Below are 144,179 nucleotides of genomic sequence, written 5' to 3' on the forward strand. Positions count from 1 at the left end.
CTCAACATTACATGAATCCAAATCTTATGTGTTTGTCTAATTTTTTAATTATATCCATACTCTTAAACAGTAATTTGATCTTACTATATTGAAAATGATAATTTTTTAAATACAAAATAGAATTTTTATGGACTTTATTGTGTTGTGAACAATACAATAAAAATTATCAGACAATCAAATTATTTGATAATAGAAAGGAAAAAGAGAAGTCGAGGAAATTTTTAATAGGTATTTGTTTATATGTGAATAATATATTTTTAAGATTGAAGTTTATTTGGAAAGAGATCTTCATAAAATTTAAAATTTAAAGTAGTTTGAGAAAAAAAAAAGTTTAAAGAATAAAAAAAAGAATCGTATTATACAATCCAACAAAATTTAAGATAAAATTAGAATAGTTTACTAATTTACAAGGAAAAAGTATTTTATTTTTATTTTAATAATAATAAGGAGTAAGATACAATATTCTACAATACGTGGAGGGTGATAAATGAAAAGAAACTATGGGCACCAAAATGGAATTTTGTGGAACGAAAGGGAGCGTCGTGGTTTGAGCATCAAAATCACCCCCACTTGCGAAGGCAGTCTCAGTCTCACACTGAAACATCGCCGGCCATTTCGCCAGAATCGCCGGTCGCCGCCACCAATCAAGCCATCCCCTTCAACCCGATTCCTATCTTTGCTTCTGCCCCCGCTAATATGGATTACGAGCGCATCCACAAGCCCTTTCCCTCTCAGGTAAGTCTCCATCTCTCTTTGTCAGCTTTGAGATTCCTGATCAAATCTGCATCTTTGGACCCTCATTCGTCGCTTGGGACGAAAGTTCGTCTCTTTGCGCCCTTTCGCCCTATCCGATCAGTGTGCATTGTTTTTATTCCTGATGAATGAACGCTGAAAGGACGAGAGATGAGAGACTGTTGGTTGGTGTTCATGCTGTTTTACGATGACCTCATTTTTAGTGTATCTGAAACATTGTGCCTTTTTGTGATTTAGAGCGGTGGATTCTCCCCGGCCCGACTGAGGGCGATGCTTCTTGGCGTGGAGAAAAAGAGGAAGGAAGAGGAAGAGATGGTAACGAAGTTCTCCTTGAGGTCTGATCTCCCGGAGTGCGATGACAGACGTAAAAGATCTCTCATATGCTGCTATGTTTGAGTAAAAAAAAAAAAAAAGAGAGTGAATTTCCCTTGTGGATTGAGGAATTCATCTTGCAGGAACCAGTACGGCCGAGAGTTGTAAGGATGTAGAGTGTTCCATCTTCATGGACACTGCAGGTGGTCATAGAGCACGGGACTATGCATCAGGGACGGCAAGGACTAGGGTCCAAGAGGAGGATGGCTTGGATCCGGAGAGTATCTCCTCTGGGTTTGAGTTCCAGAGGGCAGAACGAGCGCCGCCACATCGTATGGTTTCAATGTCAACGTTGATGGCTCCCTTCTCGAAGCCAGCACCCTCGAAGTGGGATGATGCGCAGAAGTGGATCGCAAGCCCGACATCGAATCGAGTCGGCGGTAAAGGCAATGGAGGGCAGATGAGGAAAGGTGGATTGGTGGCTCACGGGAGCCGCCATGGGATGACAAAGGTTGTTTTTGAGGTCGAGGAAGCAGATACAAAGAGAGTGGATGGATGCCAAGCAAAAAAGGACTCAGGTGGAATTGAGAATGTGAATTGGGTGGCAAATCCTTGTTGTATCATGGATACTGTAGGTAAGCCTCCTACAATAATGGAGGATCCTGTTGCTGAGGTTGCTGGTGAGTAGACCTATGATTAATTCTTCATTATGTGTTTGTTGATTGCAAGTTTCTCATATTTCTCCTAGGTTTTCCGAAGTCAGATCCTGGGATTATGATCTAATGATTCATTTTCAAACAACATCATCTTCTTTTTTTACTTTCGACAAGGAGCTAATATAGTTCATAGTAGATTAAATCGATTAGCTGCTGAAAACAGACTACATCATACTCAAGCAGACAATGATGGAGAATCTTAACTATTAAAGAAAGCACAAGTATGATGGAAAAATCAGCTGTATGCTCTTCAGACAGAAGTATGGCATGCAATGTTCTAACTTATAAAAAGGGTGCTGGATTATACATGGTCATCAAAGGATAGGTTTAGTTGAGTGATAACTAAGAGCAATTGACAACATATGATTTGTTCACATGAAATGCATACTAGCCATGTGAGGGGTGCAAATTAGTAGTGCCAGATGTTTTAGAAATAACTAATATATGTATTGGGTGTTATCAACAACCCCTTTTGGGTATGCTTGTGCATAGAGCCATTGTCTTTAGTAGAAGGCAAAAGTGGTCCCAATTGACTGGACTACAGATTGAACAATCTAACATGACTCGCTCATCACTTCTAACATTGGCTGAAATTATCAAAAAGTTGCATACTTATATTTTTCGTTTCATTTGAACATAGCCAATTGTTGCATCTTTGTTGAATTGAGTCAATTAGCTCATACTAGTTCTTATAATCCTTTTGATCATCCTCCCTTGACAAATATTTTTCATTCTTCCTCTTAGTCTATTATTTGATATTGCATGGATAAATGAAGCTCTAAGAATCCATACTTTTAGGACTTTATGTGGAGATTCAAATTAAAATACCATTTTACAGCCAAAAGTATACATATGAGATTTGTGAAGTTATGCTACTAACTTGAACTCCATGATTAGCGCTGATGAAAGAAGCATAAGGTTAAAGCACAAATAGGGTCTTCTCCCTAAATTTTGCATCACAATGTTACCTTTCGCATTACTTCACTACCAACTCAAGCCAATATATATAGATTCACATAGGTAACTTTACATCATTTGTTTTAGCAAGTAGAATCCGCTATAGTGTGTGTTCTTGCATCCAAAGAACACTGGTCTAGGATTTCTAACAGCCCTGGTTGCAAAAAACCTAAAAATTATTAGTTCGATGCCTTAGATTAAAGCTACAAACAGAAGAAAAAAGGAGGGAGATATTTTCGCTACATCAAAGTATACTATAAAAGAACTAATAAATTGTTGATTGTAAACATAAAACAACTCCCTTCATCGTTGACCAAAATATTTAAAAAGAGTATTTAGTTTTGCCGTCTTTTCAGCTATAGTACTTGTTTCTTTGTTCAGTTTTCTTTTGGTGACCATCAATTTGATCTCCTCAAAAGTTTAAAAAGAATACAGGTCTCCTGCCAACAATAGTTCTGTTAGTGTATTTACTCCAAGTGTGTGCTCATGGCATTGCATTATTTAGTCAATATAGGCCTTGAGGAATGTACTTAAGCACATGATGGAATCAAGTGATGAAGAATTGAGATATCTCAAATGTATATTTAAACTGATGCAACAATGATGCAATTTTCTGGCTTTAATTGATGTGTGTGTGTGTTTTCATTATATATTAAAGTTGAGTTCTTATTATGTATTAAACATTCTACAGTCAATCTTAGTCAGCATGACCCATTGATGTCCGTCCAAGGTACCACAACATTTGTTGCTCCTGCACCCACAATTAGGTCTGTATCCATGAGAGACATGGGTACTGAAATGACACCAATTCCTAGTCAAGATCCATCTCGGACAGGAACTCCTGTCAGAGAAACCTCACCTTTGCACAGCCCAACTTCTTCACTACCATCAACACCACGAAGCTCTGCGGCATCAACAGCAGAAGTCCAAATTGCTCCAATTGCTCGTCATGATGATTCAAACAAGAAGGAATTGTCTGAAAAGGAGCTGTTAAAGAAAACAAGGCGAGAAATTCTAGTTCTTGGCCAACAACTAGGTAAGACAAATATTACAGCTTGGGCCAGTAAGGAAGTGGAGGAAACTGTTGCATCTGTTTCTCTGGAAACTTTACCTCTAGAAAAGTCTACTAGAAATGTCATTGAAGCCCGAGCTGCTGCCTGGGAGGAGGCCGAGAGATCCAAGTATCTAGCTAGGTGATTTATAGTTTAATGCTTACAGTTTGGCTCCATTGAGATCTTGCATATAGAGAAATTATTCATTTTGTTCTTTCAGGTTTAAACGTGAAGAGATCAAAATCCAAGCCTGGGAAAATCATCAGAAAGCCAAAACTGAAGCTGAAATGAGGAAAATTGAGGTAGGCACTTATTTTCTTTGCTAAATATAGTGTGTTCTTTTTGGATCATACATTTGCTAATGAACTAAATTTGCTTCTTCTTTGATATAGAGAGTTGAGTAATTAATGCTTCTCTATCCTGAATCTTACCATATGCACTCACGCTTGGAAAACCCACATGGTTCGGATGTTTCTGGAATTCCTATTGAAATGCCTTTCTTCTTTCCCCATTTTTCCTCACTGAACTATAAATTTTCTGCAAGTCTAACTCTGGAATTTTACTTTGAGATATTGATGGCATCGGGAAAACATATTTCTTTCTCATTTTGGGATAGTTATTCTCCTTGTAGAATTTTAATAGTAATTTCTTTAATTTTGGCACTTCACTGGCAAATTCAGTGAATTGATCATGAGCTTTCTAGTTTTTTTTACTTCTTTGTAGTCTCAAACCTAAGCCCAAGGAGCTAAACAGTGCAGTTGTTGCTTGAAATCCATCATTTCAGACCTATGATTTTACGAGTTTAATAAGTCAAATTTCTTTCAGATTGATTTACATATTTCAAAGATTTAAGTAGTTTATTGTATCAAATACAAATCTCACACAAAGGAAAATATCACACGGAGAAAAGAAAAGTGAAAGCCTTATTATTGAAAAAATGGTTATTACATTGGATGACAACAGACTTAATCCTAAACAATTAGGGAACAGGTAAAGCAAATTGGGAATATTGTTATTTTATTATTTATGTCAAATTAAAAATTAATTATCAAACGGCTCAACAACAACAACAACAATAATCAAGCTTTATCCCACTACGTGGGATCAACTATATGAATCCTTTTACGCTATCGGACTCTATCTCCTACTATATCATCATCTATATTTAAATAAATTTTATCTTATTTTATTGTTGCTAACTAAGTCTTTTTGGTTTTTCTCTTCCTCATTTGATGTGTATGTTTGTCATAGTTTCACATCACTTAATTGGAACATTTGTTGATCGTCTAAGTACATGTTTGTATCATCTGGTCCAACGACTTTTCCATTGTGCATCCCATTTACAGCTTGTTCTTCTTCTAAAGTTAAATTAAGTTGGTCACATAAATCTTCATTAAAAAGTTGATGAAAATACTTCTTCTACCGTTCTTTTATTTCTCCATCGGTTACTAGTACCCTATTGTATTAATCTTTAATATATTTTATTTGGATAAGATCTCTTGTGTTTCTTTCGCTCACTTTAGCTATTCTATAAATGTCTCTTTCCCCTTCTTTTGTATCTAATTTTTAATATAATCGTTCAAAATTTTGTCTTTGCTTCATTTACTACTTTCTTAGCCTTTTTTTAGCTATTGTATATTTTTTAAAATTTTTCTTGTTCTTACAAATATAGTATTCCTTATAAGCTGTTCATTTTTTCCTTCATTTCTCTTGTACTTCCTCATTACACAACCAAGATTCCTTTCTTGGTGGTACATGTCCTTTTGACTCATCGAGTATACTGTTAGCTACTATTTTCAACTTTAATATCATCTTATTCCATGTCATATTAGAATCATTATATAGTTCACCTAATGCTTGTACTCCTACTTTCTCCTTAAATATATTTTGCTTCTCATCCTTTAGCATATACCACTTAATTCTAGGAGTCGTATATATTTTCTTTCTATTGATACTATGCTTAAGACATATATCCAATACTACTAACTTATGTTGAATAGTTAAGCTTCCTCCAGGGATGACTTTGCAATGTTTACAAATTTTTTCCCTCTTCCTAACCATAAGTCAATTTGCAATTTATTATTCTCACTTTTAAACGTGATCAAATGTTCTCTTTTATTAAAAAGCGTATTAGCTAATATAATGTCATATGCTATTGTAAAATCCATTATAGTTTTCCCTTCTTCATTTTTCGTTACAAACTCATAACCTTCATGTACTCTCTCATATTTCTTAATTTTCACTCCAACATGCCAATTTAGATCACTTCTTATTAAAATCATTTCATTAGCGGAATATTTTGTAATATTTCATCTAGGTCGTCTCAAAATCTTGATTTGGTAACTTCATCTAATTCTGTGCATATATGATAATTACGTTCATAATTTTTTATGCCACTATTATTTTAAAGGTTATAATTTTATCCCCTTTTCTAATTACTTTTACAACTTCATCCTTTAACGAACTCTCTATAATAATATCCACTTCATTTCTTGTTTTACTTTTTCTTGTGTACCATAACTTAAAATCTGAGTTCTCTATCATCTTTATCTTCTCGCCTACCCATTTTGTTTCTAGTATATACAAAATAATAATTCTTCTCCTAATCATCGCATCTACTACCTCTATCAATGCTCGAAAAAATACCCTAGGCGACCGCCTATGCGTTGTGTGGTAGTAGGCCGTGCAGGAAACCTAACAGGTGGGTGACCTAGGCGGCCCAACCGCCTAGGCAGTCCTTTGCGGCCCTCGGCGAGCTTCAGCGAGCCTTGGCGCCGCGATGATATTTTGGGCTTTTAATATGTTTGTAAATCTAAAATCCTAAGTTATTTGTTTGCTCGTTTGTGTAAACATCTTTGTCTTCTCTCATCGTCTATCACCGTGGTTGCGGGTTTCGTTGCTTTTGGTAAGTTTTTACTTTTTTATTTCTATTAATTTTTTTTGTTTCTTCTGATAAGTCGTCGTTGTAGCACGTCTCTAATGGCGTCGGACGAGTCGCAGGACGCATCCGCAGTATTGGTGCAGGTTGCACTAATAATCTGATTTTGATGTATGACAAATAGGTTAAGTTAGATGTGTTGTTTGTCTAACTACTTTGCCAAGTGTGCAAGAATTGACGAGTCTGAAGGACCAAACATCGGGCTGAAATCCAGCTAGGTCTGCGGAACCGGATAGAGAGTGCGAAGTCCAAATAGGTCAATGGGTCGACCTGATATCTGGCAGGAAGTCCGGTGGACAACCGACAAAAGTCTAGTTGGGTTTGCGGACCTGACAACTGGCATGAAGACCTGGTGGGTCAAGAGGTTAGTCAAACCAACTGCAAGTTGGTAAGTAAAGGTAAGTCACTGGAGAAGAATGACTCGGTGAAGATGTGTACTGGTTGAGGGACAGTAGGCGTCGGTCCAGTTTAGGATCATTTTGGATCCCTAAACTGAAACTTTGACTAGATCCTGGTCTCAGGGAGACGGGGTCTAATTACTACTCAGTATTATTGTGCTAACACTTGTCTTGCAGGTTATTATTTAGTTTATTAGACTAACACACCTTGCAAGGCAAGAACACAAAAAGTCTCGGGTGAATAGTACTTGAGGCGCCTTCCAAGGGTTGGAAGGCGGAAGACACCTTCAATCATTGAAGGCGTCTTGGCACTGTTCATAGAAGGCGCCTTCAGTTCTTTGAAGGCGCCTTCTGCAAGATAAATTTTGGACCTTGTCGTAGATAAGGCACAGTAAAGTCGGGATAGAGTTTGTCACATTGAAGGCGCCTTCAATACCTATGGAAAGCGCCTTCCACACCCTTTATAAGGGGGACTCTGACTAAGCTTCAACATGCAACAGTCATACGATCATCTGCACTTCCAATTGGACTTCCGAACACTCCAGCTTCCTGCTACAACTCCCCTGCGACTAAGGCTGTAAATGAACCAAGCGTTCGTGAACAAGCTTGGTGTTCGGCTTGGTAAGAGCTTGTTTATGTTCGTTCAATATACATAGGATTAATTAAACAAACAAGCTTGAACAACTCGTTAAGCTAAACAAACAAGCTTGAACACATATATGTTCAGCTCGTTAACGTTCGTGAACAACGTTCGTGAACAATGTTCGTGAACAACGTTCGTGAACAATGTTCATGAACCATATTTATTAATAAAACTCTTTTCAATATCCTAAATAAATAATAAAATAAAATAAAATAAATAAGTAAATTTAAATTATCAATCTTAATAACCAATCAAACAATTAAAAGTTCCAAACAATCAAACAAGCTTGAATTGAGAGCTTGATAACATCTAAACGAACCAAGCTCAAGTCAAGCTCAAACCAAGCTCAAGCCAAGCTCAAACCAAGCTCAAGCCAAGCTTGAATTGAGAGCTTGATAACATCTAAACGAACCAAGCTCAAGCCAAGCTTCAAACAAGCTCAAGCTCATAAAAAATAAACCAAGCCAAGCTTGAACACTCATTTCAAAAGCTTGGTTCATTTTAAGCTCGGCTCGGCTCGGCTCGGTTATCTTATCAAACAAGCTTGAACACCCCAAAGCTCGGCTCGGCTCGGCTTGTTTACAGCCCTACCTGCGACGCTGCCACACTCATCTACTGCTAAGAAGCCGCCCAAACACCGAGCTCGAGTCGACCAACTTCGGAAAAAGTGTTTGGTAACTTTAAATTCTATACATAATTTTTGCAAAAGGACAAATGTAGTGTGTTACACTTGTTCTGACTTTCTTTATACTCAATTCCCTCTTCTGGCGGTTCCGGAAGAGATATTTTAGTGAATTACCCATCGATAGATCTACGGGACCTGAGTCTTGGCGAGGAATCGTCGAAGGCTGCGACTGTTGTGTCTGATTCTAAATTTTTACTTGTGTTTTTTTTTTATTTTTGTGTCTTCCGCTGCGTATAATTTACTTTTTAAAATCGAAAAGAACGAGTTTTTCAAAACCATGTGATTCACCTCCCCTCTCACGTGCGACTCGATCAACACGCAGTTGCCAGAAGCATCGCAGGACGCGTCCGGTGGCATCTCGCAATGCTTCCGACGGCGCCGGACGCTTTCTATGATGCTTTCGGTGACGATGGAAGCAACATCCGACTTCGCTGGACGCGTCTGAAGGCGCTGGACTTCGTCGAACGCGTCCGACGACGCTTCCGGTGGCGTTGGACACCTCGCGGGACTCGTCTGGTGGCGGCGTCACGTCGTTTTGTCGTGAATCATGATTTTAAGTACTGTGCATAATTATTTTTAGGATTTAATAAAATAAAACAACTCCTAACTGAAATAATTTCAATAATAGGATTTCCTAAAGCCTAATTAAATTATCCCAATTAAATATATTTAAAATTTAATTTTTTTAAATAAATATTATTAATTTATATCAAACAGATTTAAATATATAAAAATTATATTTAAAATTTAAAAAATTCTAATAAACATAATTAATTTATATAATCAGATTTAAATATATAAATAATATATTTAAGATTTATTTTTTAAAATAAATATTCTGAATTTATAAAACAGATTTACAAATTATATTTAAAATTTTAAAAATTCTAATAAATATTATTAATTTATATAAATCAGATTTAAATATATAAAAAATATATTTTAATTTTAATTTTTTAATAAATATCTAATACATTTTATTAATTAGATTAAGATATATAAAAATATATTCTCAAACTTGTTAATGCTATATTTTGTATTTTGCTGAGTCTATTGTTCAACTGTTTCCTTTGCTCGTATTTACTGAGTCTATTGTATTTCCTTTGCACAAAATTGTTAGTTTTCTTTTCTATTTTTCATTTTTTGGTATTGGAAAGTTTGCATTTATTTCATCATACATAGTTAGATCTCCATTGCTATGAAATGGAGATTTGCATATGACATTGCCCACAGTCAACATAAATCAAGGGATACTAAGAAATTCGCCTAGCGGCGCCTAGACCCCGCCTAGGCGGGTTAGGCGCTTGGCGCTAGTCTGCCGCCCGACTAGCGCCTAGCGAATTTTAGAACCTTGACCTCCATTGATTTATCAATGAAAGTTTCTATGTTTCATGTTTCAAATCTTAGACTATTAGTTTTTCTATAATATTTGTTCTTATCAAATCTATGATGTGAGAACTCTTACATATTTAATACTACACCCAAGTTCTCATGGAGATGTAGTGGTCTTTGCCGATACGTTACAGTCGGACCCTACAACGCAAACTTTTGCATATTTTGCACCACACCCGAGTTCTGGAGATCTAGCGGTCCTTGTCGAAACGTTATAGTCGGACCTTGCAACGCGTTCCTTCTAGGGAACAACCTAACATTAGCATAATAGTTTAATGCATCCATTCATTGAACATTTGTCATAGTTTAATGTTGGCTAGCAACTTAACGTAATCCTTCTCCTTTATCCGGACTTGGGACCAGCCATGACTGGTCTGTCATGGGCAGAATTAATTATCAAACTGCTCAAATTCAGAATTTGAAATTCAATGTTTGAATCTGGTTCAGTATATTTCTTATGAGTCCGTTGCAAGGTGAAAATGCTCAAATTAATTTATGGGGGAAAAAATCTATTGGACTTTGAGTTGTCCTACTGAGTCTCAATTACAAGGTGAACATAGTTTTGGTAGTCCTCATGATCTGGCCAGCATTTGAGCTTCACCAAGAAGCAGCAGTAACAATTAGAATAAAATCTTGGAACAAGTTAGATTTGGCAATGATTTAATACCTCAAAGGGATATTTTACTCAATATCTTGGGGCTTGTTTAATTGTGTAAAATAACACTTTTCAGTTTCATTCTCAGAGAAAATGAGAACAGATAACCAGAAAGTGATTGGCTAGTAATGAAAATGGAAATTTGACAAAAATCAATAAATAATTTCAAGGCCTTAGCTCAGTGAGTCACAACAATGGCAGTAGCAGAACATTTTGGAACTAAGATTTTTCAATAATGTGATAGTTCAATGAGACATATAATCTAAAATACCAGTTGGTAAAATAGCTCTTGTCAGTTTCATTATGGACTGCAAGAAGGTGATGTTGGTTGTTGAAAATGGTAATCTGAAAAGAAATCGATGGCCTTAACTAGGAGTAACTCACAACAGTTCGCATATTGGCTGTTGACACATTGCGATTTGTTTTGGCTTGAATGACACTACACTGTACCATTCTCTTTTTTGTCAAGTATCTAGTAAGTCTTACTACCATCAACTGCGGCTTGAGTAGTTAAACCTTATATCTCATATTTTGGAAGGGGAACCTTCTTGTTTTAGCTGCTTGTTAAACTGAACACATAATCTTATGTCGATCGGATTTTCACACAGAGAATTGAACAGTTCAGGGAACCATTAATCATCTTTTTTTCTCTAAAAAGTCGATTTGTCTGTCTAGAGTGCAAGACCCAGTTATATTTGTCTCGCTATAAAATATCATTGTTCACGCTCAAAGCAAAATCTTGTCACTTTTTTTTTACTAGAGGGTTAAATCAGCATTTTTCTTTAAGAATTTGTCTGAGTAGATTTTTATCTCTTTTTTGAAATTATTCTTCAAGAAAAGTTTCACTCATAAACAATTTCCATTTATCAATTTTTGTTGGTTTCACAAGGCCTCACTTTTCATCATGCCGGGTGTTCAACAAGCTGATGGAGGTGGGGCATACAATGAATCAGAAACCTAGGTCTTGTTTTGCGGAGCACACCCTTCTTCTATTTCTAAAAACTCTTGTCATGATTTGTAATATAGTCTTGCATAGTGACCTCATAAGAGTTATTCCGAATGCTTCATTCTTTACATGGTACAACTCGAACATGAATTCATACACATGGGTTCCTTCATGCGCAGGTTAAGGTAGAGAGAATGAGGGCTCGTGCACACGAGAGGGTGATGAACAAACTAGCAACATCGCAGCACAAAGCTGAGGAGATGCGCACCGCGGCAGAAGCCAGAAGAAATCGTCAAGCTGCTAAAATTGCTCAGCAAGCTGAGTACATCAGAAGAACTGGAAGAGTTCCATCATCATTTTTCTTCTGGAGCTGCTGCACATAGTTGCTTTTGCTCGAGTGGTGGTGTATTCTTATGTAAAGAAGAAAAGTTTTCATGTGTGCAGAGATTATTTCTATCACTTTTACAATTCCAGCTATTCTCTACATCAGCTTTTCTGCATTTGCCATCGCATGTAAACTTTTTATCTTAAGAGACCTGTGGGCTTTCCTGCCAAACTCGAAGGCATGATGGTCTATGAGTAAAAAGAGTGATGGACCACGAAAGATGATAACTCAAACCAGCCAGTATTGTTTGTCTGCAGCCCCACCAGGATCGGGTTGGAGTATCACACAGCCTTTTAAGTCGATGAAGGGCCCTCGTGGATGGAACTCGTGTACTGCACTGCTTCCCACCATAAGAGATGAGTAGCCTTTACAGCAGTCTGATTTTACACGCCCACCCCATCATGAACAACTCTCTCATCCTGCTGCTTCACACCACACTTGGTCCTGCAAAGCCCTTGACACCACTATGTCTCACTGTCCCATGCCCCAGCCCCACTGGTGAGGTCTCCTCCAGCTCTCTCTTGGCATGATTTGATGAGTGGAAGATAGATTCTCACTAGGGCAATTAATTTCATCTGGACACTATGATTGCATCTTGGTATAATGTGAATGCCGGGCGCATGATATAGTGAACACTAGAGCCAGTGTTTACAATATCGCAATGGATCGTATACAGTGAGAACGAATAATTTGCACAAGAAAGTCTGCCACTTAAATGCGGGAGGGTAGCACATGCATGAAAGGTTGTGCGAGGCGATGCAATAAATCTCGCAGCGCCAGATGCCAAACTCCATAAATAACATGAGTTGTCGAGCAACAATTGATAGGTGAAATGGCTAGAGTGGGAGTTTAGGGCATCTCCATCCAAGGTTTTTCCCAGCTTTTTTTTCTCCTTCTCTCTCATAATTGCAAATACATGATAAGACCAAAATTTATAAGAAAGAACTTATAGATGTATAATTTTGCGCAAGGAATAAATATCACATAGGAAGACAATAACTATTTTATTCTTGCAAGAAAATAAAAATAAAAATAAAAATAAAACAAAGAAAGTTAGGTAACTTAGAATGGAGGCTAAAGACGCGAAAAGAAAAGTAGGGTAACCACCGAACAATTCAGCTGTAGCAATATCCCACTGCAGAGAGCATGTGATCGTCTAACATCAAGTTCAGTAATATCCCTACGATATAGAGGAGAAATCAAAAGGGTAAAGAGAATGTACCAGAACTAGGAATCAAAGATAAGTTACATTGAATAAGAATGCGGAAATGTAGAACCTTGCGATTTTGAAATTAGGGTTCTAAGAAGAGAGGGGAGTACCTGAAATCGTCCTTCGATGGAAGCATCTTTATCGCCAGGAAGATATGATCGCAAATTTCAACGGCGATTGACGTTGCGTTTGAGGTAGTATTCCTCTTCGATCGGAGATGCAATCGATCGAGAGCCGACGCGAAGGCAGACGACGACAGATCATAATTTTTTTTTTTCTTTTTTGAAATAAGAGGCAGTGGTGACGCAAGTATATGTACTGCCCAAATAAATATGATGATTAGTGATATAATATTGATTTTAATTTTTAAATTGATATTATAAAATAATTTTCACAACGGATTATTTTTTTTTAAAAAAAATAGATCCGTTACCTTAGACCCTCCTAGTGCCGGCCTCACGGATATGAAGGGAGGTTGATACAGATACACAGGCCATATAATTTTCACAATAAATTGTTTTCTAAAATAACTATATATAAGTTTAAATTAAATTATTTAAACAAAATTTAAATGTTCTAAATTAATAAATTTATTAGTTTTTTAATTTGAACAATATAATAAGTAGATTATAATATCATTTATAATGGGAATTTTCAATTTTATTGATAAAAGTTCTTTTCAAAATTTAAGGATAAATGATTTTTTTAAAAAAAATAATTAATCCAACATTGAATTGAATTTGAGACCATGGATCGATGCACATAAGTTTTCCATCGACAGATAGGTTAAAAAAAATAATAAATTTAGTTAGTTTTATCGGTTAATTTTAAGATCATCGATTCGATTCGATTCTAAAAAATTTTTTCATCAATCATCAAAGTAAATAAAAAAGTGTGAGCAATGAATAGTTCAAAAGTTCAACATCCTTTGATTATGTACTCCATTTGAAAAAAAATTACTAGAAATATATCATAGATGAAGATCGAATCATGGTATCTGGATAACAATCTAGATGTCCTATCGTGATATTATAATATATTAAAATATTATGAAAATTTTCAATTTTATTGATAAAAATTCTTTAGAAATTTAAGAATGGATGATGGAGGCAACTTAGTGGTTAGTGGACAATTAACGAACTATTAAATTGATAATACCAACGGTAAATTGAAGTAAAAGATATAACAATTATGTGGGGTTATATATATAATTTATTAAAATAAAAAATAAATACATAAATAATATTATACTATTATTTTTCTTTTTAATTTCAAGAAGCAGACTATGCATATAACGAGTTGACTTCTAAATATTTGTCTGATGCAACCTTCCAAATATATTATATAACCGAGTAGGAGGAGGATTTATTTTTAGACTTTTCAATGAATAATAATAATAGAAAAATAAAATAAGACGGAGCTACGATCTTAATTAAATTTAGTATAGATAATAATGTAATATAATTAATAAGGATAATTTGTAAAACTTCTGTTTATATAAGGTTTCGGATAATCATCTATTATACGTGGTCTTAATCTATTTTCAAGAGACTATTTTTGAGATTTAAATCTATGATTTTTATGTCACATAGTAATAATTTTACAATATAATATAATTAATAAATAAATAATCCTATAAACATAAAGTACCACATAAGAATTATGTTACAATTATTTTTTTTTAACCTTCGTATTTTAAAACTTGCGTACAATAGCTTCATAATTAACTATTATAAATATACAATTTTCTACCTAGATAATCAAGTTATCATTCATTAAATTGTGCAATTTATTTTTCATAATTATCATGGCAGGAAATATTTTTCTACCATTGCAATCACAACTAGTGGGACAACGACCATTTCACGAACGGGCCACTCGGGAGGCTCACCTAGCAACACGAGCAACCGCATCAATATCTTGCATCTTTTTCGTTGAAAAAAATTTAGAATTATCTTTGAGCAGAATTAATTCCTTACATGCTGGGTAGATGAAATAAGAGGTATAGGATGTTTAGATTTAGGATAAAAATTAAATTAATTTAATAAGATTAATATGTTTAATTAATATAGAAAATATAATGACATTAATATTTTTTTATTTGTCAAAAAAAAAAAAAGATATAGATAATATTAATGTCAGTTTGCATTTACAATTTTGGACCAACATAGAAAAGAGATGGAGATACTGATGGATCTCGCTCGAGAACTACATCCTCACTTACTCTAAGATTTGACGGTGGGATCGGACTTGGGTCCTTGCAGGCCGAGGCATCCACCTCATCGGTAATGTCGCTGCCACTTCCACTAGGTGCCGAAAGGACTAAACCCCAAATCGCATGGTTTGTTTTAAGATGAGCAAAAGATGTTTGTTCCAAAACATTTAATCCTAGATTTTGCTATACAATTTTCACAGAGCAGTAGAAAGCTTCTCTTTTAAATATTATTTTCCATCGTTTAATTTGATCTTACTGTTTTTATCGTTTAAATTTGAGCTCGAAGTGATTTTGGACGACATGAATATTATTTTTATTGATTAAATTGATTATCAATGATCTAACCGTTTAAGTTCATTATTGTGTTAAATTTAGGGATGACAATGGGGCGGGGCGGAGGCGGGTTTGCCATTCCCATCCCCGCCCTGTTCTCATTTTTTCGGGTTCGGGGATTCCCCATCCCCGCCTCATTTCTAAATTTAATTTATATTATTATTATTATTATTTAATAATAATTATTAATGATAATATTAATATTAATATCAATATCAATAATATTATTATTAATAATATTTTCAAAATTTTAATATTAATATTAACACTATTACTAATATTTTTTAAAAAAATCATATTTATTATTTATTAATATTAATAATAATAATATTCGGGGCGGGTTCGGGGATGGGGATAGTATTCCCATACCCGCCCCAAACCCGCCCCTTCCCCGAAAAATCGGGGATCCCCATCCCCATTTCGGATTTTCCCCGCGGGGCCCCAAATCCGCGGGGAAAATTGTCATCCCTAGTTAAATTGATTAGACTTAATTGACGTGTTTATCAAAAACCACCTATTTAATCATTTATTATCAGTTGAATTGGTGATTTTTTTACCATAGCTTATGATGTCGACTCATTGAATATTAAAAATCAAGGAAATGCTAGTTAAACAGACGGTCAAGATTTTCTATGCGATGAGTATAAAATCAAGGATATGTCTTTTGGACACATGGACGGAAATTTGTCGAGGTCATGCTAGTTCAGCCCAAGCATTTTTTCCACAATATGTTTCTAATACTATTCAATTTATTACAAATGTACAATCTTATATATAAAATAATAATAATAATTAAATATAGTCTAAAAATTTAAAAGACGTTCGTTATTCATCAAAATCAATTTATCAAAATAATTTGTTGGATCAACGCACTTTAAAATTAAAAAAAAAAATAGAGCTAAATTTCAATTCTTCCATTAATATAGGGTTTCAAGAGAGGGTCTATTGTGTTAGAGTCTTGATAAAAGTTTAAGTTAGGTTATTTATTATATTTGATATGAGTTGTTAAGTATAAATGTGGTAGGTACAATAAGAAAAGTCCAAGTATGAACTTGGCTAAAAAAAAGTTCAAATGTGATATTGACAGAGGTAAGTCCAAGTGTTATCTTGATAATGTAATTAAGTCTAAGTGTGAATTGACAAAGGATGAAATCCCGGAGCAACGAGCTCTTGGCAAGGATGAAATCTCGGAACGAGGAGCTCTTGGCAAGGTTGAAGTTCTGGAGGTGAGAAGCCTCTTGGCAATGAAAAGATCTGACAACAAGGATAAGTCCGAAGGAACCTCTTGAAGGTAAAACATGAAGGATGGAGGAATATCTAAAGGACGTAAGGTTGATGGAGGAGGCTAAAAGATAAAGTTAAGTTGTGCGAGCGAGAACAAGTGCTGAATAATTATACTCGGAATAAAAACCCTAGTGTTGGAGTTTACCAATCGATTGGTATATGTCTCAATCGACTGATGGTTGAGAAACAGTAAGTGTGAGCTTTTGTTTGCTCAGCCTTGGGTGACCAGTCAACTGGTATCAAGTCATTAGGGTGTAACGGTCGATTATTTTCTACCGAGGGCAATCGACTGATGACTTTACCAGTCGACTGGTAGTGGGAAAATAGATAGCCTTTCCAAACCATGTAAAACGAAATGTGTTAGAGTTTATTTGTTTTCTTTGTTGTTCTTGACTTTTATATTTATATTAGTTTTATATTTCTGTTATGCACTAATGAATATGTATGAAGTGAATGAAGTGGGTGATCGACTATTCATCCTTTATAGCCCATGCTAAAGGTCCCAACTTATTGTATGCAGTCTTACCCTACATTCAAAAGGTTATTTTCGATAATGAAATTTATAACTTTTAGGTTACACGATAATAATCGTTATACCAAAACTCTCATTCTACAATATAATATAATTCATCAAAAAATCTCATAATCATAAAATATCACAAAATTGTTCGAGCCTTCATAGTTTAAAACTTGTGTACATATTCAAAATCAATTATTATAAATATATCATTTTCTACCTATAATAAAATTATCATTCATTCAATTATGCAATTTATCTTTCACAATCATCTTGACAGAAAATATTCTCTCCGTCATCATAATTACAACTAGTGAGGCAATGACCATTTCACAAGCGGGTCACTTGGGAGACTACCACGTCACTGCCTCACCAGACAACACGAGCAACAACGTCAATACTTGTATCGTTTTTGTTGAAAAAAAGTTTATAATTATCTTAATTCCTTACATGTTGTGTAGAGGGAAGGGGGAGGAATAGAAAGTTTAGGTTTAGGATAAAAATTAAATCAATTTAATAAACTTAATATGTTTAATTAATATATAAAATATAATGACCTTGATATTTTTTATTTATAAAAAAATTATGAGGAAAATATTAATGCCGTGTTTGCATGTACAACTCTACCAATATAGGAAAGAGATGGAGGCACTGATGATTCTTGCTCGATAATGACATCCTCATTTACTCCAAGATTTAATGATAGGATCTAACTTGGGTCCCTATAGGTCGAGGCATCCGGCTTATTGATAGTGTCGTCGTCGCTTCTACTAGGTGTCAAAAGGCCTAAAACCCAATTCGCATTATTCATCTTAAGATGAGCAAAAGATGTGTGATCGATAACATTTGATCTCAGATTTTACTATAAATTTTTCACAAAAGAAGTAAAAAACTTCTCTTCTAAATATTATTTTAATCTTAATATCTTTATCTTTTAAATTTGATTTCGAAGCGATTTTTGATGACATGAATTTTCGTTGATTATTAATGATCTAACAATTTAAGTTGGTTATTGTGTTCAATTGATTAGACTTAATTGATGTATTTATTAAAAATCATCTATTTAATCTCTTATTATTAATTGAATTGTGTCATCAGGACTATGATTTAATGGTAGGATGTCATCTAAGTATTTATGGTTTAATCCTTAGACATAATATATTTGTAAGATATTTTTTTTTAAATAGGAGATGTAGTTAAAAGATGCTGGACTAATTGAATTGATGATTTTTTTACCATAGTTTATGATGTCTGACTCATCGAATATTAAAAATCAAGGAAATGCTAAGTTAAACGGACGGTCAAGATGCCTAGATAAATTGTAATTTTCTATGCGGTGAGCATAAACTTGATGGGAAAACATGTCTTTTGGACGCATGGACGGAGCTTTGTCGGCAGCATGCTAGCTCTGCCCTGTCCATATTATGTTTCTAATACTATTCAATTTATTGCAAAAGTTCAATCTAATATAATAATAATAATAAAATATAGTCTTAAAATTTAAAAGATGATAGTTGATTCATCAAAATAATTTGATGGATCATCACACTTTAAAATAAAAAAAATTAGAGCTAAATTTAAATTCTTCACATCTCAAGAACATATATCTTTTTTTTTTTAAATTTATGATTTGAAATTAATTTAATTTATTAAAAAAACAAAATTATTACTATTGAAAGGGGCACAAAATGAAATAAGGATACGCACTTTAGAGAAAACTCAGACTTAAGGTAGCCACTTGAATTTTTTTTCCATTTTCTAGAAACACCGGGGTACTTTAGGAATGTGAAAAGTTCTCGAAGCCTCCTAGGCGCGCGGTGACCCCCCGAAGAAAAAAACACTTGGTAGCGTTACGTCCACGTGGAGTTCCGACGCGTACGGCTTACGGATTGCTAGACCGATGTCCCGTTCCATCATCGCTTCAGTTCCACTGGGTCCCACCGCTGCTCCCGATGGATAAATCGTGGGTACGGATACTTTTTCAGTACTCCAATGGTTTAGATCGGAGCTGCAATGCCACATCCGAGATGAACAGTAAGAAGATAAGAGATTGCTCCTGATAAATCTCTGGCGATTTTGCCTGATTTGTGTCTTTACTCTTCTCGACTCTTGAAGAAGAATCAGGTCAGAAGTGGTGGGTCCGCGGCAGACGAACAATCCAATAACAAGCAGGTTAAAGGAGGATCTAGCTCCGAAAAAGGCGAGTCAGTAATGTTCATGCGCAGCTGCTGCTGCTGCTGCGGCGATGGACGACTCCGCGTAAAAAAGCTTAATGATGCTAAATATTGACCGTCCAATATCGAGTAGATATTAATCGGCAGAAGACGTCACCCGTATAACAAACTGTTTTTAATTCGTTAATTTGCATATATGTAATTTTCTATTTTCGCGCAAGGGTAATCTTGAGATATTGCCATCCTACTTGATGTGGATGGCATCGTCGTTCATCCGTTCATGCCCACTCTACTCTCCACTGCACTGGGTTCAGAGGTTCTGTGACTGTGAGGGCTCAGGGCGAGGTGGACTCACACGGCGACCTCGACGAACGAGAGCTTCTCTGAGCTCGGATGAGTCCTCCTCCCGATCCGTCAAGGAATGTGTGTGCTCGACGTCCCCTTCTCCGGCGCCTGTTGAAGGTCCTTGATTTCTCCGATCACTGGTTTTATCCCGTGACGACGTTGCTTTAAGTCTCGTTAAGCGTTTGGACTAAGTCGTCGCCTTGCCGTCGTAATGCTTCCCTTGCCTAGTAGTTACTGTTAGGCGTCGGGGCTGCGATCTCGTTGTTTCGGCAGTTTGAGGAACTTTGAAACCCTAGTTTGCTTCGTGATTGTTGTGCTTGGAGCCCCAAATCGTGGCATTCTTCTGCGGTCCATGAAAACGCAGTTGAGTTATTGATTTAAGGCAGTGAGTAAAAACTGAAACTTAATTTCGACCATGAGTACTTGCGAACAAGAACCGGAAGGTATTGTCTTTAAATCGGTTTTGTCTTTCTCCGTTCTCTCGTCTTCCTGCCAAAACATCTGACTGTGGTCCTTGCGGTGTTTTATTAGGGGTAGAGAAGAGATGCTTGAATTCAGAACTCTGGCATGCCTGCGCCGGACCACTTGTGTGTTTGCCGACAGCCGGTACTAGGGTTGTCTACTTTCCTCAGGGCCATAGCGAGCAGGTGAAAAATCACTTCTTTTGGATTATTGTACAGTTTTTCCGCTGGTTGGTAGTTGGTGCTGAATACAGTTTTTGCGGAATAACGTCTTTGATTAAGGTTGTTGCTTCTACAAACAAGGAAGTGGAGGGACATATTCCTAACTATCCGAGCTTACCTCCTCAGTTGTTTTGCCAACTTCACAAAGTAACAATGCATGTGAGTGCTTACATTTTAAATAGTTCGTATTTCAAGGCTCATTTGGGGAATGAATAGAATAATAATTGATGATTATACACATTTTAGGCAGATGCTGAAACCGATGAAGTTTATGCACAGATGACTTTGCAACCTTTAAACCTGGTAAATCATATGAGATATGCAGTTTTTACCAGTCATTTTGCTTTGTGCCTGAAATGGGAATGTAATTGTTGTTCTCTGCAGCAAGAACAGAAAGATGCCTATTTTCCAATCGAGATGGATGTACTGAGTAAGCAGCCAACAAATTATTTCTGCAAGACTTTAACTGCAAGTGATACTAGCACTCATGGAGGATTTTCCGTGCCTCGTCGAGCAGCTGAGAAAGTATTTCCTCCACTGGTGTGTTGTCTAGGGGCAATATGAAAGTTTCTTTAGCAACTTATTAGAAGAACAAAAGGAATTAAATTAATCATATTGCTATTTTATTCTATCACAGGATTTCTCGCAGCAGCCACCAGCTCAGGAACTTGTTGCTTGTGACCTTCATGATGTTGAGTGGAAGTTCAGGCATATCTATCGTGGTAAGTAAAATGAAATTAGTATTCTTTGTTTATTTGCAGCCCAAGAAAATGAATAACTAGGCAAGATCTTGGGCTTATGTTGTGTTATTCACTTGTGGTAGGAAACTTTTCCTTTGTATACAGATTCTTCTTGCTTTGCAAATTACTGAAAAAACTGACACCATTACTTATGCAAACTACTCAGTTAGAACCTGATTATTATTTCTGCATAATTATGGATTCCCTTGGGGTTTCATGATCATCTCTTCCCTTAATTATTACAATCAAAAAGAGGATGAGAATATTGGTTGATTTAGACCAACGGCTGATGAGTTTAGACCTATGATAAGTGGCAGAGATGTGGTGAAGCCATTTGTTAAATCTATCATAAAATGAGGCCTTCTGGAAGCTTGAAATTTAAAATGAATAAATTAAGCTATAAATTTGCCAGTCCTTCAATCTTGCTGTTGTCAATGATTCTGCACTTGTAGCATTTTCTGTAATGAAATTGGAAATGATGCCAGAATAAAAATGATCTTATAGATACCGAGTGAATATAAGTGTTATGATCATGCAAGTACTTCAGAAGGATAAGCTCTAATTTTATTTGTCCTATCTATATTCACATTCTGTACACAGATTCTTTGATATATCTTGTTCTCAATTTATATAACACTTGTAAAGACAGTACTCTCTTGCTTTCACTAACCCTGTAAAGTAATATGCTTTTATGTCTATTAGAATATCTGGTTCTTACTATACATTATGATTCAGCATGCCCTGGTCCATTATAAATCAAAGACAGATCTACCAATTAATTATAAGGCATCCTAAAAACTTTTAAGCAATTTCAGCATTGTTGTCTCAGGGTTGTACCTTTTGTTTGAAGGTAGGTCAACCTATACCTTTGGTTGGTTAATTTAGGCCTTTTGTTGGTTGACCTAGGCTTTTTTAGGTTGACCTAGGATTTTTCTAGGTTGACCTAGGTCTTTGTAGGTCAACCTAGATGGCAGACCTTGAGCACCTTTTTTTATTATTATTCTTATTTTAAAGTTAGGCCAACTTGATTAATTAGTAGGCCGACCTCGATGATAAAACTAGATGCTAGACCTTCTATTTGAAAACGAGTTGATCTAGGCATTTATTAGTCCAACCTAGGTAGTTAGGCCCTGTCAGCCAATTTCCTGCTTAAAAGTAGGTCAGCCTATTCTTGTGGTCAGTCACCCTAAGAAGTAAGGCTAAGGTGAGCAAATTGAAATATTGGATTCTAATGGTTATAAATACATTTTACCTTTTGTGACTATTTAAACCAAGATATATAAGATCTTGGCTTGCCATTTGACACAACAATGAACACGGGAAACTCTAATCATTCTCAAAGTCCACATATTACTAATCTTATGCTGAATACATCTAAGGGGTTTGTAGATCTTTTCAATCTTTAAGGGTTTATCCTTCTATTTTAAATTTCTCTTGGTAACTCTCCTCATCTCATCTTTATGTCGATGACATTCTTTAGGGTGAAATTAGGGTTTATATCTCGTTTTTGCTTAATTTGTAATCTCTAGAGAGACTATTAGTTTCTAGAGGGCTTCTACAGTCAATCCTTGGCTCTATTTTAGATTCAGCATTAATTGAGAACTTTTAGATCTCCCTAATTTGTTATCTTGTGGTTGCAGGTCAGCCAAAAAGACATTTGCTTACCACGGGTTGGAGTATATTTGTTAGTGCTAAGAGACTAGTTGCTGGCGATTCTGTTCTTTTTATCTGGTTATTTTAATTTAATCTTTCTGTTATTGATGAGGTTTCAGATCAAAATCCCTGTATTTTCTGCCAATGTGAATTCTTCTTGCATTTTAATAGGAATGAGAAGAATCAGCTATTGTTGGGAATCAGGCGCTCAAATCGACCACAAACTGTGATGCCTTCATCATTCTTATCAAGTGACAGCATGCACATAGGGCTTCTCGCTGCTGCAGCTCACGCTGCAGCGACGAACAGTCGCTTTACTGTATTTTATAATCCAAGGTAGTAGTTACAACAGCTTGAAAAATATCATTTTTTTCGTCTGTTTCTTGTGTATCTGAACGGTCATTGGAAAAGTGCTTTTTGAGTTTTACTCAGGGCTAGTCCATCTGAGTTTGTGATACCGCTTTCGAAGTATGTCAAGGCTGTTTACCACACTCGTGTTTCTGTTGGTATGCGATTCCGAATGCTTTTTGAGACTGAAGAATGTAGTGTTCGCAGGTGAAATTCATGCATCACATTTTGTAACAACTATAAGATAATTTTGAAATATAATCTTTCCCTGTTAATTGATAACAATGTATTAACAATTTTTCTAACTTAAATTTGAATTGAGTGAAGGTACATGGGAACAATTACTGGCATAAGCGATTTGGATCCCGTGCGGTGGCCAAATTCTCATTGGAGGTCAGTGAAGGTAAATCTTATTCTGTAGCTATTATTTATTTCATAAAGATTCTTGAGTTGCTTGCTGACGTTATTGTGTATCTTTGTGCTTATTGATCGTGACGGATGAGCTCTATATTTATACGTTGTCATTTGTGCTCTCTCTTTTCATTAGTTTATGAGCAAGCTCCTCGTTTTCTTCAAGTTTATTTATTGCAATTTTTCTCTTTAGTGTTTTACATATTGATCATTCTCGTTAAGTGCATTTGGTTTAAGCTATCATGTATAATCAAACTAGATTATGTAATGAAAATTTATTTATTTAAAGATTTTAATGTATAACCTAGTTTAATATTTTACTGCATATTATTTTTTTTCGAACTTTGCGTTGTTTTTGAACTTTACATTTTTTTTTTGAACTTTACGTTTTTCTCTATTTTTTTTGTTTTTAAACTTTATGTTGTTTTTTTTCAACTTTACGTTTTTCTCCATTTTTTTTGAATTTTATGTTTTTTAGTATATTTTTAAATTTCCTATATATATATATTCACAAATACAACTTTTTTTTAAAAATAAAATATCACATATTTTCGTTTTTATAATTTAAATGAAATTTTCATTATAAAAAATGTTAGGGTATTTTTGGTTAAAAAATTTCGTTAATCGTAATTGATTAAGAGATATTATGTGATTTTAATTCCTTAAATTCGAATATGTAATTTGTATATTAAAGAGACAAAGTTATTGAAATGCAAGATAAGTTTATTTGAAAATCACATGGTATCAGAGCCAAGTTTCTTATGTTGCTCAGCCACCTCTAGGGTTTCGGTCTTCATCGGGGATTCTGATCTTCGAGGTCGGCCTTGGTGCGAAGGCAAACTTGTCTCATTGGCATAACTCCTAGCAGTGAAAGGCTAGAATTTTTGACGTTAACAAGCACAATTCTGTCATATCATTTATCGTGACAACTTTTGGCAACGCCTCTTCCACCTTTGTCTACTTACGAGATTGTAGTCGATCATGTCGGACGTCAAGCAAATATCGGTGAACTCTTCCACTACTCCAAATCACCTCATGATGTTGTACTTCCTAACTCAACCAGAAACTTTCTCTGCTCAATTACCATTCTCAAATTGAGTGATCACAATTATTTGCCGCGGTAATGATGTTCATCAACGGACAAGGAAAAGATGATTCTCTTGGGTGTTCCAAAATCAGAAATAGGTAGCTAGGAGTATCGAGTTTGAAGGACCGAAAACAACCTTGTTATGTCATGGCTAATCAACTTTATGAATGCATAAATTGGTGAAAATTTTCTATTGTTCACGACTTCCCAAGATATATTGGAGGTCGTTCGTGATATTTTCTTTAGCCAAGACAATATTATTGCATTATTTCATGTTGAAAGCACTCTCTAAGATTTCAAGCAAGGTAATCATTTAGTGACTATCTATGTCACAACTCTCACTCGCTATTGCCAACCGGTGGATCTCTCTGAAATTTAACGTGAAGTGTTATAAAGACCAAACGTATTTCAAAGATTTGTGGATACGAAAAGAGTGTTTAAGTTTCTAATGGGACTCGATCAAACTCTAGATGCAGTAAGGAGCAGAATCCTCGACACTAAACCGCTGCCAAATCTTTGGAAAGCATTTTCAGAAGTCGAAAGGGATGCGAGTAATGTTAGGACAACCAAACCCCAAAATTAAGCCTCTCAAGTCAACTGAAGCAAGTGCTCTAGCTGCCTGGAATCCCACTCACAACACGAATGAGAATGGGTTGAAGAAGGGACACCCTTGGTGTAACTACTGTCGAAAGCAAGGACACATTAAAGACACGTGTTAGAAGCTTCGTGGGAAACCGATTGATTGGAAGCCCTCCTATGATGTGAAGCAAAGGGAATTGTTATAGTCACACCCAAGATAGTGTGACAACTCGGTTCCTTTCTCTAAGGAACAACTTGATAATCTCCAATACCTTATTCAAAAGGCAAACATATCGCTTCCATAAACAATGCACACATCTACCCTCTTCCCTGGGATTGTCTATTTTGGTGTTTCAGAGCACATGATAGGTGATAGATCACTTTTCTCCACTTTTTCACAATGTGACAAATCCCAATAGGCGTGTATAACAAATGAGACATGTGCTAAAGTAGTTGGGATAGGAAGTGTTTATCTCTCAAGTACATTAATTCTACATTCTGTGTGCTATTTGTTCTTGACCTTGATTATAGTCTTGTGCCTATTAGTAAATTAAATAAAAATCTCAACATTAAATTCCTTTCTAACTCTTGTGTGTTTCAGGAGTTGTGTATCGGGAAGACGATTAACAGTGCTGACTTTCGTTAAGGCCTTGACTTCCTTAATGCCTATCGATCTTCAAGTCATTTAATCACAAATGTCAGTTGAGTCCCGGTGATTGTAGTTAGTCCAATAAAGAACGTGATATTATGATGTGACATTTTCGACTTAGTCATCTTAATTTTGTTGGGACCGAAAATGTAGCTAGAGGGGGGGGGGTGAATAGCTCGGTGCGTGCTAGTTGCTCTTCATTGCTTGTTTCTTCAAAGATATGCAGCGGAAATACAAGAAACAACTACAACAATACTAACAAATGAATTTTACTTGGTATCCACCTCACAAGAGGTGACTAGTCCAAGGATCCACGCACTCACACACCCTCCACTATGAATAACACTCCTTTGTGGTTACTACCAAAGGCGGAGAAACCCTACACCACTCTCAGTACAAGAAGAAAAAAGGGAAATACAGGATAAGTAAAAGCTTACAAGATGTACAATAAAAACCCTAACCCTAACTTCTTGTTGTAGCCCGCCTCTTGATCTTGGATCACCAGCAAACCTTGCTCCAAGAACTCTTCAAGAACTGGCGGTAGAGTGGAGAAACGCTATGGAGTCGCCTGTGAAGATCGGAGTTGTATGCGTGAAGTCTCTACCGAAGAAGACGCACGCCAACGACCTTATCTGCGCCAACGGTCGGATCCCGATCGATTGGATTGCTCCCAATCGATCGGGGAGGCTTTGGATCGATCAACCGATCGATCCAGAGCGCCTCTGTGCTCTCTGGAATAGCCTGGATCGATCAATGGATCCATCCAGGGCTTATCGCGACAAATCGCAACTTCCCAATCGATCCATTGATCGATTGGGGCCTCTGGATCGATCGACTGATTGATCCAGCAGGCTTCTGTGCGCTCGCGACTGCCTCTCAATCGATCCACTGATCGATTGGGAAGAAGGCTTCTCGCGAGGACTCCCCAATTGATCGGCCGATCGATTGGGCTCCAGCCAATCGATCGGTTGATCGATCCAGCTGCTGATTTTTGCCCAAAACCAAGTCCCAAGCCCCTCAAACCAACATCCGGTCAACCTTGACCTGTTGGTACATCATGCCTAGCATCTGGTCACCCTCGACCTGCTCGGACTTCCTCACCTAGTGTCTGGTCAATCCCTTTGACCCACTTGGACTTTTCTCCTTGTGCCAAGTATCCGGTCAATTCCTTGACCTACTTGGACTTTCACTAGATGTCTGGTCAACCTTGACCCATCTGGATTTTTCCCGTGCCTGGCTTCACTCACCAGGACTTCTCATCTGCCTGACTTCACTCACCAGGACTTCCAACTGCCTAGCTTCACTCACTAGGACTTTCCATCTGCTTGGCTTCACTCACCAGGACTTTCACTTGGCTTCACTCACCAAGATTTTCATACTGCCTAGCTTCACTCACTAGGACTTTCACCTGGCTCACCAGGATTTTCTCATTGCCTAGCTTCATTCACTAGGAGTTTCACACTGCCTAGCTTTACTAACTAGGACTTTCATCTGACTTTACTCACCAGGATTTTCCTTCTGTCTAACATCCCAGTTAGAACTTCCTAGTCAAGTATCTGGTTGATCAGACTCTGATCAGAGGGGAATTGCACCAAACAATCTCCCCAAATGAACAACTGCACCTGCACTTGTCCATATCATCGAAGTCTTGTATTGTCAAACATCGAAACCCAAACCAAGACTCAATCTTGGTCAACCAGGTCAACTTTGATCTATGGGATATTGCACCAACAATCTCCCCCTTTTTGATGTTTGACAATACCTCATTTAAGTTAGGCTAATTCCCATAGCCTCAACTTCTTTCATGCCACTAGGTAATGAAGGCGTAAGTTAAAACGTACATTCTCCCTCTAAGAAGGCAGACTCCCTTTTAGATAATGAAGGCCTAACTTAAATCTTACATTCTCCCTCTATTGGCATACATCAACAAATTCACTTGTTGAAAACTCTCCCCTTTGAGACTCTCCCCCTGAAGAGTTGCTTATCGTTGTTCACAACTTCACTCGTTGAGATCAACACGATAATGAAGATCTCATACCCTTCATTATCATCAATGTTCGCCCTTGAGCATTAACAATGTCCAATAACCCAAATGAAGGTCCCATACCCTTCATTATCATCAATGTTCGCCCTTGAGCATTAACAATGTCCAATAACCCAAATGAAGGTCCCATACCCTTCATTTGTATCGAATGCTCATCCATGAGGATATCCACTCCCCATTAAAGTTCAAACGCTCAACCCTGAGCATGTTCTTAAGAGAAGGTCAACCACCTTCCAAGGTTCATGAAAAATAGTTTTCATGTCTTTAAAGATTACCTCCCCCTAAAGACATGGTCGTACCTTCTGTCATTGCACCAACAATGACTTGGAATCCCTAAACCTTTAGGAAACCCAAATTTAGAAGTTTTGAGGTTCAAAAATTCAATATTAAAACCAAACCTCAACCTAAACTTTAATTTAGTCTCCTTCAACTAATCCATCCTTGTTTTCAACCTGAAAACACCATTTTCATCTATACAAATGTATTTTAAGGAGTTAGGAATGGTTTCCTAGACTAAACAAGGGTTAAACCACTGAAAATCAACTTTCCCAGCTGAAATCAGGTTCCCCAATCGATTGGAGTTGGGTCCCAATCGATTTCGTTGCCTTGAATCGATCCACTGATCGATTCAGCCAGTCTGGATCGATCGACTGATCGATCCAGCGAGCTTCTGCTCGCGAGAATGACCTTCTCAATCGATCAGCTGATCGATTGAGGCACTCCAATCGATCAGTTGATCGATTGGAGACCTGAAATTGCTGAAATTCAATTTTAGCCAATTTCAAAAATCTCTAGAAAATCCTACAAAATTTCAAAAATCATGAAAATTTGTGTAGACATTATTTAGGGTATACTTTATCATGGAAAAATAGTTTTCTATGAAAATACATCATATTTTCAAAGATTGACACAAACTTGAAAACTTGTAAAAACTTTAGTGTTTTCTTCAAGTTTGTGTCTAACGTTTTAACGATGATTACTATCAAAAGATAGCCTTCACCAAGATTTTCCAAAAGCATTTTAAAATCATTTTCAAAACCAATATCCAACCATGTTCCTTGGGCTCAATGCACATGACTTGTACATTAGCTTTCCCAATGATTGGAAAACACATAACTATGTGTTTTGATGAACTTAAAACTCAAGGAAATGCACTAAATCAGCATGTTGAGTTTTGTTCATCATCCTAACATCTCACTTGTATCTATTGTGCACAAAAACACATACAAGTCATCTTATAGGTCTTTGTGAGATGTAAAATTTTGATTTTGCCCTAGTCTAGGGATCATGCATATCCATCTAGGTATTTTATGAATATTGAACATCCACCTAGGATGTCACTTGTTGATACTTGTTGATAAATGCCATTTGTTCTTAATTTTAAGGAATTAAAATTAATGCATGATGTGTTATGGCATACATCAAAATGAAATAACTTTCAAAAGAAAGATTCTATAACTACATGATGTATGTATGACATGACATGGTATTTTTTGTATTTTTCATAGTAAGTCATGAATGCAAAATACAAAATTAAATATGATGTCATGGCATATAGTGAGCAAACAATCATGACAATGTTTAGCATAAATAAAACACCTAGGTTGTCTACCTAAGTATCCTTATGCCTTAGCTAACTTAAAAATTTAAACCCTAGATTGCCCACAGTGCTTCAAGAAAGTGCCAAAACCTAAATTGACATTTCTAATTCTCTTGATTAATTTATGCTAATTGAAATTAAGCATATTCTTCAAGTGTTGACATATTTCATTTTTCCACAAGAGTAGCACTTTAAATTAAGGCTTAGATTTGTCTTAAATTATTAAGAAAATATCAAAGTCCCAACTTGGTATTTCTTATGTTTTCCCAAATTGTGCCAATTGAGATTAAAATCAATTATCCGGAATTAGGCACATTTTACTCTTCCAAAGAGTAATAATAAATCTATTTCATTTTCAAAGGTTAATAATACCCTTGAAAATACTACTTGAGTGTCAATTTCTTCAAAGTTGGGTTAACTACTCTTCTTCTTAGAGTTGACACTCTCTAACCCATCTATGGGGTAGAGAAAATGCTCCTAGGAACCCAAAACTTATTGGTGCTCCTTGGATGCTCTAGGTATTCACTAGGGATAACTTTCCTAGATACCTTCCTAGTGACCTTGTTTGGCTTCTTAGAAGCCTTGGTCACATTTTCTAGGTCACTCTAGGGATTTCTTCCCTTGTGACCTTCCTAGTGACTTTGTTAGACTTCTTAGAAGTCTTAGTCACTTTAGTTGCAAAAATATTCCTAGGGATAACTTCCCTTGTACTTTTGACTTGACTCTTAGACCTAGGGTTTGTGTTGGATCGAGACGCGCTAGAGGGGGGGTGAATAGCGCTCGCGGCTATTTCGTTCGATTATCGGAATCGTAAAACGTTCGTAGAGTAATTAAAGCAGCGGAATAAAGGAAACAAACACAAGAACACAGTGGTTTACTTCGTTCGGAGCCTAGGTCGACTCCTACTCGAAGGCCCGCGATCCTTGATCGCTTTCCGTGGGCAACACCTAAAATTTCGTATGAATATTACAGATTAATTACAAAAATGTAACTGCAATTAAAATTATACCGACAACAGTAGTAGAAAGGGAATCTGAGCTTCGGGTCGTTGGAATGTTGCAACAGCACTTCGGAAGCAGCACTTGAGCAGAACACAGCAGAATGGAAGCTTGGAAGTTGTTGTTCTGGTGCTACTGCTCGAGACCCCTTATATGAAGTTTTAACGCGCAATCCTCGCTGTCGATGAGCTCTCACCGCTGCCTCTTATCCGCTTAAGGGCGCCTCCAATGCCCCATGGTGGTGCCTCTAAGAAGCAGTCCAAGGCGCCTCCATTGTCTTCTAAGGCACCTCCGAGCTGACTGCACAGACAGCTCCAGCCTTGTACCCGAGGCGCCTCCAAGCTCCACGGAGGCGCCTTATACCCGAGTCGCCTCCAAGCTCCACGGAGGCGCCTCGGACGCTGTTCATCCGAGGCTTACTTTGTTCCTTTTGTACCTGCAAGATACGTTAGTCCCAAAACAACCACATACCCTACAAGATAAAGTTAGAACAGATATAAATATGATAAATCAAGTGATCGACAGTCCGGGTTTGACTTTGGATTTCCTTCCGGAAACCCTAGGTCGACCCGACGCCTACTGTTCCCTCTGCCACGAACATCCGCCCACCTACCGCCTGACTTTCATCCGTTCATGACACGGGACTTTCCACCCAGGGTTACCACCCCAGGACTTTCGCTCAAGCCATCGACCGCCAAGGCTTTCCAGACAGGTTACCACCCCATGACCTAGGGTTACCACCCCTAGGGTTTTACCTTGCCTAACCGCAGTCTTTTAATACACTTTCCAAACACTGTGAAAAAGCACCTTAACTTTGAATCCTTTGCCATTATCAAAACTTAGGTTCGATCGTCGGATGCTTCCCGCACCAACAATCTCCCCCTTTTTTATTATGGCAATACGTAATTCAAAGTTAAGAGAAAAAACAACATATGCATAAAGTTAACCAAGCTTAAGTAAATAAACTTCAAATGCAATAACAGTTAAGCTGGAAACTTTTTACCTTGGTAATATTAGACTCCCCCTTAATAAACGCCCTCCTTTTATTAAATATTTTGAATTTTCCTTTAACTTTAATTTACCTACTCTCCCCCTTTGCCATATATCAAAAAATAAACCAGTTTGAAAATAGATTTGTATTTTTCTGAAGGAAAATTTTCAAGGATAAAAATAACTTTTCTGTTTAGCAAAACGACTTAGCTTTTGGAGTTTGCCAAATTTGAAAATACTTAGCTATATATATTCAGCTTCGAAATGATTTGTATTGAAAAAGTATTTTGCCAAATAGCTAAGTTTAGAGTACAATCTAACAAAGTCCAGTTAAGATAGTCTTTAAAATTAACTAGGTTTGAAAATATGAATATTTGAATTTTCAATAAGAGGATTTGCTTAGAAGTTATAAAATATGAGGTCACTTTAAAAACTTAAAAACGTTATAAAAAGTTAACTAGATTTGAAAATATTTGAATACATGGACAAGTTTTGAAAAACTGTAATTAAGTTTTGAATACGCATTTTGAAGAAACATTGATATTAAGGAAAAATATTTAGCTATCACCGGTGGTTTGGTTGAGTTGTGAGTACGCATGTTTCATGTTTCTTTAAAAGTTCGAGTATAAGAACAGAGTTTAATGCAAGTCGGTGTGAAACTCGCTTTGTATGTACAATCGCCATCAATTAAGAAACACATCTTCATTGCGTTGCTAATTCATTTTGCCCAAGTTATGTTACTTTTACTGAATTAAAATTATCCAAATTAATTTTAGAATGAGAACTTAACTCGATAACTTCGATTTATTTAACGGCCCATATCGGGCACAGATATAAGCATTCTTGAGTCCAGGCAATACCCTATGCATCTCACGCCTTTCTAAGTTTTTCAAGACACAAGCAAGGTATACCTAGGTGATTGTGAGATGCTCTGGCTTTAATCTAGGGGTACATGATATCTAGGGGAAAACCTAAGCTAAATCCAAATTAAAAATCTAACAAAATTGGAGTTTTGAAAACTGTTTTTCCTAGAATTTTAAAAGCAAATGATAAAAAAACATTGTCTATTCTACCCAACACATTCCTATTTGTCTTCTAAGTGAGCTGAACTCAAGTTCAGGTAAGGGTTTTGTGAAGATGTCAGCTAGATTTGATTTTGACTCAACATAGTTGAGTATAATATCACCCTTAGCTACATGATCCCTTACAAAATGGTGCTTCACTTCTATATGTTTAGTTCTTGAGTGATGAATTGAGTTTTTTGTTAAATTTATGGAACTTATATTATCAATTGAGATTTTTGTGTTATGATAGTTCAGTTGATAGTTTAAAGTGTGCATCATCCAGAATAATTGAGATGCACATTCACCTAAGGCTATATATTCAGCTTCTGTGGTAGATAAAGCAATACAATGTCGCTTTCTACTTTACCAACTTACTAGGCATTGACCTAGAATTTGACAGCTACCACTTGTACTTTTTTGTCTAATTTTCACCCAGCATAGTCTGAATCAGAATAGCCAAAAAGATTAAAGGTGCAAGTTCTAGGGTACCAAAGTCCTACATTTAGAGTGTCTTTAATGTACCTAAGTATTCTTTTAATGTATGTTAGGTGTGACTCTTTTGCACAGGATTGGTATCTTGTGCACATACCTACTACAAATAATATATTGGGTCGGCTTGCAGTTAGGTAAAGTAAGCTACCTATGGCACTCCTATAGTACTTTGGATCTACCGGTTTTCCTTCTGGGTCAGAGTCAATGTTGATATTGGTTGCCATTGGTGTATTTATTATTTTTGAATTTTCCATGCAGAATTTTTTAATTAATCTCTGCATATTTAGTTTGATAAATATATATTCCATCTTTAGTTTGTTTTATTTGTAAGCCTAAGAAAAATTAAGTTCACCAACCATACTCATTTCGAATTCATTTTCCATTAATTTTGTAAATTCTTTTAAAAATTTAGAGTTATTTGATCCAAAATTATATCATCAACATAGATTCGAGCGTAAGATGTCTTTGTTTACGCTTTTACAAAGAGTGGATCTATTCGACCTGGTCAAACCTTCGATATTAAGTGATTCGACAATCGCTCATACCATGCCCTGGGGCTTGTTTAAGTCCGACAAGGCCTTTTAACCTAAATACATGATTAGATATCCTAAGTCCTCAAATCCGAGGGTGGCTTACATATACTTCCTCCTTAATAAATCCATTTAAGAATGTTGACTTGACATCCATTTGGTATAGTTTAAATCCTTTGTTTGCCGCATAGGCTAACAACATTCTAATGGATTCGAGTCTAGCTAATGGGCGTAGGTTTCATCATAGTCCAAACCTTCAACTTGGTCAATCCTTTAGCTACAAGCCTAGCCTTATTTCTAATTATTTCGCCGATCATCTAGCTTGTTTCTAAATACCCATTTTGTATCGATTATTGACTTATTTGAGGGTTTAGATACAAGTTCCCGACTGATTTCTCTCAAATCGGGCTAACTCTTCCCGATAGCTACGGTCCAATCGTCGTAGCTTCTTCATTGTTTTGGTTCGATTTTAGAAATTAGGCAACTGATCGAATTCTATAGAGGATCTAGTTCTTACCCTAGATTGGATCACCCAAAATTTGATCGACGGTGAGAGGTACCATTGCTGGTCCGATAAGTGGGTCGTAATGGTTCCTCCGTATATTAAGATTGGTTGAATTTCATCATCTTCTATTATTTCAACGGAACATTCATTTATATTCGTAGATTATATTCTTCATATATTAAATTAGTTGTTTCTTCAACTTTTAGGGTGTTTTGATTGTAGACTCTATAGGCTCGATTGTTTGAGGAGTATCCTAAAAATATTCCTTTGTTAGATTTGTGTGAATTTTCTTAAATAATCTTTAGTATTTAAATTATGACTCCTACTAATAATATTATTATTGGCAATATAAGGGTTAGATTTCATGATGGAAAAGAGCATTCAAATTCATGAAAGATTCGATTGTTGATCTAATTGCCAAGTGAGAATTTAAGATCCATACTCAGAATGTTTAGCTTCACTTTGCATAGAATGTTCAGAGAGTTGGGCTACCTAATATAGATAATCCTTGTGATATCCATTTATTTTACAAAATTGGGTAAATTTATGATTTTCAAATTCCTCCGTGATCACTTCTTATTCTTTTAATTTTAGTATCTTTTTCATTTTCTATTAATTTACAAAAGTTACTAAATATTTCATAGGTTTCATCTTTAGTCTTTAGGAATTTTACCCATGAAAATCTAGAGTAGTCATCGATTATTACTAAGCAATACTGGTTCTTGGCTCCATGTGAATCAAATAGGTCAAGGTGAAGGAGCTCAAGTAAGGAGCTGGTTCTTTCAAGATTTGTTGATTTGTGTGTTGACTTAGTTTGTTTTCCCTGTTGACACGCATTACAGATAGAATTTTCAATGAATTTTAGTTTTGGTAAACCTTTAACTAAACCATTATGACTCATTTTTGAAATGAGTCTAGTGTGAGTGTGACACAATCTTCCGTGCCACATCCTCTTCTTGTGTTAGAAAACACTTTTTTGAGGATGTCGGTAGATTAATTGAATACATATTATTTATCCTAAGTCCCTTAAGTAAGATTTCAGGATTTTCAATGTTTTTAACTAAACACCTGGTTTTGTCAAAAGTTACTAAGTATCCGCTATCACACAATTGACTTATACTTAATAAATTAAACTTGAAATTTTCAACTAACAGGACTTTTCGAATAATAAAATCGGAGTTGAGTTCAATATTACCTCTTCCGATTACCTTAAGTTGACCTTCGTTACCGAATGCAACTGATCCTAAGTTCTTGTACGTTAGTTTAGTAAACTTCAATTTATCTCCAGTCATGTGTCTGGAGCAGCCACTATCCAGCATCCATTGATCCAATTCCTACATAGTAAGTGGTTGAATTGTTTTAATGGATTTCATGATAGTTGAAGTAAACTTGTTAGAGATAAATTTTTGAAAGAGTTTTGAATAATTTTGAAATTTAGTTTAATTTCGAGATTTAGTTTTAAAATAATTTTGAAATTTAAGTTTTTAAAATAATTTTGAAATTTAAGTTTTGAAAAATGATTTTGAAATTTAAGTTTTTTAAAATAATTTTGAAATTTTGAAATTTAAGTTTTGAAAATAATTTTGAAATTTAAGTTTTTTTTTTTTTAAATAATTTTGAAATTTAAGTTTTGAAATTTGAGTTTAAAATAATTTTGAATTTTAAGTTTTTAAAATAATTTTTAAAATAATTTTGAAATTTAAAATAATTTCGAGATTTAGTTTTAAAATAATTTTGAAATTTAAGTTTTTCAAAATAATTTCGAAATTTAAGTTTTGAAATTTAAGTTTAAAATAATTTTAAGTTTTTAAAATAATTTTTTAAAATAATTTTGAAAAAATAATTTTGAAATTTAAAATAATTTCGAGATTTAGTTTTAAAATAATTTTGAAATTTAAGTTTTTAAAATATTTTAAGTTTAAAATAATTTTGAAATTTAAGTTTAAAATAATTTTGAAATTTAAGTTTTAAAATAATTTTGAATTTTAAGTTTTTAAAATAATTTTGAAATTTAAGTTTAAAATAATTTTGAATTTTAAGTTTTTAAAATAATTTTGAATTTTAAGTTTTAAAATAATTTTGAATTTTAAGTTTAAAATAATTTTGAATTTTAATTTTAAATTTCTTAATCATCTCACCCGACCTAGATTTTCAATCAGGGAATCCTATAATTGTTGTGAGATGAATTTTAAGGTTTGGGTTAACTTTGTGTTAGATTCAGGTTTAGCTTTGGGTTCAACAAGTAAGCATTCTTTGGACAAACTTCTGGGCTATGGTGAGTCACAAGGAACTCATTAAAGTAACCATGCCTTCGAGGTTTTCCAAATAGTCCTACCCATTGAGCTTAGTACTAAACCTTGGTCTAACTAGTTAGGATCCATTTAAGGGTAGCTTCGGTCAGTTCCACTTGGCCAAATGCACCAGGTCGAAGCCATATCTTCCTGTCTATGCATGCAAGGCTCTTTTGCTTTTTCTCCAGCATTTTTTGGAATTAACTTTGATTCATCCCCTATGGTATGATAATATTACCTTTAGTAGCATGACACTGCCCCTGCCAAAGTACAATTAGCGGTATGTTGGTTGTTGTTTCGAGTTTTAATTGAATTTCAGAATAATTATTTAATATATTTAATTTCCGTTCGATATATTTTATTTAATTTTTCCAATTTTTTTTTTGATTTTGCAATCATTTTTAGAAATGTTAGTCTCCCCTGATAGGCCTGTTATAATACTTATTCGATCCTTTAACTCTTTAGGCCAAGTCCAACTTGATTGACCAAGTTAGACTTGGAGACCCATACTTGGACCGATTTACTACTTTGTTTGTTTATTAGTGATAAATAAGATCGATATTTACTTTTGTATCCCAGCCCAGTTCTGTTGTAGACGCCCAAGAATCAGTCCAAATTCTTGGAGCCCAAAGTGAACCGTTCTAAGGTATTTTCTAAATCTTTAACCCGATTTCTTAGAGTTGAATTTTCTTCCTCAAGTTTTGAACTTGAGTGGAAATCACCGACTGGTCCCGGAGTTTAGTGTCACCACTTTAAGGACACTTACTCCTTTATGACTTAACTTCAGTTCGACTTAGCTAATTCATGCAATAAATAGCTAACTAAAGTATTCAACCGGGAGATACTTACAGTGGGTTCGGTCCTTCGGAAACGGATACGGATCCGTGGCTTCGCTTCTGACCGCCTCGCACTCGCCTCGCATCCATATTCAACGACTGGTCCCGGGCCATTAATGCGAGTAGACTCGTTTGTTCGAGCTCGTCGTCGTCGTCCTCCGATGAAGATTCGTCCCATGTTGCCTTAAGGACCTTTTTCCTTCTTTGCTTTTTGACCTCCTTCAAGTTAGGGCAGTTGGATTTGATGTGCCCTTTTTGGTTACACCCGTAGCATGTAACTTCAAACTTCATCTTTGTATTTTGTGGGCCTTCCTTTGATTTTACTGTCTTCTTTAGATCTCTTTTGTCGAATCCTTTCGTCTTGTAGAGCTTCTTCACGAGGTTTACCAGTTCGGTTGTAATGTCACCTTCTTCATCGTCAGAGTCTGGTTCAGCTTCCGATGCTGGTTCGGTTCTCCATTAGTCTGCTCATGAAGTTCAAATTCACTAAAAAGTTCATCTAGTTTTAAAGAGGGTAAATCCTTGGAAACTTTGTAGGCATCTACCATTGATGCCCACAATGTATTCCTTGGAAACGAGTTTAGGGCATACCTTATTATGTCCCGATTTTCTATCTTCTGGCCAATTCCGTGAAGAGAGTTAAGGATGTCTTGTATTCTCGCGTGAAGAGAACTCGCCGTTCTTCCTGCATTTTTAGATTATATAATTTATTAAGTAAAAGATCTCTTTACTTACCTTGTGTCGTCGGTGCCTTCGTGGAGTTCGATAAGCTTTTCCCGAGCTCCTTTCAGAGGAGAACGGCCAACTCGCTGAGTTCTTCCTGTAAGACCACACCGAGGGTGCAGTCACGCCGGCTTCAACCTTTTTATTAAAGAAGGCCCCACTTCTAGCAGGTGTAGTTTTGCCATCAATCGCGCTTCAGTCCCGCCTTTACGATCATCCACGCTTCGAATCGTATCTTTAGATACGCTTCCATTCTTCCTTCCAAGAGCCAAAACCTCTCCGGAGAATAATGGGACGACAAAGGAAACCCTCTTGGGCCATTTATAATACGTAATAAAAGAAAACAACAAATATGTTCCAAGACCGAGTCTGGATTAGTAGTGCCGGAATAAAGAATAATAAAGACGAACTCGAGTGGTGTTGCACCTACTTGAGCAAAAGTTGATTCGAGGAAAAAAAAAATTAGAATATGTTCTATATCAACATCATCAACAAAAAAATCATAAAATTTGTTTTGAAAGGTGGTTGCACTAATTCAAAACGACCCCGCTGATACCAATTGTTGGATCGAGACGCTAGAGGGGGGGTGAATAGCGCTCGTGGCTATTTCGTTCGATTATCGGAAAACGCTCAGAGTAATTAAAGCAATGGAATAAAGGAAACAAACACAAGAACACGGTGGTTTACTTCGTTCGGAGCCGTGTCGACTCTACTCGAAGGCCCGCGATCCTCGATCGCTTCCGTAGGCAACACCTAAAATTTCGTATGAATATTACAGATTAATTACAAAATGTAACTACAATTAAAATTATACCGACAACAGTAGTAGAAAGGAATCTGAGCCGGTCGTTTAATGTTGCAACAAGACTTCTGCAAAGACTCGTAACACGCCAGAATGGAAGCTGGAAGTTGTTGCCGTGCTACCGCCGAGACCCCTTATAAGGGTGTTCAAGGCGCCTTAACTGCTCATCAGGCGCCTTGAACGAGCCGAGTCACCCGCGTGGATCAGCACGGACCTGGTCGAACTCTATCGGTTCAAGGCGCCTTCACCTATCCAAGGCGCCTTAACCTCCGGTCCAAGGCGACTGAACTCCTTTCAAGGCGCCCATTGCTACCGGCCTTTTCTGGTTACTCGAGGCGCCCAAGCTCCACGGAGGCGCCTTTGACATCGCTCATCCGAGTTCTTCTTCAGTGTTGTACCGCAAGTATGTTAATCCAAAATACCGCAACACAAAGTTAACACAAAATAATAGTATGAATATGAATTATGATAGTCTCCAGATCGTCGGTTCGATTGATTTCCGCCGGAACCCTAGTCGACCGACGCCATCGCTCCTCTACGGGAACGGGTCCTCACCTACTCCACTGTGGAGATTTACCTACAAGACGATCCTCCAGATCGATGGACTTCGCTTCAGACCATGCTCCCTGACTTTCATCGAACATCCGCCACCTACCATTCGAACTTTCACCGGTTCGCGACACCGGACTTTCCACCCAGGTTACCACCCCAGGACTTTCGCTCAAGCCATCGACCGCCAAGGCTTTCCGTACAGGGTTACCACCCCCACGACCAGGGTTACCACCCCAGGGTTTTCCTTGTACCTAAGCTAGACTTTCCTGAAACACTCAGCAAACGCTGTCAGAAAACAAAGCACCTTAACTTTGAATCCTTTGCCATTATCAAAACTTAGGTTCGATCGTCGGATGCTTCCCGCACCAACAGTTTGTTCCATAGCTATATGGAATCCTATGATAGGAGATTACATCCTTCTTGACCTTTGGTTTGTATCCCAAACCTTTATGGTCATTGGATGACTTTGATACTCCTAGCCCTAGATTTTTACCCTTAGACCCTTGTGTTTCATTTTTGATTTTTCTAAGAGCATCCACAGTGGTTAAACCTCACTGTGAGCTTCTTCGTTGCCACGTCTGCACCACATCAAAAGTTAAAAACCTCACACCTCTTTCCACTATCAAAAAACCTCTCAACAACTCCTTCATGGGTCCCACACTTTTCATTATATATAATTCTCATTTATCCTTCATATTTTACATTATACACCATTAAATTTTTATAAAATTTAAATTTACCACTAGCTAACATGAAATAACATTAATAATTAGAAAAAAACATAAATATTACATTGCATCAAATGAAAAGGCATACATTATAATAATATATAAAAATAATCGTAAACTCATCTACACCAGGTCATGTCTCTGTTTAATTTTTTCCACCATTTTCTCATGTAAATAAAGTTGTCCTGGTGTCATCTCACTGATATCTTTCATAAGAATTTCATAATCCTTATGAAGATCATCTCGCTTCTCGCAAGCCATTTTTTGCATTTGATATTCTTTAATATCTTGCCATTCTTCATGTTATATTCCATTGTGTCACCCTCTTTGACTTTAGATTTGCCTTTCCTCTTCACTGCCTTTTCCTATCGGACGAATGCGGACTTCAGTCATCTAAATCAACACTTGTATCCGGATTTGATGTCAAGTGTTTCCCACTGATGTCGGATGCCCTTCTTTTATTGATAGAGTAATTATGGAGTATATTTCTCGTACGTTTTGAGAACCCTCCACACATGCATATACTTAAAATCCTTGTTATTGTTGTTGGCTTTACACATATTCAGTGCATTCTCCAACACATTCTTGTCACTCCAACTGCTTTGATGATGAGTATAAAATTATTATAAGTTGCAGAAAATTCATTTACCATCAGTGCAAACCTATAATAATGTGATTTCAGTCGCTAATAACTTCTCGTCATAGATCTAGTAGGGTGATGTTTGTTGTAGTAATCAACTATACGTTTCCAAAAAAAAAAAACTTAATCCTTCTAATCATTACCAATGATTGCATTGGTGCTTATAGTTGCCCATGACTTCACAAGGACCACGTGATTATCGAGAGACTAAAATTTTCATTTCGATTCATTTTTCTCCAGCTCAACTTCATGCTCTTCTTATGATGAGTGTGGTAGCAACTGAGTTGTTGGAACAGATGATGATCTTAGAGATTCTTTGTCGCTGATAGCTGGGTCAATAATAGTCCTTCTCGATTCATTCAAAAGTATGACTGTTAGTTGAGTAGGAGAAAATACATAAAGATAAGGCATCCCAAGTTGACTACCCATGGCTGACCAATCTTGGGTTGGATACATACCAAATAGAGTTGGGGCTTGGGGCAGCGTTACTTGGAATCATCAAAAAAATTTGAAAACTTTGGGAATTTGGGAAATTTGGAGAATATTGTGGAACATATGAAATATTTTTGAGAAGATGTATTTCTCCAGATTCAAGAATTCAAAAGATTCGAAGGAAGTATTGAGATTTTCATCCATCCGAATACAAATAGGAAACGAAGGAAGAATTGAGTTGAGAGCAAAGATAGAAATGGAACGAATGGAATGAATGAAATAGATCTCATATTTATAGATTTTTATATATTAAAAATTAATTATAATCATAGTGAAAATGCTTTTTTTATCAATATACTAAATGATAATAAAATAGATTTTTTAATTATTAAAAAAATAAAAAAAAAAATTAAAAGACGAAGAAGCGGCTCTGCAGCGGCGGAGCCGCTTCTTCGTTTTAATCAAAAAACCTCCCTCCACTATGGGAGGGAGGTTTTTCACTCAGTCCACGTCACAGTGGGAGCTCGGAAAGAGCTCCCACTGTTGTTGCTCTAAGGGTCTTCTCTAATTTATCAAGTCTTGACCTCAAGATTTGATTTTCCTTCCATAATCTCTCAACCATAGATTTTTCACTAAAAACATGACTTTTCTTTTTCTCAAGCAAATACCTAGAATCCTTAGGGTTCTTGCCTAAATTCCTATCTACCTTTCTAAACCTAGATTGAGAGGTTTTAGCATGAAAAACTATATGATTTTCCTTAACTTTATCATGCTTCCTATTTTCATGGTAAATAGCATTGAAATGATATAAATTAGAATTATCATGCTTTTTACCATGATTCAAGGGGATAGGCTCAATGAATGATACCTTCCTTTTTACCTTGGAGGCTCCCCCTTGAGTTGAGCTTCCTCCTTGAGCCTTGACCACCTTCTTCCCCTTAGGGCATTGACTTCGGTAATGCCCTTTTTGATTGCAAGAGAAACACACAATGTGCTCCTTGCTCTTCTTTGTATTGGGGATGGTCTCCTTGGGCTTCTCCTTGTCCTTTTGTGCCACTTGACCCTTCTTCTTTGCCAATTTAGGGCATTTGCTCTTGTAATGCCCATGTTCCCTACATTTAAAGCATATTATATGATTTTTATTGTTAAATGAACTATTTATACCTTCTTGTGTAGGGGTGACACTTGCTCCTCCATTTGACTTGTGAGTAGAGGCTTCCTCTTGATCCGAAGATGATACTCCTCCATTTGACTTGTGAGTAGAGGCTTCCTCTTGATCCGAAGATGATACTCCTCCATTTGATTTTGCTTGACTTGTGGAGGTGGAAGTTTCTTCATCCTCTTCTTCAATCACGCGGAGGCTTCTTCTTCTCCTCGATCCGGCCACTGAATTGCTCCCTCAATCCTGTGAGGTGGAGGCTTCTTCTTCTTCTTCATCCTTCACATTAAACAAGGAATACTCCTTCCTTGTTCTTTCGTCAGACTCCTTTGAGGATGATGCTCGACTTCTTCTTCTAAGTTGAGCATCTCTCAACTCGGAGTTCTCTCTTCCTTTCGATTTTGCTCCAACGAGACACCCTTCGATTCTTCTCGATCGACGCATGAGGGGATCTCTAATCGATACCAATTGTTCCAAAGCTCCTCGACATCCTTGAACTCCTCAATTTTTCCAAGAATGTGGCTAGGCAATAGATCGACCAAAAGCTCGTCACTTTATCACCGGCCTCACATCTGGATTTGTTCGCTCCATTTGCTTTTCTCGAGGACTTTACCCTTGGAATTTGTTGGAGCCTCGAAACCTTCCACGAGAGCAAACCATTCTCTATCTCCACCATCAAGAAATTCTCGATCCTTGATCTCCAAAGATCGGCTTATCGCGGTGAATGGCGGAGGCACCTCGTCTAATCTCGAGTCCATCTGAATTCCATTCAAGTCGAGCTTTGACGAAGTCTTCGACCTGAGAATCGCTTTCAACTTCTTCACCCTCTAGTTTCGCCCCTTCCGCGATGATTCCTGAAGAGCGACCCGCCCGATACCACTGTTGAGACCGAAATGTAGCTGAGGGGGCTGAATAGCTCTTGCATGCTAGTTGCTCTTCATCGCTTGTTTCTTCAAAGATATACATGGAAATACAAGAAACAACTACAACAATGCTAATAAATGGATTTTACTTGGTATCCACCACTAGTCCAAGGATCCACACAACGCACACACCCTCCACTATGAATAACACTCCTTTGGTTACTACCAAAGGCGGAGAAGCCCTACACCACTCTCGATACAAGAAGAAAAGGAAATACAGGATAAGCAAAGCTTACAAGAGTACAAGAAAACCTTAACCCTAACTTCTTGTCGCGCCTCTTGATCTTGGATCACCAGCAAACCTTGCTCAAAGAACTCTTCAAGAATCAAGCGGAGAGTGGAGAAACGCCGGAGTCGCCAGAAGATCGGAGTCAGATGCAAGTCTCATCAAGAAGACGACGCCAACGACCTTTATCTCGCGACATCGTTGATCCCGATCGATCGATTGCTCTCAATCGATCGGAGGCTTGATCGATCAACCGATCGATCCGCAGCGCCCGCCTTCGAATAGCCCGATCGATCAGCGGATCCATCCAGGGCTTATCGCGACAAATCGCAGCTTCCCAATCGATCCACTGATCGATTGGGGCCTCTGGATCGATTGACTGATCGATCCAGCAGGCTTCTGTGCGCTCGCGACTGCCTCTCAATCGATCCACTGATCGATTGGGACGAAGGCTTCTCGCGGGGACTCCCCAATTGATCGGCCGATCGATTGGGCTCCAGCCAATCGATCGGCTGATCGATCCAGCTGCTGGTTTTTGCCCAAAACCAAGTCCCAAGCCCCTCAAACCAACATCCGGTCAACCTTGACCTGTTGGTACATCATGCCTAGTATCTGGTCACCCTCGACCTGCTTGGACTTCCTCACCAAGTGTCTGGTCAATCCCTTTGACCCACTTGGACTTTTCTCCTTGTGCCAAGTATCCGGTCAATTCCTTGACCTACTTGGACTTTCAATATATGTCTGGTCAACCTTGACCCATCTGGATTTTTCCCGTGCTTGACTTCACTCACCAGGACTTCTCATCTGCCTGGCTTCACTGACCAGGACTTCCAACTGCCTAGCTTCACTCATTAGGACTTTCCATCTGCCTGGCTTCACTCACCAGGGCTTTCACTTGACTTCACTCACCAAGATTTTCATACTGCCTAGCTTCACTCACTAGGACTTTCACCTGGCTTCACTCACCAGGATTTTCTCACTGCCTAGCTTCACTCATTAGGACTTTCACTTGGCTTTACTCACCAGGATTTTCCTTCTGTCTAACATCCTAGTTAGAACTTTCTAGTCAAGTATCTGGTCAACCTTGACCTACTTGACTCTTCTTCAACCAACCTGATCAGACCCTGATCAGAGGGGAATTGCACCAAACAATCGCCCCAAATGAATAACTGCACCTGCACTTGTCCATATCATCGAAGTCTTGTATTGTCAAACATCGAAATCCAAATCAAGACTCAATCTTGGTCAACCAGGTCAACCTTGACCTGTGGGATATTGCACCAACAAAATTTTCATATTTAAATACTTGGTTCTATCTCTCTCTTTATTAATAAAAATTGGAGCTTGTCAGTGCGAAGTTTGTCAAATTGCAAAACATACTCGAATCACTTACTCTCCCAAACAATATAAAGCCCACACATCATTTTTCTCTCATCCATAATGACATTTGGGGACCATTTCATACCCCAAGCCTCATAGACTCAAGGTGGTTCCACTATTGGTTGATGATAACATTATATTATGTTGGACATTGCTAATGAAAGACAAATTAGAAGCCAAGCACATCTTCCAAAACTTTTATGTCATGGTCGAAAACCAATTCAAAGGTGATATTCAAGTACTCAAGACCTACAATGTCAAAGATTTTATCAATTTTCATCTTTGACTCATCTCAAATCTCATGAAATTGTCCAATAAAACTCCTGTGCTGAGACATCGCAATAAAATGGTGTGGCTTAATGGAAATATCGCCACATTCATAAGGTAGCCTGATCCTTACTATTTCAAGCTAATGCCTCAACCACATTTTGCGGAGAAGTAATCCTTACTACTACATATCTCATAAATCGTTTGCCCTTTCGAGTTCTCAAGCACTGCACTGCAGACCCTATAAAAATTGTTCGCCAGTCTCACCTTATATCTGACCTTCCTCTCAAACTCTTTTTGTGCATATTCACTCTTAATGTTGAGGCAAGTTTGATGCTCGAGCTCATAAATGTATTTTTCTTGGTTATTCGTTTAACCAAAAAGGATACAAATGTTATTTACTAGTGATCTTGTCTGAAATCTACGAAGACGTGCGCTAGCTCCGGCGAACGAAGATCCTTAATGAAGATAGCCTCCGAGAGACCTAAAAGAACCTCTCCGCGATCCTACGCACAGTGAGACAAACCAACAAAGCGTTAGTGACCTAAAACCAGGATGGGGATCCCTGGCAAGGTCCTCCGACGCTCAAGTTAGTTTCTCTCTCAAAGGTGGAAGGAAGCAGAAGAAGAACAGTAACTGAAGTATTTGGAAGCAGAGCCTAGATGCTAGAACTTGCGTACCTTGCCAATGGAGATGATCCCCCTTTTTATACTACCTCATATAACCTTCGTAGTCGTGAAGTAGTCCCCGGTTTGTTAGGGTTTGTTAGGAGATGAAGTCATCTTCTATATTTCGTGCAATAATCCTTTAAGAAATCTTTTCTGTACCCCAGATGTACCTCTTTTATTGTTTATGACTTATATTTATGCTGGAGACACGTCATTATAACTGAAGAAGCTTCTAGAAAATATTTTTCGCCAAATCTTCTGTTGGACATGTTTGACCGGTCGTTTAAGCCAACTTCATATATTAAGGACGCTTTCTGTTAAACATGTCTTGACCGGTCGTTCAAACCGGCTGTATATATTATGAATACATCTTGTTGAGCATGTCTTTATGCTCGGGCGGGCTCTGCTCGACTGAGCGTATATGAGCACATGGGTACTCGTTCGGCCTTTGATCGGTCGGTCACATGTTAAGAACTATATATAAGACTAAGTGCCTTTATGCTCGGGCGAGCTTTCCTCGGCCGAGCATATATGCGCCCATAGGTGCTCGCTCAACCTTCGATCGACCGGTAACATGCTAAGAATCATATATAAGACTAAATATTTTTATGTTCGGGTGGACATATACGAGCATATATAAGACTTTGCCCGATCGAGTATATACGAGCACGTGGGTGCTCGCTCGGCCTTCGGTCGACTGGTAATGTACTTGAAGTAATACATAAGGCTAAGTGCCTTTATGCTCGGGCGAGCTCTGCTTGGCCGAGCGTATATGAGCACATGGGTGCTCACTCGGCTTTCGGTCGGTCGGTAATATGCTGAGAATCATATAATAAGGTTAAGTACTTTTACGTTCGGTCAGGCTTTGCTCGGCCGAGCGTATATGAGCATATGGATGCTCGCTCGGCCTTCACTCGACCGACTATCTACCTTTCCTATCTTTCTCGATCTTGGCCCCTCCTTCATTTGCTAGGCCGACCTATCATAATCCGTATCACTAGCCTTCCCTTCAAGTCTAGTCGAAGGAGGTATAGCCGACTGATTAGACCTAAGTCTATTTCTGCCCTTTTGATAAATATTAATTTTTCTAAACATTTCATATCTATTAAAGTGATCCCGTGACACCCTCAACATATATCTTGTGACCAAGTTAAATATGTTGGATCGAGAAGCGCTAGGGGGGATGAATAGCGTTCGTGATTTTCACAATTTTCGGATTCTAAAACGTATTAGTTGAGCAGCGGAAATTAAAATAAAAACACACACACACAACTCCAAAATTTACTTGGTTCGGAGCCTAGGGCGACTCCTACTCCAAGTCCCACGCTCGTTGAGCGTTTACTTTGGGCAACAACTATAATATCGCAAAATTACAAGTATGAAATAAGTACAACAATAAATAAATTATTCCGATAACAGAAATATTGAAATTGAAGCTCCGAGTCGTCGGGGTGTTGCTACAGCACTTCTGGAATGTCTCTTGAGCAGCACACGGAAGAAGGACTGCTTGGGAAAGTGTTACTCTAAAGTGCTGGTCGAGACCTTCTTATAAAGCCTGCTGAGGGCGCCCTCAATCTCCTTGAGGGTGCCTCTAATCGCCGAGTCTGCTGCACGTGGATAAGCCAGACTTCTTCATCGCTCATCCTCTTGAAGGCGCCTCCATTCTCGTTGAGGGCGCCCTCTGGTTGTCCGAGGCGCCTCAAGCCTCCATGAGGGCGCCTCCAACTCCGCTGCGCGCACACTCCAGCCTTTACATCCGAGGCGCCTCCAAGCTCCATGAGGGCGCCTCGGGTATTGTTCATCCGAGGCATAAGATGCTCTTTTGTCCCTGCAAGATAGGTTAGTCCACAAAACAACAACATATTCTGCAAAATAAAGTTAGATAAACATAATACCAAACATTATTCTGACAGTCTCCGGACTGTCCAATTCTGACTTTGGATTTCCAACCGGAAACCCTAGGTCGAACCGACGTCTACTGTTCCCTGCACTGGGAACACGTCCTCATCTACTCCACTCAGGAGAGCATACTTGATGTCAGTCCGGTCATCCAGACCAACTGGACTTTTGCCTAGGGTTACCACTCCCTAAGACCTAGGGTTACCACCCCCTAGGATTTTCCGCCACCTAGGGTTACCACCCCCTAGGACCTAAGGTTACCGCCCCTTAGGGTTTTCACCACCTAAGGTTACCATCCCCTAGGACCTAAGGTTACCGCCCCTTAGGGTTTTCCACCATCTAGGGTTATCATCCCCTAGGACCAAGAGTTACCACTCCCTAAGATTTTCCACCTGCCTAACCGCAGTTATGACTTTCATGCAAACTCATTCACACACATTAGATAACAAACCAACTTAACTTGAACCCTTTGACATAATCAAAATACTGGTTCGATCGTCGGATGCTTCCCGCACCAACAATCTTCCCCTTTTTGATTATGATAACACGGTTTAAAGTTAAGTAAAAAAATATGACAATAAATAAGAAATTTAGACATGAGTATGAATGTAAAAATTTATAAAACTTATGCTCCTCTTTATGTTTAAATTCTTAATTTACTTAACTTCTTATTAACTTTGATTTCTCTTCCCCTTTGACATAAATCAAAAAGAATAGGTAGAGAGAAAAAATATTCTATGTAATTCTAAGCTCCCCTGAAGAGTAGCCCTTAGCTAAATTTAGTTTAAAAAAATACTTAGCTACTTTAGAAATGCTTTGAAAAAAATATTTAACTTTTTCAGCAAAAACTTAGATAAACATAAGTTTTGTATCTTTTTTGAAAAATAAACTTAGTTAAATTGTCAGCTTTAAAATGGTTGTGTTGATAAAATACTTTGTTAAATACCTAAGTTTAGAAAACATTTTAATTTAATATTTAGTGTTGAAAATTACTGAGCTAAAAACTTAGCTGAAAGGGAGTTTAATAAATATTAGGGTTTGAAAGAAAAATTTCTTGCAAAAGTACTTAGCTTTTTCAACAAAAACTTATCTTTTTTTTTTAAAAAAAATTTAGTTAAATTTTTTACTTTGAAAATACTTTTATCAAAGACTTAGCTAAACTTTTGAAAATAATTATTTTGTCAAGTATTTAGCCTTACAAAGACTAAGCTTTAAAAAGATGCTGAGAATTTTAACACTTAGCTTCAAGTAAAGGTTTTGAAAAAGTACTCAACTTAAAATATATTTTGATAAAAGCTTTAGCTAAAGAAAAAATTTAATAGAATCTTAGATTTAAAATTAAAAACTTAACTAAAAAATACTTTCTTGAAAAACTACTTGATTAAGTAAGCGATTTAAAAAATGCTTGAGGAAATACTTAGTTTTTGTAGATAATTTATTTTTCATTTTTAAAATAAATTAAATTTTTGGAAATATTTTTTAAAAAAAAGTTAAGAAAAACTTAGCTCGATTTTCTTCACTCCCCCTTGATTAATGCCTTAATAAATTTTTAGGGTCCAAGAGTCCAAACATGTAAATTAACAAAAACTTAGCAATTGTTACATATGATTTTCCTAAATTTTCATCTTACCCATTCTAAGTTATCAAGCATGTTCAGCTTATAAGAGTGTGAGACGGAGTTAATTTTATTTAATTTTTATTAATATTTGGAATTGAGATAAGTTTGAAAATTTAGTGAGTTTGAATTTCAAATGAGTAAACATTTAAAATTTTAAAGATTTTAAAAATTTAATAATTCAGTTTTAAATCATAATTTGAAAATATAATTTGAGAATTAATTAAGATTTTAAAAATTAATTATCATTAAGATTTTGAATTAATTATAATTTAAAAATTAGTTATTATATGACTTGGAAATTTAATAATTAATAATTTGAAATTTAATTATGATTTGAAAAATTCTAATTTTGGAAATGCTAATTTTGAATTTTGAAATTATGATTTAAAAATTATAATTTTGTAGATGATGATTTTGAAAATGATTATGATTTCGAAATTAAGGTTAAAATTAATTAAGTTAAATTTATTAAATTAATTAAATTGAATTAAGATTGATTAATTAGATTAAATTAAATTAAATTAGGTTGATTAAATTCGACTAAGTTCATCCTACGTCCATCTCATCCGATTTTAAGTTGTCAATCAGAGAATCTTATGTATTTTTGTGAGATGATTATGTTTAATTAAGATTATGTCTAACGATTAATTTACATTTGGGTTAGGCTCAGGTTTTCCAATTAGTCAATTAAATATACATTTCAAGGATCGACTCCCAGGCTGTGGCGAGGCATTAGGCCTTCTTGGGTATGAGATCATCCACCACTTCTAGACAGAGTCTTTCAAAGAAATTATATATTTAATTTCCTTTTTGAAACTCCTAGGATTTACCATTCAAGTGTAAATTATGCCTAGGTCCTTAATCTAGTCTAATCTAAGCATGCATAAAAATAAAGCAGAAAATAACAATCATCAAACAATTCTATTTATTTGTTAAGATAGTTTTTCTATTGGCTCCCCCTGGATCATAGCCTCGATATGGTCTATCAAGATAATGGATTTGATCCTTGGGGACCTAATATTTACTAAGTCCAACTTGATTGACCAAGTTTGACTTAGATACCCATGCTTGGACTACCTTTCTATTTGGTTTGTTAACAAGTGATAGATAAGACCGGTATTTTCTTTTAGTTCTAAATTCTAGTCCGGATCGATGTACACGACTTTCTGTTTTTCAAGAATCAAGTCAAGATTCTTGGATCGCAGTGTAAACCGTTCCAATACAATCTTCAAATCCTTGACTTGAGTTTTCAGGTTGGAATTCTCTTCCTCAAGCTTTTGGACTTGAGTTGAGGTTTCAGTCGGAATTGGGTCAGTTAAAGATTCGGAGTTAGTTACTTCTTTCAGGGTTGTTACCTCCTTTAGAAGTGATTTGATCCGAACATTAGATTTAACTAATTTATGCATCAAATAATTAATTAAATTGTACAAACGAGAATGACTTACAGAGAGGTTGGGTCCTTCAGAAACGGATACGGATCCGTGACTTCTCTCGGACTCCGCTTCTGATTTGTCCTCGCTTCCGGATTGTTTGATTTGATCTCGGGCCGTCATTACAAGAAATTCGTCTGTTCGAGCTCTTCATTGTCGGACTCTTTTGAGGAAGACTCGTCCCAGGTCGCCTTAAGAGTCTTCTTCTTTCTTTGTTTCTTCGCATCTTTCTGGTTCGGGCAGTTGACTTTGATATGCCCCTTTTGGTTGCAGTCGTAGCATGTTACTTCGAATTTCACCTTTGGTTGAGCCTCCTTGGACTGGATCACTTTTTTAACGTCCTTCTTGGTGAAGCTCTTCTTCTTTTTGTAGAGCTTCCTCACCAAGTTGACGAGTTCGGCCGTGAGTTCGTCGTCATCATCGTTCGAGTCTGGTTCTTCTTCTGACTCCGGTTCGGTTCTGCATCTTGGTTTTGATTCGCGCGATCTGCCTGCACCTGCAATCAAAGTTATACCCTTCTCGGTCGATTATGCGTTAACTTGTTCATGCAATTCAAATTCAGCAAATAGTTCATCTAATTTAATTGAAGATAAGTCCTTAGAAACCTTGTAAGCATCTACTATGGATGCCCACAAGGTGTTCCTTGGAAAGACATTAAGGGCATACCATAGGATGTCGCGGTTCTCCACTTTCTGTCCGATTGCGTGGAGTCAGTTGAGTAGATCTTGTATCCGGGCGTGGAGCTGGCTAGCCGTCTCTCCTTCTTTCAATTTAATATTATACAATTTATTGAGAATTAGATCCCTCTTAATTACCTTTGTATCGGACGTGTCCTCGTGCAACTCGATCATCTTCTCCCACAGTTCTTTGGCGCTTGAGAACGGACCGACGCGGTTCAGCTCCAACTTCGTCAGTCCACATTGGAGGGTGCAGGTCGCCTTGGCGTTAGCTTCTTCTTTCTTTATTAGAGTCGCATCCCAATTCTCGTATGGTATTGGTTTATCGGCTCCGTCAGTTGGTAGTTCTAGCCCGGTTTTGACGATTACCCAGATTTCAAAGTGAGTCTGAAGATATGACTCCATTCGGCCCTTCCAGTAGCCGAAGTCCTCTCTTGTGAAGAGCGGTGGGCGAGCGGTGCTATAACCTTCTTGGAGTGCCATAAACACGAAATCAACTGCGCAGAGAAAAATAGAAAAACTCGTCCCAGGACCTAATCCTGGATTAGTAGTGGGGTTTTAAAAGAAAAATAAAATACAATCTCGAGTGGAGATCCCTGAAATCAATATATACTCGTCACTTATTACCTGGCTTAGAAACCAAGACGACATTAGCCAGCTAGCTTAGAAATTGTACTTCCCGAATATATCCAGCATCTAACAATTTATCCACCTCTTCCTTGATAATTTTGTTCTGATCAGCTCCGAAATCCCTTTTCTTTTGTTTGACCGACCGAGCATCTAGATATACATGAAGAGCGTGCTCCATAACCGTTGGTGCTACACCTTTCACCTTTTTAGGTGTCCAGGCAAACACATCACTATTTTTCATCAGGCATTTGACCAAGTCTTCATTGAGATCAGGAGCAAGATCGGACGCGATGTGGGTAGTAGCTTTCGGTCGGCCGACTTGTATATGCATCTCTTCCTTCTCATATACAAGGGTGGACAGTTTTTCATGGATGACGTTGATATCCATCCTCTGAGCTTTTTGGGCGGCATTCCTCCACATAGCACTTATGTGTTACTATTTGATCTCTCTTAACTTCCCCCACTTGATCATCCACGGGGAATTTTATCTTCTGACATAAAGTAGAAACGACCGCCCTGAATTCATTCAAGGCCGACCGACTCAGGATAACATTATACGCCTATGAAGATCGATCGGCGTGTTCGCGTAAGGGGCTCATCCCTAAAAGATATGGTCAATTTTATTTGACCTAGTGGTTGTACTTCATTGCCTGTGAACCCATATAATGGAGTAATCATAGGCTGAAGCTCACTCGGGTCAATCTGCAGCTGATCAAAAGTCTGTTTAAAGATAATATTAACAGAGATACCAGTATCAGTAAAGTTCATGAAATGTTGTAATTGGCTAAACAACCTTAATTATTAATGCATCATCATGGGTACTTCCACCACTATTAAGTCTTTGGGCCCAAAACTGATTTCTGACCCCGTCGCCTTAGCACTACATCCAACGACATGAATCATTAATCGTCAAGCGTGCGACTTTCTCGCCCGGTTAGAATTACCATAAGTGGGTCCTCCCGCTTTCATATTGATATTACCCCGAGCAGTATTATTGCGATTTTCTTCCTGCCAAGTCGATGGTGGCTCTAATTGTATTTGGTCAGGTGTTTGTGCTTGTACAGCGGGGAGAGGTAATATTCCCGCTTGTGATCCGCTCGATTGATATTCAATTTTGAGAGGATTATTTTGTCGTGGATATCGCCGACGATTTGGGATTGGAGAACGCTGACGATAGCGGGTGTTACCCGCCTGCTGATTCTTTAGAGCAAAATAGTTTTATGTGTTGTGGGTGCTGGTCAGATGATACGTGCACCACCTTCGCAGGAAATGCGTGGGAGCATCTACATGCTGTACTGCTTGAGATCGAGGCTCTGGATGACGATGATGTGGATCTGCCCGAGGTCTTTTAGGGGGTTGGGCAGGTCCCACCGGACTTGCTACAGCAAGAACCGACGTAGAAGTAGTAATATTCTTCCTCCGGACAACTTGAGCTACTTCCACATTGATGAACTCCGAAGCTTGCTTAATCAATATATCAAAATTGGTAGGAGGATTCCTGACCAAATCCTTAAAGAAGTTATTATCATTAAGCCCTTGAGAAAAGGTGCTTACCAAGATTTCTGTGGTGGCCGAAGGGACATCGATGGCCACTTGGTTGAACCTTTTAATATAAGCTCTGATAGATTCTTTAGGCCCCTGGTTGATTGAAAAGAGACTCCAAATGGTTTTATGTACTGTTGCTTGAAAAATGATGTAGGAATACCTTGCGGAAATCCTTAAACCGATAAATAGAATTTTTCGATAGTCGCTTGAACCGCCTCTGAGTTGCTCCTCTAAATGTAGTAAGGAACATCTGACATTTAACTCCATCGATAAATTGTTGGAGGAGCGCCGCATGTTCAAATTTAAGAAGATGATCCTCGGGATCAGTTGTTCCCGAGTATTTTTCGATATTTAAATTTTGATAATGCTTCGACAAAGGATCATCTAGTACTTGTTGAGAAAATAGAGTGATAATCCTTTCAGGAGAACTATCACTAGCTACAATCTTTCCTTTTCGTTTTTCTCTTACACGGGTTTCTCCAGAAGACTCCTGAAGAATTGCTTTTTGTCTTCCTTGTTCAAGAGGTGTTTGGAAATACGCTTTAGGGTGTCGAGTGGGAGAGAGAGGGGTAGAGAGCAAATGAACCGGATTTCTCCTCTTGATCTCTCTCTCCCTATGATGAGAAGTTACAGACATCGACGGATGTGGTGCTACTGGTAGCGTGCCGCCTATATTGACTTATTGTTGTTGTTGCAATATCTTTTGCACCCTAGCATTGATGAGTAGCTTTAGATCCTCCTGCGATATAGTAATAGTGTTGGGTTTTCCAGCTTCCTCCATCTTTGTAGCTTCAGATCCAGGTGAATAGTTTCCTACAGACGGCGCCAAATTTGATCGTGTCTGAAATCCGCGAAGATGTGTGCGGACTCCGATGAACGAAGTTCCTCGATGAAGATAGCCTCCGAGAGACCTAAAAGAATCTATCCGTGATCCTACGCACAGTGAGACAAACCAACAAAGCGTTAGTGACCTAAGACCGGGGTGGAGATCCCTAGCTAGGCCCTCCGACGCTCAAGTCAGTTTCTCTCTCAAAGGTAGAAGGAAGCAGAAGAAGAACAGTAACTGAAGTATTTGGAAAAAGAGTTTAGATGCTAAAACTCGCGTACCTTGCCAACGGAGAGGATCCCCTTTTTTATACTACCTCATGTGACTTTCGTAGTCGTGAAGTAGTCCCCGGTTCGTTAGGAGATGAAGTCATCTTCTATACTTCGTGCAATAATCCTTTAAGGAATCTTTTTTGTATCCTAGATGTACCTCTTTGTCGTTTATGACTTATATTTATGCTGGGGACACATCATTATAATTGAAGAAGCTTCTAGAAGATATTTCCCGCCAAATCTTTTGTTGGGCATGTTTCAACCGGTCGTTTAAGCCGGCTTCATATATTAAGGACGTTTTCTATTAAACATGTCTTGGTCGGTCGTTCAAGCCGGTTGCATATATTAAGAATACCTCTTGTTGAGCATGTCTTTACGCTCAGACGGGCTCTGCTCGGTCGAGCGTATATGAGCACATGGGTGCTCGCTCGGCCTTTGATCGGCCGGTCACATGTTAAGAATTATATATAAGACTAAGTGCCTTTATGCTTGGACGAGCTTTGTCCGACCGAGCATATATGCGCCCACGAGAGCTCGCTCAGCCTTCGGTCTGCCGGTAACATGCTGAGAATCATATATAAGGCTAAATGTCTTTATGTTCGGGCGAGCTTTGTCCGGTCGAGCATATACTAGCACATAGGTGCTCGCTCGGCCTTCGGTCGGCCGGTATATGTTGGGAACCATATATATAAGATTAAGTACCTTTACGCTCGGTCGGGCTTTCCTCGGCCGAGCATATATGAGTATATGGATGTTCGCTCGGCCTTCACTCGACCGGCTATATACTTTTTCTATTTTTCTCAACCTTGATCCCTCCTTCATTCGCTAGGCTAGCCTATTATAGCCCGTATCAACTAGACACTAAAAAGTTCAACAACACTATGGATGTTACATTTTTTTAAGACTATCCCTTACTTATCTTAATAATACAATTCATGGGGAGAACAATAACAGTGAATTGCAATATTGGGAGTAGACCCCCTTGTGGGCCATCATCGTATGAGTCTTCTGTTTAACCTTTCCTAAAATTTAGTGATCCACCGTCTACAAATCTTAATAGTCACCCTCATCCTCTTACTCTACAGGTGCATGAAAAAAGGAAACATCGAGCGTCGATACTATCTCAACGCGGCTAAGAGAATTCCTCGAGAAAAGTTGAACTTGAATCATAACAAGAGACAAAAGATTCTAATCCACAGTTGGATTTTACATTAAATCTACCAATTGCACATAGGAAATGTATAAGATCGTGCACTGATCACCCTCTTCACTTGCGACTCTTTAGACAGAATCAGTATTCCTAACTCTGCGGATGAAACTCTTAAAATTCCTAAATGGAAGAAGGCGATACGTGGGTGATAGCAAAGCTACCACCAGAAAAGAAAACTGTGGGGTGTAGGGTGGTTGTTCTTAGTTAAACAAAATGTAGATAGAAGCATAGACCAGTACAAAGCATGCCTAGTGGCAAAAAGATATATGTAATCATATGGAATTGATTATCAAAAGACCTTTATGCCAGTGGCTAAGCTCAACATAGTTCATGTTCTATTGTCCTTTACTCCAGTGGCTAAGCTCAACATAATTCATGTTCTATTGTCCATTGTTGCATTTTGGAGTGGCTACTATATCAGTTCGATGTTAAAAATACTTTCCTTAATACAGATTTGACTAAATAAGTATATATGGATATCTCAGTTGACTTTGAGACAAGTGATACACAAGGAAAAATATGCAAACTTAGACATTGTATGGACTCAAACAGTCACCAAGAGCATGGTTTGACAGATTCACAAAAGTCTTAAAGAATGATAGATTACACTTTGTTCACTAAGTACTTTCCAGATGGGAAAATGATAGTTTTGATTGTGTATGTTGATGACATTCATGGTGACGAAATTAGAAGACTCAAGTCTCTCATATCCAAAGAATTCGATATCAATGGCTTGGGGCACTTAAAGTATTTCTTGAGAATAAAAGTAACACAAAACAACAAAGATATATATGTTTCTCAACACAAATACGTATTGGCTCTCTTGCATGAAAGAGGAATAAGTGGTGCAAGTCGGACATCTTATGCCTAGAACTGATGAATTAGCGATGGACAAGGGACAATACCAATGGTTAGTGGGTAAGTTGATCTACCTAACTCATACACGTCTAGACATAAACTTTTCAGTGAGCCAGGTGAGTTAGTTTCAAAGTGATCCATTTATGGATCACATAGAGGCAGTGAATCGTATCTTGAAGAAAGATCCATAGAAAGGTCTTATGTTCAAGAAATCAGGTAGCTGATCTTTAGAAGTATATATTGATGTTGATTGAGCCTCGCCAAATTATAGAAGGTCTACATCAGGATATTCCTCGTTCATCTAGGGAAACCTAGTAACATGGTGAAGCAAAAATCAAACTGAGGTCGTTAGAAATAGTAATGTAGGACGATTCGAAGATTATTATTATTATTTTTGATAATTTTTATTTTTTTAGTATTCAAGGTATTTTTGATATTAAGAGTATTTTTGACAATTTTTGTCTTTTTAAATTTTGAGTCCGTTTTAAAGATTTTAGGATTGTGAGTTTGTTATAAAATTTTCCTTTTTATTAGGAATTTTTTTTTTCTTTTTTTACCAGATAGAAATTATGGTCTATATGGTAGGATTTTTTTTCTTTCTTTGTGTCTTAGGGTTAAAGTTTATATAAACATGCGTTTAGCTATATGAGGAATTATTATCTATATTGAATAATATGCTTTTTATGGGTAAGACTTAAACAACGACGAGTTTTTTTTTTAATTTTTGGTAGTTTTTCTTCTTTTCTTTTCCTCAATTTCCTTTTCTTGTTAGTCCATAGAATAATCGTTATCCTATCCGGTGTCAGTTGGTATCAGAGTTGACAGGTTTTGATTGAGGAAATTGAGCATTAGATCCCATGGAAGGTGGTTGTGGTCTCAGTCGCAATCGCATCAACAAATGTCCTGATTGAGGAAGCCGAGCACCGTGATCGCAACATTTAGGACATAATGATAATTGAGTTGCATTTAATCCGGCGTGTAGTGGTGGCGATGCGAAATTTGGAAGATCGTGTGATCTTAGATAGTGAGTCTACCTTTGAGAACTCGTATCACTATTGAGCAATACACCTAGAACGCCTTGGTTGGGAGGTGCCTTATAGAGATTTCAATTTTTGGGTTGAGCTGTCCGAATTTTTTAGTACGTCACAAGTAGAGGATTTCGTTGATTGGATTAACAAAGTGGAGCGGATTTTTTATCGTGAGAAAGTACCCGATCAGGGGAAAGCAAAATTGATTGCCTTCAAACTCAGAGATTTAACATTGGCATGATGGGAGCATTTGCGACGCTTACGAGACTGACAAGACAAAGCCAAGATCAGAGATTGAAAGAAGATGAAGAAGTGGTTATACTGAAACTTCGTTTATTAAGTTTTTCCAAGGAGGATGATAGCTTCGAACACCCAAGATCTGGTTGGATTCAAAAATGATTTAGAAGAGGAATTTGATCCAAAAGAAGTTGATAAACTTGACATGCTACAAGTTGTGAAAGATGCTATAATTGAAGGGGAATCTTGATATCAAATTGGAAACGATACCGAGATGACTAATGATATAGTTTATGATGATGTTCAGGAAGACCCATATGAAGCGCTGATTGAAGTTCAGAAGCGCACTTTGTCTGATGACAATCAACAGGTTCTTCTAACGAATCCCCAGTCCTCATCGTCTCGCTCTGCGTCGATCCGGAGCACCAATTTATTCAAGATTATTACTTAAATCTCTAGCTTCTTCAATTACCAATGAAGATTTACATATCCTGGTGGAAGTGGAGACACTGGACTCACTTTAAGCTGCTGCTGCTGCTATAATGGTGAAACTTCTGCATCCGGTTGATGAGGTGCAGAACGAACACAAGACAGAAGGTGAGAGAACTTGCAGCCTTGAATGGAACTATCAGGGATGAGGAATTCTGTAGGTTGTTTGGTGATCCAGGACACAGCGGTATCCTGCACGCACTTCAACATTTAAGAGCGTTGTTCTTTGTAAAATTTTTGGTGATGGTGGGCATCCTACGATTGACTGCCCCATGGAAGGAACAGTTAAGAAGATGGACGATGAGTACCAAATCTTTTTAGCTGAGCTTGGTCGTTCTGGTCCAGAGTGTTGGACCGCGTTGGCCGGCTAGAAGGGGGGTTGAATAGTCTGCATAAATAAAAAACAAAACTACCATTCTCGGACTTTAAAAAGAACATTTGCATTAAATTAAAGAAAAAACTAAAAAGATAGAGGCACATGGATTTTTACTTAATTACAACCGGGGAGGTTATTAATCCAAGGAATGAACTGCACTAGTATATCCTTCAGGCGGAAAAGCCTCTTACAACAATGACGTACAAAAAATTGAAGCTAAACTAAAAATGGAAGCACACAAGTGTTGGTTTGTTAATTGTTTGAATGAATGAATAGTTTCTAAACCAAGGTTGTATTTATAATCTTGGTCGGAGCGCCTGGATGATTCCAGACGCCTGGGAGGGGGATAAAATTTTATCCCCTTCGCAACGGATCGCGTTTGACCGCGATCCAGTCAAAATCTAGTTCCGAGTGCTCGAAATCGCTCCGGGCGCCCGAACCACTAAAGTCAACCTAGTTGACTTTTGGTCCCGACCCTCTGCTCCGGTGCTGCTCGTCTCGGTCCGGGTCTTCTGCTCTGGCTCCGCTCGCTTGGGTGATTTCAGCCAACCGAAATAAGGCTCACCCGAACCCAATTTCGGCCTTCTCGAGCAACCTTCCGTTTCGGCTTCTCGTCCCTCGAAAACGTCGAACGCCTCCTTCTCGTCCGCCCGCGTACTCTTCCGCAGCACCTTATACCTCAGACGCATCGAGCCCGTCGGCTCTCTCCCGTGCCGTCCTTTTCGCTAGCTGCGTCTTTTGCTCAACTCCCTGTGCTCCTAAGCTCCTGCACACTTAGACACAAGGTTAAAATACCACAGGACCTAACTTAACTTGTTGATCACATCAAAACAACCTTGAGGTTCCAACAATCTCTTCTTTTTTGATGTGAGCAACTTAAGTTAAGCTAGGGTAAATAGGTAGAAGAGTAAAACAGATAATATTGCAATAAAGTACAAAAAAAAAAATAAAAAAATTGATCATCTACCTCCCCCTAGACTTAACCTTTTCCTTCTCCCTCTTTGATCGCATAAAAAAAATGGGGTTCCTAGAAAAATTTAAGGGTTATAAAAACTTAAAAATTTTAAAATTATCATCACAAATTTGCAATAACTTTAGCAAAAAAAAAAATATTTTTGAGAACTTTTCTAAGTAAAATAAATTTAAAGCAAGAAAATTTTCTAAGTTAAAAATTCTACGGTTAAAAAGAATTTTAAGAAATTTTCAAAAAAAAATGTTTGAAAAATAACTTTTCAAAGCATTATTTATTTTCAATTTTAATGCTTTATTAGTAAGTTAATTAAATATTTTATTTCAATATTTTGGCTTCCAAGCGCGAGACACTAGACCTTCTTGGTTATTGGAGAAACAACCACTTTCTTAGACAAAACCTCATAAAAAAATTTAACGTTTAATTTTCTCGCTGAAAGCGCTAAGTCTAATTTAGAGTTTAGTTTAAACAAGACTTTGAAACCTAATATAGGTTCCAGCCAACTGATTAAATTAAGAATTTTTTAGGGACATACTTTTTTTGTCCCTTGTTATATCTAAAATACCAATTTAGATTAGTGAATTTTCTAAAGCTTGTATTTGTTGAACATGTATGATTTTTTAAGTTATCTACTTGTCTTTTCAAATTTTCATTTTCTAATTTTAATTTGTCTAATTCTTCTAATGAGCAAGATTTAGCTGGAATTACTTTTAAATTTTTAATCTCTTTTTCTAACTTACAGCAATCCTTAGTTAACAATTTAACAAACTTAAATAATTTATCGGGAGGAAAGAATCGTACCTGACTTACCTTGTCGATCTCGTTATTCGTGTCTCCCCTTGAACTGCTGCTTTCTTCTGACGTAACTCCCCATTCATCGATGCTCTCGATGTTCTTTTCGGACGAGCTTGAATCGTAGTCCTCGTCTTGATGACTTGCCATTAATACAGGTCCGGAGAAGGCCTCGACTTCTGATTCGGACGACATATCATCCCACGTCGCTTTTAGTGTCTTGAATTTGTTCGGTTGGACAGACTTCTTTCCTTTGTCCTTGTTTCTTAGCTTGGGGCAGTTGTCTTTAACGTGTCCTTCTTCGTTGCAGTGGTAGCATCGAATCGTTCTTTTCTTTCTACCCTGCAGATGGTTAGTTTTTCTAGATTTACACAATTTCTTAAATCGTCTTATCATCATTATCATTTCTTCATCGTCGAGAGAGGATTCTGACTCTTGTTTATCTCTCGATGCCTTTAGGGCGATGTTGTGCTTCGGCTCCTTCGTACCTGTACATCTTGATTCATGCACTTCAAATGTGGAAAATAATTCTTCTAAGGAAATAATTTCTAAGTCCTTAGATATATAAAAAGCATCTACTATTGATGCCCATTTATTATTTTTAGGAAATGAATTGAGTGCGTACCTTAGCCAATCTCGGTTACTTACCTTTTCTCCGAGATTCGAAAGTCCGGTGATAAGCTTCTTAATTCTTGAGTGTAGATGCGCAACTGTTTCGTCTTCTTCAAGTCTCAGGCTGATAAGTTGGTTGCGAAGTAAATCCCGTCTTGCGAGCTTGACTTCGGACGTCCATTCGTGCAACTCAAGGAACTTTTCCCACAGTTCCTTTGTTGAGTCATAGTTGCCGATCCGGTTGACTTCTTGTGGCGGAAGGACGCTCAACAGATGAAATTCTGCTTTGTTGTTTGTCACGTAGTCGACCTACTCCTTTTTCGTCCACTGGTATTTTTCTTTGTTCTTCGGTACTATAAAATCAAATTCCATAATTAAAAGTAAATCAAAGTCAGTTTTGAAAAATACCTGCATTCGTTTTTTTCAGTTGGCGAACTCCCCCTCGAACTTCGATGGATATATGCTTGGTCCGGCCATTTGTTTGGTGCTTCGATCGGCGGTTAGTACTCTTGAAGCGTCCTGGCTCTGATACCACTTGTTGGACCGCGTTGGCCGGCTAGAAGGGGGGTTGAATAGCATGCACAAAAAAAAAACAAAACTATCCTTCTCGGACTTTCAAAAGAACACTTGCATTAATTAAAGAAAGAACTAAAAAGGTAGAGGCACACGAATTTTTACTTGGTTACAACCGGAGAGATTGTTAATCCAAGGAATGAACTGCACTAGTATCTCCTTCAGGTGGAGAAGCTTCTTACAGCAATGACGTACAAAAAAATTGAAGCTAAACTAAAAATGGAAGCGTTCTAAGTGTTGGTTTGCTAATTGCTTGAATGAATGAATAACTTCTGGACCATGGTTGTATTTATAGCCTTGGTCGGGGCGCCTGGATGGTTGCAGGCGCCTGGGAGGGGGATAAAATTTTATCCCCTTCGCAACGGATCGCATTTGACCATGATCTAGTCAAAATCCAATTTCGGGCGCCTGGAATCGTTCTGGGCGTCCGAACCACTAAAGTCAATCTAGTTGACTTTTGGTCCGGACCCTCTGCTCCGGTGTTGCTCGTCTCAGTCCGGGTCTTCCGCTCTGACTCTGCTCGCTTGGGTGATTTCAGCCAACTGAAATAAGGCTTACTCGAATCCAATTTCGGCCTTCTCGAGCAACCTTCCGCTTTGGCTTCTCGTCCCTCGGAAACACCGCGCGCCTCTTTCTCGTCCGCCCGCGTACTCTTCCGCAGCACCTCGTACCTCAGACGCACCGAGTCCGTCGACTTTCTCCCGTATTGTCCTTCTCGCTAGCTGCGTCTTTTGCTCGACTCTCTGTGCTCCTAAGTTTCTGCATATTTAGACACAAGGTTAAAACATCATAGGACCTAACTTAATTTGTTGATCATATCAAAACAACCTTAGGACTCCAACACATAGTCTTCCACGAAGCAGAGTTCTACCTTGCTACTTCTTGGTTGAAGTACTTCTGGAGCTAATCTTGGTGGCACACAGAGTCTGATTAAGAAAGACTAATGGAACAAATTTTTATATTGGATATTTGCATCTTGCCTTTGATGATGATAGCTTGATTGGGTTGTTTTCCCCCTTGTTGATATTATAATGGCAACGGTTATGAAGGATCGAATCACTGGACTTGGTAAAGGCTATGTCTTTCTTCTACTCTTATGTATCTATGGCAAAACATGGCAATATCTAGTAGGAATGGTAAGCATCTAGATCAAGTCTCTGCTACCCTTGTGCAAGCTAAGAAACATCTGACCTAGCGAATAGAGAATTTGGATGGGAAAGTGGATGAGCAAAAGGAGATATCTGGACAAATAAAAATAAGATAGTTGAAGTTTGTGGAAAATTTGATAATACGGGCTTTGAATTGAATAGCCTACAACAACTGCATTGGGTCTAAATGGGCTCAAGATAATGGTTGCCAAAGAAGATTAAGTTTAACTGCTAGTTGTTGGGACCATTGACCGGCTAGAAGGGGGGTTGAATAGTCATAAAAAAATAAACACAAAATATCTTTCTCGAACTTATAAATTAAACAATTGCATAAAATTGAAAGCAATAAAAAGAAGAGGCTCACAGACCTGACTTTGTTACAATCAAGGAGGTTGTTAATCCAAGGAATGAATCACACACTAAAAAGATCTCCTTCAGACGGAGAAGTCTCTTACAGCAGTGAAAACGCAAAAAGAGAAACTAAACTAGAAATGGAAGTTCACAAGTGTTGTATTGCTAATTCTTGTCGTGTTAAAAAGCTTCTGGACCAAGGCTGTATTTATAACCTTGGTCGGGGCGCCTGGAGGGTTCCAGGCGCCTGGAAGGGGGATAAAGTTTTATCCCCTTCGCAACGGATCGCAGTCAAACGCTATCCTGTCAAAATCGGGTTCCGGGCGCCCGGAATGGGTTCGGGCGCCCGGAATGGGTTCGGGCGCCCGGACCACTAAAAAATTTTTCTAAATTTTTGCAAGCATAAATATTTTTGAGAATTTACAAGCGAATTGAGTAACCCTTTTAAAGCATTAATTAATTTCAATTTAATGTTTTTTCAGTTAGTCAATTAAACTTTTTATTTCAATACTTGGCTTCAGGCAGTGACGAGTCACTAGGCCTTTTTGGTTATTGGAGCAACAATTATTTTCTAGACAAAACCTCATAAAGAAATTAAATGTTTAATTTTCTCGCTGAAAGCGTTAAGTCTAATTAAAGTTTAAGTTAGACAAGACTTTGGAACCCAATATAGGTTCCAGCCAACTGGATTAACTAAGAACTTTTTGGGGACATATTTCTTTGAAATATTCCTAATTTGTCCCTTGTGATATCTATAATACCAATTTAAATTAGTGAATTTTTTAAAGCTTGTATTTGATGAACATGTATAATTTTTTAAGTTATCTACTTGTCTTTTTAAATTTTCATTTTCTAATTTTATTTTGTCTAACTCTTCTAATGGGCAAGATTTAGCTAGAATTAATTTTAAATTTTTAATCTCTTTTTCAAATTTGCAGTAATCTTTAGTTAATAATTTAACGAACTTAAATAATTTATCTGGAGGAAGAGATCGTACTTGACTTACCTTGTCGATCTCGTTATCCGTGTCTCCCCCTGAACTGCTGCTTTCTTCCAGCATAGCTCTCCTTCATCGATGCTTTCGATACTCATTTCGGTCGTCTTGATGACTTGCTATTAATGCAAGTCCGGAAAAAACCTCGTCTTTCAATTCGGACGACGTATCATCCCACGTCGCTTTTAGTGTCTTGAATTTGTTCGGTTGGACAGATTTCTTTTCTTTGTCCTTGTTTCTTGGCTTGGGGCAGTTGTCCTTGATGTGCCCTTCTTCGTTGCAGTGGTAGCATCGGATCGTCATTTTCTTTCTACCCTGCGAATGGTTAGTTTTTCTAGATTTACGTAATTTCTTAAAGCGCCTTTCCATCATTACCAGTTCCTCATCGTCGAGAGAAGACTCTGACTCAGGTTCGTCTCTCGATGCTTTGAGGGCGACGTTGTGCTTCGTCTCCTTCGTACTTGCACATCTCGATTCATGCACTTCAAATGTGGAAAATAATTCTTCTTAGGAAATAGTTTCTAAGTCTTTAGATATATAAAATGCATTTACTAGTGATGCCCATTTTGTGTTCCTAGGGAAGGCATTAAGAGCGTACCTTAGCGAATCTCGGTTACTTACCTTTTCTCCGAGATTCGAGAGTCCGGTGATGAGCTCCTTAATCCTCGAGTGGAGATGCGCAATGGTTTCGTTCTCTCCGAATTGCAGGTTGGTGAGCTGGTTACGAAGTAAATCCCGTTTCGCGAGCTTGGCTTCGGACGTCCCTTCATGTGGCTCAAGGAATTTTTCCCAAAGTTCCTTTGCTGAGTTTTAGGTGCCGATTCATTTGACTTCTTGTGGCGGAAGGGCGCTTAGCCGATGAAACTTTGTTTTGTCGTTTGCCACGTAGTTAGCCTGCTCCTTTTTCGTCAATTGGTATTCCTCCTTACCTTCGGGTGTTAGAAAATCGAACTTCATTGTTAAAAGTAATTCAAAGTCGGTTTTAAAAAATACCAGCATTCGCATTTTCCAGCTAGCGAATTCCCCTTCGAACTTCGGCGAGTATATGCTTGGTCCAGCCATTGATTTGGTGCTTCGATCGGCGGTTAGTCCACCTGAAGCGTCCTGACTCTGATACCACTTGTTATGACCGTTGGGCCGGTTAGAAGGGGGTTGAATAGCCCTAAAAAAACAAACACAAAATACCCTTCTCGAACTTATAACTTAAACACTTGCATAAAATTGAAAGCAATAAAAAGAAGAGGCTCACAGACTTGACTTGGTTACAACCAAGGAGGTTGTTAATCCAAGGAATGAATCATACACTAAAAAGATTTCCTTCAGGCGGAGAAGTCTCTTACAGCAGTGAAAGCGCAAAAAGAGAAGCTAAACTAGAAATGGAAGTTCAAAAGTGTTGTATTGTTAATTCTTGTCGTGTTAAAAAGCTTCTGGACCAAGGCTGTATTTATAACTTTGGTCGGGGCGCCTGGAGGGTTCCAGGCGCCTGGAAGGGGGATAAAGTTTTATCCCCTTCGCAACGGATCGCGGTCAAACGCGATCCGGTCAAAATCGTGTTCCGGGCGCCCGGACCACTAAAGTCAATCTAGTTTACTTTTGGTCCGGCCCCTCTGCTCCGGTGCTGCTCGCTTCGGTCCGGGTCTTCCGCTCCGGCTCCGCTCGCTTGGGTGATTTTTAGCCAACAAAAATAAGGCTCACCCGAACCCAATTTCGGCCTTCTCGAGCAACCTTCCGTTCCAACTTCTCGTCCTTCGGAAACGCTGCTCGCTTCCTTCTCGTCCGCCAGCGTACTCTTCCGTAGTACCTCGTCCCTCGGACGCACCGAGCCCGTCGGCTCTCTCCCGTGCCGTCCTTCTCGCTAGTTGCGTCTTTTGCTCGACTCCTTGTGCTCCTAAGCTCCTGCACACTTAGACACAAGGTTAAAACATAAGTTAACTTGTTGATCACATCAAAACAACCTTGGGGTTCCAACACTAGTAGATTTTACTGAGTTGATATTAGATAATCTTGCTCCTAGGCTACCATATAATACTATTTTAAACTCGAGGACGAGTTCTTTTTAACTCGGGACGACTGATGTAGGAGAGTCCGAAGATTTTAATTATTATTTTTCATAATTTTTTATTTTTTTCGCATTCAAGGTATTTTTGATACTTAGAGTATTTTTGATAATTTTTGTCTTTTGTATTTTTAGATTTTGAATCCGTTTAGAGATTCTAGGATTGCGAGTCTATTATGAATATTTCTTTTTTCAGGATTTGTTTTTTCTTTACAAGTTAGATATTATGTTTAGAGTCTATTTAAATATGTGTTTAGCTGTTTGAGGAATTATCCTCTATATTGAATAAAGTTTTTTTTTGGTAACATCTAGAGTATGACAGGTTTTTGCTTTATTTTCGGTAGTTTCTTTTCTTATCGTCTCCTCAATTTGCCCGACATCAAGTAGTGCAGAGGTCAACTTTAGAGCACTTGCCTCATGTATTTGTGAAGGGATATGGCTAAAGCGGCTGCTAAACAATTTCAAAGTTGAGACACCCTACTCAAATCTTATACAACAACTAGTTGCCTATCACAATTGCCAAGAATTCATCATGATCGTACCAAACATGTGGAGCTTGATCGACATTTCATCGGTGAGAAAATTGAAGATAAGTCAATCACCCTCAACTATATTCCATCTAAGCATCAAGCACGTGATATCCTTACCAAAGCTTTGTTCATACCTAATCTAAGTGAGATGAACACGATCCTAGGATTGGAAAGCCTCTACCACCTAGATTGAGGGGGAGTGCGGGAACTAATCTAAGCAGATTTGTTGTAGATTTAATGGACAGATTTATTGTAGATTTGATTTAATATTGTATAATAAGCAAAATTTAATGTGATAACAGTTGTAATTAATTAAGAGATATTATGTGATTTTAATTCGAGTGTAATTTGTATATAAAGGGCGTAAGGAGTGTAATTTGTGTATAAAGGGCGTAAGGTTATTGAAATATATGATCAGATTTTCTGAAAAACCACAGTTTTCAAACATTTTCAAATCAAAATATTTTTTAAGACATTTCAAAATATCTTTGAAAATCATCATTTAACTTTTCAATATTTTTCAAATTTATTTTAAATATCTATTCAAATCCTTTTTCAAATTTATTTTCAAATTATTTGAAGACTACAAGTATAATTTTTAAGATATTTTAATTCTTGATTGAAAACATGTATTGTTAAAATATTATAAAATATAATTTTCGAAGAATATTGCAAATACATTTTCAAAGAATTTTTGTGAAAATTTTAAAGGAATTTTAAGATATTTTTCAAAACCTTTTTCAAAATGCAAAGTTAATTTGAAAAAACCTTTCATTTTTCCTATTTTTCAAAGCATTTTGGAAATTGAATATATTTTTAAAAATTATTAACAAAAAAACCTTTAAAAAAAATTGGTCTTTTAATAGGGCTCACCTTAATTTGGCACTCTTAAGACATCTTTGTTAATCACAAGAAAGATATACGCATGTGTCTAGGGTTCAGGTTTACCGAAAGATGTTATAAGTTCAAATGTTTGGCCAATAATTTTTAAAGGTATATAATTTAAAATATATATATACACACACCAATAAATCATAAAAAAAACATCAATATTTTTGAATAAATATATAAATATTTGAAAGCATTTCAAAAATATTTTTCATTTACTTTTCCTAACATCTCACATATTTTGTGTATACAATAGAGGGAGCCTTATATGTTTTTGTGAGATGAATCTTTCAATTTTAATTGAATAATTCATAATTCGTCTAAGGTAGTTTAATCTTGTGTTAGATTCAAACTTAGCTTTGGGTCTGCCATGTAAGTGCGTTTAGAATAAACTTCCAAGCTGTGGTGAGATAGTGGATATCATTAAAGTAATCGCATGACTTAACAAAGTTTTTTCGAAACATCTCACTAAGAGACTTAGTACTAAGTCTAAGTCTTGCTCTAGCTAGTTCAATTTGGACTGAGGTAGCTTTAGTTAGATCTACTAAGTCAATTGCACTAGGTGGAACACATGATTCAACTTAGACATGCATTGACAAGTTTCTTTACCCTACTATCATCTCAACCTTGATCAAGATAAAATTATTTTGTCTTATATTTGCCATGTCTATCCATTCTATATTAAGCATATGCTAAAAAATGGCATTTGAAGCATAAACTAAACAAGCAATTCAAAAAATAAAAACATGCTCTCCTAAATCAAAGATACAATTTTATTTTTCCCTTCCCCAATCAGAGCATTGATATTGTTTATTCACATAGCAAATTCAATCTTTTGGAATCTAGAATTTATTTCCTACTTTGTTGATTAAGTGTGATTTTCTAACCTATACTTGAACTTTTTTGTTAACATTTCTATTTACTAAAGACATGTAAGTTCTATGTTGAGTGTTAGATTTGAACTTGAGTTTTGATTTATTGTACACAACCCTTTGAGTTTCAAGTATCATGTTTAGATACTTAGAGCACAAAGTGAACTTTTCCAATGGTACCTTAAGTTCTTCAACTTGACCTTTCAAAAGAGAATTATCTTCCTTAAGTTTTTGGATTTGAGTTGAGATTCATTTTTGAACTTGGTTAACTAAAAAACTTAGGTTGATCGTCCCCTTAAGGACTTTTACTTCCTTTTGAAGGGATCAAATCTGTTTGGATTTAACTAACTTTCTAGTTAAGTAAACAATTATACTATACAATTTATCAACTAAGGGAGAGTTTATCTCTTCTTCTTGGTTGTCTCAACCAAATACGGATATGTGGACTAAAACTCTAATTTGGATTCGGATTGGGTTATGTCCTCCTTTGCCACTAGTCATGAAGTTGGTCTTGTTTAGTTTGTCTGACTCTGAGGATGATTTGTTCCATGTTGCTTTAAGTGTTTTCTTCTTCCTTATATTTTTGGATTTGTCTTCCTTTAGATTAGGACACTTGGACTTGAAATGTCCCTTTTCGTTACACCCGTAGCACGCCACTTCCGATTTAAGCTTGCTTGGTTTATTCTAACCTGCTTGTTTGCCGTTTGATTTGATTGCTCTTGACATCCCTTTTGGTGAAACCCTTCTTCTTCTTGAACATCTTCTAGACTAGTTCACGATTTCCTTCCTCGTCCAACTTCGATTCATCTTCCAACTCTGGCTCTTGTCGGTTTTGACTTGGGTTTTTTTCTTTTAATTTGACTTGCAAGTAGGCTATACCTTTCTCATATGGAATCAACTTAGCCGGCTCATATAATTTTAATTCCCAAAATAATTTATTTAGTTTTACTGTAGATAAATCCGTAGATACCTTGTATGTATCAACCATTGATGTCCACAATGTATTTAAGGAAATTTTTTTTAACACATACCTTATTATATTTCGATTTTCCACTGTTTGCCCAATTGAGTGGAGTTCATTCAAAATGTCTTTGATTCTTATGTGTAATTAATTAGCGGACTCTGCATTCTACATGTGAATATTAAATAAACTAATTTATCTCTTTTTGTTATCTTTGAGTTGGATGATTCTTTGGGAAGTTTGATCAATTTGTCTTAGAGGTTCTTTGCACTATCGAATCGACATATTTGATTTAGATTTTCTTTGTTAGTCGACATAGAATCAGATTTGTGCCTCGAGCATCGAATTAAACCTTCTTTTTGATATCCGTGATCCACTTCTCTATTTCCTGAGGTTTTTTGAACTCGCCGACTAGTAACTTGAAATTGTTTTTAACGATTTTGGATTTCGGTTTGTATAAATTATTTATTCCCTCCTTCTAGTACTTGGTTGTTGCCATTAAAGGGGAGGGGTGGACGAGCAGTACTGAATTCTCTTTGTTTAGACATTTTTTTAGCAAAGATAAAATTTAAAAATTCCAAGATTTTTTCGGGTTTGAGTAAGTAGTGCAAGAAATGTAGTAGGAAAAATAAAAGATTTTAGAAATCTATTTAAAGAAAAGATTTTTTTTTAAAAAAAAATGGAAAAGAAATTAAGCCTATTCAGAGTGTCCCGACTCCGATATCAATTATAGGATCAAAAAGTGCAATAGAGGGGACGAGTGAATATTGCTCGTTGAAAATTTCTTTTCGTTTACGAAAACCAAACACAGATGCAGCGGAAAACTAAAAATAAAAACTTGGGCCGTTACTTGATTCATAGTCCAACGATTATTACTTTAAAGCCCACAATCCCTTGGACCATTTTTGAATGAGCAATCTACTAATATTCTTCTTTCGAAAATCTTTCGGAGGAGAAAGTCATACAAAGAATGAAGAGAATAGTAACAAACTACTATCTCTTTAATTTAAATGCAAATATTAAATATACTGACAACGTAGGATGTGGAATATAGTTGCAGGCGTAGTTGTTAAAAGCGAGTGAAGCGCTTGCTAAAGTGCGAAGAGCAGTGAGGCGTAAGCCTTGTGCTTCCAAGCCCTCGAAAGCGCACGAGGTCTCTGAGGCGCATGCTGTTGGTATTTTTAAATATGGGTATATGGATTTGTGGTATTGATCTAACAGTTGGGCCCGATTAGTCATCTCGACGATGAGTCGATGACTCTAACCGGTGGAGCTCGGTATGACGATGTGGACCTTATCTCATTTATACTCTCGACATCCCCTTTCTGTTATCAAAGTACCCCTTTGGATAAGAGACATACCCTTCTTAGTATCGTCATTACCGACCTAAACTCGTCGGTTGTAGAGTTATCCCTTCATATATTGACATAACCCTTTTGGATAAACTTATCTATAAAGATAAGAGTATTAAAGTCGAGGTGAAGGATAGGCCTCCTTTCCTTAAGACAATATTGTCCCGTCCAGGTGCTTATGGTTTATTGGCAATCGTCTCCCAAGATACAACGACTTGCGTCTTGAAATAGGAGCACTTCAAATTGCGAGTCCTGTCGAACTCTTAAGAGAGGAGAGAGATAGAGAACTGAAGCGGAGAATTCATAACTTGAAAATTGAGTTAGTTGAGTGGAAGGAATGAGATTTGTTTTACAGAAATGAAAGGTTCCTCCTAAGAGGTGAAAGATTTCTTCCAAGAGGTAAAAGGATATGAGATGTGTCTTTTCCCTTAAATCTTTTCACTTAAACATTTTCATTATGATTAATTAATTTAATTGATTACTTTGAGTAACTATTTACTTAATCTATTGTAAATATTAATTAATTAATTAATTAATATCACAATGATTAATCTTTTACTCAATCAATTAATTAATCAACGAAATTAATTATAATTTCATACCTCTCAATGGTTTCACAGACTCAAGTTAGTGTTTATCTATAAATCAAACTCGTATGCGAGTTAAATTTCTGGCCGATCATATCGGACCAACATTTTATTAGAGATTAATTTCTCATTCACTTGAGAAATTGATTTATGATGGTCTACTCGTGAAATAGCCATCTTATTCCTATTTGTCATCAAAATCAATTTTCCAACAATCCCCCACATGAATGAAAGTTATAGATAGGTTTCAAGTCTCAAACAAGAGTCTTATCGGAAGACTATTGCATTAGGAGAGATAGCTTGTGATTTTGAACCTTCCGTAGTGGAATACGATTGGATTTACTTGGCTGCTCAATGAACTATGTCTTGAATTATTCAGCCGTTGATGTAAACCAAGACAATCATATCCACATAATAGCTCCTAGGCTTGTACCAGTTCTCTATCGTGTCCGTTTTAACAATGGATAAAGCTTGGGATTCATAAGTGTTTCATTGAAGTGACCCGTCTTCACACTTATATAGGTGATCTCCTATTAAGAGTATCCTGTAATACCCTATTATACTCTTTATAATATAATATAGGAATCATTAAAAATTTTTGTTCATCCTTTATTTTACAGGTTGCACCTTTTGTCTCCGGGAATGAGTTGGAGTAATTACTCCTAGGTGTTTCGAATCTTGTAGTTTAGTTAGTCAACATGTTGGGCTACCACTACTCGATTTAAATATTGAGTTTTAGACTTATTCCCTAAGACATGCAGTATAATTAATCTCTTAGTAGGCCTAGCGGATCCGTACAATTCTCCATATTCAATGGAGATTTTATCACTAGAGATCTACTGCTTTAATGGTATTAAGTCATTTCAAATCTTATTATTTTACACTAGTGCCCTTCTCATAATTTCTTAGATACCATAATGTATCATATATATTGGCACATTGTTTAACCCTAACATTTATAGGGTTCATTAGAAGGTTTGTGACCTTTCAATGCCTATAAAGATTTTTCATTTCTATCTCATTGGAGCTTGTGGTTTACTGAGAGGATATTTTCCCCCACAATTTGCAGGATAAACCCAAAACTAATCAACATAGTTTTTATCATCTACTCAAATTGAGATGAATGTGATATAGTCAATTATTGAATGTTGCTCTTCCTTGAGCAATATCCTACATTCTCTCCCTCAATCACCATAGATGATCTTACTCAGTTGATTTTTCCAGCCACATTTCTAGTGTTTTATAACACACTTTAAGGGTCTCAATCTTTCTTACAAGCAGTCTCCATAAATCGAATCCCTTGATTTCACTGAATTAAAATTGTGGTTGTCTAATCAGGATGATGATCACGATTACACTTGTTCTCAAAAAAGTGCTCAATCTAGTGTGATCGTCTAATTGGAGTGTTGACCAGTGTGATCGTCTAATTGGAGTGTTGACCAGGATTGCATTTACTCGACCCAAGAAATATGCATCCCTTGGTCTTCCAATCTCATTGAGCCAAACTGTGGTCATCTGATTGGAGTGCTGACCAAGATTGTATTTACTCTTTGAGAGACACTCGACTCAAGAAATATACATCTTTTGGTCTTAGAATCTCATCGAGTTAAAGCTGCGGTTGTCTGATTGGAGTGATGACTAGGATTGTATTACTCTTAGAGAGATATTCGACTCAAGAAGTATATATCCCTTGGTCTTCCAATCTTGTCGAGCCATAGCTGTAGTCGTTTGATTGGAGTATTGATTATGATTGTATTTATTCTTAGTGAGACACTTAACTCTTTTCTTAGTCACTTGCAACACATGTGATGTAATCCTTCTAACTTATTTATTTTGACCTCCACTTAGGTTTCATTGAGTCAAACTTAAGTTTAGCTTTTTACTAAATGGACTTGATCTTCTATCTGAAGACTTTCGTTAGTCTTCTATTTGGATAGTTTAAATTCACTATCCTCAACTTTGTGATTCTAGTCAAATGCCCCACAAAGTCTTGACCATCATTGTTACATTATACCCATGGTATAGTTTTGTCGTCCATCCTTTTAAGGCATTGTACTCACATAAGAAAATTTGATTCTTCCTTGCGAGTAACTCTCCCATCGCTTGAGGTTCACTTTTAGATGCATTAGGACATCTTTTGATAGTAACCTTAAAAGATACATTTCTTTTCTTACTGTCATCGCTTGAAGACAATTAAGGAGAATTTCTCCAATTTCTCTCCGGTTGGAGTGGAACGCATGGTCGCCATAATCGCTAATATTGTCTTAAGATTGTTGGTTTATGGATATGTGGTATTGATCCAACAGTTGGGTCCAATTAGTCATCTTAACGATGAGTTGATGACTCTAATTGGTGGAGCTCGATATGGCGATGTTGACCTTGTTCCATTATACTCTCGACATCCCCTTTCGGTTATCGAAGTACCCCTTCAGGTAAAAGGCATATCCTTCTTAGTATTGCCGTTATCGACCTAAACTCGTCGGTTGTAGAGTTATTCTTGCAGATATTGATACAATCCTTTTGGATAAACTTATCCATAAAGATAAGAGTATTAAGGTCGAGGTAAAGGTCATGCCTGTTTTCCTTAAGAGGATATTGTCCCGCCCAGATGCTTGTTGTTTATTGGCAATCATCTCCCAAAATACGACGACTTGCGTCTTGAAATATGAGCACTCTAAATTTTGAGTTCTGTTGAACTTTTGAAGCCTTTAAACTCTTAAGAGAGGAGAGAGATAAGAGAACTTAATAGGAGAATTCACAACTTGAGAACTAAGTGAGTTGAGTGGAAGGAATGATGTTTGTTTTATAGGGATGAAGGAGAGTTGAAAGGTTTCTTTCAAGAGATAAAAGGATATGAGATATGTCTTTTCCCTTAAATCTTTTTACTTAAACATTTTTATTATGATTAATTAATTTAATTGATTACTTTGATTAACTTTTTACTTAATCTATTGTAAATATTAATGAATCAATTAATTAATATCATAATGATTAATCTTTTACTCAATCAATTAATTAATCAACGAAATTAATTATAATGTCATACCTCTCAATGGTTCCACATATTCGAGTTAGCGTTCATCCATGAATTTAACTTGTATGCGAGTTAAACTTCCATTCGATCATATCAGATCAGCCATTCATTAAATATTAATTTCTCATTCACTCGAGAAATTGGTTTACGATACTCGCGAAATAGCCGTCTTATCCTTATTGCCCACCAAAATCAATTTTCCAACCCGCGCTTCATTGCGCTTCCCGCAAAACACAAGTGTTCGCTTTTGCGCGAAGCGCATAAACTTTTTTTTTTTAGTTTAAAGCCCTAAACCTTCTAAACATTACGTTGATTACATCAATCGGTCTACTTCTCACCGTCGAAAGCATTTGCTTGGTAAGAATCTTCTTTTCTGTTAACTTTTTTATTCTTTTACATTTTTTCGACATCCCGGAGGCATCGCAGGACGCGAACGTCAGAGGCATCCTACGATGCTTATTGTAGCACCATGACGATCGAAAAAAACTTAGGCAACGGATTTAATTAATTCAATAAACTCATTCGAATTGATTTTTATAAATTCTAATTAAATTATTTTAATAAAATATATAAAAAACTATATTTAAAATTGAGTCGCTAGCTTGTATAATGAATCAGTATTTTTTTTTTGTTCATTGTCTCTTCTCGAGTCTTTAGCTTGTCTATGAATGTATCATGTGTGCTGTCACTTCACCATTTTGTCTTCATGTTTTATTAATGTTGTGTTAATTGGATCTTCATTGTGCTTGTTGGCCTTCTCTTGGAAAATAGATCTATATAGTCACATGATATTATATTAGTATAGACGCTCCAGGAAATTGTCTATGAAATATATTCATAACCAACTTAATTCCTTAAACCCTGTAAACTATAACCACTAAGCTGAAAATTTATATATTTCAATGGTCCAAGTGTTCTTCCTGAGGAAAACAAGCTCACCATAAACATAAATGGTAAATAGAACTATTATATTTATCTTGATTCATTCTATGTTGACATATGAATTCCTTTGTTGAATTAGGTTGTTTGTTCAATAATTACATTCACATTACTTGGGGCATATATTAAGTGTTCATCAGTAGCTAGATTGTAACAAGTAACAACACAGAACAATAGAATTCATAAGTATGTCAGTGGTATAAAATTTTTAAATAAGAATATACCATATGGAAAATAGAAGGAAAAATAAAAATTTTGCTTGCTGAAAGAATATTGTTTGGCAATTATGATTTCCTTCTTTTGAAAATGATGTCAATGCAAATTCAGAATTTGCTTGGAATTTCAATGCGGACTTAATTTTTCATTGGCTATATGAATCTTGTATTAGATATAGCTTATGTGTGGTTCTCTATCCATAAATTTTGCACTGAATAATATAAATAATATAATGTATTTAACTATAACAATACTCTACAATTTGCTCCCCAAATTGTGATTTGCCGTCCACCACAGGAAAAACCATGATTGTTTTGTCTATCTAATCCCCTTTTTGCTACTTTGTTGACACTTGAGAGGATTACAAACGTTGCACACTTCATAAGAGTGTTAATATCTGCTAAAAAATTAATTTTGCAATAGGATTCTTTAACACTCTTCTCTAACAGAAACTTCAATATTTGCTAAAAAATACTACTCTGTTATTAGTTGTGTAGGGTAGTGAATGTGGCAAAAGGCGAAATCGCTCGCCCCCAGCGCTCCCGCCGCACTCGACCCCAAGCCATCACGAGGGAGGTAAATCACGGCAGCCGAGAGGATAAGTGGAGGTGAGGTGAGTTGCACAGGGTCCGGGGATTTACGTCCCGACAGCCCTGCGGTTCGACCCCGCGACCATGTGGCAAGCATGCCACCACTTACCATCTCGGATGACCCGTGGAATCAAATTGTGTAGGGTGGTGAATGGTCCACTGGATGGAGGGTCAGTAGTTGGTGACCTAAATATAAACAATAAGGAGTCAAACGTGCAATTTTGTTTGATTGAATGTGTTAATAATACAAATAAAATGAAAATAAACAATAAACACAACACGAACCATTAGAATATTATATGGTTTAGAGTCGTGCACTTATATCACGATCTACTGATTTGTTAGGTGAATCACTAAAAAAGTTACTATGAAATCTCTTTTCAGGGTTAGAGAAAACCTTGTAAATGGTTTCTTCTCTTGACATAAAATAGAACTGTAGGTACATAGAGAAAACCGACTTTAGTGTGGATATAGATAAGCACAATGGAGAAAGTAAGAGATCTTTTAAAGATGTGAAGCCTTGATGATTCATAACTTTTTAAAATTGATTGGTGCACTTTAGAACAGAGTAAAAATATATATCTAGCACCTTTTTATATAAGCCAAACAACCCTCAAATTGTATATGGAAAGGCTCAAACAATTCTTTTATGCACACCTCCAGTCCGAAACAAAATATTCTTAGTTGATTGACCATACAAAAAATATCTATTACACAGCCAACACTCAACACTTAGGCAGTTGACTAGAAAACTTTTCTAGGTGATTTCTTGTTCATCCATGTTGTAAAAGAAAATAAAAACTGAGCAGAACAGTACATCTTCTTCTGCTTTAGATACAAATAAAAAGAACTAAGGAAATAACTTCCTAAGGAAATAACTTCCACTAACTGCTATAACTTCCACTAACTGCAATAAACAGTTATGAACTACTTCTAAAGCATAGTTTTAACACCACTCCTTGCTTTAGGAGCTGCAAACACCAATTTCTTGTCTCAGAAACTCAAACTTGCTGACAGGAAGAGGCTTTGTGAAAAGATCCGCCAACTGATCTTCAGATTTGCAATAAATTAACATCACCGATTCTTCTTTCTGCACTTCTCTTAAAAAAAACAGCTTTATATTGAAATGCTTAGTTTTCCCATGAAACACAGGATTGTGGGAAATGACAATAGCAGCTTGATTATCAACAAATATTTGAGTGCTTCCTTTTTGATCAAACTTGAGATCCATTAAAATCTTCCTTAGCCACAAAGCTTGATTAATAGAAGTTGTTGCAGCAACAAACTCTGCTTCTGCAGTAGATTGAGCCACTGTTTCTTGCTTCTTCGAACTCCAAGAGAAAACACCAGATCCGAGAGTAAAACAGTAGCCTGAAGTGCTCCTCATATCATCAATGGAACCTCCCCAATCACTGTCTGAAAAGCCAATAAGCTTGAATTCTTTGCTTCTTCTGAATTTGACTCCAAAGTCACTTGTCCCTTTGACATAACGAATTACTCTTTTGGCAGCCTTGAGATGCAATTCACTTGCACAATGCATGAACCGAGACAAAATGCTTACAACATTTAAAATATCAGGCCTTGTTGCTATGAGATACATTAAGCAACCAATTAAGCTTCTGAAATACCCTTCATCAACCTTTTCAGCACCATCTTCTTTACACAGCTTCTCCTTTTGATTCATAGGAGTGCTTACTTCCTTGCATGCTTCAAGCTTAAACTTCTTTAATATCTCCTTTGCATACTTCTTCTGACAGATAAAAACTTCATGCTCAGCTTGTTTAATTTCCAATCCAAGAAAGGAAGTCATCAATCCAAGATCTGTCATCTCAAAAACTTTCATCATTTCAAGTTTGAACTCCTCAACCAGCTTTGCATCATTTCCTGTCAGTAGATCATCAACATAGAGAGAAACTATGAGAAGATTATTGCTTTCATGTTTGACATAAAGAGTGGCCTCAAATAAGCTTTTCTCAAAGCCTAAACTTAGCAGATGATCATCAATCCTGCTATACCAAGCTCTTGGAGCTTGCTTCAAACTATAAAGAGCTTTCTTGAGAAGAAACACATTGTCTTCCTTCCCTTTCCTTTTAAAACCTTCAGGCTGCTCAACATAGATTTCTTCTTGCAGAACACCATTTAAAAAGGCTGATTTTACATCAAGCTGATATACTCTCCAATTCTTGTGAGCAGCAACAGCAAGCAACAATCTAATGGTGTCCAATCGAGCAACTGGTGCGAATGTATCAGAGTAATCCACACCAAATGTTTGAGCATAGCCTTTCACCACAAGTCTTGCTTTGTGTCTGTTGACAAAACCATCAGCATTGAGCTTGGTTCTGTACACCCACTTGACTCCAATTACTTTTCTATCTTGAGGCCTTTCCACTAGGATCCATGTCTTGTTCTTCTCAATCATGAACAGCTCCTCCTTCATTGCAACTATCCACTTTTGATCATTTTTAGCTTCCTCATAGTTTGCAGGTTCACACACGGCAATGTTACATCTTTCATAGATGTCAGAGAGCAGCCTAGTTCCTCTTACATGAACATCATCTACTGCTTCATCCTGCAAACCTTCTTCATCTTCAGTGTTTAAACTAGAAAACTTGAATTTCAAGTCTGTCACAGTCTGATTTTTCTTCTTTGTATCCTCCCAGTTCCATGCTTCATTCTCCATGAAGTAAACATCCCTGCTTACTATAATATTTCCAGTCTGTGGCTGGAAAACTTTATAGGCTTTGCTGACATTACTATATCCTATAAAAATACCAGGTGCAGCTTTTCTATCCAGCTTATCACGCTTGTTTTGTGGAATATAAGTAAAGCATAAACAACCAAAGATTCTAAGAAATTTCAAAGTTGGTTTATAACCATACCAAGCTTCAAATGGTGTTTTATCTTTCACTGCTTTTGTGGGAAGTCTATTTTGAAGAAACACAGCCGTGTTTGCTGCTTCTGCCCAAAAACTTTTTGGCAAATTCTTCTCATGCAGCATACACCTTGACATTTCCATGATATATCTATTTCTCCTTTCACTAACTCCATTTTGCTGAGGAGTGTAGGGAGCTGTAAGTTGATGTTCTATGCCTGCATCTTCACAAAACTTGTTAAATTCTGTAGAAGTATATTCTTTCCCATTATCAGATCTTATAGTCTGAATTTTGCAGCCACATTCATTTTCAACTCTTGCCTTAAATTTCAAAAAAACTTGAGCTACTTCTGATTTGAATTTCAAGAAGAAAATCCAGCACATTCTAGTGAAGTCATCAATAAAGGCAATGTAATAGAGACTACCCTTTAAAGAAGGTGTTCTTTGAGGCCCTGAAACATCCGTGTGAATCAATTGCAACTTCCTTGAAGTTCTGCTAGTTGACTTGGAGAATGGTTTTCTATTGAGCTTGCCGAATTGACATGCCCTACAATATGAAATCTGATCAGCAAATTTTGGAAGCTCTTCTGGAATCATCTTGGATTTCATTTGCAGCATTCCTTGGTGATGATAATGCCCGAGTCTCTTGTGCCAAATCTCAGTGACATTTTCACGAATTGAGAAAGCAGTTTGCTCCTCCTCTAATGGTTTTAGAGCAAAGCTTTTGCCTTTCATCTTTATCTTAAAGATATCTTGATTGGCTGCATCTTTAATGAGGCAAAAATTGTCTTCGAAAACAACTTTAAATCCCTTTTCAATCAACTGACCAACACTCAACAAATTTTGATGAATTTCAGGAACAAAAAGAACCTCAGAGATGAGTTTTGTACCTGAACAATTGGTTATGGCAACCGTTCCCTTTCCTTTGACTGAAATATAATCATCATTTCCTATTCTTACTTTGGTGATTTTAGTTGGGTGCAAGTCTTTGAACAGTTCCTTGTCATTGGTCATATGATTGGTGCAACCACTGTCAATTAGCCAACTCTCAATTTCTACATTGCTTGCAAAACAAGTTGCTACAAAAAGTTGATCCTCGTCTTGATCAGCAACTTCGTCTTGATCAGCAACTTTAGCCTCTTCTTCTTGCTGTGGATTCTTATTTTTGCAAATGACAGCTTCATGTCCCATTTGATTACATTTTCTGCATTTTGCATCGGGTCTTCTCCAACATTTGAAAGGTGGATGACCTTTTTTGCCACAATGATGACATGGAGGATAATTCACTTTTGCACCAGCTTTCTTGTCTCCTGCCTTGTTCTTATTGCCCATTAATGAACCTTCTCCTATTGCTTGAGGATTCTTGTTTTTTTGTTTTCTGAAATTGCCAACATCATTATGCCTGGCTGGTAAGGCTCCTTCAATTTCTCCCTCTCGCCTCATTGCACGCCTCTGTTCTTGTGCTTATAAGGCATTCAAGAGTTCTGCCTAATTTTGGTTAGATCCTTCGTATTTTCGAAAGTAGTGATGGTAGCCTCAAACCTTTCGGGCAGAGTTACAAGAATTTTCTCAACAATTCTTGAGTCTGTCAATGAAGAACCTAGTAATCGAACTCGATTTGCTATCCCAAGAAGTCTGTCAGCATACTCCTTGATGGTCTCTGTTTTCTTCATTTTCTGCATCTCAAAATCACGAATTAGATTCAACACCTGCATTCCACGAATTCTTTCATCTCCTTCATATTCCGACTTGAGATAATCCCAGATCTCCTTTGCCGTCTGAAGAGACATGATTCGAGAAAATATAGTGGCTGAAACTGTAGCAAACAAACAAGCTTTAGCCTTTGACTTCTTCGTCTTCTTCTCCTTATGTACTTTGATCTGAGCCATGGTAGGATTTGCAGGAAGTACAGGAATTTCGTAATCAACGTCGAGTGCTTCCCAAAGATCCAAAGCATCCAAGTATGTCTCAATGCGTACTGCCCATATCTGGTAATTATCTCCATCGAACACTGGTGGAGAAATAGTAGAGAAACTTGTTTCTGCTTCCATGGTGTGTTAAAGTTACACAGGTCCCTCAAGAAGATTGCTATGATACCATTTGTTGTAAAAGAAAATAAAAACTGAGCAGAACAGTACATCTTCTTCTGCTTTAGATACAAATAAAAAGAACTAAGGAAATAACTTCCTAAGGAAATAACTTCCACTAACTGCTATAAACTGCTATAACTTCCACTAACTGCAATAAACAGTTATGAACTACTTCTAAAGCATAGTTTTAACAATCCATTCGACCAATTTCATTACTCGAGTCAGTTGAAAGTAAACAGAAGTTTTTTGTTCTAACAAAAAGCTTACAATCGACTCTTGAGTCGATTGACCAGTCCAGTTGATTGGAGATGTCTTCTCATTCAATTGGATCTACTTGGAATCCGAACATTAACATTCTTCTGTTATCAAAACAAAGATTTTTCAATTGACTCCCAAGTCGATGGAACACTAGTTGATTAAGGATTACATCTAGTCTGACTAAATATTATATATTCCAACTTTATTTGCTTATACTTTTGTAGGCAAACGCTTGAAATCAAACTTAATCGCTGACTACAACCTGGAACATATTGCTCCTTGGTCGAAGAGTTTCTATAGCCATTAGGTATATCCCGTAAGTGTAGACCCTGAAGCACTCTTAATGTCTCACAATTCACATATTTTTTGAATCTTCAACTAACTCCATGCTCATTATCCTAAAGTTCACCACACCAGCCCTATAATTTTCGAATGCACCAAGTTTTTCAAATTTTCTCCGTGCAATCTTTTGTATTGCCTTTGAGTTCAACTCGTTACGGACCTTTGAGCCATTACGCCAATAATCTCACAATCATATCAATTGACTCACCTTAGTTGGGTCACCACGTACTATGTGTACTTTACCAAGTCTCTATATACTCGATGCCATAGAATGAAATGTCGTTCCGTGCTGCTTGGCACAGACGATTTTACCGTTCCGCCGGGCGAGGGAAACCGACACAGGAGGCGTTCCCTTCTCGACGGCGTCGGAGGAGTCTCGGACGCCTCCGATGATGCCTGGATGAGTTGCGGGATGCCTCTGGTGGCGCTGAAAGCGTCAGGATGCTTCCAGAGACGTCCCGCGACACTGAACGCGTCGCAGGACGCCAACTGCGGCATCGAAGGCGTCGTTGGAAGTGCCCGACAACCCTTCGGCACCGTCGAATGCCCCCTCGGCAGATCGCAGGTCGCGCAAGCGTGTTTCTTTTTTCCAATAAATAAATTAATTATTTTATTTAATTAATTTAAACAATTTCGAAAGATGTGATATTTCGAATTGGCTTTTATAAATTCTAATTAAATTATCCTAATAAAATATATAAAAATATATTTAAAATTTAATAAATTTTATTAATTATATTCTGAAAATTTATTTTTTAATGGTTTAAATTTTATTTAAAAATTTTAAAAATATATAATAATTCTTATTTATATTCTAATATATTTTTTATTATTTTGTATTATTTTAAATTTCATTTAAATTTTTTAAAAAATTCTTTAAAAATTCTAAATTTGTTTAAAAAATTCTTTAAAAATTCTAATAAATTAGATTTATATTCTGATAATTTTTTTTATTATTTTGTATTTTTTATTTGATATTTTTTACTATTTAAAGTATATATTATTTAATTAATAATTAATTAAATGAATAAATAGTTAATTTATATAATTATTATATATAAAGTAATATTTTGTATTAATTTATATACTTACTATTATAGATAGATCCATTTTAATTCGAGTTTTTTGATATATCAATTTTATTTAAATAAAATTATTTTTAATTATTTTTTTAACAATATTAAGTTGTTCAATAATTGAGAATTTATATAAAATTAATATACAATTTATTTTTATATATACTATAAATATATTTATCTAATAATTACTATATATAAATAAAAAAATACCGAAACCGTATCGGCACGGCACGGTACGATTCCGAAATCGTATTGTTCCGATCTGAGATTGAAATTTCAATACGGGTCGAACTTTTAAATCTTGCTTGATGCACACTTTGTTGAAACACAATTACTAATTTAAATGTGTTGAAAGGAACCAACATCGATCATTCTAAGATATTTATTAAAGAGAGTCTATTATTTTTGTTTTGTTCTCTGGCTGTTGAACTGATATACCATTCTAGTAATTGCAGGTTGGATGGGATGAATCTACAGCCGGTGAGAGGCACCCAAGGGTATCGTTGTGGGAAATTGAACCTTTGACAACCTTCCCCATGTATCCATCTCTGTTTCCTCTCAGGTTTAAGCGTCCCTTGAATCATGGAATTCCCTTTCTTAACGGTAAATTCACCTACTCCATTAGTGTGTAGCTCCATTACATACCGAGGATGTTTAACTGTCTTGCAGCCAAATTGTAACTTGGAATCTTATCATCCTACACTAATCTTTTAGAATTAGCATATATGGCTATCATCAACTGAGACAAGGCTGAGGTTTTAGCCATAAATCATGTAAAATAGGAGATTGTACCATTAATAAATTAATTGAATGCATAAAAAATGGATCATAAAATTTTGATATGTTCTCATCTTAATGTGCATCTTTTCTTAAAACTTCAGATACCAAAGAGGATGAGCTAAATGCTCTTAGGTGGGCACTGATTGGAGCTGGCAATCAAGGCTTTCCATCCTCCAGCCCCCAATCACTTGGTGTGGGCCCATGGATGCAACAGAGGAATGACTCTTTGTTACTAGGGAGCGACATCAATCAGTACCAAGCTATGACTGCTACTGCTTTGGAGAGCATACGAGGGGCTGATGTTCTGAAGCAACAATTGATAGAAAATCAACAGCCATTTCAGTTTATTCAACAACCCTCATCTAGCCATTTGCTACCAATTCAAGATTTTCAGCTGGCTCTGCAACAGAATATCTTCAGCTCACACACACAACGCTTATTGGAGAACCAACCAAATTCTGCTCCATGCCAGCATGCCCAGAGATTACCTAATGAACAGCCAAAGCCTCAGGCCCAACAAGCACATGCCTGTGCAGAAACATTTCAAATTTCTACGAATCATGTGCAGCAACAATCAAGTTTACCATCTCAAATTTATGAAAGATCAGCATTTCCTGATTCAAACTTAGTTTTATCATCCAATTCTCCGTCAAGTTCTGTCCACGGTATCCTAGGATCTTACTCTGAAGCAAAATCCAATATGTGGAACTCTTCCCAACTTGGTCATTCCATTAGTCAGCAGCCGTTGGGATCAAAAGGAACTATGCCTGGGGTGACTCCTTTTGATACTGGATTCCTGCTTCCTTCATTTGTAGAAAAAGGTGATCCTAATTGTATTCAGGGTTCCCCTACTCCCCAGATCCATCCCCTGTTTGGGGTTAGCAAGGATCCTTCCTCTCTTCTCTCCATTGCAGCTCCTAACTTAACTATGAATGCAACTGTTAGTGATTCATCTAACACTGCATACGTTGCTTCAAGTGTTCAAAACTCTCTTTATGGGTATTTGGATAAATCTTCCAAATTACCTCAAAATTCAGGAGAGATTGGTCCACAGTCCCAAACATTTGTTAAGGTCAGAATGACGATCCTGGTGACTGTACTATTTCATTAAGTTTGATCTCTTTAACATTCTTCTTTGTGCAGGTCTGCAAGTCAGGCTCAGTTGGGAGATCACTGGACATCTCCCGGTTCAGTAACTATGATGAACTGCGTATGGAACTAGGTCATATGTTTGGTATTGAGGGTTTATTTGAAAATCCTCATAGATCAGGCTGGCAGCTTGTATTTGTTGACAGGGAGAATGATGTGCTTCTCCTTGGAGACGACCCCTGGGAGTAAGAATTCATTTCAAGCACCTTTAGTTCTCGAAACAAAAACAAAAGTAGTTATTGCATTTATCATTGACTTACTTTTTTGTTTCATTTAGCATATGGCTGAGCTTGTTGATTTATCAATGGAATTTGCATGTTATGTTGAGGTCTCCTAGAAAATATTCATCGACCACTTCATATGTTTGCTTTCTATAGCCAATGTCTGAAATGATATCATGGAGGCAAAATGTGGTAGATTTTTTGTTGCATACCAATGCCTACTTCCACAGAACTGTGCAATTGGTTAACTGAAATGCCACACTCAGTCGAGTGTTATAGTTTGATTATGACGTACTTGAATATGCATCAACACTGTATTTCTAATAACTAAACTTATCCACCATAAGTTTTAATTTATGCTCTTAATGTTTTGTTGCTTAAATACCTTCTTTTGGCTTTATTATGCAGATCATTTGTGAATAATGTCTGGTGTATCAAAATACTTTCTCCAGATGATGTGCAACAGATGGGAAAACAAGAGTCTGAGTCCACATGATATTCCTCTTGAAGTACTAGGTATTTGAAATGATATATTGTGTAATTTCGGTTAGTGCAAAATACCTATTATGGATATTTCGTGTCTTCCACCATTGTTGATTGCCTCAGCCACATTTTCACTTTAGTCACCGATGAGCTCTTGATGGCAACATTCTTCATTCTTAAAACAGGAAAAGTGCATAGAATTATGAACTGGTGTGTACATATGGAAAACATTCTTTCTATTCTATGAACAGATTGAGGAATCAGAATACTACCATTTTATGATAATTTAGTGAAAAAAAATTGCACATCTGGTTCAGATTGAGAGCTATCTTTGAGAGAAACTTCAATTACTTATCTTTCCTAGATGGAATTGTTTTTAGAAGCTCTCTGGCCCTCATCTTATTCTGTTGGAAATTAGTTCTCATAATTAAGTGATGGAATAAGGATATGGACAAGCTATTTTCCGAATAGACTCATAAAATTTTCAAATAAACTAGAAATTAATATCTAAAATTATCTAAATGGAAAAAATTATAACATTCATCGGTTTGGACCTGCTTGATTGGGATTGAGATCATAAGCTTGTGCATGAGCATAATCTAGAGTGCAAACACATGATTGCTAGCTAGAGGATACACAAATGTTGGTTCAAATGGGTGGACTTGAAGCACATGATCTCTAAGATTCGGAAAACAAATGGACCTAAATTGAGCCCGAATAGATCAATTTAAGACCAATATTTGGAATGTAATATGAGAACATTGCTCATGATGAATAAACCTTGCCATGGTCGGTCCCAATCTGGATAAAGGAGGAGGATTGCATTAGATTACCAACCAGTGTCAAACATAGGCAAATGTTATGTATAAATCCATTAAACTATTATACTAATACTCAGAAGGAACATGTTGCAAGGTTAAATTGTAACGTTTCGGGAAGGACTATTATTTTTCCAAAAGAACTTGAGTGCAGTATTAAATATGCAAGAGTTTTCACACCCTAGGTTGGATAAAACTAAACATTACAACAATACCAATTGTCTTAGATTTAAAACATGAAATATACGAATGTTCATTACAAAGCAATGGAGGTAATAAATATGATGATAGGGAAAAAAAAATATTTTGTACTTACAAGAGAAAATATAGGTAGGGGAGAAGACAAAAATGATAGAAAACTCAGGTTTTGAGTTATGGTATACATGAAAGATTTAAACAAGAAAGAGTAGTTATTGTTATAGATAGTTCGTTAAGGGACGAAGTAGTAGTAGTAGTTAGGAAGGGAAATATGATTCTAGCTCTCTAGATAGTAGTAGTAAAAAAACTATTAATGTAATTTACATATTTACCTCAAGTAAGATTAGATGAAGACACGAAAGATAAGTTTTAGAAAGATCTAATTCCAACAAACGAGATGATTCTAATTGGAGATTTAAATGAGCATATAAGAGTAAAAAATGATAAATATGATTGGAGCATAGAGGCTATGGTTTTGGAATAAGAAAATATAACAAAAAATTATATTAGATTTCGCAATAACATATGAATTTATAATAATTAATATGTTTTTTAAAAAGAGAGCACCTAGCTACATTTAAAAGTGAGAATAATAAGTAGCAAATTGATTTTTTTTATAATCATGAAGAGGGAGAGAAATTTATGAAGGTTACAAGTTTATCACTGAAGAAAACTTACATAGGTTAGTAATATTAGATATGTGCCTTAAGCATATTATAAGTAGAAAATGTGCATGACTCTTAAAATCAAATGATGGAAGTTAAAGGATGAGAAATAAAGTATCTTTAAGGAGAGGGTAGAAGCATAATTATTAGGAGAAATACATCATAACTTGACTACAATATGATATCAAATTTGAAAATGGTGGTCAAGAGCATATTCGGTGAGTCAAGACTCAAGAGGATGACACTTTTAGAAAAGAATTTTGGTGGTGGAATATGGAAGTAGAGGAGAAAGTAAAAAACGAACCACTTATAAGTTATCATACATTTGTTATAATATAGAAAACTTAAAAAGTATGCAATAATCAAGAGAGTGACTGAGAAGGCAATGAGTGAAACCAAGAATGAAGCTTTTGAATGCTTGTATTGATAGGTTGATATAAAAGAAGGGGAAAGAGATATCTATAAAATAGTTAAAATCGGAGAGAGGAAAACAAGATCTTACACAAAGAAGATGCATTAAAAATAAATCCAATAGGGTACTAATATGAAGTATGAGAAAATAAAGAAGTGATGGTAGAGGTACTTTTCAACTTTTTGATGAAGGTTTAGGTGACCAACTTAGTTTAGGAAACTTAAGTTGGTCAAATGAGTATAAATTTTAATTTTTTATCGAAGAATTTGAATTTCAAAAGTAGAACATATGTTTAATAGGATGCAAAATGAAAAAGCAATCGAACCAAATAATATTCCAATAAGGGTATGAAAGTGGTTAGGGAAGCAAGGTATTGAACGCCTAGTGAAGTTATTTAATCTGATATTGAAAATGAATAAGGGTAAGTACTTTAGAAACCTACAAATTGTGTGAATTATAGTGACATTAAGTTAATGAATTATACCATGAAACTTTAAAAAAGAGTGATAAAAAAATTAAGGAGACCAAGGTTATTAAAATCAATTTAGACTCAGATTTGAAAAGTTGATGACAGAAGCTATGCATCTTGTCACACGTTTAAAAAGTATCCGAAAAAGAAACAAGACTTATACATGGTATTCATTGACTTAAGAAAATCTATAACAAATATTCAAGGGAAATTATATATATATATAATATTAAAAAAGAAAAGTGCTAGCGTAGCGTATATTGAAATAATTAAAGATATGTATGAAGATGCAATGATAAGAGTGAAGACTTGAGGCATATTATTATGGTGTATGTTGTTGGCGGACGACATTATTTTGGTTGATGAGACATGTGAAGGAGTAGAGTTAGAATCTTAGGATACGCTGGAAGTAAAAGGTTTCAGACTTATAAAAATAAAATATATGAAATTTATATTAGTAGTATTAGACGATGACGACAACAACAATCAAGCTTTGTCCCACTAAGTGGGGTCGACATTAGTAGTATTAGACGTAGCAAGATAATTGTTGAGCTAGGATACGATGAGTTACCTATAATTGAGAGTTTCAAGTATGTATAATCATTTTTGTAAAAGGATGGAGGGATTGATAGATCATTTACATAAGATATAAACAGGATAGTTGAAATAGAGGAGGGTATAAAATATTCTTTGCGATCATAAGGTACCTCTATAGCTTAAAGGGAAGTTTACAAAATAGTGTATATGAAGTTGAATGTTGAGATATGAATCGAGCATATGAACAGAAAATGAATAAAATTGAAAACTTTAACACTTATTTAAAAATGTACAGACATATACTTAGACGTTCAATAAATGTTCAAGTTAGACGAGTTAAGATCATAATAAATACACATTAATCAAGAAAGAGGAGACAAAAAATTTATTAAACAATGATAAAATAAATAACATATATTTAAATATAGATGAAGATATGATATGAGATCGAACACAATTGCATAGGAGGATCCATATAACAGACTAGGATTGATCGTTGTATAGAAAAGCTACATTTGCAAGCATCTTTAGCAATAATTTTAAGATAATATTTACGATCATGACAATTGTAAGGGGTCCGTGTCCTATGAGAGCTCTAGATCTGATTTTAAGAGATGGCAACAATAGATGTTGCACTGGAAAACTTAGAGAGCTTTGAACATAAAAGTCATCCCACTCTTGGAGAAGAATTGTCATTATATCCCATAATACAAGCTGATTTTCAGCCCTTAAAATCTATCATAATTAAAAAAAGAATTAGATTTACAATAACAAAAGATTGTTGACAAAGTTGTACAATGTATACCATATGTTGGATTTAATTGGTAATTTACCGGCTTTAAATGGTTTTGGTGCAGTCATGCCTTTGAGATCGGATTGATCATGGTTTTGATAGTTTAGGCAAAGAGTATGCTGACACATTGAAATTTGGCACAACCAAGGTGTTGATGGTTTGATGCCCCAAATTTATAAACATCAGAGAAGGATGGTGTGGATATCCAAGGGATCGTGGATGAGGAGAATCAGAGTCATGATAAGCCAAGAATACTTGGTAAGAATCTAAGGGAGTTGAGAGTGAGAGAACTTGTATGCATGGACGAGAGAAGAACTCACATTTAAGATGGACTCGACTTTGGAAATGGTCATAGTCAATGTATTAATCGACTGATAATTAGGACTAAACAGAAACAATAGTCAATTATCCTAGTTGATTGTTGCTACGACCAATCAAGCAAGAAGTCGACTTGTGGTCACATTATTCAACTTGTGGCTACATTAGTTGACTAGTTAGCAAAAAGAAGTTATTTCAAAGGCTGAATTGAAGCTAGAGCTAAAGGCTATATATATGGGAAAATTGCATCTTGGAGAAGGCATAGGAACATCCAAAATACTACCATATTTGTGTTAGAGTTAAGCTTTAGTGTTTTCTCTTTATGCTCTTCATCTTCTTGTGTACTTGACTCTCATCTATAAGATGTGTGCTTATAAGATGTTTCTCCACTTCTGATCCAAGTAACCCGCATGAAGGAGTAAGAATTGAGATTTTGAACTACATTAAATCATCGAGTTTGGTTTGCTCTCTTGTTTCTTGTGTTTTTGTTCATATTTCTGCTACAATGAACTAGGAAGGCTATTCACCACTCCCCTCTAGCAGGTATCTAGATGTGAGATTTTAAAATCTTTTCTTTTTAATCTTTGTGCAAATGCAAGGCTTAATCAAATGCTAGCAATCAATATTAGAAATTATTCAATGGAAAAGTAATGCAAGATAGTCAATGTGAACATAATATTTAAGGTGGTTCAAATCCCCAACTCCTCCTCTATGGTCTACTCCACCTCCAACTCTTAAGGCGAGTAATCAAATAATTTCTCTTTTTAGGAGGAGAAACCTTGTATGGAAATGTTCTCTTCTCTTTTATAGAAAGATAGGAAATGAAAGGAGAAAGAGAAATACAAATGAAATAAGAAAAATAAACCATTTTAGAAGATTATTCTCTTGAAGGTTGTCATGAGCACTTTTGAATAATAGAACAACGAAAACACATTTGTGTTGATTGTTGTTTGTAGTCGCTTTGCTCCTTTATTTATAAGTCATCAATTAATTGAAATACAAATTTTAGAACCTTATCTGCAATGACTATTTAGTCAACTTAAAATCCATTCAGTCAATCTTCATTAGTGGGCTCAAATGGATAATTGCTAGGCTTCTCATCCAACGGCTAAGACTTTAGTCAACTCCTGTTCATCAATCAATTTGACCCTCTATCAATCAACTTTAGTCTCTTTTAGTCGACTCAAATAAATAATTCTTCAATTTTCTATCTCGGTGACTATCTTTAGCTGACTCGATCAATTTTCAATCAACTCACCATTTCTCATAACGACTATCTCTAGTCGAGTCAATGTCTATCAATTGATTCAACTAGATAACCACGTGACCTTTTCACTATTAATGCGATACCAGCCGACTCTAGTCATCCTAGTCGACTCAAATTCGATAGCCATGAATCTTATCCTACAAAGATAAAGTCTTGAGTCAATTCACGACTATATCCGTGGACTCAATTCGAACACAAAAAAGTTATTAGGTATTCGACTTCGGCTATTTCGGTTGATTGAATTATAGTTCAGTCTACTCAAGTGAGAAGAAAATATTTCTGTTGACAAGCAGTTGACCAGCAGTTTACTACTGAGTCGAATCAGTTATTCAATCGACTAATAAAACCTTCAGTTAACTGAATCTGCTCCACTTTGAGTTTATTCATCGACTTTTATCTAAAACATCTTTTCTCTGGTCTACTATACGCCTAAGTTGAAAATATGTACCTAAAAATAGTATTCACTTGTCATCACTCATTTTGGCCTTTCATGCCAAGATGCTTCTCCCTCGAGTTCTTGATGATCCTTTACTCCTTCATAACACTAAGCTTCCTAAGCTTGACCAACCTTCATGTCCGGCTTGATTTGGGTCTTTGAGCCATCGAACTAACATCTTCATAGGCATGAGGATCTTCCTCAACACTAGTAGAATTATGACCTTTTTACTGCACATACTTGGGAGTTCACTCATGACTTGTGTGCTAAGGATCTCTTAGGCTGCTAGTTGGACTTCTTCCACGTCTACAAAGCACTGTTTGGACTTTTTCTCTGTCAAGTTTCTAGTCACTTTGACTCATTTGTTCGTTTCCAAACTGCACCCTGTAATTCGTGTCAAGTTCCTCCATCTACATAGTTAAATACTTAATAGAATAACATAGTTTAAACATAACTTAGATCTTTTGCCAACATCAAAATTATTTATCAACTATTTATAATGAGAGTATGACTACACCAACAGTATCTTCCTTTAACTTAGGTAAGCTTCTAATGGCATGATTGCACCAACGATATGTATACTTGAAGGGGTGTCTAAACTACTTGAAGAGGTACATTGACGATTTTTAGTGGTGCATTTATCTTAACTGGTGTCTTGACTACCCAAAGGGATGCCTCAACAAACTCAAAAGGTGTGTAGGCGATCTGCATTAAAATACAGATGTCTATGTAATGAAGCTCACCATGTTAATAGAGAAAATCCCATAAACATCTTCAACAACATATTCAACTAGAACAAGACGTGGATAAATGCCCTTTTGGATTTCTTAAATTAATGAACCATATTCTATTCCCTATATAAGTTGTAGGGGATTATCAGTGTCCTTTTGAGAAGCAAAGACCTCCAGTAGCATATCTATTGGCTATCTGGACATCATGATATTGCAAGTAATGCTCCAAGTTACACAAGAAATGAAAAAAAAAAAAAAAAATGCAAGCTTATCTATGAATGAATCAAGTCATCCAAATAATATCGGCATTGTTTGGAATTAGTCAAATCAAGATTTTGCCTTCATTTTTGTTTATTTTCTTCTTTAAAAATGCTGAAATTGCTTAGGTACCTAATTGTTTTTTCCCATCAATATAGAGATCTTTTTGTATCTATTTCAGTAAATTTCATAAAATCGTCTTTTGGTAATCCTGTCATCTTTCCAGGTTTTTGGTATGCACATTCCAAGGGGATTGTCTGATGATTACCTGCACATGAGCAGATTAGAACGTCACAAAATATTCCCAGGAAATTTCTCTCCCTCTTACGGAGTTGTAGTTTCCTAATTGTAATCTTCTCATAATTTAGATAATATAATTATGATCTGAAGTTTGAGGTTTGCACTCCGTAGTGTTGCCGCTAGCATGCAACACCTTGAACAATGGATAAAATTGTGGGACGAGTTGTAATATTCTACTGCTTGCAGACTAAGATGCTATTAGTAATTTATCGTATGCTTTACCATTTTATGCTCTGCAAAATGTTATTGGCAGTTACCTGATTTTGTCCCTTTATAGTATGGTGCAACGGTAAAGTTGTTGCTATGTGATTAAAATGTTACGGGTTCTAATTCTGAAAATAGCCTCTTGCAAAAGTAGGGTAAGACTACGTGCAATGAATTCTTCCTCGGGATCTCATATGGTGGAAACTTCGTGCACCGGATTATCATAGTTCTGCTAAAATTTTGTTCATAAACTCTAAAATGTTACAGTAGTCGACCGCGCCATTTTATTTGTCCGTTGAAGTAATATTGATAAAGTCACTTTCAGGTGCGGCGGCAAATGCGTAAGCTTAATCAAGTTTTGTAGTGTTAGGATTTAGGGTTTAGCATTTTTGGTGCAGGAAATTCTAACTGTAAATGTTAAGTTTTTTTAATTTAGCTTAATGAGTTTAAATTTGTTCATTGGCTTCTTGATAGTTTTATTTATTTTATTTTTTTCACTTGTCAAACTTTGTGGAGCTATAATTGTTTGTTTATGTTGGAAATTAATATTATATCAATTCTCGAATCTTAACTAATACCTAGGATCAATATGCAAGTTTAGAAGGGATGAATAGACTTAATTCGTACTTGGCTCATTATTTGTGTTCAATAGATTATTGCTCAATGAAAACACCACTAAACAAAAACGAGAGCAAAATGACATTCATAGTCAATTTGATGTGGTTCACATTCTCCTTAGGGTGCTTTGATCACCTCAGCGTCTTCGTCAATCCGTCCTTAGGTTACATGGAATAGGTAAATTATGGATGACTACTAGTCATTAGTGCAAGTGATCAAGGCATGAGGGAGGATATGTTCGGATTTATCGAGTTTTGATCCTAAGATTTCATGTGGCAACATTCCATGTTTTAACTACCGCATCGTTCCGAGGGGACGGTTCACATTCTTCTTAGGAACCACTATGTTCATGCTACAATGTTATTTATTTTTTAGTTGACATCATGTATACAGTTTTTGTCGATTAATTCTGAAAATGACTGGTCCGGAAGCATAGAAGTTTTTCATCGGTTATTAGGGCAAATTAAGAAATATTTATAGCGGATAACCGTCGTCCAATGTTCTTAGATTATTAAGAAAAATTTATTCGTTAATTCGTTGAAGTTGGGATTAAATTCATAGATATTTAGGAAATTAAGAAAATGTCTTGCTGCTGTACAATTGCTCAATTAATTGATAAATCTTTTATTTGTTATTATGTTAAATCATGAATTTTGAATGATTGTGAGTTTCCTAGTGGTGATACTAAACAACAAACTTTGCCTGTACTTATAGTATCCTTAATCAATTTTTGGAGTAAAATATAATATCGTTCATCCCAAACGATTTAATATAGTCGGTTCCACGATAAGTTATAGGTAAATAATTACGAGAAATATTTTATCTTAATGGAACGGCTCTTTATATAAAAGAAATTAAACATTCAACAAAATGTTTTGTACTCCATGAGAATTGGTCCTGAGACCTCAATAGACCACTTTAGTTCTAATTGCTCAAACCTTAAAATTAATGTGACATTTATGGTTTTATCAATTGATTACATCAAACCATAAAACTGGATGAAATAGATAAATCAAATGACGGTTACGAAACCACAAACCCAGAAATATTCGAATTCCAAGTTTTTCACTTCTTCATGTACACCAATCAACTAGTATCCTTGTATAAACTGGATTGATGTACTTTAACTCGATCATACTAATAATCGAGTCTTGTATATCTTCGAAATCTATCCATATCCTACATGTTATAATACTCAAAAACTATCTTACCACATGCTACAAACCCGCCATGCCTAATGTATTTTTTTAAAAGTAACTGGACTAATTTGCAAAATGCCATTAAAAAACTCAACCCCATTTCTCCTAGCACGGATCTTCTGTAGATTGGTTTATTTTGATAGACTCCATCACTTAAACAGATGAGGTCTATCATAGTCCATCAATCATGATCAATGGACCATCCTCTGGTCCATAAATTACAGACCAAAGGATTTAGTCTGCATTTCTCCCCACTCCGGGCCATGATTTTCTTTTCCCTTCTAACCCAACAGCAGTTGCTGTCGTCACCTGAAACCGAGCACACCGGAGCTTCCACCATCTCTTCCCTCTGATCTTCTTTCTCAATCTCTCTCACGACCTACCAATGGCATCAAGAGTCAGAATGATAGCAAGCAAGCGCGAATGGTAGCAATACACACCCCTTACATGGTCTTCTTTAGTCAAGGAATCATCACTTGAGGAACAACCTCATGAATAAGTGAAATTTTAAGTTTTGTTGGTTGTTGGCAACAGAGAAGGCAAAGTGCTCTTGATGCATTAGATTTGTGATCTTGCATGGAGTCCCTTGCTGTTGGAAATGGAGATGGAAAATTGCACTTGCAGATCTTGCATGAACTGATTTGCTAATTTTAAACTTTGCATGATATTTCAAAAACTACTGATTGTCTAACTAGGGAAAATGGGTGAGATACACCTCAGAACAGTGAATGCTAGATCTGTGTATGATTTGGACGTTTGATTGGAATTGTTTTTATTTGGAGCAAGAATCATGGAGGATGATCTTGTCTGAAGGTGCGAAGTTGGAAAATTGAGGAGATGATAATTTCATTGACCGGATGAAGATCTCACTCTCTGTAAAATAAAATCAAAATTAGGGAAGAGGTCCTTGGCATTGCTCCTCCGATGCTCAAGTCAGAAACAGGAGAGGAAAATAGTGAGCACTAAGGATAAAATTTTTTCTTGCTTTTCTTCATACTTGACGTGCCTCTTTTATACCTTTTCTGGTGACCCTCCATTTTCCCTTGTTTAATGATATTGATTACCGATAGAGGATATCTTTATCTTGACTTCTTCTCATTTAATGATAGATGAAGTGTCATGTTTGATTTTCTCTTTCCTTTATTAATTATTTATCTTTTCCTCTTTTATCATTTTATTGCTTCATTAAGAGTACAATGCCAACGCCATTCTCCGAGCTAGATGGCTGGCCTGCTCGGCTCGGGATCTCGGTCCGCGTAGCTTGTTCTCCTGCCGATCAGACTAATTGAACTTGTTTACTCAGATGGTCGATCGGACAACGATCCCTTCGATCGACCGATGAACCTCTTCTCACTCGGATGCAGCCGATCTTTGCTTAAGCCCTGGTGTTGACCGTCTTGACTTTGACATACACCGTGACAATTGGCTCGTGCCAGGTAGACTCTTCCTTATCGCTACATCACAAGCCTCCCCTTCAAGTCTAGTCGAAGGAGGCTACAAGTTCGACTGACTGGACAAGATGTGTCTTTGGCGGCTATGAAGCCCATTCGGGACAAATGCCATAGTGTCCGATTGGACTATAATATGTAATCATTGACTGACCTCTAAGCCAACACCGCTCAACTGCATTTTGCCATTGTCAGATTCAGTCCAGTGGCTCATTCCTTGCGCCGATTAGGAAGATAAGCAACAATACTTGGCAAACTGTCTTCCTCTGTGTTTCCTAGGGCGAGTTCAATTGCGATTGACGTCATCCAAATTTCTTGAAAATCGTGCAAATCCTTGCTAATTATGGCCGAGCACATGACCATGCCCTTTTAATTAAGTTCATTAAATGCTATCCGGTGCGTGCAGGACACATGTCCCTTACTACCGTCGCATGCCCGATGTGATAGGCAGACATTCGCTTGTGACGAGACGTGCACCGTTTCAAAATCAACGGTTGGATCCGCTTCTAGGTTTATGTAACCTTGGATCGGGCGGCTGAGGTCGATTGGCCGCAAGGTTTATAAGCCTCGCGTGCTTCACCATCTTCCTCACTTTGCGTCTTCATCTTCGTCGGTGAGCATCTCAGCGACACTGCCTTCTTCGCCTTTTCCGTCGATCTTATTGATTTCTCTAGTAAGATCTCGTCTCCTTTCAACTGAATCTGTATTGTTCTTTCTTAGTGTCCTTTCTTTTAGTTGAGTTATTTTGTTGTTTCCCATCGACTTTTATTTCCAATGGCAAGCTCTTCTCAACCTCCTATCTTCGTCCTTGGACTCTGGTATACGCCCATTGAGTCCAGGTTCGACCGAGGCGATGCTGAGAGTTTGAGAGCTGCCTTTGAGATCTCATCTGATTATCAAATTGGTCTTCCTTCGGCTTTTGACTGCTCGAACGAGCCACCTCCTGGTTTTGTGTGCTTCTTTAGGGACCAATTTACTGCCGGTCTGTGGTTCCCTATCCACCCTTTCTTCTCTGCTGTTTGTAAGTATTTTCGTATTCCTCCCTGTCAACTAGTGTCGAATTCCTTTCGGTTGCTGTGCGGAGTCGTCATCTGTTCCACCTACACAACATTCCCCTCACTCCTCGGCTCTTTCACTATTTCTATTATCCTAAACTGTCCGAGCCAGGGACTTTTCTCTTCTAAGCTCGAGTGGGCCTAGTTTTCTTTGACAAGAAGTCGTCCTCCAACAAGCATGGGAAGGACTACTACTTTTTCATTCGCTTTCCCGAGCGGCTGGATTTCCCGACTAGGTGGCAATTAGAGGTGTCGAACCCTCCAGAGCTTAAGAAATACAAGAGCCGCTAGGACTACTTTCATGCAGCTTCCAGTTTGTCCAGTCAGAAATACCATATACACAAATTGTTGTTGGAGGGTGTCCTCTATGTGTTTGTCCTGAACCTGATCCGCATAAGGCTTCCGTCTAGCCTAGGTACGCTCCTTGATTTAACTTTTGAATCTAACTGATTATCCTTTTCTTTTGCATCCCAAGTCATGTTATGTGCACGTCTGTCCGGCAAAGCCAAACTCGCGGACACAGAGATCAATGCTACGGCCGTGGCACGACCATGGCTGAGTTAGAGAGCCGTGGTTTACAGCCGGTTGGCTCTCAAGAAGATCCGCTCGGAGAGAGCACGGGAGCCCCAACTCAAGGGAGCGAAGGAGTAGTCAGTCGTACAATCGACGATGTAGTGGTTATTGCAACGAATCCCCCACCTGAGCAGCTTTTGGTAATTCCAGTTGCCGAGGTCTCGAAATTGGCTTCTTCAGGGTAGTTGTTGATAAGTCGAAAAAGGCGTCGCACAGAGATAGCTACCCAGGCGCCAACCTCTGCTACACAAACTCCAACCAGGACAAGCCCACGTTTGTCATCCGAGCAAGGCGAAACCTCCACACATGTGCTTGAGCAAGCGACGATCGTCCCCCATTCTTCTCTTTCATCCGATCGGATGTTGTCCTTGTCCGGTCTGCCACAAGGAACAATCTGTGCACCACCAATCGCTTACCTACCACTGCTGAAGACCCAGAAGTCTTGCATCCTCCTAGCATCCTCGTCTCAGTCAGGTGGTAGAGCAACCTCGGCCTCGTCTGCTCTGAGTGGCCAGCACCACATAACGGTTGTCATCCATCTGTCGACGGATGAGTGGCGTGACTTGGACAGCGCTGGAGCCCGAGCCCGAGCCCACCATATAATCATCCAGGGTCAGCTAGCATAGATATGAGCTGATACACGAGCCCGTGCGGCGGTCATACCTCCAGGGGCACTTGCTGATAGCCATACCTAGATGCCCACTGAGGTAAGTATTTTATATGTTACTATTTGTCACCGCTCGACCCTAAGAACTTTTTGCTTCCTCACAGTATTGGATAGAGAGTCTAACCATGCGTCAAAGACTGACATTTTTGGAGCAAGAAGTCAAGCAACTACGGGTCCCGAGCGACCAATCATCTGCTTCCCAGGCGCAACTGGAGTAGATGAGAGCTGAGATGGCTTAACTAAGAGTCGATCTGAGTGCGAGCGTCGTGCAACTGGAGGCAGAGAAGAGCAAAGGAGCCAAGCAGGCTGACCAATTGGCTTCGCTTGATAAACAGGTCAGCTCCTTCGAGTCCAAGTTTAATTTGGCAAACACCAGGAAGCTCCGAGCCATCGAGGACTTGGAGATCAAAAATAAGAAGTTTCGGGTATTGACCCAAAACCTAAAGGATACTGAGGCCACTTTGAAGGCCAAGCGGAATGGACGATCGGCCGACCAGACCGTAGCGAAGACCCAGCTCGCCGAAAAAGATGAAGAGCTGGCCAAGTTGAAGGAAGAGCTGAAAACTTCCCGCGCGACCTTAGAGACTTACTGTAATATACTAATATATATATATATATAATTAAAATTATTAAAAAAATAGATATATTTAAGTTTATTTAGGAAAATAAGTTTATATTGGTGTGAAATTAAGAGGAAAATAGATTTATATAAATTTATAAAATTTACTGGAATTTTCTAGATTTTTAAAGAAGACCTTTTATATTTTATGGAGATAAAGGGATAAAAAGGAAAGCATTAAGTTGGGAGTTATATAAACCCTAAGTTTATTTGCCCTAAAAACTCTGTCGATCCACCTCCCCAGCCTCAACTCTCCGACTTGAATCGCTGCTAGCCCTAGCCATCTCTCGACTTCGCTGCCAACCACCACGACGGTCTAGTGTTGGTCGTGAGGAGCCTAGCTCTATCGTCGACCCTCTTCAGCCATGAACTACAAGCAGCGGACCTCTTCTTCCTCCTCCCCATCCTTTCAATCGGCCAAGCTTAGCTAGGCACCGACACAACCAAGCCCTAGCCCTCTTCATCGCTCCTCCAGTACTCTCCTTCCAACACTGGATTGCTCTTCTGAACCGCAGGGAAAAAGGAAAGTATAATCCCTCCTGTAGGTATAGGTTTCGGGAAAAGGAATAGCAGGCGTATAAACAGTTTTCTTTAATGGAGTCAGCTAGTTCTTCATGAAGTTTTCGTGTTGGCTTTCTGGTCAGGGTTTGGGGAGGTTGCGATTATTTCTTTTCTAATGTTGTTTCATTCTTCTGTAGTGGATTTTAATGGCTAGAATAGATTTGAGAGCTTGTAATCGGTTGTGGGATTTGAGATTATGTTATTCTCGGTTCTTCCAGTGGCTATGGTTTTTGGTGAACCAATTTAGTAGGCTGGAATGTGATTTCAATGGGGTTTTTGTTTCTTTTGGATGGATGTGGATTTGTTAGGACAGATCTAAGGGTTGTGAATCGATCTTGATGTAGTTTTTGTTCGGCAAGACAACTTTGGATTTTTGGACAGATTTGCAGATTTTGAAACAACCTTGATATTGTTTTAGTTTCGACATATAGCCTTGAATTCTGGATAGATTTGGAAGATTGTGAGACGATTTTGATGTTGGTTCTATTTTGACATGCTAGTCTCGGATTTCTGGATGGACTTGGGGATTGAGAATCGAATCTGAGGTTGTTCTTCTTCATGTAAGTTTGGGATTTCTGGATAGATTTGGAGATTGGGAATGAATTTTAATGTTGTATTGTTTCTTCAAGATTGTTAAAATGTCGTGACAGATTTGGTGGTGTGTTTTGGTGTTGTGTCATGTTCATGCTATTTGTGATAATTCTGGTTTTCTGGACGTTGGAAGTGGCGAATTGGTTTGTGGTGTACATGTTCTTTGTGTTGATGTAGCATTGTTTCTTTGCGAGACAGATTTGCGAAAATTGGAGATTGATATAGTTTAAATAGTTATTTTCTTTTCTTTCCATTACTTCTTTAAGATATTTAGATTGCATATACATTACATGAAGTTCTAAATTGCTGAAATTGGAGATTGATATAGTTTAAATAGCTATTTTCTTTTCTTCCCATTACTTCTTTAAGATATTTAGACTGCATATACATTACATGAAGTTCTAAGTAGAACTTTTTAATGAATGAAGGAAATGTGCATGTATAGTTGTGTGATAAGGTGTAATATGAATTTCGTATAAGGGTAATTAGATAAACAAGATCATAAGTGGTGACAGTACGGGAGGGGTGCCTGGGATGAGCTCTAGGGAGGACCCTTCTAAACATGAATGATAAAGAAATATGGAATGACTGTGGATGAACGGTTTATGTTCTCCAAAGAGTTACCTCTCAATGGATCATGAATAAAGACCAAATGAATGGGCTCTGATAAAGGTTGCCACCATTGCATCATGTTTATCCCTATTATGTTATGTTGAAGTTTTATTTTGTGAATGTAGGACCATGATCAATGTTTTCTGTTCATAACTCCTATTTTGATTTGCTTAAGTTTACTTTGAGGTAGAGTAGGCTTCCTCCCTTGCTAACTCATGCATTGTTCTTTTCCTTGTTTCCTTAATGTGTAAGTAAGTTTAAGCTTTATGTTTCCTAGTTTCATTCTTGCCTTACCATCTGTTTCTTATACTTACTAGTGGAATATACTTGCTGAGTCTGTAGATTCATGATGCAAATGGTGCAGGTGAGGAAGATGCCACCAAGGATACGATAAAGGATGTGGGGGTGGAATATCTGGGGAGACGAGATGGAAGCATAACACATTGTTCGGGGGCCCTAGGAGCTTGTTATGAAATTGTATTTGTTATGTAGTTAAGGATTGAAGTCTATTTGTTGATTTCTGATTTGGTAGAAGTCATCATCTTCAATTTACTATGTTTGCTATGTGTTGAGGTTCATATGTCATGCAACTTCTCTATTGTTTTCTCGTTTCAAAAGGCTTAGGGTATGCTATTTGATGAGTCTTCCACTTGGGTCCACATGTATTGAATATCTTGTCATGTATAGAATATAGGGTTGTTTCACTTACTAAGGAGCCGAGTCGAACAGGTTTGATCTTATGAAGCAAGCCTACATTCGCTCGGATGTTTTTAATGATAAGGTCGTCGATCGAGCACTCCGTCTATTCGACCTGGCTATCGACGAGACGCTTGATCAACTTAAAGAGGGCGGCTACCTCCCCTCCACCCTGACAAGTAAGGTCATTAGTTGGGACAAGCTGATTGAGTTACTACCCGATGATGTTTTAGATTTTTTGGAGTGAGTCGCCTCTGTAAAATTTTCATGAAGTATCAATGAATATACGTCCATCGAGCGAACTGCTATTTTTCTTTGTCTCCTTTCTAGTCGTTCAGTATTTTTGACTTGTATTTATATCAAGCATTGTCGCATAAACTACAAGTGTGGCCTCGTGTTTCTCCATTCGACAACGGGTTATCTATTTTCTTAGGTGATCAATCAATTCCGATTTTAAGGTCTTCACTCGATTGTTTTATGGCGTAGATGTGGGTTTAAGGTCGTTGCTCGATCAATGATGGTGATAAGGGTTTAAAGTCGTCGCTCGATCGCTGATGAAGATAAGGGTTTAAGGTCATCGCTCGACCGCTGATGAAGATAAGGGTTTAAGGTCATCGATCGACCGCTGATGAAGATAAGGTCTAAGGTCGCCGCTCGACCGTTGATGAAGATAAGGATTTAAGGTCGTCGCTCGACCGCTGATAAAGACAAGGGTTTAAGGTCACCGCTTGATCGTTGATACAGACAAGGGTTGTGATTTTATTCATATTTGTTCTGCATTAGGAAGACATGCACACATATACAGGTAAATATAATCATTCACATCTCTTACCCGACCCTAAAGGGTTGAAGGTGGTTCTCACTCTACGGACGCTCGAGCTGTCACGCCCCAGAGGAGTCCTTGCCAGAGAAAATTCCGACAACATCTCCCATGTACGGGTGACAATCTAATCCATTTCTACAGACACAATATACCTCAGCCACAGGCGGCTGGAATATACACACAACCACGCAGTTTATATGCAGCCTACTCAGCTGATACAACAAAAACACAACCACGTAGTTATATGTAAATCTTGTTGGACCCCGTGGCAGTTTTGATGTGATCAACCAAGTTGGTTAGGTCCTGCTTTGTGTTTGATCCCTGTGTCTAAGTGTGCAGGAGCTTAGGAGCGCAGGAAGTCGAGCGGAAGACGCAGCTAGCGAGAATGACGATATGGGAAGGGAGCCAACGGGCTCGGTGCGTCCGAAAGACGAGAGAGCTGCAGAAGAGTACTCCGGTGGGCGTGAAGAACGTGTGCGGCGTTCGAGGGACGTTAAGCCAGGACGGAAGGCTGCTCGAGGAGAAGGCCGGAAATTGAGTTCGGGTGAGCCCTATTTCAGTTGGCCGATATCACCCAAAAGAACGGAGTGTCGGAAGCTGAAGCAAGTGAGCTGGAAAATCTGCAAGCCAGCTTGGAGGCGCCTCCATCAGGCTTGGAGGCGGCTCCAGCTTGAAGGCGCCTCCAATCTTGTTAGAGGCGCCTCGGACTGGTCAAAATGATCGTTTTCGCAGCGGATAGAGTTTTATCTGCTGACCGAGCTGGAGGCGCCTTGAACCTTGTTGGAGGCGCCTTGGACCCTCGGGATAGACTTTTCAAGAGCTATATAAAGACCCCTGGAGCTAGGAAATAGAATACAACTCAGCAATCAATTGTATAGTCTTTCCTAGCAATAGTTCTAAGCTTCAAAGTGTAAAAGGCTTCTCCGCCTTCAGCAAAAGGAGATCTTCTACTGCGCTTTTTCCACTGCCCTGGATTAACAACCCTCTTGGCTGTAACCAGGTTAAATTCCTGTCTTTTGCTTAATTTCTATTTCTTTATTTGTTATTATTATTTTTTCTATTGCTTTTCTGAGTTGAAATCCGAGGAGGGTATAGTTTATTTTTTATTTCAGCAATTTACCCCCCTCTTGCTGGCCTCCGCTGCACCTACAGTTGGTATCAGAGCCTGATCGCCTCATAAGGACTAACCGTCAACTGAAGCACTACGATCAAGACGATGGCCAGAGCGAGCATCCATCCCCCGAAGTTCGACGGAGACTTCGCCACATGGAAGCGCAAAATGGAGGTATTTTTTAAAACTGAATTTGACATTCTTTTAATAATGAAATATGACTATGCAGTTCCGAAAGATAAGGAGGAAAACACCTGGACGAAAAAGGGGCAAGCAGATTTCGTCGCCAACAGAAAGACTGAGTTCCACCTACTCAGCGTTCTGCTACCTCAGGAGGTAAATCGGATCGGAAGCTACGACTCCGCGAAAGATCTCTGGGAAAAATTCCTGGAGCTTCACGAAGGTACCTTCGAAGCAAAGCTAGCGAGGCGCGACATCCTCCGGACCCAGTTGACGAACCTCCGGATAAACCATGGCAAGAAGGTAGCGCAACTCCAAGCGAGGATCAAAGAGCTGATAACTCAACTTAACAACCTTGGAGAAGAAGTAACGAACCGGGACTCGATCCGGTACGCGCTCAACGCTTTCCCGAGAACTCCCGATTGGGCCTCCTTAGTAGATGTGTACTACATCTCTAAGGACTTCGAGGAAAGTACTTTAGAACAATTGTTTTCTACTTTTAAACTTCACGAATCTCGAGTTGCAGAGCCCAATGGAGTGGAGAAGACCAGTCAGAACATTGCCTTAAAGGCAAAAATAAACGGTTCTGACTCAGAAGTCTCGGTTGACGAATCCAAAGCGGCACTACTGGTAAGACGCTTCAATAAATTTTTTAATACTAATAAGTTTAGATCACAAAGGCATCAACGAAAGAAAAGGACGATTCATTGCTACAACTGCAACGAAAAAGGGCACATCAAGGAGGACTACCCAAAATTGAAAAGCAAACAGAAGGATAAGGAAATGAGCAAGAATCCAGCTCGACCCAAACACAACCTAAAGGCCACGTGGGATGATTCGTCGTCCTCCAAATCAAAAGTCGCAGAATTCTCGAGAATAGCACTGATGGCCAACCATCAGCTAGAAGAAACGTCTAGCTCAGAGATGAGCATCGATGAAGGGGGAGGAACATCAGAAGAAGAAAGCAGCAGTGAAGGGGGAGCGTCACCAGATCAGGTAAGTAAGGTACGCAATCTAACCCCGACTCAGTCTTTTAAATTTATCAAGTCTCTGTCCAAAGAATTAGATCAATTAGAAAAAGAAAATACTGAATTGAAATTGATCCTTGCAAAAGCATGCCCAGTAGAAAAGTATGATAATTTAAAGTTAGAAAATGAAAAATTAAAAGTTGAAATTGAAATATCATGATGCATGCTTAAATAAATTTCCTAAATCAAAATTAAGAATTTATGGAAAATTAAATTGGTACATTAGAAAACACCAGGGTCAACTTAGAAAAGTGCCCAAAAATCATGTACCCCCTAAGTTTTTGACCAACCCTGTACGAAGGAACCTTTATTGAGTTCTAAAATCTTTGCTAGTTTAAATTTCTCTTTTAGTTAAAAGCTTACAGTGAGAAAATTAAACATTGAAATTCTTTATGGAAGCTTTGTCTAAGGAAGTAGTTGTAGCTCCAATAACCAAGAAGGCCTAGTGTCTCGCCACGACCTGAAAGCTAAAATATTGAAAAAAAATGTTTAATTAACTTTCTGAAAAAACATTAAATAAGAATTAAATAATGCTTTGAATGTTTTTCAAATATTTTTGAAAAATTCTAAAAAATCGATTTTGACTTAGAAATTATTGTGAAAAAGTCATAGATTTTTTTTTTTAGAATTTTCTTTAAATCTCAGTTATTTTTACTAAGAATTATTTTTAAAAATTATTTTTTCCTTGGAAAATTTTTGGAAAATTCAAAAATTCATTTGACTTGAAATTTTTTTAAAAAATTCAAAAATTTATTTGACTTAGAAATTTTTTTCAAAAACCTCATTCTTACTTAGAATTTTTTTTTTGAAAAATTCAATTTTCTGAGATATCATTTTTATTAAATTGAAATTTTATCTAAAGTTAAAAAATTTTTATAAAATATTTTTTGAGTTATCACCCCGTTTTTGCTATGATCAAAGGGGGAGAGAACGGTTACAAGTTAAGGATATAGGGACAAGTTAAGGGGGAGTTAGAAAGTTTAAAATTTTAATATTTTTCAAAAATGTGTTGTAATTTTATTTATTGCAAAACTTATGCTTAACATGCTAGTTTAGTAATTTTTCTTTAAAATTACTTTTTGTGTCTGTTTTTACCCTAACTTGAACTTGGGTTGATGTACATTAAAAAGGGGGAGATTGTTAGACCCCGTGGTAGTTTTGATGTGATCAACCAAGTTGGTTAGGTCCTGCTTTGTGTTTGATCCCTGTGTCTAAGTGTGCAGGAGCTTAGGAGCGCAGGAAGTCGAGCGGAAGACGCAGCTAGTGAGAAGGACGGCACGAGAAGGGAGCCGACGGGCTCGGGGCGTCCGAAAGACGAGAGAGCTGCGGAAGAGTACTCCGGTGGGCGTGAAGAACGTGTGCGGCGTTCGAGGGACGTTAAGCCAGGACGGAAGGCTGTTCGAGGAGAAGGCCATAAATTGGGTTCGGGTGAGCCCTATTTCGGTTGGTCGGTATCACCCAAAAGAACGGAGCGTCGGAAGCTGAAGCAAGTGAGCTGGAAAATCTGCCAGCCAGCTTGGAGGCGCCTCTAAGCCTGATGGAGGCGCCTCCAGCTTGAAGACACCTCCAGTCTTGTTGGAGGCGCCTCAGACTGGTCAAAATGACCGTTTTCGCAGCGGATAGAGTTTTATCCGCTGACCGAGCTGGAGGCGCCTTGAACCTTGTTGGAGACGCCTTGGACCCTCGAGATAGACTTTCCAGGAGCTATATAAAGGCCCCTGGAGCTAGGAAATAGAATACAACTCAATAATCAATTGTATAGTCTTTCCTAGCAATAGTTCTAAGCTTCAAAGTGTAAAAGGCTTCTCCGCCTTCAGCAAAAGGAGATCTTCTATTGTGCTTTTTCCACTGCCCTGGATTAACAACCCTCTTGGTTGTAACCAGATTAAATTCCTGTCTTCTGCTTAATTTCTATTTCTTTATTTATTATTATTATTTTTTCTATTGCTTTTCAGAGTTGAAATCCGAGGAGGGTATAGTTTATTTTTTATTTCAGCAATTCACCCCCCTCTTGTCGGCTTCCGCTGCACCTACAAATCTAACAACCCACACGGCTGTACTAAAAACCAAAACACAGCGAAAAACGATAGAAACCATCACAGACCAAAAACAAAGACTGCTAGCCGGCCAGGCTTACACAACACAACAAACAACACAATACCACATAACAACACTCCAGAGATAAAACCAGAATATACAATGCTAAGTACTCTTAATACATAAAAAGAATAAAACATAAATGAAAATGATAAGTCTTCTGATGTGACATGGGAATCGGCAGACAGGATACTCCAAGCGACTCCACATGCCTCTGCCTGATATCTCAATATATATATATCAACGGGGTGAGTCCAACACTCAGCAGATACCAGTTGACATATATAGTAAAACTATAACAAATAGTAATTGTTAGGACCTTCGGATGGCTAGAGAGGGGGGGTGTGAATAGCCTCCTCTAAAAACTCAATTAATCTCCTCACAAAAGTTTGTTAGCACAGCGGAAATAAGCAAAAGGAAAACTGATGCAAGGAAAAGAAACAACCCACCACTAACACAACAAGGATGTACGAGGTTCGGGGATAACTTGGCCCTACTCCTCGGCGTATCCGTAAGGTGGACGATCCCTTGATCTTTCGGTAGATCACACCCCGGACAAATTCCGGCTAAGTATTTCTCCTTCTCGGTGGAGTAACCTCTCCACAGAGTCTCAGAAAAGATTTGAAATGAAGCACAAGACTTATAGAGTTTAGTGGCTAAAAGGAATGAACAATAAACTTACAGCCACGATGAAAGCAAAGCGTAAAGACAGAAGAAGTTCCTCAGCCAAGAGCTCAAAAACACAGTACTCTTGCTTGATCGGCAGAGAGTTTTTGAAAATCCTCTACCAAACCTCTCTTCTTCCTTCTTCTTATTCCTCTGCTTTCTCACTGTCTTCAGCCAGAGCCGAATCACTGTCACCTGTATCGAATCACTGTGACCAACTCAGGCATCGCCAATCACTCTTCCTCCTCATCTAGTTCTCTGAACTCACACCAATACCATCCATGGTCTTCACTGGTGTCTCTGAGCTCGAACCAATAAGCAAGAGTCAAGCTGTTGCCAACTGATCGCAGCCAGTGAACGTTGACGCTCCAATTGCACCATTTGCAGCGAAACACAGCAGAAAGAGCACTTGGTCTTATTCTTCTGATGGAGCTTAATTTGAATTTAAGCATTGGCATGACACCTGCAACCTGCAACTCAAAAAGCTTACAGCAGATGGTTAGATCAGATGAATCAGAAATCGCAGAGAAACAGCAGAAGACAAACGACATCGTTGTGGATCAGTCAATAGACCGATCCATAGCCCTCTGGACCGATCAGGACACATCCTGATCGGTCTGGGATGATGTTGATCGGTCTGTGGACCTATCAGCCTATAGGTGGATCGGTCCATAGACCGATCCCCCTATTGTTCTGAATCACATCGCTTCTTACTGATCGGTCACCAGACCGATCAGATAACCCACAGAGAGCTACTGTGTGGTTACTGATCGGTCACGAGACCGATCAGATAACTAAGGTATCACTGGATCGGTCGACAGACCGATCCAGACAGCCAAAGTATCACTGGATCGGTCAACAGACCGATCCAATGCCTCTGTTGGTTTTAGAGCTTCCCATCCCTAAACCCTAACGTCTTCCTGGTCCAGAGAACGAGCTACCGAGCTCTCTCTGACCTAGTCTGGAGAACGAGCTACCGAGCCCTCTCTGACCTGTTAGGACCAAAAGTAGCTAGAGGGGGGGGGGGTGAATAGCTCGTCGCGTTCTCTCGTTGCTCGGCGTTGCTTATTTCTTCAAGAATATGCAGCGGAAATACAAAGAAACAATCACACAACGCTAACACGGTTGGTTTACTTGGTATCCACCTCACAAGAGGTGACTAATCCAAGGATCCACACCAACACACACACCCTCCACTAAATAAAACTCTCCTTTATGGTAACTACCAAGGGCGGAGAAGCCCTACAAGACTCAATACAAGAAGAGAGGGAAAGGATACAAGAAATACAAGCTTACAAGCTTACAATGAGTATAAACCCTAACCCTAGCTTCTCTTCTTGGCTTTGATCCGCCTCTTGACTTGGAAAACTTCCAAGATCCTTCAAGAACTGGCGATCTGAGCTTTGTGAGTGTTGTGGCGAGAAATCTGGAGTGACTCGGAGAAGAGATGCCGAAGGAAATGAGCGCTGCGGCCTTTATCGACGCCACGGTCGGATCCCGATCGATTCAATATTCCCAATCGATCGGGAGGCTTTGGATCGATCCACGGATCGATCCAGCGCCTTCGCGAATCGGCGGATCGATCCACGGATCGATCCCGCATGCTACTATGCAAGAGCGTCCCAATCGATCCACCGATCGATTGAACATCTGGATCGATCCACGGATCGATCCGAGGCTCTGCTCGCTAGAGAAGCCTCGATCGATCCACCGATCGATCAGCTCTGGATCGATCCATCGATCGATCCAACACTTGGTTTTTGCCCAAAACCAAGTTCCAAGCCTCTCAAACCAACATCCGGTCAACCTTGACCTGTTGGTACATCATGCCTAGCATCTGGTCACTCCTTTGACCTGCTAGGACTTCCCACCAAGTGTCTGGTCAATCCCTTTGACCCACTTAGACTTTTCTATTCATGCCAAGTATCTGGTCACTCCCTTGACCTACTTGGACTTCCATCAGATGTCTGGTCAATCCCTTTGGCCTATCTGTATTTCCTCGTGCCAAGTATCCAGTCAATCCTTTGACCTACTTGGACTTCCCAACACCAGATGTCGGATCATCCTTGATCCATCTGGATTTTCCCTTGCCTGGCTTCACTCACCAAGACTTTCACCTAGCTTCACTCACTAGGGTTTTCCATCTGCCTAGCTTCACTCACTAGGACTTTCACCTGGCTTTACTCACCAGGACTTTCACCTAGCTTCACTCACTAGGGTTTTCCTTCTGCCTGGCTTCACTCACCAGGACTTTCACCTAGCTTCACTCACTAGGGTTTTCACCTGGTTTCACTCACCAGGACTTTCACCTAGCTTCACTCACTAGGATTTTCACCTGGTTTCACTCACCAGGACTTTCACCTAGCTTCACTCACTAGGACTTTCACCTAGCTTCACTCACTAGGGTTTTCCTTCTGCCTGGCTTCACTCACCAGGACTTCCCTGTCAAGTATCCGATCAACCTTGACCTACTTGACTCTTCTTCAATCAATTTCTTATTGTCAAACATCTAAACTCAAACCAAGACTCAGCTTGGTCACCCAGGTCAACCTTGACCTGAGGGATGTTGCACCAACAATCTCCCCCTTTTTGATGTTTGACAATACCACAATAGCACTTACAATACCACATGTAAGTTAGGCTAATCCTATAGCCTCAATCTTCATGCCACTAGGTAATGAACATATAAATTAAGCTCTTCATTCTCCCCCTACGAGGGCACACTCCCTCTAGGTAATGAAAGCCTAACTTACACCCATTCATAGGTCCTTTCATTCTCCCCCTATTGGCACACATCAACCCATCTTTGGGCACACATCAACCCATGCCCCAATTTTGGGTACACATCAACAAATCCATTTGTTGACGGCTCTCCCCCTGAAGAGTTACTCATCATTGTTCACAACATCACTCGTTGTGATCAACACGATAATGAAGGTCCCATACCCTTCATTTATCCTTAACTTCTCCCTCAATGTAGACAAATACCCAACCTTGAGCATTATCTAACCACTTGAGTTCCCACTTGAAATAATGAGGATATTCACTCCCCATTTCAAGTTCAAAAGCTCATACATGAGCATTTTCTTTAAAGAAGGTTAACCACCTTCCAAGGTTCATGAAAAGTAATTTTTCATGTCTTTAAAGAGTCCCTCCCCCTAAAGACATGGTGATGACATCTGTCATTGCACCAACAATGACTTGGAATCCCTAAACCTTTAGGAACCCCAAATTTAGAAGTTTTGAGGTTCAAATACTCAAAATTTGAAACAAACCTCAACCTAAACTTCAATGAAGCCTTCCTTAACCAATCCATCCTTGTTTTCACATGAAAACACCCTTTGTATGTATACAAATGTATTTTAGGGTTTGGAATGGTTACCTAGACTCAAAGAGGTTCAAAGATGCTGAAATCAAGCCTTCCCACCAAAATCAGCAACTTGGATCGATTGGAGTTGGGTTCCAATCGATTGAACCTTTCAATCGATCCACCGATCGATTCAGACTACTGATCGATCGGCTGATCGATCCATGAGCTTCTGTCGAGACTTGTCTTCCGAATCGATCCACGGATCGATTCGGCACTCAATCGATCCATGGATCGATCGAGGCTCGATAGTTGCTGAAATTCCATTTCAGTCACCGAAACCCCTAGAAAATTCTACAAAAATCCAAAAATCATGAAATTTCGTGTAGACATTATTTAGGGCATACTTAATCATGGAAAAATATCTTTCTATGAAAATACATCATATTTTCAAAGATTGACACAAACTTGAAAACTTGCAAAAACTTTAGTGTTTTTCTTCAAGTTTGTGTCTAACTATTCAATGGTGATTACTATCAAAAGATAGCCTTCACCAAGGTTTTCCAAAAACATTTTCAAAACCAATATCCCATCATGTTCCTTGGGCATAATGCACATGACTTGTACATTAGCTTTCCCAATGATGGGAAAACACATAACTATGTGTTTTGATGAACCTAAAACTCAAAAGAATGCACTAAATCAACATCTTGAGTTTTGTTCATCTTCCTAACATCTCACTTGTATCTAATGTACACTAAAACACGGACAAGTCACCTTATAGTCCTTGTGAGATGTGGGATTTTGATTTTTCCCTAATCTAGGGATCATGCATATCTATCTAGGCATTCTAGAGATATTAGACATCCACCTAGGATGTCACTTGTCAATAATTGTTGTTAAATGTCATTCGTCCTTAATTACAAGGAATTAAACTTAATGCATGATTATGTTATGGCATACATCAAAAGAAGATAATTTTTGAAAGAAAATATCCTATTACTACATGATGTATGAATGTCATGACATGGTATTTTTGGAGTTTTCATAATAAAACAATGAATTCAAAAATAGACATGATGTCATGGCATATGATGGGCAAGCAATCATGGCAATGTTTAGCATAAATAAAATATACCTAGATTACCTATCTAAATATCCTTAATCACTTAGCTAAACTCAAAATATACCACTTGTTTTAACTTAAAACGATACCACTTGTTTTAATTTAAAACATTAAACCTAGATTGCCCTAACTACTTCAAAGAAATGCCAAAACCTAAATTGACATTTCTTATTTCTCTTGATTTGTTTATGCCACTTAATAATTAAACATATCCTCAAATGTTGGCATATTTCATTTTTCCACAAGAGTAGCACTAAGAAAATACCAAAGTCCCAACTTGGTATTTCTTATATTTTTCTAATTTGTGCCTTTTTAAGATAAAATCAATTTTTCACCATTAGACACATTTTACTCTTTCAAGGAGTAATCAATAGGTCCATTTCATTTTCAAAGGTTAACTAAAACCTTGAAAATGCTCCTTGAGTGTCAATTTCCTCAAAGTTAGGTTAACTACCCTTCTAATCGGAGTTGACACTCTCTAACCCATCTATGGGGTAGAGAAGATGCTCCTAGGAACCCAACACCTATTGGTGCTCCTTGGATGCTCTAGGTACTCACTAGGGATAACTTCCCTAGATACCTTCCTAGTGACCTTGTTGGGCTTCTTAGAAGCCTTGGTCACACTTTCTAGGTCAACTCTAGGGATAGCCTCCCTTGTGACCTTGTTAGTGACTTTCTTAGACTTCTTAGAAGTCTTAGTCACTTTGGTTGCAAAGATACTTCTAGGGATATCTTCCCTTGTATCTTTGACTTGACCTCTAGACTTAGGGTTTGTTCCATAGCTATATGGAACCCTATGATAACTAGGCACATCCTTTTTAGCTTTGGGTTTGTATCCCAAACCTCTATAGCCATTGGATGACCTTTGTGCTCCTAGCCCTAGGTATTGCTCATTTTGCCCTTTAAGGATATTCTCCATCCTTTTTAGGGTCTTTTCTAGTTTGTCAAGTCTTGACCTCAAGACTTGATTTTCTATCATTAAATCCTTAGGTTTTGGTCCATGAGCATTTTTGATCTTGGGCATGTGTTTATTTTCCTTAGTGTTCCCGCCCAAGTGTCTATCTACCTTCCTAACCTTAGGTTGGGTAGTTTTGGCATGTAGGGCCACATGTGTTTTCCTTAAAGCCCTCATGCTTTCTATTCTTATGGTAAATTGCATTAAAATGATAAAAGTTAGAACTATCATGCTTTTCACCATAATGTAAGGGGGTAGGCTCAATAAAAGATACCTTCTTCTTTACCTTGGAGGCTCCCCCTTGACTAGTGCCTCCTTGAGCCTTGACCACCTTCTTCCCCTTGGGGCATTGACTTCGGTAATGCCCCTTTTGATTGCAAGAGAAGCATATAATATGCTCCTTGCTCTTCTTTGTGTTGGGGATGATCTCCTTGGGCTTCGCCTTGCCCTTTTGTGCCACTTGGCCCTTCTTCTTGGCCAATTTAGGGCACTTGCTCTTGTAGTGCCCATGTTCCCTACACTCAAAGCATATAATATGATTTTTATTTTTAATTGAAATATTTATACCTTTGCTTGTAGGGGTGGCATCTTTCCCTTTGGATCCGGAGGTAGAAGCTTCCTCTTGATCCGATCTTGATTCTCCTCCATTTGATTTTTCTTGACTCGTGGAGGTAGAAGCTTCTTCAATCTCTTCATCTCTTGACCCGGATGTAGAAGCTTCTCCTTCTTCTTGATCCGGCGTCACCAAGGATTGCTCCCCCTCAATCCTAGAGGTGGAGGCTTCATCATCTTGAATATGAAACAAGGAGTATGCTCCCTCCTTGTTCCCTTCGGTGCATTCCCTTGAGGATGAAGCTTCTTGGATTTCCTCTTCTTCGGAGGTTGAGCATCTCTCAACCTCGGAGCCCTCCTCTTGGTCTTGCTCCAAAGAGTCACCCTCTCTGGATACTTCTTGCTCTTGTACAGTGGAGGGGATCTCTTCATGAAGCTTGGCCAATTTGCTCCATAATTCCTTTGCATCTTCAAATTCTCCAATTTTGCAAAGGATGGTGCTTGGCAATAAATTTACCAAAAGCTTGGTCACTTTATCATTTGCCTCGCACCTTTGGACTTGCTCTTGGCTCCACTTGCTCCTCTTGAGAACTTTGCCCTTTGAATTTCTTGGAGCCTCGAAACCTTCCATGAGAGCAAACCATTGCTCTATCTCCATCATAAGAAAATTTTCGATTCTTGATTTCCAAGAATCGAAACTCGTAGAAGTGTATGGTGGAGCCACCCTTGTGTCAAATCCAAGCCCATCTTGGAATTGCATCTTGAAGTTGAGCTTGATAAAGTCTTGAACTTGAAGAATTTGCTCCAACTTCTTCACCCTCTAGCTTTTCTTGATATGTTTGACCCTTCCGGCGATGATTCCGGTGAAGAGCGGCCTCGCTCTGATACCACTTGTTAGGACCAAAAGTAGCTAGAGGGGGGGTGAATAGCTCGTCGCGTTCTCTCGTTGCTCAGCGTTGCTTGTTTCTTCAAGAATATGCAGCGGAAATACAAAGAAACAATCACACAACGCTAACACGGTTGCTTTACTTGGTATCCACCTCACAAGAGGTGACTAATCCAAGGATCCACACCAACATACACACCCTCCACTAAATAAAACTCTCCTTTATGGTAACTACCAAGGGCGGAGAAGCCCTACAAGACTCAATACAAGAAGAGAGGGAAAGGATACAAGAAATACAAGCTTACAAGCTTACAATGAGTATAAACCCTAACCCTAGCTTCTCTTCTTGGCTTTGATCCGCCTCTTGACTTGGAAAACTTCCAAGATCCTTCAAGAACTGGCGATCTGAGCTTTGTGAGTGCTGTGGAGGAGTAGAAACTGGAGTGACTCGGAGAAGAGATGCCAAGGAAATGAACGCTGCGGCCTTTATCGACGCCCGGTCGGATCCCGATCGATTCAAATATTCCCAATCGATCGGGGGCTTTGATCGATCCACGGATCGATCCGACCGTTTCAAACCGCTGGATCGATCCACGGATCGATCCAGCTTTTATCGCTCGCCCCAATCGATCCACCGATCGATTGAACATCTGATCGATCCACGGATCGATCCGCAGGCTCTGCTCGCCAGAAGTCCGGATCGATCCACCGATCGATCCAGCTCTGATCGATCCATCGATCGATCCAACACTTGGTTTTGCCCAAAACCAAGTTCCAAGCCTCTCAAACCAACATCCGGTCAACCTTGACCTGTTGGTACATCATGCCCAGCATCCGTCACTCCTTTGACCGCTAGGACTTCCCACCAGTGTCCGGTCAACCTTTGACCCACTTAGACTTTCTATTCATGCCAAGTATCTGGTCACCCCTTGACCTACTTGACTTCCATTCACACGTATTCCATCCTTGGCCTTCCATCAGATTTCCTCGTGCCAAGTATCCATCAATCCTTTGACCTACTTGACTTCCCAACACCGGATGTCGGATCATCCTTGATCCATCTGGATTTTCCCTTGTCCGGCTTCACTCACCAAGACTTTCACCCAGCTTCACTCACTAGGGTTTTCCATCCGCCTAGCTTCACTCACTAGGACTTTCACCCGGCTTTACTCACCGTGACTTTCACCTAGCTTCACTCACTAGGGTTTTCCTTCTCCGGCTTCACTCACGGGACTTTCACCCAGCTTCACTCACTAGGGTTTTCACCGGGTTTCACTCACCGGGACTTTCACCTAGCTTCACTCACTAGGATTTTCACCTGGTTTCACTCACCGGGACTTTCACCCAGCTTCACTCACTAGGACTTTCACCCAGCTTCACTCACTAGGGTTTTCCTTCCGCCTGGCTTCACTCACGGGACTTCCTCGCCAAGTATCCGATCAACCTTGACCTACTTGACTCTTCTTCAATCAATTTCTTATCAAACATCTAAACTCAAACCAAGACTCAGCTTGGTCACCAGGTCAACCTTGACCTGAGGGATGTGCACCAACAATCTCCCCTTTTGATGTTTGACAATACCACAATAGCACTTACAATACCACATGTAAGTTAGGCTAATCCTATAGCCTCAATCTTCATGCCACTAGGTAATGAACATATAAATTAAGCTCTTCATTCTCCCCTACGAGGCACACTCCTCTAGGTAATGAAAGCCTAACTTACACCCATTCATAGGTCCTTTCATTCTCCCCCTATTGGCACACATCAACCCATCTTTGGGCACACATCAACCCATGCCCCAATTTTGGGTACACATCAACAAATCCATTTGTTGACGGCTCTCCCCCTGAAGAGTTACTCATCATTGTTCACAACATCACTCGTTGTGATCAACACGATAATGAAGGTCCCATACCCTTCATTTATCCTTAACTTCTCCCTCAATGTAGACAAATACCCAACCTTGAGCATTATCTAACCACTTGAGTTCCCACTTGAAATAATGAGGATATTCACTCCCCATTTCAAGTTCAAAAGCTCATACATGAGCATTTTCTTTAAAGAAGGTTAACCACCTTCCAAGGTTCATGAAAAGTAATTTTTCATGTCTTTAAAGAGTCCCTCCCCCTAAAGACATGGTGATGACATCTGTCATTGCACCAACAATGACTTGGAATCCCTAAACCTTTAGGAACCCCAAATTTAGAAGTTTTGAGGTTCAAATACTCAAAATTTGAAACAAACCTCAACCTAAACTTCAATGAAGCCTTCCTTAACCAATCCATCCTTGTTTTCACATGAAAACACCCTTTGTATGTATACAAATGTATTTTAGGGGTTTGGAATGGTTACCTAGACTCAAAGAGGTTCAAAGATGCTGAAATCAAGCCTTCCCAGCCAAAATCAGCAACTTGGATCGATTGGAGTTGGGTTCCAATCGATTGAACCTTTCTGAATCGATCCACTGATCGATTCAGACTACCTGGATCGATCGGCTGATCGATCCAGAGCACCTCTGGAGACTTGCCTTCCGAATCGATCCACGGATCGATTCGGCACTCCAATCGATCCATGGATCGATCGGAGCTCGATAGTTGCTGAAATTCCATTTCACTCAATCGTAAACCTCTAGAAAATTCTACAAAAATCTAAAAATCATGAAATTTCGTGTAGACATTATTTAGGGCATACTTAATCATGGAAAAATAGCTTTCTATGAAAATACATCATATTTTCAAAGATTGACACAAACTTGAAAACTTGCAAAATTTTAGTGTTTTTCTTCAAGTTTGTGTCTAACTATTCAATGGTGATTACTATCAAAAGATAGCCTTCACCAAGGTTTTCCAAAAACATTTTCAAAACCAATATCCCATCATGTTCCTTGGGCATAATGCACATGACTTGTACATTAGCTTTCCCAATGATGGGAAAACACATAACTATGTGTTTTGATGAACCTAAAACTCAAAAGAATGCACTAAATCAACATCTTGAGTTTTGTTCATCTTCCTAACATCTCACTTGTATCTAATGTACACTAAAACACGGACAAGTCACCTTATAGTCCTTGTGAGATGTGGGATTTTGATTTTTCCCTAATCTAGGGATCATGCATATCTATCTAGGCATTCTAGAGATATTAGACATCCACCTAGGATGTCACTTGTCAATAATTGTTGTTAAATGTCATTCGTCCTTAATTACAAGGAATTAAACTTAATGCATGATTATGTTATGGCATACATCAAAAGAAGATAATTTTTGAAAGAAAATATCCTATTACTACATGATGTATGAATGTCATGACATGGTATTTTTGGAGTTTTCATAATAAAACAATGAATTCAAAAATAGACATGATGTCATGGCATATGATGGGCAAGCAATCATGGCAATGTTTAGCATAAATAAAATATACCTAGATTACCTATCTAAATATCCTTAATCACTTAGCTAAACTCAAAATATACCACTTGTTTTAACTTAAAACGATACCACTTGTTTTAATTTAAAACATTAAACCTAGATTGCCCTAACTACTTCAAAGAAATGCCAAAACCTAAATTGACATTTCTTATTTCTCTTGATTTGTTTATGCCACTTAATAATTAAACATATCCTCAAATGTTGGCATATTTCATTTTTCCACAAGAGTAGCACTAAGAAAATACCAAAGTCCCAACTTGGTATTTCTTATATTTTTCTAATTTGTGCCTTTTTAAGATAAAATCAATTTTTCACCATTAGACACATTTTACTCTTTCAAGGAGTAATCAATAGGTCCATTTCATTTTCAAAGGTTAACTAAAACCTTGAAAATGCTCCTTGAGTGTCAATTTCCTCAAAGTTAGGTTAACTACCCTTCTAATCGGAGTTGACACTCTCTAACCCATCTATGGGGTAGAGAAGATGCTCCTAGGAACCCAACACCTATTGGTGCTCCTTGGATGCTCTAGGTACTCACTAGGGATAACTTCCCTAGATACCTTCCTAGTGACCTTGTTGGGCTTCTTAGAAGCCTTGGTCACACTTTCTAGGTCAACTCTAGGGATAGCCTCCCTTGTGACCTTGTTAGTGACTTTCTTAGACTTCTTAGAAGTCTTAGTCACTTTGGTTGCAAAGATACTTCTAGGGATATCTTCCCTTGTATCTTTGACTTGACCTCTAGACTTAGGGTTTGTTCCATAGCTATATGGAACCCTATGATAACTAGGCACATCCTTTTTAGCTTTGGGTTTGTATCCCAAACCTCTATAGCCATTGGATGACCTTTGTGCTCCTAGCCCTAGGTATTGCTCATTTTGCCCTTTAAGGATATTCTCCATCCTTTTTAGGGTCTTTTCTAGTTTGTCAAGTCTTGACCTCAAGACTTGATTTTCTATCATTAAATCCTTAGGTTTTGGTCCATGAGCATTTTTGATCTTGGGCATGTGTTTATTTTCCTTAGTGTTCCCGCCCAAGTGTCTATCTACCTTCCTAACCTTAGGTTGGGTAGTTTTGGCATGTAGGGCCACATGTGTTTTCCTTAAAGCCCTCATGCTTTCTATTCTTATGGTAAATTGCATTAAAATGATAAAAGTTAGAACTATCATGCTTTTCACCATAATGTAAGGGGTAGGCTCAATAAAAGATACCTTCTTCTTTACCTTTGATCCGCCTTGACAATCCTGAGCCCCTTTCTTCCCTTGGGGACGTAATGGCCCTTTTGATTGCAAGAGAAGCATATAATATGCTCCTTGCTCTTCTTTGTGTTGAGGATGATCTCCTTGGGCTTCGCCTTGCCCTTTTGTGCCACTTGGCCCTTCTTCTTGGCCAATTTAGGGCACTTGCTCTTGTAGTGCCCATGTTCCCTACACTCAAAGCATATAATATGATTTTTATTTTTAATTGAAATATTTATACCTTTGCTTGTAGGGTGGCATCTTTCCTTTGGATCCGGAGGTAGAAGCTTCCTCTTGATCCGATCTTGATTCTCCTCCATTTGATTTTTCTTGACTCGTGGAGGTAGAAGCTTCTTCAATCTCTTCATCTCTTGACCCGGATGTAGAAGTTTCTCCTTCTTCTTGATTCGGCGTCACCAAGGATTGCTCCCCCTCAATCCTAGAGGTGGAGGCTTCATCATCTTGAATATGAAACAAGGAGTATGCTCCCTCCTTGTTCCCTTCGTTGCATTCCCTTGAGGATGAAGCTTCTTGGATTTCCTCTTCTTCGGAGGTTGAGCATCTCTCAACCTCGGAGCCCTCCTCTTGGTCTTGCTCCAAAGAGTCACCCTCTCTGGATACTTCTTGCTCTTGTACAGTGGAGGGGATCTCTTCATGAAGCTTGGCCAATTTGCTCCATAATTCCTTTGCATCTTCAAATTCTCCAATTTTGCAAAGGATGGTGCTTGGCAATAAATTTACCAAAAGCTTGGTCACTTTATCATTTGCCTCGCACCTTTGGACTTGCTCTTGGCTCCACTTGCTCCTCTTGAGAACTTTGCCCTTTGAATTTCTTGGAGCCTCGAAACCTTCCATGAGAGCAAACCATTGCTCTATCTCCATCATAAGAAAATTTTCGATTCTTGATTTCCAAGAATCGAAAATCGTAGAAGTGTATGGTGGAGCCACCCTTGTGTCAAATCCAAGCCCATCTTGGAATTGCATCTTGAAGTTGAGCTTGATAAAGTCTTGAACTTGAAGAATTTGCTCCAACTTCTTCACCCTCTAGCTTTTCTTGATATGTTTGACCCTTCCGGCGATGATTCCGGTGAAGAGCGGCCTCGCTCTGATACCACTTGTTAGGACCAAAAGTAGCTAGAGGGGGGGTGAATAGCTCGTCGCGTTCTCTCGTTGCTCGGCGTTGCTTGTTTCTTCAAGAATATGCAGCGGAAATACAAAGAAACAATCACACAACGCTAACACGGTTGGTTTACTTGGTATCCACCTCACAAGAGGTGACTAATCCAAGGATCCACACCAACACACACACCCTCCACTAAATAAAACTCTCCTTTATGGTAACTACCAAGGGCGGAGAAGCCCTACAAGACTCAATACAAGAAGAGAGGGAAAGGATACAAGAAATACAAGCTTACAAGCTTACAATGAGTATAAACCCTAACCCTAGCTTCTCTTCTTGGCTTTGATCCGCCTCTTGACTTGGAAAACTTCCAAGATCCTTCAAGAACTGGCGATCTGAGCTTTGTGTGTGCTGTGGAGGAGCTGGCGAGAAATCTGGAGTGAATCGGAGAAGAGATGCCGAAGGAAATGAACGCCTGCGGCCTTTATCGACGCCAACGGTCGGATCCCGATCGATTCGAATATTCCCAATCGATCGGGGAGGCTTTGGATCGATCCACGGATCGATCCAGAGCGCCTCTGTGCTCTGGAAAAACGCCTGGATCGATCCAGCGCTTATCGCACAAAGCAGCCGCGTCCCAATCGATCCACTGATCGATTGGAACATCTGGATCGATCCACGGATCGATCCAGAGGCTCTCTGTTCGCTTAGGAGAAGCCTGGATCGATCCAGCTCCTGGTTTTTGCCCAAAACCAAGTTCCAAGCCTCTCAAACCAACATCCGGTCAACCTTGACCTGTTGGTACATCATGCCTAGCATCTGGTCACTCCTTTGACCTGCTAGGACTTCCCACCAAGTGTCTGGTCAATCCCTTTGACCCACTTAGACTTTTCTATTCATGCCAAGTATCTGGTCACTCCCTTGACCTACTTGGACTTCCATCAGATGTCTGGTCAATCCCTTTGGCCTATCTGTATTTCCTCGTGCCAAGTATCCAGTCAATCCTTTGACCTACTTGGACTTCCCAACACCAGATGTCGGATCATCCTTGATCCATCTGGATTTTCCCTTGTCTGGCTTCACTCACCAAGACTTTCACCTAGCTTCACTCACTAGGGTTTTCCATCTGCCTAGCTTCACTCACTAGGACTTTCACCTGGCTTTACTCACCAGGACTTTCACCTAGCTTCACTCACTAGGGTTTTCCTTCTGCCTGGCTTCACTCACCAGGACTTTCACCTAGCTTCACTCACTAGGGTTTTCACCTGGTTTCACTCACCAGGACTTTCACCTAGCTTCACTCACTAGGATTTTCACCTGGTTTCACTCACCAGGACTTTCACCTAGCTTCACTCACTAGGACTTTCACCTAGCTTCACTCACTAGGGTTTTCCTTCTGCCTGGCTTCACTCACCAGGACTTCCCTGTCAAGTATCCGGTCAACCTTGACCTACTTGACTCTTCTTCAATCAATTTCTTATTGTCAAACATCTAAACTCAAACCAAGACTCAGCTTGGTCACCCAGGTCAACCTTGACCTGAGGGATGTTGCACCAACATGACCTAGTCTGGAGAACGAGCTACCGAGCCCTCTCTGACCTAGTCTGGAGAACGAGCTGCTGAGCCCTCTCCGACTTCGTCCGGTCCAGAGAACGAGCTACCGAGCCCTCTCTGACTTAGTACGGAGAACGAGCTGCCGAGCCCTCTCCGACTTCGTCCGGTCCAGAAAACGAGCTACCGAGCCCTCTCTGACCTAGTCCGGAGAACGAGCTACCGAGCCCTCTCCGACTTCCACGTCCGGGTCAGAGAACGAGCTACCGAGCCCTCTCTGACCTAGTCTGGAGAACGAGCTGCCGAGCCCTCTCCGACTTCGTCCGGTCCAGAGAACGAGCTACCGAGCCCTCTCTGACCTAGTCCAGAGAACGAGCTGCCGAGCCCTCTCCGACTTCGGGTGCCAAGTATCTGTACTTGGACTTTTCCTCTCCACATGATCAACCTTGATCATTAATCAGTCTGAGTTTAATTAATATCTGATACAAACTTAAATCAGTGTCAACATCAAAACAACAGCCAGGTCAGACTGTATCAACATTTGTTCTTTTCCCCGTATTTAATTTTTTAAATGTTCATATTTCCCTAATTTTAGGGGAATCAAGATCCTCCCCCAAAGACAAACCATGTAAATGATAGGGGAATCAAGATCCTCCCCCTAAAGCCAAACTTTCATTTATCTCTAAACTTAGTTATCTTCTCCCCCTTTGTCAAACACCGAAAAGGTGCGAATTAGGTAAGAAAACGTTAAAGGACTCCCCCTTAACCCATACTGTCTTTTTCTTAATCCACCTAGAATGCCCTCTAAGTGTATTATAAGACAGTGATAAAGAAATAAGAGACATACAAGACATGTCATATGAACAGCATATTAATAGCCAATAGGAAGTGAAACATAAAGAAAAACAAGAAAATGAACAGCATAAGTATATGAAATCAGCAAGTATCCAGGTCAGACATAAGTATCCAACAAACAACATCCAAAACATAGATAATCAAAATGACAGCATAAAACAATGTGTATCAATCAACCTCCTCATCATGAGGAGCATCAGCATCATCAGCTGGAGGAGTGGGTCCCTGAGGTGGCATGCCGCTGCTCGAGGATGGATACAGATGGTTGAGGTCGGGAGGGAGCCTTAGTCTTAGACTTCTCAGGCGACTTAGAGGTTCCTTCACCCACTTGTTTCTTCCTAAGGTTTAACAATGTGATACAATGGGAGAAATAAGTGAGCACCGGAGCCACCAACAACCGAAAGCCAAAACAAAATGCACAGATACGGTGAGAAATGAAACTGAAATGCCATGGGGAGTAGTTCTAGGGAAGTATGGAGTTACCTTGGTGCCATTGAAGTATCTTTTGGCTAGGGCTTTGGCTAGGGCTTCGGCGTGCAAAGAGAAGAGAAGAGTTGAGGTGTAGGAAAGTGTCGGCTAGGGCTTCAGCGTGAAAGGAGAAGAGAAAGGATCGGGAAGATTTAAGAGAGATCGGCTAGGGTCTAGGTGTTGAAGTGATCAGACGGCTGTCCGATCAGGAGATATCAAAAACTTCCTGATCGATCACCAGTCCGATCAGGGAACCTCCTGATCGGTCTCTGGACCGATCAGGGAACCTCCTGATCGGTCTCTGGACCGATCAGGGAACCTCCTGATCGGTCTGTAGACCGATCAGAAAATGATCAGTAGCCCTCTCTGCGTACCAGACTGACCTAATCGGTCCCCGGACCGATCAGGGAACTCCTGATCGGTCTGTAGACCGATCAGTAGGCTTCCTGGCGTACAAAATGAACTTGATCGGTCTCTGGTCCGATCAGATTACAAACAGGAGGGTCTGGAGAGATTTTTGGATCGGTCGACAGACCGATCCACCTTCTCCTGATCGAGCTGTAGACCGATCAATGTCTGATACTGAAGTTTCTCCAGTAATTTCAGTAACTGAAATTCGTAGAGGTGTTCGATAATTCGTAGAAGTTTCTCCAGTAAAACTTCCAAATTCAGTACCTAGAACCTGAAGAATCTACAAGCATAACTATTTCCTAAAGATTATGGTCTGAAATTGTTTATAGCCCGAAAGTTTCAGATATTTAGAAAAACAGACAACTCAAGGCTTGAAAACTGAAATTTTCGACCTTGTTATGTTCAGTTTCAAGTTTGTCAAAATATAACCAAATTGCTATCATTATTTCATGGACTTATCCTAGTTTCAATCAAAAACATGAAAGGTATCGATCAAAGATATCAATCAACACATTAACCAAAGTTAGATAAATTCTAGGTAAAGGTCCAACTAAGTTTCCTTGGTTGGAATATATGAGTAAGATCTAGGAACCAAATACACATGAATTATGTAATGGTCTTCCCCATACTCAATTTATGTCTCTTCAACCTAATTATTCAAGGGATGCATGATACATTTTAAATAATTCGGCTGATCCTAGCATCTCACCCCATTTCTAGCAAACAAAAATAATTTTTTAAACCTTATAGTTTGTGTGAGATGTCCCCAAGTTGCCCAAATTAATTTCCCTTTTTTTTCTTATCGTTTTAATTGTCCTTATTGATCATGACGTGGTCCTAATGACCTATTGAGTCAAACACATTCCCAATTCTCTCCTCAAATGACTAAATTCATTTTCCGGAAGAGGTTTGGTAAAAATATCAGCTAGCTTTGACTTTGACTCAACATATATGAGTGCAATGTCTCCCCTAGCTACGTGATCTCTAATGAAGCGATGACGCACTTCAATATGTTTGGTCCTTGAATGATGGACTGGATTTTTTGTTAGGTTTATTGTGCTGATGTTATCACACAACACTTGCACTCCCTTATATGAAAGCCCATAATCTTCTAGGGTGTGGATCATCCACAACAATTGTGATATACTCTCTCCCATGGCAATGTATTCAGCCTCGGTTGTGGAGAGAGCAACGCAATGTTGCTTCCGACTTGACCAACTAACCAATGATGAACCTAAAAATTGACAACCCCCACTAGTGCTTTTCCGATCCAATTTGCACCCAGCATAATCGGAGTCGGTATAACCTATCAAATCAAAAGACTCAGTACGAGGGTACCAGAGACCTACTCTAATTGTGCCCTTAAGGTATCTCAGAATTCTCTTAACTGCAATTAAATGAGATTCCTTGGCACATACTTGATATCTAGCGCACATGCCCACAGCAAAAAGTATGTCCGGTCGACTAGCTGTGAGATATAGAAGACTACCGATCATGCTTCTATATTGCGTTAGATAACTGGTTTTCCATTCTCATCATTGTCAAGGCGAGTGTTCATCGCCATTGGAGTGGATACTTCCTTAGAGTCACTCATTTTGAATTTCTTGAGCATCTCTTGAGTGTATTTTGTTTGATGGGCATAAATGTCATCTCGAGTTTGTTTGATTTCAAATCCAAGGAAGAATGTCAATTCTCCCACCAGACTCATCTCAAACTCACTTTCCATGTGAGTGATAAATTCATTCAAATAGTCCTTATTATTTGAGCCACAAATTATGTCATCGACATACACCTGGGCTACAAATATGTTTTCACCATCTCTACGCAGAAATAGTGTTGGGTCTATTTGACCTCTTACAAAACTCTTTTCTAGTAAGTAAGTTGACAACCTTTCGTACCATGCTCGAGGTGCTTGTTTAAGCCCATAAAGAGCTTTCTTGAGCTTGTACACGTGGTTTGGAGCTTCGGTATTCACAAACCCCAGTGGTTGTTCAACATAGACCTCTTCTTTAATGAAACCGTTTAAGAAGGCTGATTTAACGTCCATTTGATAGAGCTTGAAGCCTCTATGTGCAGCAAAAGCTAGCATCAAACGAATGGACTCTAATCAGGCCACGGGAGCATAAGTCTCATCATAATCGAGGCCTTCGACTTGACTATAGCCCTTGGCTACAAGTCTTGCCTTGTTTCTTACGACTTCTCCCTTTTGGTTTAACTTATTTTTGAAGACCCATTTGGTTCCAATAATGGTGGTCTTCTTAGGTCTAGGAACTAAGTCCCACACTTGGCTCCTTTCAAATTGACCTAACTCATCTTGCATAGCTATGATCCAATCAGGATCGTGCAATGCCTCATCAACTAATTTTGGTTCGATTTCTGAGATCAAGGCGACCTCATTAGACTCATTTCTAAAGAATGATCTAGTCCTAACCCCTTGTTGAATGTCTCCCACAATCTGGTCTTGGGGATGACTAGAGGCTATCCTAGATTGCCTTGGTGTTGGCGGTGCCTCATAAGTGGTCTCACTAGACACAGGCAAGGGCTCAGTATCAGGCAAAGGATCAGACTGAGCCCTCTCTTGCCTTTGCTCATCATCATTGGAGTCAATTTCGACTCTTTCTATGTTTTGATCATTCAAATTTAGCCTTCTAAGTTCAAATTGAATTTCTCCTACATCCCTCGATTTATCATTTGATTTAGGTATTTCTTCAAATGCTACATCCGAGGATTCTTCAATCAATTTAGTCCTATTGTTGTAGACTCGATAGGCTTTGCTGATGAGAGAGTACCCGACCAGTATCCCTTCATCAGCCTTAGCCGTGAACTTTCCAAGATGATCCTAGGTGTTCAAGATGAACACCTTACAACCAAACACCCTAAGATGTTTAATTGTAGGGGGTTTTCCAAACCAAAGTTCATGGGGGGTCTTTCCTAAAAACCTATGTATCAAGACTCGGTTTTGCACATAGCAAGCTGTATTTACAGCTTCAGCCCATAAGTAACTCGGTAGTGAGTACTCATTGAGCATGCTTCGTGCAGCTTCTTGCAAGACTCGATTCTTCCTCTCCACAACCCCATTTTGCTGTGGGGTCCTTGGAGTAGAGAACTCATGCATATATCCTTTTTCTTGACAAAATTCTAAAAATCTATGATTTTGAAATTCTCCACCATGATCACTTCTAATTGTTTTAATTGTTGTTGATTTTTCATTTTCAGTTCTTCTACAAAAAGAAACAAAAACATCTATGGTTTGATCCTTATTTTTCAAAAAGAAAGTCCATGTATATCTAGTAAAATCATCAATGATCACTAAGCAATATCTACTTCCATTCAATGAAATGACATTACTACAATCAAATAAGTCCATATGCAATAAATCTAAAGCGCTTTTACCTTTATGAGACGCTTTTGTTTGCTTACCCTTTTGACATGCATCACATAATTTTGTCTTTTGGTACTTGATGCTTGGTAAGTCTCGCACTAATCCTTTGTTGGCCAGCTTTCGAATATTCTTCATGTTTACGTGGGCCAACCTCCTATGCCACAGCCATGATTCTTCTTCTTTTGACATGAAACACTTAGCAGAGGCATTAGTAGCACTTTTAAAAAATACTTGATAAATGTTATCTACCCTTGTGCCTACTAGTACCGTGTCAAGTGTGTCAATGTGTTTGACCAGACATTGACTTGAATGAAATTCAATTGTGTAACCCGTATCACACAATTGGCTGACACTTAGGAGATTAAAGGTCATCCCCTTGACTAGAAAGATATTTTTGATTTGGAGACATTCGGATATATGAATATCTCCAACTCCTATAACCTTAAGGCTACCATTATTACCAAATGACACATTACCTCTATTTTTGTTTTGAAGGGTAGTAAAGAGTGACTTGTCCCTGGTCATATGCTTGGAGCATCCACTATCAACAAACCAAGTTGATATATGCTCCCCCTTGACAAATGCCTACAAGACACGAAAGATAGATGTTTTAGGTACCCAAATCTTGGGACCTAATGCATCTACAATGAAAGACCTAGGTGTTGGTTGCTACTTGGAAAACCTATAGGTTCCACTGTACAAAAATTTTGTACAAATGTCTGAACCTTTTCCTAGCTACCATGTGTTCTTTTAAATTAAATTTTGGATCGCCTGCGGAACTTAACACGTTTGATCCAAAACTTAATCTATTTGTTCTTTTAGGTTTTGACTTGGATCTCCTGCGGAACTTAACACGTTCGACCCAAGTCTCCTTAAGTTATTAATTCCATTAAATATTAATTTCCATAATTGGTTCCCAGTACTGACGTGGCGAAGCACATGGCCTTCTTGGATATGGGAGCAACCACCACCGACTAGACAAAACCTTTTATAGAAAGCTAATATTTAATTTCCTAAAATAACTTTAAGTTAACCAAAGAGAGCAATCAAATCACAAGGAAAAGAAAAAACAAAAGAACACAATATCGAAAAAAATATTCGAAATTCTAGAATGTAAGCCTCTTATATTTGGTATTATTTCCATAAATAACTAGCATGATGCGGAAATAAAAATTACTAGTTATACCTTGTAGAAAAACCTCTTGATCTTCTACCGTATTCCTCTTCTAACCTCGGACGTTGTGTGGGCAACGATCTACCGAGATGAGAAACCACCAACCACCTTCTTCTCCTCCAAGCAAGGTTCGGCCACAAAGGAAGAACTTCACCAAAGAAGAAAACCAAAATACTAACCAAGCTCCAAGAGATGCTAGCTTTCTCTCCTTCTTCTTCTTCTTCTCCAAGTAGTATCCGGCCACCACAAGAGCTCCAAGGAAGGGAGAGAGGTTCGGCCACCACAAGAGGAAGAGAGGGAGAGGATGACCGGCCACACCAAGGAACAAAAGAGGGAGAGAAAATAATAGAGGTTGTGTCTCATGAAGGCACCCCTACCCCTTCTTTTATATTCCTTGGCCTAGGCAAATTAGGAAATTTAATTACAATAAAATTTCCTTAATTTTCCTTGACATGAATTAATTGAGAAAAATAAAATAAAATTTCCCAATCAACTTGTGATGGCCAGCCACAATCAAAAGAGCAAAGTTTTAATCAACAAATTAAAACTTCCTAATTTGTTTCCGGAAATTTTAAAAAAATAAAATTTCTCTTTAAAAATCTCTTCATGGTTAATAAAAGGAAATTTCTATAATTTTAATTTTATTAACATGTGAATAATTTTAAAGAAAAAATAAAACATCTTTCCAATCTACAAATAAGGAAAGAGATCTAATCTCTTTCTTTAATCTTTTGTAGATCTTTTACAAGAGAGATATTTTAATTTTAATTCTCTTTAAATTATATCTTCCACATAATAATAAAAATTAAAATTAAATTTCTTTTTAATTTGGCCGGCCCTACTAGCTTGGGTTCAAGCTAGGGCCGGCCACCCAATTTTATACCTAGGCCGGCCCTAGCTTGTTCCCAAGCTAGCTTGGCCGGCCCCTATTGGGTGGGTATATAAGGTGGGTATAGGTGGGTATAGAACTCTATAAATAAGAGGCTACGATAGGGACCGAGAGGAGAAATTGGTTTTGGTCTCCCGATAAAATTAAGCATCCCGTGTTCGCCCCGAACACACAACTTAATTTTATCAATGATAATTCATTCCACTAGAGAACTATCATTGAACCGCACCAATCCCAAATTACATTTTGGGCTCCTTCTTATTATGAGTGTGTTAGTCTCCCTGTTTAAGATATCGAATGTCCACTAATTAAGTGAGTTACTGACAACTCATTTAATTAATATCTATGTCCACGAGTAGTACCACTCAACCTTATTATCATGTTGGACTAAGTCCACCTGCAGGGTTTAACATGACAATCTTTATGAGCTCCTCTTGAGGACATTATCAACCTAGTATCTCTAGGACACGCTTCCTTCTATAATCAACAACACACACTATAAGTGATATCATTTCCCAACTTATCGGGTTTATTGATTCATCGAACTAAATCTCACCCATTGATAAATTAAAGAAATAAATATCAAACATATGTGCTTGTTATTATATTAGGATTAAGAGCACACACTTCCATAATAACTGAGGTCTTTGTTCCTTTATAAAGTCAGTATAAAAGAAACGACCTCTAATGGTCTTACTCAATACACTCTGAGTGTACTAGTGTAATTATATAGTCAAGATAAACTAATACCTAATTACACTACGACCTTCTAATGGTTTGTTCCTTTCCATTTTGGTCGTGAGCTTTCTGTTTATAATTTATAAGGTACTGATAACATTATCTTCTGCATATGACACCACATGCTATGTTATCTACAATATAAATTAATTGAACAACTACAAACAAATGTAGATAAATTGACCAAATGTGATTCTTTATTTAACATGAATGTTTACAAAGCTTAGGCTTTCAGTATACACTCCAACAATCTCCCACTTATACTAATGACTAAGCTGCCATATCTTCTACCATACATCTGATTCCCATTCCCTCCACATGCCGATCGAAAGCTTTCGCCGGAAGGGCCTTAGTGAAAGGATCTGCCAGGTTATCTGCTGATGCAATCTTGGCGATGACAATTTCTCCTCGCTTCACGATATCTCGTATCAGGTGGTACTTACGCTCTATATGTTTACTTGCCTTATGAGCTCGTGGTTCCTTCGAGTTTGCAACTGCACCGCTATTATCACAATAAATTGTGATGATTTTGGGCAAACCAGGAATCACATCTAAGTCCATTAGAAAGTTCCTGAGCCATACTGCTTCTTTAGCTGCCTCAGAAGCTGCTACATACTTCGCTTCCATGGTTGAGTCCGAAACGCATTTCTGCTTAACACTCCTCCATGAAATGGCTCCACCTCCTAAAGTAAACACATAGCCTGATGTAGACTTACTGTTATCCCTATCTGATTGGAAATCTGAATCCGTGTAACCCACAGGGAGCAGATCGTCTGCTTGGTAAACTAGCATATAATCTCTAGTCCTTCTCAGGTACTTTAATATATGCTTTACCGCAGTCCAATGTCCTTGTCCAGGGTTACTCTGATATCTGCTGACCATGCCCACGGTAAAACAGATATCAGGTCTCGTACATAGCATTGCATACATTAGGCTTCCTACAGCCGAAGCATAAGGAACTGCTTTCATGTCTTCTATCTCTTTCGACGTCTTTGGAGACATCTCTTTAGACAGAGCTACTCCATGTCTAAAAGGTAAGAAACCTTTCTTGGAATCCTGCATGCTAAAACGAGCAAGGATTGTATCTATATATGAAGCTTGGGACAGACACAACATTCTTTTCTTGCGATCCCTTATCACTTTGATCCCAAGAATGTGTGCACACTCTCCTAAGTCCTTCATATCAAATTGTTTGGACAACCATACCCTTACGTCTGATAATACCTTGACATTGTTGCCAATTAACAAAATATCATCTACGTATAGTACAAGAAATACCACCACATTTCCGTTACTCTTTTGTATACACAAGACTCATCCGGACACTGAATAAATCCATACGACTGGATTACTTCATTAAACCGGATGTTCCAAGACCTTGAAGCTTGCTTTAGTCCATAAATGGACCGATTGAGCTTGCACACTAGATGCTCTTTGCCTTTTTCAATGAACCCTTCTGGTTGCTTCATATGAATGTTCTCTTCAAGACTTCCATTAAGAAATGTCGTCTTGACATCCATTTGCCAAATCTCATAATCCATATAAGCAGCAATGGATAAGAGTATCCGGATAGACTTAAGCATGGCTACCGGTGAAAAGGTCTCCTCATAATCGATTCCCTCTTTCTGAGTGTACCCTTTCGCAACAAGCCTAGCTTTGAAGGTCTCTACCTTCCCGTCTGTCCCTCTTTTCCTTTTGTAGATCCACTTGCATCCAACGGCTTTTACACCATCAGGTGGTTCTACAACTCCCAGACTTTATTAGAGTACATAGACTCTATTTCGAATTCATTGCCTTTTGCCAAGATGTCAGATCTATATCTTGGAGTGCTTCGTCGTATGTTCGGATCATCATGTTTACCGGGACCAAGTCCAAGACTCTCCCAAAACATGAATCTTTCAGTGCCTTACAACCCTCCCACTACGACGAGGCATCCGTGGTTGTGTATCATGTGTGACACGTGTTGCGTCTCTTGTGGTACTTCATCTTGTACTGTTGGTACTGAAGTAGACATGTCCTCTCTAAGTTCTTCTAAAACAACTTTCCTACTGGGCTTGTGATCCATTATATAGTCTTCTTCTAAAAACTGGACATTGGTGCTAACAATGACCTTCTGGTCTTTAGGACTATAAAATAAACCACCTTTCGTTCCTTTGGGATATCCTATGAACACGCGAACTTCTGTACGAGATTCTAACTTATCAGCATCTGGTTTCAGCACATGTGCTGGACTACCCCAAATCCGAATATGTCTTAGACTGGGCTTTCGCCCATTCCACAATTCTATGGGAGTAGAAGAAACTGATTTAGAAGGTACTAAGTTCAGAACGTATACTGCTGTTTCCAGAGCATATCCCCAAAACGAATTTGGTAATTCTGAATAACTCATCATTGATCTAACCATCTCCATAAGAGTCCTATTCCTTCGCTACGCTACACCATTCTGTTGGGGTGTACCAGGATTGAATCCCGGCCTCTGATAAGTAATTCCTAAATTCTCCTAAGAGGTATTCGTCACCACGATCTGACCGTAGTGTCTTGATACTTTTACCTAGTCGTTTTTCCACATCAGCCTTGTATTCTTTGAACTTATCAAAGCACTCAGACTTGCGGCGTATTAGGTAAATGTATCCATATCTTGAATAATCGTCTATGAAAGAGACAAAATATTCAAAACCTCCTCTTGCCTGGACTGACATAGGACCACACAAATCAGGGTGAACCAACTCTAACACTTCTTTGGCTCTATACCCCTTGGCTTTGAACGGCCTCTTGGTCATTTTTCCTTCCAAGCAGGATTCACAAGTTGGAAAATTTTCCAACTCTAATGAACCCAAAAGTCCATCGGCTATAAGCCTCTGAATCCTACTTAAGTTAATATGACCAAGCCTTAGATGCCAAAGATATGCTTGGTTCATTTCCGAAGGTTCTTTTCTCTTATTAGAATTAGAAGATGAGTTATAAATTTTCATGTTTTGCTTTGTGGAAGAAATTGGATTTAAAGTATACAAATTGCCAACTAATGCACCAGAACAGATAATCACTTTATTTCTTTTAATAACTACATCGTTACTAAAGGAAACTGAATATCCATCTAAAAACAGTTTAGAAACTGAAATTAAATTCTTTCTAAAACTGGGTACATAAAGATAATTTCTTAAAACCAAATTCCTATTTCTACTAAAAGATAAGTAGACACCTCCCACTGCAACAGCTGCCACCTTAGTAGCATTGCCCATGTAGACGGTAATTTCTCCTTCAGATAGTCGTCGGGTTTCCTGGAACCCCTTTGTTTTGGTTCCTACGAGGACAGTCCGCCTTCCAATGTCCTGCCTGCTTACAGATGAAGCACTTGCCCTTCGGCTTCTTAAATCCCGTACTCTGAGATTTATTCACTTTCTTTGCTGAACCAGCTTGTTTCTTCTTCTTCTTTCCTTTCGGTTTAGAAGTAGAACCATTTTCAGCATAGTGAATTTGAGCATTGTGACGAAATAATCCTTCTGCTGCTTGAAGTTCTGTCAGTAGTTCCGCTAATGAATAAACCCTCTTATTCATATTATAGTTAAGGCGAAACTGCTCAAAACTTCTAGGTAGCGTTTGGAGGATCATATCGATCTGGGTTTCCCCATCAATTTCTCCTCCAAGGATCTGTATCTCGTTCAGATAAGTCATCATCTTTAGGATATGATCCCTTACAGGAGTACCCTCTTGCATGGTGGCTGTCATTATCTTTCTCATGGCTTCTTGCCTAGAAGCCCTATCCTGATGACCAAAGAGTTCCTTGAGATTGTTCATAATATCATAGGCTGTTGGTAAATCTTGATGCTGATGTTGCAATACATTTGACATTGAAGCCAAAATGTAACACCGCGCCATCTCATCTGCTTTTACCCATTTCCTATGATATTCAATCTCCTCTTGGGTAGATTCACCAGTAGGTGCATCAGGGCATTGCTCAGTCAGTAGCTTTCAGCAGTAAGAACAATGTCTAGGTTTCTTTTCCAATCTATGTAGTTTGGTCCAGTAAGTCTATTCTGTTGAAGTATGATGGACAGTGGGTTGAAAGACATCCTAAGAATCACAAATAACTTTTGGTCAGAACTCTAAATTTAGAATAATATTGATTCCTCAAACAATACTATTTTAAATTAACCAACACCTCATAACACCGTGAATTTTGTATGCCACGTTAGTGTGGACGTATACAAATTCAACATTTGTAAAAGGAGGGTTTTAACCCATTAATTTTATTATCTTGTTAACCTAACTTTTGACAAATAAAATTAATAGTTGATATTATTTGGTCACACAAATAATAGCAGTGACTCCGATGGGGAGGATACTATTAGATGTGTCTAAGTGTATACCATTACTTGACACTAAGTCCATTAATAAGATTATGCCCTTCCGTTGGGGAAGATCACACGCTCTTAATTAACTTCCTATAGTCATCCAAAATGGAAGTCTTCTAGTGATCCGCAAACAAGCTCATCCGCCATGGAGGAAGGCACTCGAGCCAACGCAAGCTTGTTTGCATCACTTACAAACCAATAATGGAGACCATGGGATTTATTTAAAATCCTCTCCCACTTAGTTATTTATAAATGAGGAATTTTAACTATGCTAGCCTACTTTACTTGTAAACTAACATGCACACACAACATAATATAAAAGCAATAGAGAAACTAATTTTCAACTATTATGGCTTTTATCTCTAGTTATCCTCCGTGTGTAGTCATCCCAAGCTGCTGCCATATTTGGCCACCGCCACGGGTCTAGCTGTCGCATCCATCTCCTTGTTTCGCTGTGCTCGGTCCTTAGAAAGTTCCACGCTTTGCAAGATCCGATCCATGACATAAATAGAATTTTACATTTTGATCCTATATTCCATAAAAGGAATGTACATGTATCTAGATCAAAAATAAAATCCTAATAAAACTAAATACCGCTGTATTTGAATACAATCATGCACACACATTTAAATGCCCTTGACATGTCCAAGGGTCCAATCACACACATAATAACTAAAAGCCATAATAGTTGGATCCTGCATCCACAAAGTTAGCACATCCTACTATTAACCTGCCTAAATTATGTATGACATGTGCATAATTAAACTAAATACCAAATACACAGAGGCAAAACCCTAGCTCTGATACCAATTGTTGGTTGCTACTTGGAAAACCTATAGTTTCCACTGTACAAAAATTTTGTACAAAGGTCTGAACCTTTTCCTAGCTACCATGTGTTCTTTTAAATTAAATTTTGGATCGCCTGCGGAACTTAACACGTTTGATCCAAAACTTAATCTATTTGTTCTTTTAGGTTTTGACTTGGATCTCCTGCGGAACTTAACACGTTCGACCCAAGTCTCCTTAAGTTATTAATTCCATTAAATATTAATTTCCATAATTGGTTCCCAGTACTGACGTGGCGAAGCACATGGCCTTCTTGGATATGGGAGCAACCACCACCGACTAGACAAAACCTTTTATAGAAAGCTAATATTTAATTTCCTAAAATAACTTTAGGTTAACCAAAGAGAGCAATCAAATCACAAGGAAAAGAAAAAACAAAAGAACACAATATCGAAAAAAATATTCGAAATTCTAGAATGTAAGCCTCTTGTATTTGGTATTATTTCCATAAATAACTAGCATGATGCGGAAATAAAAATTACTAGTTATACCTTGTAGAAAAACCTCTTGATCTTCTACCGTATTCCTCTTCTAACCTCGGACGTTGTGTGGGCAACGATCTACCGAGATGAGAAACCACCAACCACCTTCTTCTCCTCCAAGCAAGGTTCGGCCACAAAGGAAGAACTTCACCAAAGAAGAAAACCAAAATACTAACCAAGCTCCAAGAGATGCTAGCTTTCTCTCCTTCTTCTTCTTCTTCTCCAAGTAGTATCCGGCCACCACAAGAGCTCCAAGGAAGGGAGAGAGGTTCGGCCACCACAAGAGGAAGAGAGGGAGAGGATGGCCGGCCACACCAAGGAACAAAAGAGGGAGAGAAAATAATAGAGGTTGTGTCTCATGAAGGCACCCCTACCCCTTCTTTTATATTCCTTGGCCTAGGCAAATTAGGAAATTTAATTACAATAAAATTTCCTTAATTTTCCTTGACATGAATTAATTGAGAAAAATAAAATAAAATATCCCAATCAACTTGTGATGGCCGGCCACAATCAAAAGAGCAAATTAGGAGAGTTTTAATCAACAAATTAAAACTTCCTAATTTGTTTCCGGAAATTTAAAAAAAAATAAAATTTCTCTTTAAAAATCTCTTCATGGTTAATAAAAGGAAATTTCTATAATTTTAATTTTATTAACATGTGAATAATTTTAAAGAGAAAATAAAACATCTCTCCAATCTACAAATAAGGAAAGAGATCTAATCTCTTTCTTTAATCTTTTGTAGATATTTTACAAGAGAGATATTTTAATTTTAATTCTCTTTAAATTATATCTTCCACATAATAATAAAAATTAAAATTAAATTTCTTTTTAATTTGGCCGGCCCTACTAGCTTGGGTTCAAGCTAGGGCCGGCCACCCAATTTTATACCTAGGCCGGCCCTAGCTTGTTCCCAAGCTAGCTTGGCCGGCCCCTATTGGGTGGGTATATAAGGTGGGTATAGGTGGGTATAGAACTCTATAAATAAGAGGCTACGATAGGGACCGAGAGGAGAAATTGGTTTTGGTCTCCCGATAAAATTAAGCATCCCGTGTTCGCCCCGAACACACAACTTAATTTTATCAATGATAATTCATTCCACTAGAGAACTATCATTGAACTACCGCACCAATCCCAAATTACATTTTTGGGCTCCTTCTTATTATGAGTGTGTTAGTCTCCCTGTGTTTAAGATATCGAATGTCCACTAATTAAGTGAGTTACTGACAACTCATTTAATTAATATCTATGTCCAAGAGTAGTACCACTCAACCTTATTATCATGTTGGACTAAGTCCACCTGCAGGGTTTAACATGACAATCTTTATGAGCTCCTCTTGAGGACATTATCAACCTAGTATCTCTAGGACACAGTTTCCTTCTATAATCAACAACACACACTATAAGTGATATCATTTCCCAACTTATCGGGTTTATTGATTCATCGAACTAAATCTCACCCATTGATAAATTAAAGAAATAAATATCAAACATATGTGCTTGTTATTATATTAGGATTAAGAGCACACACTTCCATAATAACTGAGGTCTTTGTTCCTTTATAAAGTCAGTATAAAAGAAACGACCTCTAATGGTCTTACTCAATACACTCTGAGTGTACTAGTGTAATTATATAGTCAAGATAAACTAATACCTAATTACACTACGACCTTCTAATGGTTTGTTCCTTTCCATTTTGGTCGTGAGCTTTCTGTTTATAATTTATAAGGTACTGATAACATTATCTTCTGCATATGACACCACATGCTATGTTATCTACAATATAAATTAATTGAACAACTACAAACAAATGTAGATAAATTGACCAAATGTGATTCTTTATTTAACATGAATGTTTACAAAGCTTAGGCTTTCAGTATACACTCCAACACTAGGAACCCATGCCTTGGTCACACCCTTCCTAGTCTCATGAACCCTAGAAGCATGTGATCTATGAAATTGGGTTCTAGACACTAGGGAAATGAAACTAGACTCCTTAGGTTGATATCCTAACCCAGCCTTGTTGTAGACCGCCCTTTGGGCATTTAGAATCATATCTAAGGTCTTAGAGCTAGTTGAGAATTTCTCAAGCATTTTCTTGAGTTTCTCAACTTCACTCTTTAAGGCTTTGTTTTCATCCTCAAGAAGCTCTTGATGTAGGTCATCAACCTCATCTTCCCTAAGAGTCTTCAAGTGTTCTACTTCATCTTTTAATGATTTGATTTCAGTTTTTGATTTCTTAAGCAAAGTAGATAAATGTGCAATAGTTTTATAGCATTTTTCTAAGTGATGAGAAGTTACCTCTTCATCATCCGAAGATGATGAAGCCGCGGCTAATGTATCACTTCCGGAATCCGATTCCTCCCTTGCCATGAGCGCTAATTGACGAGTGCTTTTCTCCTTCTTCTCTTCCTCCGATGAGCTTGAGGAGGATTCATCCCAAGTAGCTTTGAGAGCTTTCTTCTTCTTGGCCCTTTCCTCCTTCTTCTTGAGTTTTGGACACTCGCTCCGATAGTGTCCTTTCTTGCTACACTCATAACACGTAACATTAGTCTTATCAACATTTTGATCAATAGACTTACCTTTCCCTTTGTATCTCCGGCTCCTTCTCATGATTCTCCTTACGAAGTTGGCCATCTCGCTTGATGATGATCCACCTTCATCATCGGACTCGGAGGAGGATGAGGATGTAGGAATCTCTTTCTCCTTCTTCTTTTCTTTCTTCCTTCTTCCATCCTTGCTCTTTTCTCATGCAACTAAGGCAATACCTTTCTCTTTTTGACCCTTGTTAGCAAGTTCATGAAGTTCCATTTCACAAAAGAATTCATCTAATTTAACAATTGAAAGGTCCTTGGAGACCTTGTAGGCATCTACCATAGATGACCACAAGGCATTCCTCGGAAAGGCTTTGAGAGCGTACCTTACAAGATCACGATTCTCTACGCGTTCATCTACGGAATGAAGACCATTGATGATCTCTTTGAACCTTCCGTGTAGTTCACCTACCGTTTCGTTCTCCTTCATGGTGAGATTTTGTAGTTGGTTTAGGAACAAGTCTCTCTTGGCGATCCGAGAGTCTCGGGTTCCCTCTTGGAGCTCGATGAGCTTGTTCCACAAATCTTTTGCGCTCACAAATGGACCTACCTTGACAAGTTGATCTTTGGCTATCCCACATTGTAGAGTGACCACCGTCTTGGCATCGGCTTGTCCTTTGCGAGTATGCTCGGCGGACCACCTTGACGACTCTAGTTCCTTACCTTCTTCGTCCTTCGGAGGTGTGAACCCTTCCTTGACCGAGAACCACATGGAGATGTTGGTCTTGAGATAATACTCCATACGGCTCTTCCAATATTGGAAATCCGCTCCGTCGAAGTAGGGTGGACGATTGGTGCTAAAACCTTCCTTCATAGCCATCTTCTTGCTCTTTAGGGTGTTAATCCGGATGAAGAGAGCCTCGCTCTGATACCACTTGTTAGGACCTTCGGATGGCTAGAGAGGGGGGGTGTGAATAGCCTCCTCTAAAAACTCAATTAATCTCCTCACAAAAGTTTGTTAGCACAGCGGAAATAAGCAAAAGGAAAACTTATGCAAGGAAAAGAAACAACCCACCACTAACACAACAAGGATGTACGAGGTTCGGGGATAACTTGCCCCTAATCCTCGGCGTATCCGTAAGGTGGACGATCCCTTGATCTTTCGGTAGATCACACCCCGGACAGATTCCGTCTAAGTATTTCTCCTTCTCGGTGGAGTAACCTCTCCACAGAGTCTCAGAAAAGATTTGAAATGAAGCACAAGACTTATAGAGTTTAGTGGCTAAAAGGAATGAACAATAAACTTACAGCCACGATGAAAGCAAAGCGCAAAGACAGAAGAAGTTCCTCAGCCAAGAGCTCAAAAACACAGCACTCTTGCTTGATCGACAGAGAGATTTTAAAAATCCTCTACCAAACCTCTCTTCTTCCTTTTTCTTATTCCTCTGCTTTCTCACTGTCTTCAGCCAGAGCCGAATCACTGTCACCTGTATCGAATCACTGCGACCAACTCAGGCGTCGCCAATCACTCTTCCTCCTCATCTAGTTCTCTGACCTCACACCAATACCATCCATGGTCTTCACTGGTGTCTCTGAGCTCGAACCAATAAGCAAGAGTCAAGTTGTTGCCAACTGATCGCAGCTAGTGAACGTTGACGCTCCAATTGCACCATTTGCAGCGAAACACAGCAGAAAGAGCACTTGGTCTTATTCTTCTGATGGAGCTTAATTTGAATTTAAGCATTGGCACGACACCTGCAACCTGCAACTCAAAAAGCTTACAGCAGATGGTTAGATCAGATGAATCAGAAATCGCAGAGAAACAGCAGAAGACAAACGACATAGTTGTGGATCGGTCAACAGACCGATCCATAGCCCTCTGGACCGATCAGGACACATCCTGATCGATCTGGGATGATGCTGATCGGTCTGTGGACCGATCAGCCTATAGGTGGATCAGTCCACAGATCGATCCCCCTATTGTTCTAAATCACATCGCTTCTTACTGATCGGTCACCAGACCGATCAGATAACCCACAGAGAGTTGTCCGTAACGGTCCGCAGCATTTAGTCCGCAGCGTAGCACTGCTGTATATATATATATATATATATATATATACAGCTGTAGCTTAAACGTCTTTCTAGAACCGTAAAGGTTTTGCCTTATTGGTTTTATTCTAAGCTTCTCAATTTGCCTCCGACCTTCTAACTCCGTGATGAATACGAGACTAAGCCATCTACAAGCCAAATAAGGCCTATGTCTCCGACTTCGTCCGGTCCAGAGAACGAGCTACCGAGCCCTCTCTGACCTAGTCCGGAGAACGAGCTGCCGAGCCCTCTCCAACTTCGTCCGGTCCAGAGAACGAGCTACCAGCCCTCTCTGACCTAGTCCGGAGAACGAGCTACCGAGCCCTCTCCGACTTCCACGTCCGGGTCAGAGAACGAGCTACCGAGCCCTCTCTGACCTAGTCTGGAGAACGAGTTGCCGAGCCCTCTCCGACTTTGTCCGGTCCAGAGAACGAGCTACCGAGCCCTCTCTGACCTAGTCTGGAGAACGAGCTGCCGAGCCCTCTCCGACTTCGTCCGGTCCAAAGAACGAGCTACCGAGCCCTCTCTGACCTAGTCCGAAGAACGAGCTACCGAGCCCTCTCCGACTTCGCGTGCCAAGTATCCGTACTTGGACTTTTCCTCTCCACATGATCAACCTTGATCATTAATCAGTCTGAGTTTAATTAATATCTGATACAAACTTAAATCAGTGTCAACATCAAAACAACAGCCATGTCAGACTGTATTAACAGTAATAACTATGGAGTACAGTCTCCTGGACAAAAGCTGGAAATGCACAATAGAAAAGGCTGAAGGGAATTGTACTTACTAGGGCCTCCTATCAGAATAGTCAGGCCGTCTAACCGAGAGTATCATAAATCCTGTATGCATGTCAAACATATGCATCTATCCAAATGCAGCATATAAGTGCAGCAAACACAATCAGTAAATGCATAAATGCGTATAATGCCAATGACATGTCCTGGTCACCCCTACTATCCAGTCAGCCGTCTCACACATGATGGTGAGACCGAGTGGGTAGGGCTGTGATAACCGTGCACTCTGCCGTCACTGCTCCTGATGAGTGACCGAGTGGATGGGATGCTGTCGGAATATACCTATCCTCCTACCCCAAATCATAAGTAGGGGAGCTCAATGCTCTCATCTCTTTGAAACAATCCAGAAGAGTCCTTCTCGCTATTATTGATTGGTCACAGTATCAATGCCAATGCCACATGGGTTCAATTTAATTGAACGGTTCTCCTTTTGAATATTGTTAACCCTAGTTTGAACCTAAAGCCAACACAAATGCGAATATAATGACATATTGGCATGCGAACATAGAGCATTTGTAACATATACTAATAGTTAACCCACATTACAAAAAGGATGCATGAGATGGTGCATCCAAGTTGCTATCTGATATCGCCTTTTTAATTAGTGAGAAATTAATCCAGCAATCATAAATTAATAGGTCTCCTCAGGCTTTGCCAGCCATTTGGCACACCAAGCGCAGATCAGTATGCACGACGCAAGACCAAATCTGGATTAAAGTAAGAACTAGATTTGGTGCTTAGTCATTTATGTATATAAAATATTGTGCTAAAATTGGCTAGCTTTGAAGAATCCAAGGCATTGCGATCGTTTAATTTTCCACGTTCGTCGTAAACAAATTGCGACAGTTTGTTAGTTTATTTCTCCCGGTGCTTTCATAATTACGAGGTTCTCATACTTGAGACCTTTCCCACCCTTTTAAAATTCAAGGTCAATAACTAGGCTTGGTCTAAAGATCAAATGACGTAGAGAATACAACTTTGAACTTGATATTATATTGAAAGTGTTTCTTAGAGCTGAGCAAATTAATAAACAACACTCGGCAACTCTCTGAAAGCATATTATTGTTTATTCGAAAGTGGTTCATCTCGTCTCTTATGCTGTCCTTCTCGCTAACTGCATCTTCCGCTCGATTATTTGTGCTCCTAAGTTCCTGCACATTTAGACACAAGGTTAAAACACACACAGTGTCTAACTTAACTTGTTGATCACACCAAAACAACCTTGGTGTTTCAACAATAAAGATTATATACGATATGGACAGGGAAGAGTCCCAAGATATCTTTTATGAAGATTTGGAGTTGTGAAGCTGATGTTAGATGACTAGTCTCAGATAAACTAGGACCCAAATCGGACAAGTACTACTTTATAGGATATCCCAAGGAAATAAAGGGATATTACTTCTATAATCCCACACAAGGAAAAGTGTTTGTTGCAGGAAATGATGTCTTTCTAGAAAGGAAATTTATTTCTAGAAAAACTAGTGGGAGTGAAGTTAATCTTGAAGAAGTTCAAGATACACAAACTAGCACCGACACCATGATCGAAATTGAACAGGTACCACAAGATGGTGTGGATCAGGATTTTGTTACACTTCAAGAAGTTGTGGAACAATAACCTGTTCAAGTAGCATAAGCTCTACGCAAATTTGATAGGACCCGTCGTCAACCTGAGAGATATTCTTTTCTCTTATCTGACAACGGTGATGTAATGCTAGTTGGTCTCAACGAACCTACATCTTATCAGTAAGTTGTACAGGGTCTAGATTCTGAAAAATGGCTAGAGGCCATGAGATCTGAAATGGAATCTATGTACACTAACTAAGTATGGACTTCTATTGATCCACCTGAAGGGATCAAACCCATTGGGTGTTGTGGGTCTTTAAGGTGAAGACTAACATGGAAAGACATATACCTATAAAGGTAGATTGGTAGCTAAAGGATTCAAACAAATTCATAGTATAGACTATGATGAAACCTTTTCACCAGTTATGATGTTTAAGTCTATTCGGATCATGCTTGTAATTGCAGTTTACTATGATTATGAGATATGGCAGATGGATGTCAAAATCATATTTCTTAATGGAAATCTACTCGAGGATGTGTACATGACACAATCTGAGGGGATTGTCAATCCAGAGCATGCCTGAAAGGTGTGTAAGTTGCAACAATCCATTTATAGATTAAAGCAAGCTTCTAGAAGTTGGAATATTTGATTCGATGATGCAATCAAAATGTTTGGTTTCATTAAGAATGAAGATGAACCTTGTGTCTACAAGAAGGTTAGTGGGAGCATAGTCATTTTTCTCATATTGTATGTAGATGACATTCTTCTCATTAGAAACGATATCCCTACTCTTCAGTTAGTGAAGACTTGGCTTGGTAATTATTTCTCAATGAAGGACTTAGGTGAAACAACCTATATTTTAGGCATCAAGATCTATAGAGATAGATCCAGGAGATGGCTTGGTCTAAGTCAGGGTACATATATTGACAAGGTGCTTAAAAGTATTGCCATGCATAATTCTAAGAAGAGATTCCTGCCGATGTCACATGGTGTGAGTCTTTCGAAGACTCAATGCCCTTCTTCTAAGGAAGAAAGGGACCACATGGATCAGATTCCTTATGCATCTGCTATAGGGTCTATCATGTACACTATGCTTTGTACTCACCCATATGTCTCATATGCTTTAAGTATGACGAGAAGATACCAGTCAGATCCAGGTGAAGGTCACTGGACAACAGTCAAGAATATTCTTAAGTACTTGAGAAGAACTCAAGATTATTTCTTGATTTTTTGAGGCAATGAAAAGCTTGTTGTAAAGGGTTACAGATGTTGCTGTAAAGGGTTACAGTGGTATAAGCTTCCAAATAGACAAGGAAGATTCTAGATCGCAGTTAGGGCATGTATTTTACTTAAATGGTGGTCTTGGGTATTGGATACTACAATGATTCGAGGGATCATCGATATATGAGATATGATGAAATGCAGAGAACCAAGCAATGCTAACATTAGGGATCCTTTGACCAAAGCTTTGGCATCAAAAAAACATGATGGTCACACTAAGTCAATGGATATTAGATATTTCAGTGATTGACACTAGTGACATAAAGAGATCATTAGTATAAGCCCTAAGAGGCAATCAAGAGTTGATTGACTTAGGACATCTTGTATCATATTTCGTTATTTCATTAGAAGGCAAAGGTTATGGTTATTATATTTACTTCAGTTCAATGCCGAATGAATAAGTATAATAATGTCCTAGAGTAGAAGGTTCTAATCTACAATATATCAATTGGTTGAATTGAT

The 144,179-nt window shown here is 38.3% G+C and overlaps 2 protein-coding genes and 2 long non-coding RNA genes across 5 annotated transcripts; 3 read left to right on the top strand and 1 right to left on the bottom strand.

Moving 5' to 3' along the window:
• Nucleotides 1-520: 520 nt before the first annotated feature.
• LOC122038471 lies at nt 521-11,947 on the top strand. The gene is made up of 6 exons (XM_042598243.1): nt 521-735; nt 991-1,117; nt 1,209-1,745; nt 3,430-3,931; nt 4,011-4,092; nt 11,627-11,947. The coding sequence occupies exons 1-6, from the start codon at nt 697-699 to the stop codon at nt 11,828-11,830; spliced, it is 1,491 nt and encodes a 496-aa protein (XP_042454177.1). The 5' UTR covers nt 521-696; the 3' UTR covers nt 11,831-11,947.
• An 845-nt stretch (nt 11,948-12,792) lies between these two features.
• Nucleotides 12,793-13,325, bottom strand: LOC122038472. The gene is made up of 2 exons (XR_006127874.1): nt 13,153-13,325; nt 12,793-13,012 (listed from the first exon to the last, which is right to left on the bottom strand). It is a non-coding gene; the product is annotated as an uncharacterized LOC122038472 (long non-coding RNA).
• A 6,479-nt stretch (nt 13,326-19,804) lies between these two features.
• Nucleotides 19,805-93,175, top strand: LOC122038473 (auxin response factor 12-like). 2 transcript variants are annotated; one of them, XM_042598244.1, is made up of 15 exons: nt 19,805-20,027; nt 20,442-20,557; nt 20,654-20,752; nt 20,840-20,896; nt 20,978-21,133; nt 21,231-21,315; nt 22,974-23,064; nt 23,158-23,322; nt 23,419-23,541; nt 23,662-23,737; nt 83,567-83,714; nt 83,993-84,963; nt 85,035-85,225; nt 85,670-85,777; nt 92,873-93,175. In XM_042598244.1, exons 1-14 carry the CDS (start codon nt 19,817-19,819, stop codon nt 85,755-85,757), a joined length of 2,577 nt encoding a protein of 858 aa, XP_042454178.1. In that variant the 5' UTR covers nt 19,805-19,816; the 3' UTR covers nt 85,758-85,777; nt 92,873-93,175. The 2 variants fall into 2 exon arrangements, with proteins under 2 accessions (XP_042454178.1, XP_042454179.1); XM_042598245.1 differs by having other exon boundaries at nt 20,978-21,118.
• Nucleotides 93,176-99,514: 6,339 nt separating this feature from the next.
• LOC122038474 lies at nt 99,515-101,648 on the top strand. Its single transcript, XR_006127875.1, has 2 exons — nt 99,515-100,450; nt 101,458-101,648. It is a non-coding gene; the product is annotated as an uncharacterized LOC122038474 (long non-coding RNA).
• The last annotated feature ends 42,531 nt before the right edge of the window (nt 101,649-144,179 follow it).

This window comes from Zingiber officinale, chromosome 1A, assembly GCF_018446385.1.
Source record: "Zingiber officinale cultivar Zhangliang chromosome 1A, Zo_v1.1, whole genome shotgun sequence".
NCBI lineage: Eukaryota > Viridiplantae > Streptophyta > Magnoliopsida > Zingiberales > Zingiberaceae > Zingiber > Zingiber officinale.

Excerpts from the sequence above, each read along its gene's own strand:
- LOC122038471 (XM_042598243.1), top strand. The coding sequence starts at position 697 with ATGGATTACGAGCGCATCCACAAGCCCTTTCCCTCTCAG. Across the intron at positions 1,746-3,429 it reads TCCTGTTGCTGAGGTTGCTG|TCAATCTTAGTCAGCATGAC; the intron begins GTGAGTAGACCT and ends AACATTCTACAG. Across the intron at positions 4,093-11,626 it reads CTGAAATGAGGAAAATTGAG|GTTAAGGTAGAGAGAATGAG; the intron begins GTAGGCACTTAT and ends CTTCATGCGCAG.
- LOC122038473 (XM_042598244.1), top strand. The coding sequence starts at position 19,817 with ATGTGGATGGCATCGTCGTTCATCCGTTCATGCCCACTCTACTCTCCA. Across the intron at positions 20,897-20,977 it reads CTTTGCAACCTTTAAACCTG|CAAGAACAGAAAGATGCCTA; the intron begins GTAAATCATATG and ends TGTTCTCTGCAG. Across the intron at positions 23,738-83,566 it reads CTCATTGGAGGTCAGTGAAG|GTTGGATGGGATGAATCTAC; the intron begins GTAAATCTTATT and ends TAGTAATTGCAG.